Source organism: Canis lupus, chromosome 1, assembly GCF_003254725.2.
Source record: "Canis lupus dingo isolate Sandy chromosome 1, ASM325472v2, whole genome shotgun sequence".
Taxonomy (NCBI): Eukaryota; Metazoa; Chordata; class Mammalia; order Carnivora; family Canidae; genus Canis; species Canis lupus.
In genome coordinates, this window is record NC_064243.1 from 43,409,145 (window position 1) to 43,553,323 (window position 144,179).

At 35.0% G+C, this 144,179-nt stretch overlaps 1 long non-coding RNA gene and 1 pseudogene across 1 annotated transcript; one reads left to right on the top strand and one right to left on the bottom strand.

The window, feature by feature from the left end:
* Positions 1 to 18,901: 18,901 nt before the first annotated feature.
* Positions 18,902 to 20,427, bottom strand: LOC112643459 (40S ribosomal protein S17-like; annotated as a pseudogene).
* A 167-nt stretch (positions 20,428 to 20,594) lies between these two features.
* On the top strand, positions 20,595 to 97,437 carry LOC125755691 (uncharacterized). The gene is made up of 4 exons (XR_007412743.1): positions 20,595 to 20,681; positions 60,938 to 61,004; positions 88,755 to 88,859; positions 97,298 to 97,437. It is a non-coding gene; the product is annotated as an uncharacterized LOC125755691 (long non-coding RNA).
* The last annotated feature ends 46,742 nt before the right edge of the window (positions 97,438 to 144,179 follow it).

Sequence of the window (144,179 nt, forward strand, 5' to 3'; positions counted from 1 at the left end):
TTGAACCTTTCTCAATTATTGGAACTTTGTGTTATCTCCTAGCTCTGGTATTATAAAAAACAGCTGATGAGCATCCAAATACAACAATCTAAAACCGTTTCTTAGAGGAATTTTCTTGAAGTGGAATTTCTGAGTCAAGGGATTAAATATATTTAAGTCTCTGGAAATATGATGTCCAATAGTCCTCCAAAAATACGTTAACACCTACAAGCCCTTTTGCAGTGTGTGAGAAGGCCTATATCACATGCATGCCAACTCTCAATATTAACATTTAAAAAATATTTATCAATTTGGAAAGCAAAATGGATATTTTCTTGATTTGTTTGTTGGAAATGCTTGTCATTTCTTAATATGCTTGTTTATCATTTATATTGATTGTATGTATTTTATCCAATTTTCTAAAAATTGCGTCTAATGTGAGCACCAGAGACATTCACACATTATTTTATGTACATCAGTAGCACAATATTTTTGAAATATATTGAGAAGTGTTCTGCAGGGAGAAGAGTACATTTGTGTTTAAAACATTTCATTTTTTAAAAAATTACTTAAATTTGAATAACCAGTGGGACAAATTTAGAAATAATTACTCAAAATATTTGGAATACAGATGTTGTTTATTACTGAACTGCATATATATGGCATGTTGATTATATGATATGTAAATATTAAATAATTTTATGAGTATATTTTTTGATATAGACTATCCGTATTCTTAAAAGATAGATTTGAAATACAAAGCATATGTTAGCAAATTTAAAAATTTAAAAATACAACTTACTGGGGAAGTTAGGAAGGCAGAGTGGTAGGGGGACCCTGGGCTTCCCTCATCCCTTGAACACAGGTAGATCAGCATCAAATAATTTTGAACAATAAGGAAGTTGATCTGAGGATTAAGAGAACAATATGCACAACTGGAGGGAGAGAACATGGTGGATGCAAGGTTCAAAGACATGAATTGCAGAAGAGAAATGCCACGGTGCATGAAGAGGAGGGAATTCTTTTTGTGGAGAGAAGTCAGGGAAAGAGGGAGAGAGCAGAAGACAGCACTGGGTAGGGTTCATGCAAGATACTGTGGTGTGGGGATCCCCTGGGTCTCACTAGGAGAGAACATTCCCCCTCCTGAAGTACATTTAGAAGAGGATATATTGCCTCTCCAAGGACAAAAGGCCCACTAGGTGCCATTAAGCAGCTGTTCAATAGCAGAGGACAGGGTAGCATGCAGAAGGCAGAAACCTGATCACAGGTTTTCACTGTGCATCACCATAGACTCAGGGCATCCATACAGGTGTGTGACTGTTTTTCTGAGACAGAATGGTGCCAAGTGCTGTGAGGCTCTCCTTCAGTGGAGGGGAGCAGATCCACCCCTTGCTGAGTCCTTGAAGACTTGAAGTTGTGAATCCCAGCTGCTGGGCAGAGATAAAATGTAGGGGAACTATAGCACCAGGCATGTGATGGCTGGGGCACAGATACATTAAGGACAGGGAACTGGTGAAAGACTGGGACACAGGTGTGGGAGATTGCTTGCTTTTCTGTGATGGCCTTCTGAACAGCAGCCCCTGTGAATCCATCTCTTTAGGGACAAGAGAGCATGGTGACACCGTCTTCCACATACCCTGCCCACCAGCACCGTCAGACTTCAGAGAAACACAGCTCTCCCAATGGAGGTTAGAGTCACTTACACCAAACCCCACACTCCTGAGCCCAGCAGGGGCATCTTTGCTAGGAAAGGTCTGACTGATTCAGTGCAGTGAGCCTCTCTCTTAGGAGACCAACACCAGGCTCCTGTGTGTAACAACTACACTGATCATAGTGTGCTTCAAAATGTCAGTTTCAGTTCTGGTGGAAATAGAATCAAGCTGGCTTGCTCCTTTGCTTGTTTGCTTGCTTACTTGCTTTTATTTTTTATTTATTTTATTTTATTTTATTTTATTTTATTATTTTATTTTTATTTTCTTTTTGGAATTAGGCTTATTGTTTTTGTTCATTTGTTGGTCTTTTTGTTTCCTTTTCTTGTTCCTTAGATTGGGCTTTCTTTCTTTTTCTTTTTTTTTTTTTGAATTGGGTTTATAGTTTTTTGTCTGTTTTTTTTGTTCCTCTTCCTTTTCTCTCTTCTTGGATCAGGCTTTGTTTTTTTTTTTTTTTTTTTTTTTTTTTCAGGCTTATCTTAAAAAACAAAATCAAAGAACACTAGTTAAAGGTCCAAACACTCCCCAATGCAAGTAAGGAGGAACTCTGCAAAGGATGGACCTCTGGAAAAGAACAGTCAAAACACCACAGCGGAGTACACACAGCACACACCAGAAACACTTCCTGAAGTGCCTGAAGTGCCCTGGACAATGTATGACCCCTTCTTAATATAGTATTACTCTCAGGAATAGGAAACAAAACAAGTTTTTATAACATACAAAGGACAGAAACCTAGACATAATGACAAGGTGGAATTCTTCCCAAAAGAAATATCAAGAATAAATCACAGCCAGCCAGGCATTTGCTCAAAACAGATATAAGCAATATATCTGAACAAGAATTTAGAACAGTCATAAGAATACTAGCTGGGCTTGGAAGAGGCATAGTAGACACCAGAGAAACCTTGGCTGCAGAGATGAAAGACCTAGAAAAGAGGCTGAAATAAAACATGCTATAAATGAGATGAAAAATTAACTGGATGTAATCACAAAGATGGAAGAAGCAGAAGAACAAATAGGTGATATAGATGATAAAATTATGGAAAATAATGAAGCTGAGAAGAAGAGGGAAAGAAATCTATTGTTGTTATTATAGACTTAGGGAACCCAGCAATTCCACAAAGTGCAATAATATCTCTATCATAGGAGTTCCAGAAGAAGAAGAGCAGGGAAAAGGGGTAGAAAGTTTATCTGAACAAATTACAACTGAGAACTTCCCAAATCTGGGGAAAGAAACAGGCATTTAAGTCCAAGAGGCATAGAAAATTCCCTTCAAAATCAAGAAAAACAGCTCAACATCAAGACATATCATAGTGAAACTTGCAAGATACAAAGATAAAGAAAATGCTGAAAGCAGTTAGGGACAAAAGATCCTTAACCTATTAGGGTAGACACATAAGGTAAAAAGCAGATCTGTCCACAGAAACTTGACAGGTGAGAAGAGAGTGACATGATACATTTAATGTGTGAAATGGGAAAAATATGCAGCCAAGAATACTATCTCCACAAGGATGTCATTCAGAATAGAAGGAGAGATAGAGTTTCCAATACAAGCAAAAACTAAAGGAGTTTGTGAAAACTAAACCAACTCTGTGAAAAATATTAAAGGGAACTCTTTGAGCCATAAAGAGAAACAAAAAGCAATAAAAGACTAATTTTTAGACCCAAAGACACTTCCAGATTGAAAATGAGGTGGGTGAAGAACTATCTATCATGCTAATGGACATCAAACAAAAGCTAGAGTAGACATTCTATATCAGAGAAACAAGATTTTAAACCAAAGACTGTAATAAGAGATGAAGAAGGGCACTACATCATAATAAAGAGATCTATCCAAGAAGAAGATCAAACAATTATAAATATTTATGCCCCCAACTTGGGAGCAGCCAAATATATGAATCAATTAATAACAAATTTAAGGAAATTCGTTGGTAATAATTCATCGACTGATGAATGGATGAAGAAGATGTGATATATATATCTTCATAATATATATTATATATATAGATATATATATATATTTCGATGACTTATCACGTAGTCATCGAAATCTCTGAGTTTATTATGATACTGCAGCCTGTGTTGTTTCATCTAATCCATTGCTTAATTACTGTGTTGTTTTCCTATGAATGATTACATTGTAGTTAATATGTTAGCATGGCAATATTTTCAGATAGGTTTTTGTTTGTTGGCAGTTTGGGGGGGTTTGGGGGTGGTTGGTAATTTTTTGGAGTGTTTGCATGGAATCTCTTACTTTATAATGATGGAGCTGCTTTTTTTTGTCTTGTGATTTTTTTTTTTTTGAAGTGAGATTTAACTTTGTGTGTGAATAGTATATTATATCCATCTTGGGTGTCTTACTTGTACTGTATCACATCCTATACCTTCATTTAATTCTTAATAAAGTGTTTATTTGTTAAAAAAATATATTATGTAATATTACCCAGCCATTGAAGAGAATGAAATCTTGCCATTTACAATGACACAGATGGAATGAGAGATAAATATGCTAAGTGAAATAAATTAGTCAGAGAAAGACAAATACCTTTTGATTTCACTCATGTGGAATTTAAGAAACAAAACAGATGGACATAGTGGAAGGGAAAGAAAATTAAAATAAGATCAAAACAGGGAGGAAAACCAGAAGAAACTCTTAATTATAGGGAACAAACTGAAGGTTACTGGAGGGGAGATGGGTGGAGGTTGGGCTAAATGAGAGATGATTATTAAGGAGGGCATATGTTTTGATGAGCACTGGGTGTTGTATGTAAGTGTTGAATAAATTCTACTCCTGAAACCAATACTACACTATACGTTAACTAACTTGATTTTATTTATTTATTTTATTTTTATTTTTATTTTTTTAATTTTTTTTTTTATTTATTCATTCATGAGAGACACAGAGAGAGAGAGAGGCAGAGACACAGGCAGAGGGAGAAGCAGGCTCCATGCACCGGAAGCCCGATGTGGGATTCGATCCCGCGTCTCCAGGATCGCGCCCTGGACCAAAGGCAGGCGCCAAACCGCTGTGCCACCCAGGGATCCCACTAACTTGATTTTAAATAAAATTTTGGAAGAAAAAAATAAAAATGCAACTTCAATACTTTGTTTCTAAATTGCCAAATTGTATTAGCAAAAGATTTTTTAAAAGTAAGAGAAATAAGGTAAATGTGTCATAAATTCCTTTCCTAATGTAGGTGGAATCAAGAAATACAATTCTGTTCTTAACAGTGATAACAAATTATTTATAAAAACTTGAATGTTGATATTAATAGAGGTACTACAAGACTGTCTTCCAAAAAAAGCATATAAAATAAATTTAAAGCATATAAAAATAGCATATAAAATATAAAAAATATAAATATAAATATAAAATAGCATAAAGCATATAAAAAAAAGCATATAAAATAAATTCACCTAAGTGAAACGTACAACATAGTATCTTAAAAACAAATAACAGGAAACAAAATAGAAAAATGTGAGTTAAAATAAATATGCATGCTATAAATTCCATAATTGCTAGAGCCAATGCTCATAAATTGAATTTAATATTATTTATTATGCTTCTCTATGGTATAGAGCTGTTGATTCACTATAGTCATTCGTTAGGAAAAAAAAAAAAAAGGATGCCTGGGATGCTCAGTGGTTGAGCATCTGCCTTTGGCTCAGGTCATGATCTCGGGGTCCTAGGATAGAGTCCTGCATCAGGCTCCCCACAGGGAGCCTGCTTCTCCCTCTGCCTATGTCTCAGCCTCTCTCTCTGTATCTCTCATGAGTAAATAAATAAAATCCTTAAAAATGATGATTAGTACACCTGAAACTAATGTAACATTGTGTGTCAACTATACTTCAGTTTAAAAAAATGTTATGTTTCTCAAACATGTTAGGTGCATTTCCAAAAAACACCAATCACAGCAGAGCTTATGTGGAAAATAGGGTTGGTACTAGACCTCAGAGAAATTTATATGCAGCTTTTTAACCTCTAAAAAACATTAACAATCCTAAACAATATCCTAGAACAGATTAAACGACATTTTAAGATCACATAAAGAAAAATATCTAGTGATTTTTGTTCTAATTTGTTAGAGTAAATGTAGAAGTATATCATTAAAAAGAAAGAAGAAAAACAATGAGACATTGTGCATCTTCTAGTGAAATGATGCTGTTCAAGTCCATTCAATTCTACATTTATCTCCTAGTGTATAGGAATTGCAGGAGACCAAAATCATGTTAACTTCTTGAGGCTCTATCAATGAAGTCTAGAATTTGGAAACTAGTATAGAACAATGGACCTGATTTCTTCAACAAAAAATTCACAAGAATAAAAGAAAAAAGAATGGAAGACATGAGACAATATCAAAGAATTTCAACCAAATACATTGAATAAACCTTGTACTTCAATTATGTCAATTATTAAAAATAATTATGAAACAATTGGAGAAATTCACTTATTGGGTATTTGATGATATTAATGAATTATCATTTTCTCTTTAATTATGAAATTGAATTATGTTTAGAATCTGACTATATTTTTAGAAATTCAGATTGAAATGTCTACGCATGTAATTATACAATGTTTGGGACAAGTTTCAAGATGACTTGGTGAGAGGGAAATTGGTAAAGATACAGATAAAGCAAAATTGGCCACATTTTGACAACTATTGAAGCTTGGTGATGAATGCATGAGGTGTCATTAAATTTTACTATACACTTTTGTATGTGTTTGAAATTTACCATTAAGAAACTAAAGAAAAGCAAAAGAAGGAAGAATATTGGAAATGGCATGAATGAGAGTGCAAACTATTGAATTGTGGAGACAAGAGGAATTTTACCAACTACACACAATGCATTTTGCTTCCAAAGAGAGCAATATTTAAATTGAGCCAAGAGAAGGAAACTGGGGTAAATAGACATTATGTATAGTATTCATATGCAGCTTGCTTCATTTAGCTATGTTGAAATACTTTTCACTCAGCTGCTGTTACTTGGTTGCCTCGATTTGCTCATTATGAATGAAATAATTCATGGTGCAGAAACACACTTTAGGAGAATAGACTGCATGTAAGAAAAAAGCAGAGATGATGACAATTAAATTTGTATATAATTAAAATGAATTGAATTGGGCAGAGAGAATCATCCATTTCACCTTGACAAAATATACAGCCCTTATTCAGTATAAAAATCACAAACACGCATATCTTGTGTCTTATCATACTAATATATAAATGCAGATTATGTCCCAACCAATTTATTTTTCAGATATATTCCTATATGTTTTTTGATATTAATATTCCTTCCAGTAGCTTTTTAAATCAAACATTTCAATTTTTGAGTTATAACTTAATTTCCATGATCTAGAGGCTGTCTTTATTTTTCCATATAAAGCTCATGTATTACATAATGCTTGAGACTTCACATGTAAGAAAATTCTTTGTCATTTTTATACACAAATTATAATTTGAACCTACCTAAATTCCTGACAATTACACTTTTCTCTCAAAATTTTACAATATTGTCTTATTGTCTTCTGAAACTTAAGGTCGAAAAACTTCATTTTTGTACCTGTGAAGGTATCTTTCCTAATAGTTTTAGAATTTAAAAAGTTCAGCAGGCTATACTGTACATATTGCTTTTATTCACCTTACTTGTTATAGGAAGAGACAGTTTGATCACTGAATTTTGTGATTAATGATTTCAACCAATTTTCTTTTCTAGGAATTAGTTGCAATTAGTTGCAAGTTGAATTTTCATGATTTGTAAAAATTTATGCCTTTCCTTTTGCGATTATTTATCACTTTGTTCTTTATAATATTTATTCAATTTTTTATTTTTAAAGATTTTTTTATTCTAAATTTTTTGAAAGGTCAAATGTGTTATTTATTTTCTGAAAGAAACATCTACAAATACTTGGACATTAATTTTACCATTTAGTTTCAATTCATAATACAAGTTAAACAGCATGATATTAACACAGAGATTACACAAATGCAAACAATACAAAAAGTTATGTTTTGTATTTATCATGCGATAGAAAGCATAACTTGTATGGTCTAATAATGGGTCACGATGCTAGTGGTGGAAATGCTTCTTTAATTGTTATATTGAGCATAGATATACAAAGGTATGGAATAAATGAATTTGGGCCCAGTATAGTATTGAATTATGTCACATGAGTATAGTTTAAAAAATCACTTTATCAGTGAGTCAGTACTGTAGGTTTGCTAGTGTGAATTTATTAATTGACATATTCATTAATACCGATTTCTCAATACCTCTAGCAACCTGTTTGCCAATCACTAAATTTTGACTGGGAACCTTAATGCCCAGGATCCTTCTATCTATTGTTATTGTTAGAGATTTCCCATGTATAGTAATAATTACAGTATTTCCTTTTTATTGAAAAGAATATCCAAGTGAGTTTATTTTTTAACAAAATACATTTCTTAAAAATATAACCTTAGTACAAAAATGAATTAATTATGGTTCAATAGGAATTTACATTCTCTTTTTCCCAGAACTTCATACTCTATGAATTCTCTAATACAACTATGAGTATTTTATATTATTTCAATTGACAATTCACTTAAAGAAAATTCTTAGAATGTATTCTTATCTGCTTTGGGAAATGAAGGCAGTGTGGGTCTTCTGAAATGGATGTCAAATAGGGGTAACAATGTCCCCTTTTCTACCTCAGACTTGGATACTAGAGATTTTTGTGTGTTTGTACCATTTGTGCTTTCATCCAGTTAGAATCTTTAAATTTGGCTCCAGTAATATTGACTATGATTTAAGAGACAATAATGAATTTCTGAATCTACATTTCTTCTTTTTAGAAATGTTCGTAGTCATCATATATCACAACGCATAATGGAAAGACTAGCAAATAAGCACTTAATGAACACTTATTTATTATTTCTGTTGTCATGGTTATTTATCAATAAGTTTATTCCTAATATAGGAATAAAATTTTTGAAACTGCGTAACTCTTTCCATTCTCTGCTCCAAACTAATCCATGTTACTATAACTTGAGAATTCTATTTCACTGCCCTACTTTATAACATTTCTCTGTCTTTTCATTCCATCTGTTTCCAATATGTTTCTCACATTTCTTTTGCTCAATATGTTTGATAACTGTTGATAAATAATTTTAAATGATGCTGGAGCAACTACACACTAAATGTCAACAGAGACAAAATACAGCAATTGTTAAGGACAGGTTGCGTTCATACTCTTTCATCACTGGATCTGGAGTTGCAAGAACACTACTATAAAATAGTGTCTATTATAATTTTATTTAACAAGGACAATGAACAAAGTCATAGCAACATATCCTGTTTCAAACTTTTTAGCATTTAAATCAGGAAAAAATATTTCTTAATCAGGCCACGTTACCCAATTGGGAAGTAACCTAATGGGCAATTGCCTGGATATTTGATACAAAAACAGATTGCAAAGACTGAGAGTTGAACTGGGAAATGCAACAAGGTAATTTATTTGATTCGTGATTTTCTCCTTAACTATTAAAGAGCAAATTATTCTGATGTTAAGCACTTGGTGAAGCTAAGTGATGCTTCGCTGTACATTGTTTGAAAAGGTAAATCTACCTAAGTGGGCAAATGAGTCTTTGCTGAGCCCACAGGGTGACTTGAACATTCTCACTGCTTTCCTAGCAAGAGGGAGGGGCTTCACTCTGCTGTACCTAGAAATTCAGACATACCTCCTACCATGTGCCCAGTGCGCTCTGTGGATGTAGTCTCAAACTTGCTTAGAAGCTTAAAAGGTGAAAGATTACATTCATTTGTAACATCCAGAGGGTTATGCTTTATGATGTAATCAATAGATTTACCATGAATCAAACACTTGATAAGAGGTATAGCAGAGCTATTAAGACAACAGGCTTGGGGCTCAGATAACTATGGTTCAGTGTTGAGACCCAACCCTTACTAGTTGTTTAACCCTGGGCAAAATGCTCAACCCCTCAAGCTCTCATTTTCCTTACTTGTTAGGGACATCGACTCCTACTTCATTAGTTGATGGTGAAAGTCAAGTGAAAAGTAACAATGAAATTCTCATAGGTCTTGGCACAGAACAAGTGCCTCTAAATAACAAGCTCTGTTTTTTCTAGATGTTTTAAATGTTTAAATAACAAACAACACAATGTATTTATTATCCTCACAAAACAGTTTCATGTATTTTCACTTACTTGCAGGAGTTGAGAACTCCTACATCTCCAAATCACATTCCAAACAATGGGAATAAGAAATGTTACTCAAAAAATAAATAAATAAATAAAAAATAAAAAAAGGAAAGAAATGTTTATTAGTGCTAATGATGTTTAGTATTTTTTGATTTTTTTAAAAAGGTAAAGCATCTTGCTGAAGACATGACATGACTGTAATTAAGACTCAGTCTTTTAGGCATTTATTTTTGTTCTCGTTCTAGAACAGGAGTAATAGAGACAGGCAAAATAATATTCCTAATTAAGTTAATTACGTTTAGTCAGTTCATCATAAGGTGCATACATTTATCTCTGCACTGCATGAACCTCAAGGTTACTTACTGGAAATTACATGATTCTGATTCACAATTAAGAAATTGGGAGCAAAATACATTTAAAGTTTGCCTAGACACATTTTGCTTTGATTTGATTTTAATAGATGTCTGGCAAGAATAAAGCCATGGTCCTCTATTCACGCAACAATTTCTAACAGTCAATAGGACCATTTTGATATATTTCATTATCCTTATAAATTGGAAGGAGATGTTTGGACCTGCATGGAAATGCTGATGGCAGAGAGCTCAACACATCTGCATTGACTCATTCAGCTTCATTCACCATTCAGACTGTAGGAACCACCTTTTACTGGCAGTCTTGCCACTTTAGTTTCCATTTAAATTGGCATATTTATTCTAGAGAGGCATAGCATGCTTGCTCTGAAACTTGATATTTATCCTGTTTGTATTCTAACGTTTTTCCATGGTACAGGTAGGAGTACCTTCAGTATCACAGAATAGTGTATCAATTGTAGAGATGTTTTCAAGGGAGAAAGAAATAAAGTGAAATCATATAAATAAAAATCTCATAATGGTTGGCATATAGGAAGACCCCCCAAATGACAGCTACTATTATTTGAAGATATTTTTATTATTTAAATGGCAAACAATACATCTATATTATTCTTGCCAAACAAGTAATCTAATATTTCATTGCACTCACAAATAATTCGTATATAATAAATTGCAAAGATGCCCAAAGGGAAACATTACAGAGGATAAATTGACCATTGCCTTTTTCTTAGTCCTATTTGATAAAGAAATATGGGCCTTTAGGTTTGTTTTACTCTTTTTCTTTGTTTTGTTGGCTATAACCATACTAAAGGATTCCATTTTTTGAGCCTGACTTACTGAAGTGTAGTTCTTTACAAGATAAGACCAATTAACAAAGGAAAAGCTCATGAACAGATGCAACAATTCCTGACTGAATTTATAAACCATTTTTTTCTATATCATAAGGTTTGTTAATGAATCATTATTTATTGAGTGCCTTCAGAATGTTTATCTGTATCTTTGGCAATATATTTAATTCCAATTTGGCTATATGCTGCTGGAGTATGTTATGCAAAAGGAAATATTACTTTGGGTTAGGAGACATATTTTGGTCTTTCTCAGAGTTCTTTAGTTTCTTCCATCGTGAACCAGACGGAGCATATTTTCTATAAGACAAATGTGTTCTTTCATTTGTGGCCCAAGTCTAACGTATCATTAACTTCCTTTGAGCTATTATGTTGGTCTTTTCCAAAAGGAATAATTTATTACAAATAGGAGTAATTCATTCTTAATTAAGGTCATTAAATTACTAACATTTTAAATAGAAGTTAATAGATGCTTGAGTTGGCATTTTAAAAAGTGCACTATTAGTTGATTTTAAGTTAATGAACTCTATTAAAGAAGTGTAGCAGCAGCCAATTCAATTTAAATCTTTATTAGGGATTAATTCTTAGAGGGACTTGCCTAAATCTTCAGTTGCATGACCTGGAACATGTTGTTTAACCTTATGAACCTCATATTTCTTGTAAACAAATTGGTAAAAATAATAGTTTTCCTAAAATGGTAATTTTGAGTATTATACCAAATCAAATAATGTAAAGCGCTTTGCACAGGTGCCAAAATATACAGTCAATATATTATTTGCTGATGGCTAAAAAGTATCTTTAGTTTAGTCCTTTAAAAAATTTTCAGGTAATTCTCTGAGATAAATCTTACAATACTGCAAAAATAAGAAAGAGAAACAAAAAAACAAATAAATGTTATGGGAGCATGGGGTGGGGAAGGGATCTCTTCAAGCAGCTTCATGCTCTTTGATTACTTCAAGGCTCAGGGTAAGAGCAGGGGGTGGAAATAGAGTTCTATCTTGAGCTACATCATGTTTGAAGTGAGTTCCCATTGAACATTCTTACATACTGGAAACAAAAGCAACACAATAATGATAAAAATAGATCATAATGCAGATTCTAGTTATTACTGTGAAAAAAATATTTTTCAGTGATATCACTGGCTCAGACATGAAAGCTTCCATCGGTGAATCATCCTACATTTTGCTTTGTTAAGGATTAATCTTGCAGTTTTAACATACCATTGCCTATTTTTTTTTTCTTCCAAAACTTCTTAGTGCAATTAAACTTTCAAGTTCCAGTGAAGGTGGCTGCAATTTCATTATTTTTATGTCTCATCAAATTATTTACCTTGCCGGCATTTACCACCCACTTTTCTTCTGGAATTTCAATTCAAATTCATTTTAAAGAACAAGTGAGTTGCCCTCACTGATGAGGAAAGAATGTTAGCAGGGAAACAGAAGAGAAAAACATGAAAAACTCATTAGAAGAAGAGCATTTGTTTCTGTAATGCCATTTTGGATGTGATAAATTTGATGGGAAAGCACTGATGAAATATACAGGCATATAAATCCAATTTGTAGAAGAAGTAATGGCCATTTCCCCAAGGATTCTGAACTCCCATCTGCTGAATTATGGTACCACATTTGTCTTGCCTCTGCCAGGAAATTCACTTGCAAATGTTTGAAATACATTGATTTCAAGGTAGTCTCCTTTATTTGAGGAGGAGTGTCTTCTATTTTATTACATTTATTTTTGATCTCTCACTCTGAAGTGGATTAAGGATGGTCTCCCTGGATATGATGCACAACCATAAATTAAGCAAGATGTCCAAATTCTCACGTTTCTTATTCCGCTTTCTTTCCTCTCTTTGCTACCCATTTCTGACTATTACCACCGCATGCCCAAAGGACACCTCAAGAAACAGTTTAAAATTACTAATCTAGGTGTTGTTATGGTAGAGACATTTGGGTGGTTTTAAAATCAGTGTGACTTCACATAATACTTTACCGCTTTACAATATTTAATGTTTAAGTTGCATAATTCTTGTAATAATTTACAAGGTTGTTACTTATGCTAAAAAGAATGCAGCAAATTTGTGATAAAAATTACAGTGATTGTATTTTCATGCAAATTCAGTAAATTATAACATATCCAGATGACTTCTCCTAACCAAGAGCAGTTTGAGGTTGTCAAGGAAGATGTGTGGGGTATGTCAAAAAGATGATCTCTGGATTCAAAAAGACCCAACACAAATGTACATTTCTTCATTTGACAGCCCTGTAAAACAATTCTATGTTCAAGTGGCAACTCTATAAAATGTCAGTAATGACTTTATCACAGGATTAAATGGGGCAGAGTATAAATTACTTCTCCTTTGAGAAAATGGCAAAATCCATAGAATTACCTTCTTGGTTTTATCTGTGGTTTCTAGAACGGTGACAATTGAATCATTCCTGGTGATATGACCATATAAGCATTAACTCCAAGTCAACAGAACCCCTAGCGAGTTTCTTCACATTATAATCCAGGTTCTAGTTATCACTGGAAAAAGGGACACAAGTAACAGTGGGACTTAAATACATGTACAAATCCTTGCTTTATTAAAATATCCCACTAAAATAATAACATGGTGGGGGAAGGGAAAGAATGAGCCACAAGTCTAAGAGTACGGGACAAGGGACTATAGCAAATGAGAAATATCAGTGAACATTCAGAGGTTGGGAAGCAGCTGTGTTAGCAAGAGGCTTTGCAGAGTCAAGAAAGCAGAAACAAGATAACTTGTTTCAGGGCAGAATCTTTGGAGGCTGATGAGTTAGATGCTCTAGCAACCTCAGGATGTGGCAAGGAGTAAGGAAAAACTAGGATGTTTGTTGTGCATCTCCTTAAGGATCCCAAAGTTTTTCTTCACCTGTGCTTATAAGCCTTCTCTCCCATGACAGCAGCACATGTATTCTCTGCATAATTAGAACTAGAAAGAGTAAGGACACAGTGAAGTCAAGACTAATGTATCTTATTAGAAACAGAAATTAGATTAAAGCTTATATACTTTAGATCACTTTCACTGTTTCACTTCCTAAGGATATTGAAATATTCTTCCATGGGAGAACTGAATATATCTACAGAGATGGCTTTTTGGCAGAAGTCCAGTGAAACTTCTGGGTCCTTGCTCAGTCTCCTTCAGTTAAGCCTAGCAGTTAACAAGGTCTTTCTCTAGTACAGAGATTATAACTGACTTTTTAGTGCCCGAAGAAGAGAGAAAAGAACTCTAAGGAAACAGACAAAACTAATAGAAAGGAAAGCATCAAAGAAATGATAATATTCTCTGAAAGAAAAAAAAAGAAAGAAAATCTTGCATCCATTAAACAACTGCTAGTTGCTCTTTTTTGGTTGTTATTGTTTTTTGAAAAGAAAAAAAGAATTCTTAAACATCACCCTCATTATGCATACAAAAGTAGAAACAAATAAAGGTAAAAAAAAAAAAAGAAAGGTCCTTTTAGAAAGAACAAGCAGAACAGGTAAAAAAAAAAAAAAAAAAAAAAAAAAACCATGGAGAAAAAAACCCCCAAGAAAATTGAAGGATCATCCCATGAAGGCCCAACATCCAAATAATAGGAATTCTAGAAAGAGAATTTTTCTGTAATGGATATGTCTCATCTAGACCTTCTATATCCATCATTATTGCGGATGGACTACTACCCATGCAGAGTTACAAATGGCTGACTTCTTGAGAAGCCTTAACTCCATTTTCAGGCTTCAAGGCAGCATTGGTGTTTTGGGTTATTTCTCTATTAACAGGTGTCCAAGTGAACCCCAGCATAAAAGACAGAGCTTCTATTCCCATCATTATGGGTCAACAGGGTTTCATACAATGGAACTAAACCCAGTTTCCCTAGAGCTCATTGCCACGATCAACAGAAGTCAACAAGACTCCCAGAACCTAGCTTTTCCTTTCTCCCCAAATCCAAAGCTTCCTTGCTATGATCTGTTTTTAATCCATAAGGATTTATAAATACTACTATATCATTTTTTTCTTTTTTTATATTCACCACCTCTATGTCATCTCTTAGCTCTTACACTAATCCCAATAAAGTTCTCCTATCCCCTGTTCTGTTCCTTTTCCCCATCACTTCACAAAATCTGGAGCCTTTTCCACTCTGCCCTCTGACTATCATGGTCCATGATTGGCAAAATCTCATGTATGCTCTTTCTTAAATATGACATGCTAAATGCTCTCCCTGTATGATTCTTGTAAAATAAGATTTTATTTATTTATTTGAGAGAGAGAGAGATCATGAGGAGGGAGGAGGGGCAGAGGGAGAAGCAGGCTCCCTGTGGGGAGCCTGATGCGGGACTGGATCCTAGGATCCTGGGATCATGACCTGAGCCAAAGGCAGACACTCAACCAATGAGCCACCCAGGTGTCCCCATGGTTGATTTCAAACCATTATTCTTACCTCTTACCTAAAATTTTCTATCTTTGAACTTTATTTATTTATTTATTTATTTATTTATTTATTTATTATTATTTTTTAAAAAGATTTTTATTTATTCACGACAGACAGAGAGAGAGGCAGAGACACAGGCAGAGAGAGAAGCAGGCTCCATGCAGGGAGCCTGATGTGGGAATCGATCCGGGTCTCCAGGATCACACCCCATGCCGAAGGCGGTGCTAAACCGCTGAGCCACCAGGGCTGCCCTGAACATTGTCTCTTTAGATTGTACCATCAACATGGTTAATATCATCTAAGAGGCCCTTGTTTTATTCATTATTACTATTTTTGTTCACTGTCATTCTTACATTACTCCTGACTTTCTTCCTATTGATTTAAAGATACATCTAGATAATACTTCTAACAGCTTTGTCTCTTACTTCTTACGACTTCTCTCCTTTGAAAATATTCCTATTCATCCTATTCTAACTCTAGTGGTCAAATCCTAGAACTTGTCATTGTAACTTCAATCCCTTCATAATTACATAGACCTCTTGCTCACTACCACCACGTATCATTTCATCTGATTTCATCCAGTGCTCCAAAAATGCTTGAACCCAACTAGGATTTCTAATTCATTGATACTCCCTCATTTTCATTCCTTGACATTCTCTCTCTCTTCTTTACTCACCTAAATTCCACGATTCATCATTATAATCATTCCTATAACCTTACTTGTTCCTATTCTCCTCCCTGGATCTTTCTTGAGAAATCACAATGACAGCTGTATCAAACTTTCTTCCTGCATCATGCCTAGGGATGAATTAGCATGAAGATAAATTAGCAGAAGATAAATTCACTTTATTGTTCTCTTTTTCATCAGAACCAAAGAGGTACCTGAGTGGCTCAGTTAGCCAGACTTCCAACTCTTGGTTTTGGCTCGGGGTCATGATGTCTGGGTCATGGGATGGAGCCCCACTTCTGGCTCCCCACTCAGCAGGGAGTCTACTCAAGATTCTCCCTCTCCCTTCCCCACCCCCCACTCATGCACACTTTCTTTAAAAAAATAAATAAAATCTCTAAAAAAATCAAAACCAAAGATTCAGGTTATTCTTAAAAATTCTCAGGAATCATACCATGTTACTCCAGTATGGTTCATTTATTCTTACATTGTCCTAGAAAACATTTCACAACTTTCTTGCCCTCTGAACTTCTAATACCTCCACCTTTATCTTCATTATCAGATAATCACTTTGCTGCCTACTTTCCTTGGATAATGGAAGCAATCAATAGAGAATTTCTGCAGATTACTCTCTCTCCATCCTTCCACATCCTGTGTTCACTGATCCTATATTTTATTTCCAATTCATTCAACAGATTTATTAGGTACCTCTTAGTAAATGAGGGCATAGAGATACAAACATGAACAGGCATGGTTCTAGCCTTCAGAAGAGTTCACAGCCTCATTGGTGGAACCAGCAGTCTTCCTGAAAAGGTGGATCCTCATTCTATCAGAGAAGAGATAACTTGATTACCTCTGTCTCTATTATTTGCTCAAGGTTTAGAACTAGCAAACTCCCTTTTTCAACTTTTATCCACCTGATGAAAGGAGAATTAGGTGGAGCATAATTATTCAAATTAGAAAGTATTAAGATCATCTTATAATCATAAAGGAAAAAAAAACATGGCACTGTTAATTACTGCAAATGATTAAGACTGCTGATTGAGAGATGAGTGCCTGCACTTAAGGGCTGGCCGTCCCATGATGATGGCATAGTGCCATCTGCTGGATGCCAATTCTGGATCATGATGTGATCTACCCAAAAAGTTTCAAGAGTTGTGTAATTATATTAACAGTTCTGCTTACGAATAATTTCTGATTTCTAAGCTACCCAAAGATTTAATCTTGTACAAGTGAGCAGAGATTCAATAGGAGAGAAGACATCCAGAGTCTCAAAATGAATGATTTTGAGAGCTGGAAGGGACTGTGGAGACCATCTGAGCCAAACAATATAGCCATATTACAGTTGATAAAACTGGGGTCCAGACACCTTGTATGACTGTTAAGACTCTCATGCTCCACTGAATGAGCTAGCTGACTAGACACTTTATATGACTTTTAAAGGTAATACTATGAGGGCTGGATGGAGCTGGATCTAGGAATCTTAATCAGTTATCTTTCTTCTACATCTATATTTTTTCCTTGTTTTCCAGTTAGCTGACGGATTATATAGTAGGCATTATTATTACATAGTATTATGTTATATAAATTGCATTTGTATTATATAAATTTTTATGGATGACGATGAGAGGTGTTCTAATCTAATTTTCTTCTTCATTTTACTGACAATAATTAGTTTAGAACACCTCCACTTTCCCTGACTCAGAGTCCAGTCATCTTCCTTTACTTAAATGTTGTTTTAAAAGATTATGTCAAGTGTAAAAATGGCTGGTTAATAAGAACACTAAACAAACAAACAAAAACTATGAGCTGATAGTTAAATTGCTACTTTAAATTTCTGACAGTTTATATTAGCATTATATTTAGTTTTTTAAATAACAAATTATTATATTTTCAAAAAGCTGTGTTTTCTAACAAAAGCTAGAAAAAGCTTTGTTTTCCATTAATTTTTGGAAAAATTGCTTCTTGTTATTGCCAAATCCATGTTACAGTAACATTAAAAAACAGACAGATGCCTCTATATTTTTGTTGTTTAAGGACCAAGTTAATGAGATGGCTATCCTTAGAAATTTGGAAATATGCAGACACCTATCTTTCTTACTAGATCTTACTTGCAAATAGCCTGATGGAAATAGATTCAGATTCTATTTCAAATAATGCATCTTATGAGGCAATAAACATTATGAAAGGAAAATAAATGGAGTAATAACCATATATTTTATTTTATTTTTAACCATATATTTTAAACTAATATGTTTATATTAGTCAATAACTTGTAAAACATATATTCTTATTATTTTATACCATACTAATTATTTAATTTCAAACCAGTAACATCAATTTATTTATTCCACAATTGTTTTTGAATACCTTTCACATGTTGGGGACCTGCTGACAATGCTAGGTGCTACCATTACATAAATAAAAGTGCCCAACAAACTCACTGGGTAGGGATATAGCAGTATGTTGACCATAGGAAATCTCTTGATGTTTTCAGATTTTAGAAAACTTCCGAGTTGAAATGGGCCAGCTGTAGACCTCTAGAGCATGTCTGAGGTACAAAATGAATATGAGGGGAGTTTCCATCCCTCACTTTTTTCTCCTTTCTGCTTATCTCTAGCTATTGTTTTACCATATTAGTGACCAATAAAGGTTGTTTTCTCTAGATAAATCTGGATATAGTAATCCTATTGATAGCTTTCCTTCTATAAGATGGCAATTTTTGTTGTTGTCCAAGGTTTATTGAAGGTAGTATAGCACTGTAGCAGAAAGATGCAAATGGCTCCAACTGGTATCTTGAAATTCACCTCCACTGTGGGCTGAGAGACCTGCAAGCTGGACAGATGCCAAAGTTCAACACCTTCAACATCTCCTTGGTGTCACGATCTATTTCGAAGATCTCTTGATCTAGGACTGAGACCTCAGGAACACAATTACTTCTTTCTTCCCTCAACTCCATCTGCAGTTTGCTGGGGGTCTCTCTCACCCGGCCTCTGTGAATCAACCTGCTGCCTCATTGTGCAGCTTCTCACTGGCAGTAATGATGACCCCCATGCATACCGGCTTGTGGGTGTGGAAGTGGCTGCTCTGGCCCCTGTAGGACTTCTCAGTGATGACCTGTGACACCCTCTTCACGGTTTTGGTGCGCACATTGGCAGGTCCCTGGTAAAAGAGCAATATAGATATTTTTATCTTCTGTAATGTTCTTTCAAGAGTCAGTGTGCTGCAGTATGTTACTCATTTTATTTTTAATTTTTTAAGAAAGATGTTATTTATCTGAGAGAGAGAGAGAGACTGGGAGTGGGAGAGAGTATGTGTGGGGGAAAGGGGCAAAGGGAGAAGCAGACTCCCTGATCCACAGGGGGCTGGATCCTAGACACTGAGATCATGATCTGAGCCAAAGGCAGGCCTTAACCCATTGAGCTACCCAGGAGACTCATTTTATTCATTAACTAGGAGCTCCATGAATACTTTTCTTGTGCCTGTTCTGCAAATTTATCCAAGATCAGATGTGTCCTTAACCAACCTTTTGCTTAAAATCTCCATTAAAATTTAAATGTTTCCTTCAAGTTGGTCCTCATAAGGTCACCTGTTAACTACTTACTGAGTTGGACACATAACAGTTATAAAATTGTAAAGTAAGAGCTGGTTAAAAAGGGAAAGTAAAATCAAAATCAAAGGGTAAGGTAAACAACCATACTTAAATACACACAAGACTACTTTTTTTAAACTGTAAAATATTGAAATGATAATTTGCTAGGCAGACTTCTATATTTTGTTTTTATTGCTAAGTCAGTTCAAGATTCTAATAGAACGCCTCTTGACTGTAATAGAGATTAATGTGCAAACCTAATACTTAACTCCCCAGTGATAAGAAGGCAATTGAAAATAATGGTGGCTGAAAAAAATCACAGGCAGCTAATATCACTGACAACAATCAGAAGTTTTGTAAAATTGTATTTTTGTGAAGCAGACTGCTTGAAATATCCTCTAACAATATATATATTATTGAACTGATCAACTAAAAGAAAGATTCTTTAGATTAAATACAGATAATTCTTCAGTATAAGAGGGCGTGGAGTACAGTAGCTAAAAGCACAGACTTTTGAGCAAAATTATGAGATTTTGGTTCTGAGCTTTTACAGTTTCTGTGTGACCTAAATTGTTCTGTACCTCAGTTTCTCCATTAGTAAAAATTATAGAGTATTAATGCATATACTCCATGCTTCATAGCATTCTTGTGAAAACTAAGAATTGATTTACAGGAATCACTTACACTGATGATGCTTAGCAACTAGAAATCAATATAGGACAACAAGTTAAGTTATTAATGTGAATTGGAGCAAACAAAATATCCAATAGATTTATTTAATTTTATTCACCCTCAAATTTTTGCAGCAATATGGACTTTAGCAGCAATAAATGTTTCTATAATTGAGATGATTTTAACAACACAAGCAACAAAAAACAAACAAAACCATACAGGTAAGCCTTAATGATTTTAAATTCAAAAAGCTTGAAATTTTATTCCTGCCAGTGTGTGGCTTTCAGTAAGTCATTTGACATCTTAGTAAAATGTACCAAAAAATGCTGATCTTTGTAAGAGGCATGTTCTAAAGAGGACATTAAATGATAAAAAATATTAGAAAGTGATTTCATCACTATAGAAAAATGCAAATATCATTATTAAGACTATACAAATATTACTTTGGTTAAATATATAGAAATTCCTCACTCAAATAAGAGATGGCTCCATTTCAGAGATTATCTTCAATGCTATTTAAAAATAATGTCTTCCATTTGAAGATAGTGAATTGAATCTACCCTTACTCTTGTCTCCAACAAATTAAATGGAAATGGCAATGAAATATTTATAAAGAGATGGGGACATAGCAATCTGAGAATGAGACAAAGGTCATTAACACTCAGAGATTTTGATAAATTTCTGAAAGATGGAATCAAATGACAATCTAAAGGTGAGACAGCAACATGGAGCAAACACAGAGAATGGCACATGAAAGCTCTTTTTGTCTCTGGATAAGAAAATCCAGAGTTTGCACTCAGGGTTGGAGGGGAAAAAGGTGATATAATAATGATAATTAATCAAAGGGCTAACAACATAAATACTTCCAAAGTCTCTTACCCTTCCTATCTCAAGCATGCAGCTGAATCATTTTGCCCACTTTAACCGGTACAGAATAATCACAGAAGCAACTTTCTCAAATTATACTCTGTTAACTCCTCATATCAGAGTTATTAAAATTCAATATCAATATCAGACATATCAGTCTTAGTAAAAATTTAGATAGCTTATTCCATTCTGTACCTACTCAATTGAATTTCTGGGGCAGGACATTGGAATATGTATTTTGAACAAGTTTTTTAAGTGGCTTTTCTGCTTCCCACTATATTTTGAGAATCATCACACTAAAGACAATGAACCACCTGACTTGTAGTGGCAAGATTTTCTTTAAAATGTGTGACGAAAGCCTATAGTTGTTTTTTTATTTTGACCGAGATGGAGTCACAGGAACCAGAATTACCCTCGCATTTGGAAACCAAACAGAAAAAAACACCAAAATTTTTGACAAGTTTTTCAGAAATTGGGCATGGCAGTATAAGATCATTGAGAGAGGAAATGCAAAGGAAGTGACCCCTGTGATTGTCTTGGTTTCCTGCCCACTTTACCCACTACAGAGCAGGGAGGCAAACCAACATGGAGCCCAGTAAGAGAGCAAGAATCTTTATAGATCTGTCCAGGGCCGATTCTTGGTCTCATGTAGGGCCAGAATGAGTTTGTTTTCCTACCTGATAGGGAAAACATATTCATGGGGTTCTGGGTGGAATACTCAGTAGGTTTTCTTGCCTCAGTAGTGGGGAAAAATTAGCCCTCGACTTAAGGCTTCTCTGGTCTCATCTAACAATGTTATAAAAAAGACTTGAAAGGATCAGGCAAATTCCAAGTCACTTAACTGCATTTTAGAACAAAGAGGAAAAATATTCATAGTAATACAAAAATGTCAATCACTCAGGAGTTAAAATTCAAAATGTGTGGCATCCAATAAAAATATTACCGTGCATGCAAGACACAGGGAAAGTGCCAGGGTAATTCAGTGGGGAGAAAAGAAATTTTTTTTCAGCAAATGGTGCTGAAACTATTTATAGCCATATGTTAAAATGTCAATCTCAATCCTTTACCTCAAACTTTGTACAAAAATTAACCCCAAATGGATCATTGTCTAAAAACTATAAAATTTGTAGACAAAACCAGAAGGATATAGTGATTTGGTTTTGGCAAAGATTTCTTAAATGTGATGCAGATTGATTTAAAAGATAATACAATGGGCTTCATCACAATGAAATATTTTTATTCTTCGAAGGATCCTGTTTTGAAAACGAAAAGGCAAAGCTATCAACTGGGAGAAAATATTTGCAAAATATTTAGCCAACAAAGGAATTTTATCTAGAATATATACAAAACTATGATGATTCAATAAAACAGTCCAATTAAAATGAGCAAAAGATTTGGAGGGTTTCACGTGTGTGTGTGTGTGTGCACGCTCATATGCACATTTACAAATGATGTTGAGCATTTTTTCAGGTATAACTATATTCTTAACAGCAAACTCCTAAAAAACGTACAACATCATTAATCATTCAGGAAATGCAAATTAAAACCACAATAATATACTTCTGTACTCTCAGTAGAATGGCTTCAATCAAGAAGTTTACTAACACCAAATCTTGGTGAAGATGTGGAACAAGTGGTTCTCATTCACTACTGGTGATAATGTGAAACGATACAACCACATTGCAAAATAGTTTGGAAGTTTCATAAAAAGTTAAAATTTCACCCAGCATATGCCCCAGGCATTCCACTTCTATGTATTTACTTAAGGGAGAAAAGAGCTTGCATCCATACAAAAATGTGTATTTGAAGTTCATAGTAGTTTTACTTTTAAAAGCCAAGACCTGGAAACAACCCAATGTCCAACAAGTGACAGAATGAATAAAAAACTGTGATATATCCATGTAATGAAATACTACTCAGCAGAAAAGGAATGGATCATGGATAAGTGCTACAAAATAGATGCAACCCACAACACTTATGCTGAGTAAAAGAAGCAAGACAAAAAGTAAAAACTGTTTGTTTGTTTGTTTGTTTAGAGGAGAGAGAGAGAGAGATAGCACTCATGTATGTGGGATGGGGAGGGGCAGAGGGAGAGGTAGAGAGAATATTAAACAGACTCCATGCTCAACGCAGAGCTCCATGCTGGGCTCAATCTCATGACCCTGAGATCATGACCTGAGCTAAAATCAAGGATCAGAAGCTTAACTGACTGAGCCACTCAGGAGCCCCAATATATGATTCTGTTTACATAAAATTATAGAACATAAAAACTAATCCATGGTATCAGAAATCCTATCAATGATTGACTGGGGCTGGGGTAGGGGTAGGCGATGCAATTGCAAAGGAATATGTGAAAACTATTGAGGTTGATTGATAGTCTTAATTATCTTGATTGTAGTGATCATTTCTATGAGATATTCATATGTCAAAACTCATCAAATTTCCCCTGTGGATATGTAAGTTATTGCATTTCCCCCTAGGTTCCTTTCTAAGGCCAATGTACTCGTCCCTAAGCAACTAAGAATATTGGTTGCTGAAAGGTTACTGCTGTATTCTTCCCAGGGAACTTCTCTCTGGAGCAGAAAAATGCATGGCTCAAAGTTTTAACACCTGGGAGAGGATGGCAGATAGCCAGTAACTGGTTTATACAGAAGTGGGATGTCTCAGCCATCTTACTTCAGCTAGGATCAAATACAACCACACATAAGGGTCAGCTCTTTTGTAGATCCAATCCTTCATTTTTCACTTTTTTATAGTTTCTCTCTTGAGACCACTTCCCAATTCTCCATGTAACTCCAAACTTCAGAGTCTATCACCATGGAACCCAAGCCAAGATATTTGTCTCAGGATTGGTGTAAGAAACAGATATTAAATAGAATTTTAGTTCTGCATCTTTTATAGGATGTCTGGCAATTATTGGTGGAAAATAGGGTATGAGTAGCTCTAGCGCATTGTCATAATATTTACCACTGGTAAAACGCAATGTGTAAATGGTGGAGGGGAATCACTGGCTGACACTCAGTATCTCTGGTGCTTGAGAGGTGTGATGGAAAGGGTTAACTATAAAGGCTATGAATTGGGAGGCAGTTACTGAGTATATTTGATTCATGGACTTCTTGAACAATGATGATGATTCACTGCTGGTCCAAGGCAAACTAAAAAATCCATAGTCTTTTTGCTATCGCTTAAGGAAAATCTCCTGTACCAGGATTGTGTCTGCCTCAATTTGGTACAACTCTGAAGGGTCATCCTAGCTCTGTAGCTCCTAGTAGGATGGGCTGAAGTCTCAGCTACCGCTGCATTGTCAGCTCCTGTTTCTGCTTGGTGTGGCCATGTTCACTTTCTTCCAACTGTATCTCCAAAGAGTATTCCCAAATGAGCCATCTGCATGTGACTTTCTGTAGTCTTTTTTTCCAAGGAACCCGATTCTAGGCCTGCCCATGCTCTTTAGAGCTAAACTGTCCCTTTTCCATCTACACCGAGTTCACCTTCTGTGTCCTTCAGTGTAGCCTTCCAATTCAGGAAGGTGGGCTCCTAGGGAAACAAAAAACAGGATTATATAACAGAAACAAAACTGGCCCAAGCCACCTCTATACAGCAACCAGGCTTCATTCTTAAACATGATTGATACTCAAAGATCTCTAGGCTCTTAAGGGCAGCAACAGTACAAAAACAAGGGAAGAGGAGGCTAAACATTCTAATTGGTATTTTTGGTCTAACAGCGATCTGTGTTTTAATCAGTTTTTCCCTTGATCACCTCTGAGATTGAGCAACTTTTTATATTCTTAAAGTCCACTTGTGTGTTCTCTTCTGTTACTCCCTTGTATATATTATTTGATAATGTGTTGACTGCACTACACATACCTAATTAACCCCAGAGAAAGAAGATTTTGCTTGTTTGTATTGTTCTTGTTTTTTGTTGTTGTTGTTGTTTCGTCTTTTTACTTATTTACCTTTAGAGCTCACTTGGTTTGTTTTTCTCTCTTTTGCTTTATTTTGAACCAATGTTCTTTCTTTAAGGTTGTGTTCTTCATGTTATCATAGCATAGGATGAAATTTTTGATGAGAAGTTCTGATGAGAGCAGTGCCTTTTTTTTTGGAGTTTCAACTAAAAGCAGATTTCCAATGAGTAAAACAATTCAACCTCTCTATGTAATTCTACTAAATGTCTTCCCTTGGCTGTTCTATTTGAGGTCCTTAGTACATAACCAAATCATAATTAATATCAGCGCATATGCTACATATGCCATAAAATGTTCTTCATTAGATACATCTGAGTCCATCAGTGGTATTTAAAAAAGAGAGAAGGAGAGAGAAACAGAAACAGAAACAGAAACAGAAAGAGGCATTTGGGTAGAGTTTATAGGTGTAGGATTGTAAAACAATTTAGAAGTAGTCATTTGGGTACAAAGGATGTGCAAAATAATGATGACTATTAAATATGTCAGATCTAGTCCCCAACTAAGTATTAAGGGAAAAATTCAGTATCTCTAGAAAGGATGGATGGTCCCCTATAATTTATCTAATCTTTATTCCTCATTCAATATCATTGGGGAAGCCATTCATGCAATGAGGGGTCAGTCTTTGTATCACCTTGGCCTGTGATACAAGGTCACAGGCAGATCACTTTTTTAGGCAGATCACTTAACTTCTCAGAATCTCAACTTCTTTGTCTTGGAAATGAGGTTAGCTGTAATACCTGCTTTCTGGAGTAGTTGCTTAGATTAAATTTGTGAGAACAATGCCTACAACATAATAATGCTCTGTGTGGTAAGATATTGTTATCATTTTTAAAATTGCTATGAGGTACATATACTAATGTTTAGATATCAATTTTTAAAGCCGTTTAGAATGTTTAATTTTGGTGTACATGAAAGGGGGTGTTAAAATTAGTGACAAGTTTCATAGAAATCTTGTTTGGTTTTATTTATTCCACAGCTTAGTAAAATTAATATAAATCTAACACACCTGCTGAAAATTAGCTTTAACTCTATACTTGTAAACAGCATCATCCCAATTATCTTAGATAGATTACCACATTTAAGTAATGTGTTTTCTAATAAGATTTGTTCATGTAGACATTGTATTAAACTGGTTAAGAGATTAATTGTCTAGAGTTTACTAGAGAATAGCACAACAGAGACTACTGTGGTCTATGTTCATTATTTAAGCAAGTTCCAAATATGACTCAAAGCTTCTGTTAGGTTAGATTTAAAACTAGATCTAGATTTCAAGACATATTTTTAAAGATATTATTTTACCTAGTGAATTTTATTTGCCAAATTGTTTATTTCACTTGTTAAAATTGTTTGAAGTACTACTTTGAATATACTATATGTTATATATTATATATCTATTGTTGTATTTGGTTTGTAAATCTCCTATGGTGTCATTTATATAAAAGAATGTAGTTCAAACAAATGGTTTTTCTTTTAATTTTATACGGAAACATCTATTTTTGTGGACAGATCTTTGATTTGGGGTTGACATCCTTTTTGCAGCACATAATGTCAACTGAAGCTCCAATTTTCTTTTGTTTGTGGTTTGTATGGAATTTTTGTTTAGGGTTTCTGGTTTTCTTATACTGTGTTGGTTTCTCTGTTGACCTTCAGCTTTCTAAAATATGCTTTTTATTTTATTTTTTAAATTTCACTTTATTTTCTTTAGTAACTCATATAATTTCAGCACACTCTAAAATGACTACTTGAGACATCCATCTCCACACCCTTTTTATGAGATTTAGTTGAAGCAAAATTCAGTGGTGGTAAATAGATGTTTCAGACAGCTGCATTTGCAAAAAGTTTGAAAATAATTAGAGAAAAAAAAAGCAGCCTTTGGAAAAAATCTGCCCTTATTCTTCTCTTGTTTCTAAATCTCTCTATTTTTCAAGAAGTCTTTCACATCTGGAGTTACCCTTGGAAACAAAACTTCCTGAACTTTTACTCAATAATTTATTTCCTATATGCCCCTACTTCAAAGACCACCTTGACCACACTTTCCATACTTCTCTCTTGAATCTTAGATCCAACTCACCATTAGCTGGTTAATAAAGGAGAAAAAAATGTTTGTTGACCTTCAATGGAAGGAAGAGGCAAGGGATGAAAGAAGTCTCTGAATACAAACCATGAACTCCTTGGTTATAGGTATATACACTGGAGAGAAAATTTTGAGCAAAAAGGTGATATTATTAATACATTGATAAAGCTTTGAATAACAGTATAAACTGAAGTATCTTTGCTCTGGTAACAGACTGAGCCTGAGGACTAATAGAATGGAAGAAGTGTTGCAAAGGAGGACAAATGGCTTTCCTGGACAATTTTATACTATGCAATTTTTCTATGAGGGTATTTGCCATTACTGTCACCTACTTCATAATTTTTTCTTCTGTCATCTCACTCACAGGAAACTCTAGTCTTTGACACAGAACTTCACAATATTGCCCATGTGACATACACTAGAGTTTAGTGCATTGAGAGATCAGTGCAAAAGGATCAGTAGTATAATTCTTTATCAGATCTAGATAGCATGTCAGCTAAAATGGCCTGGCTTTTTGGTAGATTGGCCAATAAATTCTTTCTCTTTTCTCTTCCTGTGACTTTTTTATTATGTGTGGCCAACCAGAGGCTGTTAATAATGTCCCAAGAATTATATGTAGATTTTAGTGAGAAGCATAGACCCCACTTATGCTTATGGTTCAAAATGCACACCAAAATTGTAATTCCAGACATTATCTCAGCTAATTGTGTATTTGTGCTTTGTTTTCTATTTATGTTACTTGAATATAAATATCTCAGAAAAACTATCAGGATGATTGTTAATAAGAAAGCTCCAAATTGGAAGTTTCTATGTTTATGGCTTTCTTAAGTTATACTAAAAAAAATCAATTTTTTATTTCCAAGACTTTATGCAAGTTGTTAAATGTGAAAACATTCCATTTATTGTGTAAAAAGATTTGGTTTGTATATGCCAAATGTTGTTGTTTTTCCTTTTAAGCTTTTGTAATGTTTAAATATATACTTGGTTGGAGATTGTGTTATTCTTTGAGTCCAGAAATGTTCATTAGCATCTTTGCAGGGAGTATAAGTAACCCTGCCATATGCATGTATTTAGTTTCAAGTGGAGAGGGCAAGAACATTTTCAGTGGATTAAAATTATTCTCTATGTCTCAGAAAATCTATGGCAGTAATTATGAGAAGATAGCATAATTATGCAAACCACTTAATGGATTTTCAAAATGGCAGGACACTTATCATTTATTTATTTTAAATATTATGATGCATTAATAAAATGAAAAAGGAATGTTTATTAACAACAGCAAGGCAGTAGGGTACAGAGGCAAAAGGTAGTGGTGAAAAAAATGTAGGTGATGTTTTGGTCCTCAGTCTGCTCAGTCTTATTTAAATTTTTTTTGGACTCCAGGGTATAAGATATGACATTTATTGGTCTTTCCTAACATGGTTCCAAAATGGTTCTTTCCAGAACTTTCACTGTAAAAGGAAGAAAAGGGAAAAATAGAGTGATAGAGACCTAGTAAAGGATGTGTTGATTGTTGGCTTAAGGCTAAATATCTAAAATTAGCCCATTGGAGATTCAGAAAGAGAGTTAATTGGGTTATATTAAGGCCCAAATGAGATTGGACACCAGGTATCTTTTCTAAAAGATTGTAAAATACTCTACCTTCCATTTGTTGGGGAGAAAACATTTTTCTTTACCCTTCAAGATTGTTTTGGCTAGTCTAATAATTAAATTGACATGAAAGAGATTAACAGGAGAAAAACAAATTTAATTATGTACATATGGAGGTACCACAAGATTCTGAGGCTCCCAAGCAATCAGGCAGTTGAGGCTCATACTGTCATCCAAAGCTAAAGAGAAAGGATTAAGGGTTTGGGACTTCAAAGAGTAGGAAGACAATTCACAGGAAGATGAAGAAGAGTAAATATTTGGTAAACAATGTTTGCAGGGCCACTCAGAAGCAATGGGACATAGAAATTTTAGCAAATAGACTTTGCTGGGTTCCTCCCTGTTTACCACACCTAGCTCATATTATAACAGTAGTTATCTATATGATAGTTCTTTTCCTGGAGCAGGTTCTCTATCTAAATTCTTTTATTTTTTTATTCTTTTATTATTTTTTAAGATTTTATTTATTTATTCATGAGAGACACAGAGAGCGAGAGAGAGTGAGGCAGAGACACAAGCAGAGGGAGAAGCAGGTTCCATGCAGGGAGTCCGATGTGGGACTTGATCCCGGGACCCCAGGGTCACACCCTGGGCTGAAGGCGGTGCTAAACCGCTGAGCCACCCAGGGATCCCCTCTATCTAAATTCTTTTAGGCAGCTTGAATGAAGGTCAAGGGTTCTTCCTAAGCCTTTTCTTTTCTTTTCTTTTTTTCTTTTCTTTTCTTTTCTCTTTTCTTTTAATAATTGGCTTAAAATAATCCAATACCAAAGAGACATTTTGGGGTGGCAAATTTTGCTCCCCTATACTTTGATTTCATGCATTGGATTTATTGAGATAATCTGGGCTATGAAAGAATGATATCATCTCATCATCATTTAATCATCATGATTTTCCTTTATTGTTGATTATGTGCCATTCATAGCTCTTAGCACTTTGCAAGTATTAAAACATTTAATCTGGGGTGTCTGGGTGACTCAGTCAGTTAAGCGTCTGCCTTTGGCTCAGGTCATGATCCTGGGCTGGGATCAAGCCCTGCATCTGGCTCCCTGCTAAGCAGAGAATCTGCTTTTCCCTTTCTCTTCCCCTCTTCCTTTTCCCTTGCTCATGCTCTCTCTCTCTCTCTTTTTCTCTCTCAAATAAATAAAATATTTTAAAAAATTTGATCTTTACAAAAATGAGATAGTTGTGACACAGTGTCAATATTATTATTAATTTCTTTTTTGTATAGTTAATTTATTTTCGATTAATTTTTATATAAGTCCTTCACAATGTATTTTAATATTTGAATTGACTTTACAATATCTTAAAATATACTTAGTAGACAATTTTTTAAAAAGATTTTATTTATTTATTCATGAGAGACATACAGACAGAGAGAGAGAGAGGGAGGGAGGGAGGCAGAGACACAGGCAGAGGGACAAGCAGGCTCCATGCAGGGAGCCCGATGTGGGACTCGATTCCGGGTCTCCAGGATCAGGCCCTGGGCTGAAGGCAGGCGCTAAACTGCTGAGCCACCCAGGGATCCCCTACTTAGTAGACTTTTGATCACTTTTACTGATTTCACAGACCACTTTTAAAAATTTCACATTTTTGTTGTTTAGATCATGATTTTTATTAATTTCTGTTTTTTTGTGGGATATTTAATTGACAGGATTTTATTTATGAGGAAGCATGGAAAACTTCTGCATCATTGGTTATGTCTAAGAATGTCCTTGCACATGGATAGTAGCTCAATTTATTTTTTATTTTTATTTTTTAAAGATGCCATCTATTCGTGAGAGACACAGAGAGGAGGCAGAGACAGGCAGAGGGAGAAGCAGCTCCCACCTGCCCCAGTAGCTCATTTTAAAACTGAATTTTTATAATAAGTATTGCCTACTTGGAATGTGTTCTAACATTTGTCACAGTAGATGAGTCATCAGATAGCCAATGGAGTTTTTAATTTTTTTTGTCTCTAAGTTATTTGTAACTACCTGCATGTTTGTAAACATTTTTCTTAATTTTATAAATTCAGAACCAAACATGTTGACATGGATATGTTATCATTAGTGTTGCTTGGTGCTCAGTGAGTTCTATCTTGAAGTTGCAAGCATTCTTTCAGGCTTTCATGTTGATATGTTCCTTACATTATGAAGCCTTGCATAAAAATTAATGTTTTATTCTTTTATTGTTCTTCTATTTTTAGTTCCTAGCAGTGTACCTGATGTATTTGTTAAAGTCATTGAATTCTTGAATGAATTGTTCTAGCAGCTTGAGAGAATAATATTTAGTACTTTCAAATGGTAATGTGGGGTCTAAAGAACTATCAAGAAACTGAAATAAAAAATCAATTTAAGATGTTTATCTCTCCTGGCCACCTGGGTGGCTCAGTGATTGAGCATCTGCCTTAGGCTCAGGGTGTGATCCCGGGGTCCTGGGATCCAGTCCCATGTCAGGCCCCACAGGAAGTCTGCTTTTCCCTCTGCCTATGTCTCTGCCTCTCTCTGTGTCTCTCCTGAATAAACAATTAAAAAAAAAGAGAAGTTTATTTCTCCTGTGAGAAGTATGTAGACCAGGTTAGAGTTATATTGTCAGAATGGTTGTCCATACATTATATATCATTAATAGTCAAAACTTCAACAATCATCAATCAATAGATTTTAACATCATCAGGAAGCCCTTGTAGCATTCATTTAGATGCTGCCAGGATTCTGACAATCATGTTTCTATTTCAAGTATTCTGGGCAGCTTTGTTAGAACTTAATTTGGACAAAAGGTGTTCAGCCTGCAAAAGCCTAAGCTAGCCTCTATAAGTTTTCATAAATGACAGAGAGATACTGGAAAGAGATTATTATTTTACTGGACTTTGACCTAGAGCAGGAAGTTAGTTTCACAAAGGGAATTTCTAATGCTGTCAGATGATAAAATTGACAACTGGGTGCTTTGGTAGGACCTTTCAGTTGTTGTGGCTCGTCTGTTTATTTGATAATGATGCTCTATCTAGTTAATTTCTCCTGTTGCTATTGTTACAATTTATCAACATTAAATAAATATATATCTTTTGCTTGTGACTGTTGACATTTTTTATTTTGTTAAACAATCATCTTTACTCTTGTGCCATCTGCTCATATTGGAGGAGGAAAGTGAACAGTGGGTGTAAGTGGGAAAGAAAGGCAGAGAGAAAAATAATATAAAGTGAAAACTACTGGGGGAGTTTTGAGGGGTGGGGGCACAAAAAATTGAGAACATAAATGACTGAGTAAATAGCCAAAGAGAAGATAAAGGTGTTTGTTTTGTATGGTAGACACTTAAAAAGTGCAAATGCACTTTTTAAAAAAGATTATCTATTTATTAGAGATACAGAGAGAGAGAGAGAGAGAGAGAGAGACAGGCAGAGGGAGAAGCAGGCTCCATGCTGGGAGCCTGACGTGGGACTTGATACCAGGTCTCCAGGATCAGGATCACACCCTGGGCTGAAGGTGGCACTAAACCACTAAGCCACCGGGGCTGCCCTGCAAATGCACTTTGAAGAAAGAAAAATCTTCAGATAATTACTAAATAAAATTGGTTCAATGAAACACTACTCTTATTATCAAAATAAAAACCATTCCTGCTGACCCATGTACATTTTAGGTCTAAGAAATATATCCTCAGTAAAGAACTATTAATTTATCTTATTTTCCCCATGCTAATCATATTATATGGGGAAAGTAATCACATGGTGGATCTTTTCTGGGGAGGCTGAGTTAATCATCAAGTGTTCTCTAACCTCTGCCTTACAGGTAAAATGATGGTGTAGCAAGAGAAGTAACACATGCCAGAGATATAGCATGTAGGGATTGAGTCTGGTAACATTGCTTAATTTCATTTCCTTTTAAACAAGTCTAATTTGTATATGAATACAGTGTGCAATTACTCCCGTGGTTGACATGGGGAAGGGAGGTATTCACACTCAGAACACTATTACTGTTATTAAAATTTGTATAAAAGAGAATTAAAATATCAGTTTGTCTTTTATAATCAGAAGGATTTATAACCTTTTTTAAAAAAAGATTTTATTTATTTATTCATAAGAGACACACACAGAGAAAGGCAGAGACACAGGCAGAGGGAGAAGCAGGTCCATGCAGGGAGCCCGACGTGGGACTCGATTCCCAGTCTCCAGGATCACGCCCTGGGCTGAAGTTGGCACTAAACCACTGAGCCACCCGGGCTTCCTGATTTATAACCTTTTAAAAATAGTATTCTTCTTACTGAATTTGGTCTTAAATACTTTAAAAATAATCACATACTTACATGTGTTAGGTCATTGATAATGGCATATTACTTTTATCCAAAAGAAGGGAAAATGAAATGCACTTTGATTTTTAGGAAATAGCACATGAGAGTATCATGGCAATATATGCTCCAAGATAGACCTGGAATTCCTAGAATCTGGGAGAGAGTTACTTTGTAAGTCCCCCAAATCTTGAGATATAAATCTATTGGAAGATAAGGGGAGGTGTAACAATGTAATCAGAGCACATAAAAAGAGAGCAGATGTTGCTGGGATTAAAGACCATGCACTGAGAGAAATAAAGAGACTCAAGATAACTGTACCTTCTGATGGAAGCTGGCCCAATTAAGAGGTGATGTGAATGCATATGGAGGAATAACAATACAGTCGACTGAACCCAGGTATCCTAAGTAGAACCCTACCATTCCTGAAACTAGTCAAGTATGGAGAGTTACCAAAATGGGGAACACCGAAGCAAGTTGGGAGTAGGGAGATGAAGAGTCAATTTTAGGTATGCTAAATTCTTGAGATGTGTATTATACAAGTAAGTGATGATTTCAAGAGGATAATTAATTGAATATAAAGAACTGGAATTCAGGGAGAGAGGATAAAAATATGTGAGTTTCTAGCATATAGATAAAATTTAATAAGTCTGGGACAAGGGTGAGTTGAATATGGTACTCATCCCCAGTGCAGAATTTAAGGGAATGGCACCAGTACCTCAGTAATCAAGATAAAGAGTCTTTTAACTTGTTATTTTAAAAATAAAAATAATATAAAAATCCATGATGAAAATAGCAAAAATAGCAAAATGTTAACGTGTCTCAATGGGACTGGTTGTGATTTACTTAAAGAATGAGTTTAGATAGAGAAGACAATTAATCCAAGGACTAAACTCTGAAGCATTTGAATTTTTTTTTTTTTTAAATCACTGAAGACCTGAGAAGGAACCAAGAAGTCAGGACAGAAAGAACTGGATGTGTTTCTAACTGTGAGGTGAAGGCCCAGGAGGGAGGTAGCATTTACCTGTGTCAGGAGATGAGAGAGGTTGAGAAATGTTCTCTAGGTTACAAATAAAATAAGAAATCATTCATGACCTTGATGAGAACTGATTCAGTGGAGTACTGGGGTCAAAAGCTTAACTGGAATGAAAGAAAGAGAGCATTGGGAGAGGTCAGGATAACACTTAGAGTGTTGTTTTTATTTTGTAGGTTGCACAATGTGACTTTTTTTTTTTAAAGGTGTAAAACAATGATTTTGGGGACACCTGGGTGGCTCAGTGGTTAAGCATCTGCCTTCAGCTCAGGGCATGATCCTGCATTAGGCTCCCTGCAGGGAGCCTGCTTCTTGCTATGTCTATGTCTCTGCCTCTCTCTGTGTCTCTCATGAATAAACAAAATCTTAAAAAAAATTAAAAATGATGATTTTGTATATGTATACACTTTGAAATGATGATCATGATCAAGCTGATGTAACATATCGATTTCCTCACTAATTATCACTTTTTTGTGTATGCGTGGTGAGAACATTCAAGGTCCACTGCCTCAGCAAATTTCAAGTGTGCAATACAAGATTATTAATAGCAACCTCCATACTGTATACTACTAGGTCTCCAGAACTTATGCATCTTATAACTAAATGTTTGTACCCTTTAACTAACGTCGCCCCCATTCTCTCCTCAACCTCTAGAAGTCCCTGGAGACTGTTCAATTCTCTGGTCCTGTAGTTTGACTTTTGCAGATTCCACATATAAGCTTTGCTGTAAGGGATAACAGGGGAGGAATGACAACAAAAAGGGGATTTGAGATTAAAGAAGAGACTTCCTTCAATGATGGAGTTAACATTGTGTCAGTGAAATCACGAGACTTCTAAGGCAACACGGACAGTTGGTAATGTGGGGATATGGAATACAACTATGGGAGTAATAACCTTGAGTGGGTATTAGGGAATAGGGAGCTATTGTGCAGCAGAAGACCTGGCTTTATAAAAGAGCATGGGCCGTTCACTCATTGTAATAATAGGGAAGACAAAGTAATCCCTCAATCCTCACCAGAAATCCTTCTATATATCTTATTTACCAAGTTGAATATTTTAAGTCAACTTCTTTTTTCAAATGATCCATCCATCTGTCCTCCATACTCCATTTGACACAGTACAGAAGTCTATTTTTTATTAAAAATTAAGAAAAATAGAATCTATCAAATGTGAGCTCTCCTTGACTTTTAATCTCTGATCAAACATAATGGAGATAGTACTAATCCTTCTGTCCCCCTAAGAGAATCTACAGTGAAAGTTGTTTTTCCTTCTGAGGTCCATTTCTACCTATGCTATGGATTCCATCCCCTTTGGTCAGCACACACCTTGTTCCATCATGATTCCACTTCTTACCTGTATCTTTATGTTCCCAACTTTTCAAATCCCTCCCTTGCTCAGGTCAGTCCCACACAAAAGAAAATAAATACCTTCCTTAATCCTATATTACTTATAAAAAAATCCCTACATATTGCCTTTTTCCTTTGTAGCTGCTTCTTAAAGAATCTGCACTCATTATTTTCGTTTTTCATTTATTTTTTTAAAATTGAGGTATAACTGACTTCTAATATTATATGAGTTTCAAGTGTACAACACGCTGGTTCAATATTTGTATATATTGCAAAATTATCATCACAAAAAGTCTAGTTAACATTCATCACTGTATATAGTTACAAAAATTATTCTTTTTGTGATGAGGACTCTTAAAAATCTATTCTATTCTATTCTATTCTATTCTATTCTATTCTATTCTATTCTATTCATCTGTTCTAGTAATTTATAAAATACACAATACCGTATTATTGATTGTAGTCTCCATGCTATACAATATATCCCTGCAACTTCTATGTTTTATAACTGGTAGTTTGTACCTTTTTGTATTGCACCACCACACCATTCATACTTTGATCATTATCAGAGAAATTGTCATAATTATCATTTAATAATATTATTTGTTATTATTATTAATTAGTTAATAACAACACTATTAGTAGAATTGTGAACTACTTCAAGTATGCTGGAAAGTATAAATCAATAAAAGTAAGTTAACCCACAAAATAATACCCAAACTTAAGAATTCAATAACAAATGATAATCACCATTGTACCCCTCTTCACCTGTATTTCAGGCAAAAAACAGGCAACTCTTTTGAATTCATTATTTATCCATTTCATACACATTTTTTTTATCTTTTAAGGCAAATCTGTGTATGCCCAGAAAATATTTTACTTTGCATGTCTCAACATTTTATATCAACTTTATCATACCCTGTGCATCCAACTGCAGCTTTTTCTTTTCTCTCAAGTTTGTGAGATTTGTCCTTGCAGATACATGTATCTTCTAGGTGTTCATTTTTACTGTCAAATAGCATTTTTTATAGGAATTCATGGATTGGGATCCCTGGGTGGCGCAGTGGTTTAGCGCCTGCCTTTGGCCCAGGGCGCGATCCTGGAGACCCGGGATCGAATCCCACGTCAGGCTCCCGGTGCATGGAGCCTGCTTCTCCCTCAGCCTGTGTCTCTGCCTCTCTCTCTCTCTCTCTCTCTCTGTGACTATCATAAATAAATAAAAAAAAAATTTAAAAAAAAAATCAAAAGCGTGTCCTATTAAAAAAAAAAAAAAAAAAAAAAAGGAATTCATGGATTGCATTCCAAATAAATGGATATTTGTGTCACTCCCATTTTTCTTTCAATCAAATATCTTGCAATGAATATGTTCAAATGTCTCCTCATAAACAAGTTGGGTGCTTCTCTAGTGCAATAGTTCTCAAAGTGTGAGATTTGGGGCCTGTGAGATCAAAGTTATTTTTATGAAATAATAAGGTATTATTATTTCTGCAGGGTAGAGTTTTCCATAGGCAACATGACATGTGCTATGAAAACAAATTGAATGTGGAGGCGAATATGAATACTATGGTTTTCTTCTAATAACACAGAAAGTAGAAAGATTTACAAAGATGTAGAACAATGCCTCCTTTTTACTGTTTTTGTTTTTTAAAAATGTAGCTATTTTATGAAAAATGTTATATATATTAATGTATGATTGGTTTACTTTTATTTTTTAAAATTGAATAATAATTGTTTAAAATTTTCTGTTTTTTTTTTTAAAGATTAAATTTGTTTATCTGGAAGAAAGATAAAGAGAACATGAGCAGGGGGAGGGTCAGAGGGAAAGGGAGAAGCAGAATCCCCTCCTGGTATGGGGCTCAATCCCAGGACCCTGAGATCATGAGTTGAGCCAAAGTCAGATGACTAACCAACTGAGCCATTGAAACACCCCTAAATCTTACGTTTTAATTTTTCATAAATTAAGGTTTTCCTTCCTTTGTGCTATTTCTTCAGAGTCACCCTCTACACAGTACAATCTCTAGCAACCATTGATTTGTTCTTCAATCTCTATTTCATCTTTTCAAGAATGTCCTGTAACTGCAATCACACATCATCTAACACATTAAATATTGACAAATATAATCCTTACAAACAAATGTTCTGTATGTCTATTATGCATAATAACCTGTAAGACTACAAAAAGCTTCTAATATAAAAACAGCCTGATAACTTTTGTTATGGTGTATAAATTTAATATTTGAATTGCTTTGCTTGAGGTATATGCATTACCACATCTCCTAGATGTTGCCTATTTCCTCTCAAAATCAGTATCATATGAGAAATAGTGCTGCTCCTAAGCCTTGGCAATATTTGGGATTGCTGCAGATGTTCAACTGCTGTCACTTTGTTGAGGGCAAACACGAGTCTACTTGTGGTTTGGATTAGTAGTTCTCTCATAATGAATATGATAGAATATTTTGTGATATACCTTTTGATCTTTATCTTCCTCTTCTGAGAACCGACTATATGTTAGATATAACAAAGTATTAAATTATGTGCTATAAAATTAATATTTTGATGTACAATTATCAGAACATTTTATATCTTAGAATAATTCTCTCTCACTATATGTGGACAGTCACTCTGTATGCCTTTTGGAACCATTTCCCAGGGTCCTTGCAGGAGTTTTATTTTATTATTTCTATTATTATTATTATTATTATTTAAAATAATTTTTTTATTGGTGTTCAATTTACCAACATACAGAATAACACCCACTGCTCATCCCGTCAAGTGTCCCCCTCAGTGCCCGACACCCATTCACCCCCACCCCCCGCCCTCCTCCCCTTCCACCACCCCTAGTTCGTTTCCCAAAGTTAGGAGTCTTTATGTTCTGTCTCCCTTTCTGATATTTCCCACACATTTCTTCTCCCTTCCCTTCTAGTCCCTTTCACTATTATTTATATTCCCCAAATGAATGAGAACATACACTGTTTGTCCTTCTCTGATTGACTTACTTCACTCAGCATAATACCCTCCAGTTCCATCCACGTTGAAGCAAATGGTGGGTATTTGTCATTTCTAATGGCTGAGTAATATTCCATTGTGTACATAAACCACATCTTCTTTATCCATTCATCTTTCGTTGGACACCGAGGCTCCTTCAACAGTTTGGCTATTGTGGCCATTGCTACTATAAACTTCGGGGTGCGGGTGTCCCGGCGTTCCATTGCATCTGTATCTTTGGGGTAAATCCTCAACGGTGCAATTGCTGGGTCGTAGGGCAGGTCTATTTTTAACTCTTTGAGGAACCTCCACACAGTTTTCCAGAGTGGCTGCACCAGTTCACATTCCCACCAACAGTGTAAGAGGGTTCCCTTTTCTCTGCATCCTCTCCAACATTTGTGGTTTCCTGTCTTGTTAATTTTCCCCATTCTCACTGGTGTGAGGTGGTATCTCATTGTGGTTTTGATTTGTATTTCCCTGATGGCAAGTGATGCAGAGCATTTTCTCATGTGCGTGTTGGCCATGTCTATGTCTTCCTCTGTGAGATTTCTGTTCATGTCTTTTGCCCATTTCATGATTGGATTGTTTGTTTCTTTGGTGTTGAGTTTAATAAGTTCTTTATAGATCTTGGATACTAGCCCTTTATCTGATAAATCATTTGGAAATGTCTTCTCCCATTCTGTAGGTTGTCTTTGAGTTTTGTGGACTGTATCCTTTGCTGTGCAAAAGCTTCTTATCTTGATGAAGTCCCAATAGCTCATTTTTGCTTTTGTTTCTTTTGCCTTCGTGGATGTATCTTGCAAGAAGTTACTGTGGCCGAGTTCAAAAAGGGTGTTGCCTGTGTTCTTCTCTAGGATTTTGATGGAATCTTGTCTCACATTTAGATCTTTCATCCATTTTGAGTTTATCTTTGTGTATGGTGCAAGAGAGTGGTCTAGTTTCATTCTTCTGCATGTGAATGTCCAATTTTCCCAGCACCATTTATTGAAGAGACTGTCTTTCTTCCAATGGATAGTCTTTCCTCCTTAATCGAATATTAGTTGACCATAAAGTTGAGGGTCCACTTCTGGGTTCTCTATTCTGTTCCATTGATCTATGTGTCTGTTTTTGTGCCAGCACCACACTGTCTTGATGACCACAGCTTTGTAGTACAACCTGAAATCTGGCATGGTGATGCCCCCAGATAGGGTTTTCTTTTTTAAAACTTCCCTGGCTATTCGGGGTCTCTTCTGATTCCACACAAATCTTAAAATAATTTGTTCTAACTCTCTGAAGAAAGTCCATGGTATTTTGATAGGGATTGCATTAAACGTGTAAATTGCCCTGGGTAACATTGACATTTTCACAATATTAATTCTGCCAATCCATGAGCATGGAATATTTTTCCATCTCTTTGTGTCTTCCTCAATTTCTTTCAGAAGTGTTCTATAGTTTTTAGGGTATAGATCCTTTACCTCTTTGATTAGGCTTATTCCTAGGTATCTTATGCTTTTGGGTGCAATAATCAATGGGATTGACTCCTTAATTTCTCTTTCTTCAGTCTCATTGTTAGTGTATAGAAATGCCACTGATTTCTGGGCATTGATTTTGTATCCTGCCACGCTACCAAATTGCTGTATGAGTTCTAGCAATCTTGGGGTGGAGACTTTTGGGTTTTCTATGTAGAGTATCATGTCATCGGCGAAGAGGGAGAGTTTGACTTCTTCTTTGCCAATTTGAATGCCTTTAATGTCTTTTTGTTGTCTGATTGCTGAGGCTAGGACTTCCAGTACTATGTTGAATAGCAGTGGTGAGAGTGGACATCCCTGTCTTATTCCTGATCTTAGAGGAAAGGCTCCCAGTGCTTCCCCATTGAGAATGATATTTGCTGTGGGCTTTTCGTAGATGGCTTTTAAGATGTGGAGGAATGTTCCCTCTCTCCCTACACTCTGAAAAGTTTTGATCAGGAATGGATGCTGTATTTTGTCAAATGCTTTCTCTGCATCTAATGAGAGGATCATATGGTTCTTGGTTTTTCTCTTGCTGATATGATGAATCACATTGATTGTTTTACAAGTGTTGAACCAGCCTTGTGTCCCGGGGATAAATCCTACTTGGTCATGGTGAATAATTTTCTTAAAGTACTGTTGGATCCTATTGGCTAGCATCTTTTTGAGAATTTTTGCATCTATGTTCATCAGGGATATTGGTCTGTAATTCTCCATTTTGGTGGGGTCTTTGTCTGGTTTCTGAATTAAGGTGATGCTGGCCTCATAGAACGAATTTGGAAGTACTCCATCTTCTTCTATCTTTCCAAACAGCTTCAGGAGAATAGGTATGGTTTCTTCTTTAAACGTTTGATAAAATTCTCCTGGGAAGCCATCTGGCCCTGGACTCTTGTGTCTTGAGAGGTTTTTGATGACTGCTTCAATTTCCTCCCTGGTTATTGGCCTGTTAAGGTTTTCTCTTTCTTCCTGTTCCAGTTTTGTTAGTTTGTGGCTTTCCAGGAATGCATTTCTTCTAGATTGCCTAATTTATTGGCATATAGCTGTTCATAATATGTTCTTAAAATCGTTTGTATTTCCTTGGTGTTGGTAGTGATCTCTCCTTTCTCATTCATGATTTTATTAATTTGAGTCTTCTCTCTCTTCTTTTTAATAAGGCTGGCTAATGGTTTATCTATCTTATTAATTCTTTCAAAGAACCAACTCCTGGTTCTGTTGATCTGTTCCACAGTTCTTCTGGTCTCAATTTCATTGAGTTCTGCTCGAATCTTTATTAACTCCCTTCTTCTCTTGGGTGTAGGATCTATTTGCTGTTTTTTCTCTAGCTCCTTTATGTGTAAGGTTAGCTTTTGTATTTGAGTTCTTTCCAGTTTTTGAATGGATGCTTGTATTGCGATGTATTTCCCCCTTAGGACTGCTTTTGCTGCATCCCAAAGATTTTGAATGGTTGTATCTTCATTCTCATTAGTTTTCATGAATCTTTTTAATTCTTCCTTAATATCCTGGTTGACCTTTTCATCTTTTAGCAGGATGGTCCTTAACCTCCACGTGTTTGAGGTCCTTCCAAACTTCTTGTTGTGATTCAGTTCTAATTTCAAGGCATTATGGTCTGAGAATATGCAGGGGACGATCCCAATCTTTTGGTATCGGTTCAGACCCGATTTGTGACCCAGTATGTGGTCTATTCTGGAGAAACTTCCATGTGCACTTGAGAAGAATGTGTATTCAGTTGAGTTTGGATGTAAAGTTCTGTAGATATCTGTGAAATCCATCTGGTCCAGTGTATCATTTAAAGCTCTCATTTCTTTGGAGATGGTGTGTTTAAAAGACCTATCGAGTGTAGAAAGTGCTAGATTGAAGTCACCAAGTATAAGTGTATTATTATCTAAGTATTTCTTCACTTTGGTTATTAATTGATTGATATATCTGGCAGCTCCAACATTCGGGCATATATATTGAGGATTGTTAAGTCCTCTTGTTGGATAGATCCTTTAAGTATGATATAGTGTCCCTCTTCATCTCTCACTACAGTCTTCGGGGTAAATTTTAGTTTATCTGATGTAAGGATGGCTACCCCTGCTTTCTTATGAGGACCATTCGAATGGTAAATGGTTCTCCAACCTTTTATTTTCAGGCTGTAGGTGTCCTTCTGTCTAAAATGAGTCTCTTGTAGACAGCAAATAGATGGGTCCTGCTTTTTTATCCAATCTGTAACCCTGCGCCTTTTGATGGGGTCATTAAGCCCGTTCACGTTCAGAGTTACTATTGAGAGATATGAGTTTAGTGTCACCATGATATCTATTCAGTTCTTGTTTTTGTGGATTGTTCCACTGAACTTCTTCTTAAAGGGGAATTTTAAGAGTCCCCCTTAAAATTTCTTGCAGGGCTAGTTTGGAGGTCACATATTCTTTCAGTTTCTGCCTGTCTTGGAAGCTCTTTCTCTCTCCTTCCATTTTGAATAGAGCCTTGCTGGATAAAGTATTCTTGGTTGCATGTTTTTCTCATTTAGGACCCTGAATATATCCTGCCAGCCCTTTCTGGCCTGCCAGGTCTCTGCGGAGAGGTCTGCTGTTACCCTAATACTCCTCCCCATAAAAGTCAGGGATTTCTTGTCTCTTGCCGCTTTATGGATCTTCTCTTTATCTTTGGAATTCGCAAGCTTGACTATTAAATGTTGAGGTGTTGAATGGTTTTTATTGATTTTAGGGGGGTATCTCTCTATTTCCTGGATCTGAATGCCTGTTTCCCTTCCCAGATTAGGAACGTTTTCAGCTAGGATTTGTTCAAATACATATTCTGGCCCCTGTCCCTTTCAGTGCCCTCAGGAACCCCAATTAAACGTAAGTTTTTCTTGCTCAGGCTATTGTTTATTTCCCTTAATCTATCTTCATGGTCTTTTAAATGTTTGTCTCTTTTTTTCCTCAGTTTCCCTCTTTGCCAACAACTTGTCTTCTATGTCACTCACTCGTTCTTCTACCTCGTTAACCCTCGTCGTTAGGACTTCTAGTTTGGATTGCATCTCATTCAATTGATTTTTAATTTCTGCCTGATTAGCTCTAAATTCTGCAGTCATGAAGTCTCTTGAGTCCTTTATGCTTTTTTTCTAGAGCCACCAGTAGCTTTATAATCGTGCTTCTGAATTGGCTTTCTGACATTGAATTGTAATCCAGATTTTGTAACTCTGTGGGAGAGAGGACTGTTTCTGATTCTTTCTTTTGAGGTGAGGTTTTCCTTCTAGTCATTTTGCTCAGTGCAGAGTGGCCAAAAGCAAGTTGTATTGGGAAAAGGAGAAAAAGAGAGGAGAGAAAGAAAGAAAAGAGAAAAAGAAAAAAGAAAAAAAGGAAGAAAAAAAGAAAAAAAAAGAGAAGAAAAAGAGAAAGAAAAAGACAAGAAAGGAAAAAAAGGGTGGGGGAAGGAAACAAATCAAAAAGCAAAAACAACAACAACAACAACAACCACAACAACAACAACAACAAAAACCACGGGGGAGTATCTTCTGATTCTGTATACTTTAAGTCCCTTGACTTCCCCTGGAACTTGTCCCTCTAGTTGGTCTTCTGGAGGAGGGGCCTGTTGTGCTGATTTTCAGGTGTTAGCACTCGGGGGAGCTTCTCTGCCCCCTGCCTGGTGCAGGGCTCAGTGGGGGTTGTTTACCCTGTGAGGCCCCCGGAGGAACAACCCCAGTGGCTATGGCACCTCTGGAAACCTGGGTTCAGTCCACGCAGTAACTCTGGAGCTCTCCGTCTGCAGGGCCTGGATGCTCCGGGGCAGGGCCGCTGATCTGCTCAGCTCGGGGCAGGAGCGTCCTTGCTGTCCTGGGCCTTGCAGGAGTTTTAAATTATGGAAGAATGCTCCCATATTGATAAATTTTCATTTATTTAAATCTATGATTTGTGCATATTGGTCTGCTATACTCAGAATCCAGTCCCAGGCATATTCTCTGGGCTCCTGAATGTATGAGTTGGCTAATTCCTGAAGTTCCTTCCAAGTACAGTCCAATTTCTCCCTTAGGAAGAGCAGGAAACCTGACAGGTTATGGTGAAATACGACACTGTTATTGACAGTGATCAAGAAGAGAGGTAGGAGGCAGAACCTTGGGGTCAGAGGGCTCATGCTTTCCTGAAGTCATGAGGATCTCCATCACATTCAAGCAAGGGAAAGTGCTAGGCTTCTACAGCAAGTGTTACTCATTTCTGTTGGCACAGAGCATTAAAGGGAGCCCTGGAATTCAAGAGTTTTAAGTGCAACAAGCCGATTGCTCCTATTCCAAGTGTCAGGGTCCCTTTTTTTTCCAGGCAGGATCCTGACCTTGGCATACGGATTCATGATGTTTCAGATTGTTGGAGCTCTAATGCTGGAACTCTAATGTTAAGTGCTATATCTACCCTTCAGGTTTCTCTGCCTGCCAGGTAGAGTAGGGGAGAATGTCTTTACAAGCTAAAAGGAGACATTCTGATTCTTACCCTTTGTTTTGCCTACTATTTATATTCAGTCATTAGTTGAATTTTTTCTCAAAAATTATCATTTGCACTTATGAATAAATACCCAATGACTAGTCACAATTTACCCCATAGTTGTCATTTGCCAGATATATGGTAGCTGCTAATGCAGTATCTTGAGCTGGAATAGTATTCAGGTTCACTGCCCCCCCAAATTTTAACACTTGCAATGCTACTGGATGACAAGTGATCCAAACCTAAGTTCTATATTTACCATCTACTTTCTCAGGTCACCTTTTTTTTTAAAGAGAGACAGACAGTGAGAGAGAGCACACACATTCGAGCAGTGGGGAGGGGCAGAGGAAGAGGGAGAGAGAGAATCTTAATCAGGCTCCATGCTCAGCACCAAGTCCCACATGAGGCTCGATCTCACAACCCTGAGATCATGACCTGAACCAAGATCAAGAGTAGGACCATTGAGTCACCCAGGCACTCCTCAAGTCATTTCTATAACCAACTAACACAAATTATTTGTGTTTTTAATTATTTTTTAAAGATTTATTTATTTATTTATGATAAAAATACACACACACACACACACACACACACACACACACACACACACACACAGAGGCAGAGACACAGGAGGAGGGAGAAGCAGGCTCCATGCCGGCAGCCCGACTTGGGACTTGATCCCAGGACTCCAGGATTGCGCCCTGGGCCAAAGGGAGGCGCTAAACCGCTGAGCCACCCAGGGATTCCCCAACTAACACAAATTAATTTCCCTGGGAAGCATGTGAGTAATTTATTAGGGAATACTTTTAAGATGATGTCTTGGGGAAAGGAAGGAGGTAGGAGTGAGGAGTGAAAGAAATTCAGTTCCAAAGCAGTCCAAGTGAAAATTTCCTGTCTCCAGCTTAAGCTAGAACTGTCCTTCAGAATTGAGTGAGGAGGCCAGGCTTTTATATCAGTGTCAGCTAGTCACTGGCTGCAAGGTATCCTGGGAGAGTGGCATGTTCTTGGACTTGACAGCTTTTTTCAGCTGAGGCTATTCCCAAAGCCATGTGAGAGCAGAGAGCTGTCTATTCTTGGTTCACCCACAGTTGGATCAACATGGCTTTGGTTCCAAAAGGAGGATCTAAATGGTGCATCACAATGTCCACCACACAAAGCTTTCAGATTTTTCTGTTCTGTTAAGTTAGTATACCACTTTTCTTACCACTTTGCTTAGTGTCTAAAATTTTACCTATTCTTCTCTCCTCTACAATTATCTTTTTATGAGTTTATTCCTTAAAAAAATACCACTTAAATGCAATTTCAGTAGGGTGTCAGTAGTATACAGAAGTAAACACATGTATGTAATATATTCTAAAACCCCCAAATCTGAAGTAGCATTCTGAGTGGGGCAGCATGAAAGACACTGCTCCTATTTCTAACACATGTTGTCTCAGCTTTTATTTCTTTTGTTCAGATCTATGTACTTATCCAGAGGCCTTTCTAGGATATAGCATCACCTTGGGTACATAAACAGGATAGGAGCTGCGCTTGGCAGAGTCCAAGTATTTATCACATTTTCTAGCTTCTAAGGTTGTCAAAGGAAATTGTTACAGTGACAGAGAAAGGTATGCCCCTCTGAAACACAGGGGATGGGGCGGTCCATGATGTAGTATCCCGGAAAACCTTTCCTCCTTAACCATGTGGCCTCCTGTCATTAACACATTCACACACACTCAATCTCTCTCTCTGTCTCTCTCTCTCTCTTCAGGTACAAGAATGGATTTGGATCAACAGGTGCAGAGAAACACTGTTCTGCTATTTAACTGAACTTTCTACTACCTGTTCTGGCATTCTGGGGAAATATTTATTATATCCATATTCAATTTAAAAATGAGGAAGCTCTAAGGCATCACCACACTTATATTTTAGAAAGTAGGTCCTTATCATTTCTAATTTTCCCCCAAAGTAATACAGTTAGTATGAGCTATAAAATTTAGAGCTGGGTCTGCAGCCTATTGTGAGAAAAGTCCACTTGGCTTTAGGCTGCAGTGTATCATTTTGTCAAAAATGCAGCTCTTATACGTATGATCTTCTGTGCTGTGTACCTTCATTTCAGATGAGGGCTCTTACTCAGTTCCCAATTCAATTGTATCTGCTTCGCTATGCTGCTGACAAGCTGGGTGGAGATGGTTTTCCCCAGGATTCTTTTCCAGTCAAAGTACTATCTAGAAATGAAGGAACACTCTCTGAACTCCACATAGCTGGAGTTGATTGCAGAATGAAGCTGCTTGATTTCCTCCCTGGAGGGAAAGAACAAATAATGATGAAACTGTCACTCAAAAATAAAGTGTTAAAATATTTCAGTTTCCTTTATTCTACAAAAGAGATCATTAACCTTAGTGGTAAATTGGCTATTTCACTGGTAAGGATTTTCAGATGGGTAAACTGAAACCAATGGAGGTTAAATCATATGTCCAAATTCACACAATTATTCAGTGACAGAGCTGGGAGAAAAGCCCCAATATTGTGGTCTCTAGAATTGGTGTCTTTCTAATATTAATTGAGCAATTACTGTCTGATTGTTTGCTTGTTATGGTAGATTGAATGATTGGTCATATTCTAATCACTCCCACTTTTTCTTAGTAATTTTTTCTTGTCTGTTATACTGACTTGCCCATTGTAAGTTTCTGCAAGTGTTGAAATAAGGAGACTTGCTCCCTCCCATTGCTGCTACGACAGCCTATCTACCCTATCATGATCTTTTAGGATGTCTATGAACAGTTTTTTTGCTCATTAGTTCCTGTTCTTTACCTGTATGCCATCTATTACTAATGAAACATGACTCCTATCTTTCAAGACCTTATCCCGCCAGTTCAGGTCCTACTATTACACGTGTTCATGGCTCTGTGTGATGTATATGACTTTTAGAAACATTTTATATTACTCAGCAGCATTAATCTCAAATAATAATTATGTTTTATATTGATTATTAATCATTTGATTGACTGGTATTGATTATTTGATTGATTTTTTTCTTCATGTCTTCTTTCTTTAAACCTCCCTGAAAAAACGTTTTATTTATTTATTAAAAAAAGATTTATTTATTTATGATAGACACAGAGACAGAGAGAGAGAGAGAGAGAGGCAGAGACACAGGAGGAGGGAGAAGCAGGCTCCATGCCGGGAGCCCAACATGGGACTCGATCCCAGGACTCCAGGATCGCACCCTGGGCCAAAGGCAGGCGCTAAACTGCTGAGCCACCCAGGGATCACCTGAAAAAAAGTTTTAGATCTGTTTTTAAAACAGGTATTAAGAGGCACCTGGGTGGCTCAGTTGGTTAAGCATCTGCCTTTGGCTCAGGTCATGATCCCAGGTTCCTGGAACTGAGCCTCGTATTGGGCTCCCTGTTCAGTGGGGAGTCTGCTTCTCCCTATCCCTCTGCACCCCCCCCACTTATGCTATCTCTTTCTCAAATAAATAAATAAAATTCTAAAAAAATTAAACAAAAAATAAAACAAGTATTAGAAGAATGGAGATGGCAACATAAGAGGCTCCTGAAGCTTCCTCCCTTAAATGCACTGGATATACAGTTATTCATGGTGCAATTTCCTCTGAGAGAAAACCAGACACTAGTTGAGTGACTCCTATGCATCAGGTGAATGAGAAACAACCCACACTGAAAAGAGTAGGAAAGGCTGAGACATTTTCACCATAAACCCCATCCCTGGCACAGTACCACACAAGTAGGAGAGGACCCTCGACTCCCAGCTTCTCTCTGAAGAGCAAAGCACTTGGGCCTCATACCTTGTGCCTCATCTTCAAAGGCTCCTACCTGAGGGACAGGCTTCCTAAACACCTAGCTCTGAAAGCCAACAGGGCTTGTGTCCATGTGGCCCACACGACTATAGTAAACAAAAAAGTAGTTTTTAAATGGGGATAGGAGTATACCCTCACTGCTATACACCTGGGCTCAACACAGATGGAACAGGCAAAAACATCCATTTTCTAGTTTCTCCCAAGAAAGGACTTAATCTCATATATTCTCAGCTATAACTTCTAATTCACTTGCATGAAGGCATTGACTGCAATCCTCCCCTTTGGAACACTGATGGGTCTTGGCACACCCTCAGCTACTGGGAGCCACTAAGAATAAGAATGGTGGCTCAGACAATCAATACGAGTCAAGAGACAAGCAGGAGCTTGGGCTAGGCTGATGAGGTTAATCTCCATCACAAAACCACCCTGTCAAAACTATAATGAGATTTCATCTCACATGGATTAGGATGCCTGTTATCAAAAAACAAAAGATGAATTCTGATGATGATGTAGAGAGAGGGCAACAGTTGTACACTGTTGGAGGAAATGTGAGCTGGTATAACCACTATGGAAAACAATATGGAAGTTCCTCTAGAAATTAAAGGAAGAACCACATGTGATCTAGCAATCTCACTTCTGGGTAGATATCTAAATCAAATGAAGTCATTAACTCTAAGAGATACCTGCACTCCCACATTCATTGAAGCAATATTCACAAAATACAATATTTAATATTCACAATAGCCATGATATGGAAACATGTACATGTCCATTGACTGATAATGCATGGATAAAGAAAATGAGAAAGAGAGAGGCTGGTTAAAAGAGACTAAATTTGGCAGTTCTTCATTGTATCATTGAAATTGCTAAGACAGTAGAACTTAAGTGATCTCACCAAAAAGAAAAAAAGATAAATACATGGCGGGATGGATGTGCTACTAAATCAATGGTGGGAATCCCTTCACGATATATACATATATCAAATCATCACGTTGCATACTTTAAATATATTACAACTTTGTCAACTATACCTCAATGAAACTGAAAAAGTAAACATGGGCAAAAAAAAAAAAGTGAAAACGTCGGCATTGTCAGTGCCTAGCACAGTTCATGGTATGCAGAAGGTGAGCAATAAACTTTTGTTATGTAAGCGAATGATCCTGTTGTCTTTGTTTTATTTCACATATGTTATGTTAATAACTTATATTTTTAGAATTCAGGCCCAAATATTTTTTAAAAGATTTTATTTATTTGTTTTAGAGAGGGAGAGAGAGCACGAGTGGAGGGACGAACAGAGGGAGAGGGAGAGAGAGAGAGCAAGAGAATCCCAAGCAGACTCCTTGATAAGCACAAAGTGGGACATGGGGCTCTCTCTTAGGACCATGAAATCATGATCTGAGCTGAAATTAAGAGTCAGAGGCTTCACTGACTGAGCCATGCAGGCATCCCCAGGCCCCAAGATTTTTGTATTTTTCATTCTTTATTATTTGTGTCTATAATTACTTCTTTTAAAAAACACTTTATCTAACATTCTGTTTCCCCAAATTCTTTGGGAATATTGTTCAATAATCAGGAGAGAATACACTCTAAGAAACACAATATGGATTAAATTAATGTCACAGCAATGTTTTGCTAACAGCTCAGATTCTATGCTCTTGGGTTGGAGTAGGCAGGAGGGAGGAACAAAGTGTGTGTCATTGAGGAAGCTGTATATCCTTATAGTGACATTGAAATAGTCACAATCATTACTTTAACAGTATTTTAGTATGCTTTCTGTGCCAGGAATTTTATTGTTAGCATATCTTATTTAATGCAGGCTAACAATAACCATCAAGTTTGATATTTTCACCCACAATTTGCAAATGACATGAGTTGCCTAAGTCCATGCCACTAAGAACCATATAGGTACTCATATCCTGGTCTATCTTGTGCCAAAGTTTCAGTGATTCAACATCTCATACACATTTTGAAACAACTTCTTAAAGTAGTATTTAACCAAAAATTATAAAAATATGAGTTAATTAGTAAATTCAGTAATAGAAGTAATCAGAAGAATTGTATTCCACAGTCTATATAAACCAAATATTTTTCTTCTCTGTTTTATTTTCTTTCACTCATATTTCTTTCAGGTCCCTGAAGACTGTGGAATATAAGGCTCAGTGTAGAAAAATGAGGGTTAGTGTATGAGTCTACTTGCAAGTTTCTTCATGTCTTGCCTTTATAAATCACTCTCTCTAAAAGCTTTTTTCTCAAGGGAGACTGAGAATTTATAGACTTATTTTCCAGTATTTCTACTGAAAATGTCTTCTACAAGACTCTTGCTTTGTGAATGGCTTTATTGCCACTCAAAAGAAATACTTTTTGATAGAAAACATCACATTTGTATGGATCACAGTTACTTAAAGTCTTTGATTAGAATTTAAGAGCCTGTTCAGTAAAGAAATGAAAAATGAATACGAGAAATAAAATTACAATATTTTACTCTTCTTTGAAATTCTGGACTTTGTTTTTTTATGTATTTATATGTAATTGAAAATTTTCAGTCCTTCTTTCGGTCATTCATTCAGCAGGTATGCATTTGTTCACTTTCGTGTAGACACTGTCCTAGGTATTGGTTATATGATGGCACATGAGACACAGACACACAATCCCTGCCCTCAAGAAACTTCTGTTCAATGATGAGAGTTAAAGAATAAAAACATGTCTATATAAACATATATAGTGTGATTTTAACCATTAAAAAATAAAGCGTTTGATGACAAAGAATTACAGAGAAGGACCACTTGATTTAGAGTAGAAAGGGAATGAAGCTTCAGTGAAGACACTATTTAAACCTGGAGATTAGAAATTAAGAAGCAGTCGGGGCAAGGTCTGGAGAACGCGGCATCTGAGATTTTACAAGTACAAATGACTTACAGTGGAGAGTGTCACATTCTAGGAAGAGGGAGCATGACTCATGCCTGGTGATAAAGAGGAATAAGGACATAGGTGAGGCTGTAGATGTTGACATGGTTCTAATAATGTAAGCTTAGGAGTTTAAGATAAAGGTTAGATTTTATGCAAGTGCATGGTGAAAATATCTAAGTGCTTGAGGCAAGTAATGGTATGACCTCACTTATTTTTCATAAAAATTAGTCTTATGGAGAAAATAAAATGAAAGCAAAAGGATAGGAAAGCAAATGGGTAAGGGGTAGAATTTTCCGGACGATGGTGATGGATGGTGGCCTTGGAGGAGGAAGGAAATGGATATGTTTGAGTTAGGGGGAGAACAATTCTACTAAACAACAGAGTAGAATTAGACTACAGAATTTTAGGCATGGTAGTACCTGATTAAGTGGCATTTAGGTACAAAGATGTTTCTAGTGCCTTTTAGAAAACATGAAATAAGCTATTACCCATGTCCTTAATATGTAATATGTGGTTGTTCTAGTGCTAATTATTTTGTTAATGGTATATATAGTCTCTTTCTCTCTGTCTCTGTCTTTCATTCTGTCCACACTTTTGGTCTGTGACCTGTGGCAGGGGACTGGGACTAAAAGGAATCAATAATTTCAATCACTCATTTTTGTTGCTGTGCTTTCTATATAGGGTGAAGAATTAAAGACAATGCTATGTAGACAAATAAAACCTAAATAGATTTCAATTACTCATCCTATTTCTGATTTCCATATTTAAAAGAAAGAAAGAGACAAAATGAAGAAAAAGCAAGGACTAGCAGTTTGTCTTTTAGTTGTAGTGGAGTGTAGTGAAATAGCCAAGCTGTAGTGGTGCCATGAAAAAGGAATTTAAATGCATTTAAGCCTTTCTTCTTCATTTATTATACTTTAGCACTAAAGAAAATTTGTTGTATTCAGTTGAATTTAATTTGTCTTTTATTTTCATTGTGACATAAGTAGAAATGTTTTTTTTATGAATTTATTTTTTATTGGTGTTCAATTTGCCAACATACAGAATAACACCCAGTACTCATCCCGTCAAGTGAGTAGAAATGTTTTTAAATAAAATGCAAGTAATCAACATATAAGTTTTTCTTCTAAAAACTGTAGTTGTTTTCATGAATTTTATTTCTACTAAAGATGCTCAGTTGGTATTTCTGGAGGCTCTTCTCATGTAAGACAGGTTTAGTCTTCAATTTCTGTGATTTCATTGGCATTGACAATGTGTGAAATCCAAGTAGAGTGTGAATATAAACACATTTGGCTTTTGTGTCAAAAGGGTAACATTTTCCCTTTAAAAATGTTTTGTGCTTTTTACCTGGACCTAACTTAATGGCTGTGTGTTAAATATTGTGAGACTGTTTCTGGCACATTAAAGAAAAACCCCAATAGGATATGATGCTTTTTTCAATTATTTGCTTAATATGTATTTAAAAACCTGAAATATGAGAACACTTATTCACAACTGATTCAACTGTGTGAGGAAATATCATATCAGATCCTAGACTGGGTTACTAATATAACAACAAAAGTTCATTAAGCCTGAATGGTTATTTCTGATCTGTCATCATTATAAGGTCATTATTTTGTATCTACTATTTTCTATCATTTTTGCAAAATGACAAAAATTCTCAATTTGTCTTATGTAACTTTTGGGTCATATTAAATTCAAAGACAGTGTTCTGTAAACCCTTCTCAATGATTATCTTACTATAGATGACTAAACTGGTAGGATATGAAACATGATACAAATCTTTTTGACTCCCAGTTAAAATTCAAATATATATATAATGGAATTTTATCAAATGTGGGTTTTTTGGTACAATAAAATGATCATATGCACATAATACTTATTTTATTAATGTGGTGAATAAATAACTTTTCAAATGATAGATCAACTGCATTCTTGGAATAAATTGAACTTGGCAGTGATTCATTAATTTGAATGCATTGTTAGATCTTATTTTCTAATATCACACATTGCTTAATAATTTTGCATAGCTGTTTTTGAATGAAAATGGATATAATTATAATTTCTAGCACTCTGGCTTTGGTTTATTTTTTGTTTATTTTTTTAACGATTTTATTTATTTATTCATGAGACACACAGAGAGAGAGACACACACACGGGCGGAGGCAGAAGCAGGCTCCATTCAGGAACCCCAATGTGGGACTCGATCCAGGTCTCCAGGATCATGCCCTGGGCTGAAGGCAGTGCTAAACCGCTAGGCCACCGGGGCTGCCCGGCTTTGGTTTAAATACTACATTAGTTTTGTTTTTCTGCTCCCTAACTGATTTATATAAGATTAATTTTTTCCTAAGTGTTTAGTATAACTTACATAAAACTGTGGTAAGTTTGCTTGTTTCTTTTTGAGAGAGAGAGTGTGTGTATGTGAGCGGGGGTGGGATGGGGTGGGAAGGGCAGAAGAAGAGGGAGAGAGAAGCTTAAGCAGACTCCATGCGCAGCATGGAGCCCAGCTTGGAGCTCCATCTGATGACCCTGAGATCATGACCTGAGCCGAAATCAAAAGTTGGAAGCTTAAACAACTTAGCTACCCAGGTGCCCTCAAGCTCTCATATGTTTGAACTCCCCAGCATCTCCAGGACTTTTAGCATCACTTGGTTTATTTTTTCTTTCTTTCTTTTTTTTTTTTTTTTTAAGATTTTATTTATTTATTTGACAGAGAGAGAGAGAGAAAGAGTGAGAGAGAGAGGGAGAGAGCATGCAGAGGGAAGAGGGAGAAACAGGCTTCCTGTTGAGCAGGGAGCCTGACGCGGGGCTCTATCCCAGGACCACGGGATCATGGCCTGAGCCGAAGGTGGACGTTTAACTGACTGAGCCACCCAGGCATCCCAACATCACTTGGTTTCCTCTTGTTTCATCTGTGTCATCTGCCTGCCACACACTCAGCCTCCATGGACATCCGTCATGATAAAGTTTATGGAGGCAGCTAAAATCAAGAGAATGCAAGCAAAGGGCTTGTTCCTCCCAAAGAATGTAGATGACGAAGACGATAAAGTGCCAGAAGATGAAAAAGACATGGAAGGAAAAGTGAATGCCATCCATCAGAAGAAAGGCAGACGGTGCCACAATTCCAGGAAGAAGTGATATTTTCTCAGGAATAAAAGGCTACAGCTGCCATCCCTTTAGAGAACGCACCTGTCACCCCAGGCCAAAGGCAGAATCCACTTTGGCAATGAGGCCAGTCATTCTAGCCGAAGTCACAGTTTTCTCTACTCCCGTTTAGTCTTTTTTAGTTTGTTGCCTTTTCTTCATTTCTAGCTTTTTATTTTTTGTCCCTTATTATGTCTTCCTGTGGTGACTATACCCACCAGTATTCCTTGTAACATAGCCTTCACTTATGAAACTTTTTTGTCTTTTTCTTCAGTTCTTTCTGGAATTGTGTGAGTCCCCTTTGCATCATCTCATTGTTCACTTATAACTCCAAGTACTTTGACTATACTTACTATTTGTTTTCTGTGATGTTTCTTCACTGATGCAATTGTTGTGTTTGAGTTTCCTTTTAAATTCAGGTTGAAATATTTCATTACAACTTTCTGTTTGTGATGACAGTTTTCTGGTGAGTTTTCTTTGACTTCCAAGAGGCTTTGCTTAATGTATTTATTTTTTCTTGAAATGTCTTTATATGAATGCTACTGTTTAATTTTTATGTCATCAATATTTGAATGGATTGGATTTTCTAGACTGGCTTTTAGCAGAAGGATCTATGAAAGATAGGAAGGAGTTGCTTGGCCCTGGTTGCTTGGCCCAAAGGATGCCTACTTTGCTGATAAAATGATGAATAATTTCTTTAATGTATATTGTTTTTTTCTGTGGCCAGATTTTTTTCTGATCCTGTGATGCTGTGTTATTTCTGGAGGGCTTCTACCAATAGGTATTTCTTTCCTTCTCTTTACCTTTGACTCTTAAAGATGTTGCCCCTATAGTCTAAGACAATCCTCTCTCTCTTGGAACTGGTGTTGACTTTGCTCTACCATCTTTGTCCTCTGCATACCTTTCATGCTTTGTTTCCTTCAATATTGCAAGGCTTTTTCTCTATCCTGATTGTTTTAGATCCGGAAAGTAGTGGAGTACTTTTGACTGGAGGGGATTTCTTGCTGATATTTCTTCGCTTTGCTCTCAATAGGGTATCTCAACAATTCCAGTTATTTTGATTGAGCTTGCTCACCAGCTTCCCCACTGTGGCTTCCCATGTCAATTTTGCTGGTTTTAATTGTTTGCCTCTAATCTGAATATAATTTAAAGTTGTGGACTATTTCTTTGTCATTTTCATTGAATTTAAATGTACTTGAGGTTTTATTAGTCTTCCATGTTTTTCTGTATAGACTTGCTCTCTTTTCTGTTTTCCAGTTTTGACTTTGAAGCAGTTAGTGGCCTAACTGTTGTCCTATTGTCTTTCTTTCTGGTCATTCTTAAATTATGTTTTGGTGGTCTATATTTTCATCAAATATCTCTAGTTTTTATCTATTTATCTATCACCTATCACTTTAGGGAAGGATTTTTTTTATAATAAATTTATTTTTTATTGGTTTTCAATTTGCCAACATACAGAGTAACACCCAGTGCTCATCCCGTCAAGTGCCCCCCCAGTGCCCATCACCCATTCACCCCCATCCCCTGCCCTCCTCCCCTTCCACTACCCCTAGTTCCTTTCCCAAAGTTAGGAGTCTTTATGTTCTGTCTCCCTTTCTGATATTTCCCACACATTTCTTCTCCCTTCTTTAGGGAAGGATTGATTGAGCTTCTTTGTGTCTAAGAATTCACGTCTTTTATCCATTCTCAAAAATTTTCAACCGTTATTTCCTCAGACATTAGAGTATATTAGAAGAAAAAGCCTAGGATTGTCACAAAGTGGAACTTACACCTCTTTTCTCTTTTACTTAATCTTTGATTAAACGTTACATTTTCTTTCTCTTGTGTTTCTTAAATTGTTTTTTTTTTCATGTTATTTGCCTCTATATAATAAATTTTGGGATATTCCTTCAGATTGATTGTCTAGTTCACTAACTCTTTCCTAGGTGCCTTCAAATTTGCTACAAAGCACCTTTGTTGAGTATAAAATGTCATTTTTTTTTATAACTTAACAAAATTCTATATGGTTTTTTCAAATGTTCTTGGTCAAATTGTATAGGTTTTTATTCCTTTCTTGTTTGTTAATTTTCTGCCTTAATACTTCAACATGTTAAATTTTATTATTTCATATTATTTATCTGATAATGTCAAAATATGCTGTATTTCTGAGTTACAATATGCTGTTTGTTATTTCTTCTGATTCTCTCAAGGTATATTCTGTATCTGTTTTGTGTTTTTTCCATTATGAGCTCATGTATATTTAAATATAATCTTTAAAGATTTTTGTTGCTTTTCCCTAATGCTTGGATGCACATTTTCCAAGGGTTTCTGTTGTTGTTTGTCTTTTGTTTTTTAACCACAAAGCTGGTAAGAATTCCTGCTCTTAATTTAAATAGTATTTGGCTTGTGTTAGAGATTTTTTTGGGGGGGAAATAATTTTTAACTATCATCCAGAGCCAATGCTGATGATAGTCAGTATGCTCATAGTCTTCTACTAGAGAGTATATTCTAATTTATTCACTAAGTTTGTCACCATTACTTGTCCTTTCTTTATACAGGGGTTCACAGACCAAAAGTTCTACTTCACGCTACCTTTGGCTATTTTTTCCGACTTCTTTAAATGGACCACTAAAACCAAACTCTAAGCATATATGACTGTTTAGATGTCCCAGTCAAGAATCCAGAAGGGCAAACAGCATTTTCTTTGAGTATTTCCTTCCCCCTTCCTTCCTTCCTTCCTTCCTTCCTTCCTTCCTTCCTTCCTTCCTTCCTTCCTCCTTCCTTCCTATTTCCCAAGTTGCACAGTATTTCTCATACTATTAAACTAAACTAGTGTTACATTTTAGAAGATTTTTGAATTATTTTATTCAGTAGTTTAGAGTCTTCCATACTGGAAAGATTTCTTTGGATAGAAATTTTACCTTAGTGTTGGAAACTCAACTCTATATTTACATGCTACCATTTTACTTTGATTCTTTAATAAGCTCATTTTTTGGTGAAATGAAGGAAGCATAAAATATATAAAACATGATTTCCTATGACATGCTTCTTCACTTATAATTTATATATTATCTTTTAGGAAAATTTTTAACACAGAGAGATAAACAGTAGGGCAGTTACGATATCTGCATTATACATAAGAATCCCAAACACTATGAAATAAGGCAACAAGATTGCAGACCAATAGAAAGTCAGTCGTTGGCAACTATGTAACGAATTCCCTCTCTTCCCACACTTGAGTTTGATGTCCTTTTATTATCCCTCTATGGTCAGTTTTAAGGCCTATTTATTCTGTTTGGATTTTGTATCTAACATTTTTTTTTCTATGTCCAACATTGTAGCAAAACTTATCTCTTATTCAAAACTGCTGACAGAAGCTAGTTTATACTTCTAGGCTTCTGTTATTTTAGAGGTTTAGCACTGAGAATAGAGTCTTACACAGTCTGGGGTGAAAGTAAGACGTCTCAATAATTGCTACTCTCAGCTTTTCACTTCTCATCTTGGAAATTGTAGGGTACTTAATTATGCTTTAATTGACACTGAAATATAAAAAAGCAAATAAAAAATTCATGATGACCTTTGAGAATAGGGCAGATAGAATGTGGTAAGTACATAGCATTGATTTCTAATCCAAATTGAAGGGTCATAGAGCACTGAAAATGGCTAATGTCATATATGGCTACAAATTATGACTTTTAAAAGAAAGCACACATCAAAGTAAGCTCTAGTGCTTTTTAAAAAATCTTGGTCTATGAACAATTATTAATATTAAATGGCAAATCAATGTAGGTAACAGCAAAGGACAGAACTATAGAGCCTCAAACATAGATTACATGTTTTTATAGTATGTGACAGAATTACTTTATGAGTTAGTGTTTCAAGGAGATTTTATGCCTACACAGATTCAAGGAGCTTATATAAAGAACATATATGAGTCTGACATTCTAAGTGAACACACATCAAAGACACAGGATTCCTGAAGCTACTTCTTGTCATAGGGCACATAGTGAACATGCTTTATCTGTATCCATACAAAAAAGATAAGCTAATTTTCAGATGTAGCTTAAAGGCAGGTTGTAAGGCTAGTACATCAGAACTTTCTCAGATTTTGCCTTCTCGACTTGTTCTCCTTCTCCTTGGAAAATGTAAAAATAACTTCAAATTAATTTCTTGTTTCACTTTGTTCTTGATACTTTTCTTTACATTTTAGAGATCTTGTGTCTATATTAATCTTAGCAAGATTTCCAACATAATTTTTATGCAGAAACTGGTTTGGTGACTGTTTCAAACCCTGGAAATTGTTTTATTTTGTTAATCTTTAATACTTAATGAAGAAATAAATGGGACTGTTTTTTTGAAGATTTTATTTATATATCCATGGAGACACAGAAAGGCAGAGACATAGGCAGAGGGAGAAGCAGGCTCCCTGTGGGGAGCCCGATGTAGAACTCAATCCTAGGACCCCAGGATCATTCCCTGAGCTGAAGGCAGACAGAACCACTGAGCCACCCAGGTATCCCTGGGACTGTTATTGTACAACATTTTCCACACTTTTCTTTCGCCCACCAGTCTCATCCCACTTGAAACCAATTTCCAGTGGGGTACATTCCTAATTCAGTTTCACACATTCATCACTGTGGATTTCATTTTATCATCCATTTCTTGTTAAAAGCAAACAGAAATAGGGGTGCCCAGGTGGCACAGTTGGTTAAGTGACCAACTCAGTTTCTGCTCAGATCATGATTTTGGGCTCCTTGCTCAGCGCCAAGCTTGAGATTCTCTCTCCCTCTCTGTCTGCCCTTCTCACTTGTGCTCTCTCTCAATTTCTAAAATAAAAAATAAATCTTTGAAAAAACAAACAAAACAGAAGTACCTCTATTGCCATCACCATACAATAAAATGATCATTCATTTCTTTAGTGATCAAATCCTTGCATGAACTGATTTCAACATAATTATTTATGGTGGCATCTCTTTTCCCTTCTGATACCCTTCTCTCCTTTATGATAGTGACCTTGGGCTTCTTAATATCTCTGAAGTATAGACAGATACTTGAAGCTGTGCTATTCCATTGATCTGATGTACCTTTAGTTAACTCCCTCTTTGCTTGGAATACTCCTAATCATGCATTCATATGGTTTCATTGTGAGAACTCTTGATTATCCAATATGATATTTATGTGGCACCCTGACTTTCCCTACAACACTTTTTTCAAGACATCATAATTCAGCATACCCTGCTTTTGTGTTACATATGATCTGTTATTTTGTCTCTCTTACTGTCTTATTGCACATTAGTGACATACTCTAGCACTTTCCAGCACAAAATAGAAACATAGTACAAGTCTGATGATGGGATTGTCCTCATTGATGACTTTATACTATGAAATGAAGAGGTTATGGTTGATTTAACAATTACCGGGGTACCTGGGTGGCTTAGTGGTTGAGTTTCTGCACAATTTCGGTCCTCAATATCAGATTTCATGTAATATGAAAATGCCAGGTTGTCCAAAGACAGCCCAAACTTTGATCACTCTGTAAGCAAAAGACAGAGGAGATATCTTTGTATTTCTAATATCAGCCCTGAAGCAAGAGACTCTCTTCGTTGTTCATGGATTGAAGTGGAATGTAGAAATGATGGGGGAAAGATCCAGGGAAATAAAAGATAATATCTTTATATTATTTGTGCTATAGTTTATCTCAAAGAGAATTCTAGATAAGTGGTTTGATGTTTGTCTACAAATGTTAGTGAGTATTTGAAGAACTCAATCAGGAATTATAGTAGAGGTAGCATAAATTTGCTTAATTTTGATAAGCACCATCAAACATGTTAGTATTCATTCAAGGAATAGAATAAAAGAATCTAACAAGCAATCTATTGGACATCGGACATTTTATCCAATAGATTACCCTTGGTCTCAGTGTTCAGAGTCCCTGCATCCCTCCATTTGATGGAAGTCCTCCCGTCAGATTTGATCATAAATCTGGCAATTCTGCTATTGGAATATGATTGCTCCTGCCTTCATATGTTTTCTTCTTAGGGTGTTAGATGAAATGCCTGGGCAAGAAAGAGAGAGACTTCCCTGTATCAGTGTGTGGCTTTGTCTGTGCCAACTTGTATTAAAACATAGCTTATTCTTGGCAGAATTTGGTTTAGGGATTACTCTCATTATAATTTATCACTTGGTAAAAAGTTTGTGGGGAAGGACAGTGCAATTCTCAACTGTCTCTACCGCTTGAAGAATATCAATATTTAAACAAAGAATCTGACATTTACCAAATGACTAAATTGACTAAGGTAAATATAGATGAGAGTTAAAACAGTAAAATTTCTTTTGGTTCTGCTGAGATAAAAGCCTTTCTAATTAATTGTTGAAAATGACCATTATTTAATAACAGAATCTTACAGTAAGTAGATCTATGATCTTGGTTATTCTGTATTGTACAGCTGATATATGCATACATATATGTATATATCTTCATGCATCCTTACACATGGTAATTGACTTTTTTTTAAAAGATTTTAATTTATCTTTTACAGATATCTTTGTCAAATCAATAGACCAACTGCTCTAGCTGTCCTGAACATTCTGTCTTCTGTTGCTGCAGTAAGTGGTGAAAGTTCTGTCCCCTTGCCAATTTGATACCCATCTATAGAGAGCGCTTTCAGTCTGCTTAGAAATCATCTTCTACCATTACAAAGGAGCACTTTATACTTTGTAAAATAGACTATTACATAAATTGTTAAAACAAACTACTATGCAGACAATATAAGGATATTCTTTGCACATTAGCAATTTTCCAGTTTGGAATTAGTGCCTGGAAACTTGAATATGTCCACTCTCTCTCTTCCTGGTTGCTATTACTATTATTGTCATTTAATGGCCATTTATATAAATATTGTGAAAACAGAATATACTTATTTGTAAAGCTAAGTATTTGCTATTCATTCATTCAGCAAATATTTACAGACATGTGATATGTAAAAGACAAACCTAAAGGTATAATAGTCTTTTACGGAGATAATTTTTACACTAATGAAAACAGCAACAAAAAATTTATCCGAGGTTTTTCTGGAGAAAATGAAGAATTGAGTCTTAAACACATCTGTTTTTGACTAAGCAAATCCTTCTTGAAAAAGGAAAACATGAAATCATAAATACTAGTCAGTTTTTAAGCTAGAAAAAAAACAGATTTCATTAAAAGGAAAATTTGAAACAATTCTCACAAACCTAAAATATTATTTGTTTTTTTTTTACGACACTATATTGTGAATTACTTTTATTAAACTAATAAGTAACCATAGATTAACTACTCCTATGGCTGAATGGAGCATGTCTGTTAACCAAAAAGGTTGACATGGTCTGTTAAGTGTTAAATTTAACTCTGATAGATTAAATAATAGGTTGTTTATATTGGGAATTCAATGTTTAAAAAGTCCCTAGGCATTCTCTTGCTGTCAGATTGCTTTATTTCTGATATACAAGGTTAACCTTTAGAATTGTAATATTTTTCTAAAGGTGTGCTTTGTTTGGGAAAAAATTATATTGAGCCATAACATTATTTTCATAAAGTTTAGACAAAATCTTGAAGAAAGTAAAGCTGGAAGTTTATAACATTGAATTTTATTTATGCTTTGACAGGTGCCTGCAGGATACCAAGTCTAATTATCTAACATGGAGTTGGTTCAGTGTCTCTGATACTTCAAAAGCAAGCTGTTGTTAGACATCACTGTTTTTGAAGTTTTGAGTTATCTGAATAAAATTAATAGCTGAGTAAGCAACTGAATTATAAAAAGTATAAACAGAGGAAGGTCTACAGGCGAATAGATGATTTCCATTGTTACTTCTCCCATTTTAGATATTATAGAGTCACATTATCTTGCATATTTAAACACATTCAATTAACCAAGCAAAAGTAGTTATTCTGTTTCTTCAAATGAGGTTTGTGGCTAATGCAAACAAAGTACCTATGATAATGTGTAACGATTATATAGTTAGACAAAGGTACTATGAAGACTTCAAACTTAAAGGCAGTTCTAAGTTAGACAATGATGTGGACTAAATATATTCACTTGGATTTTTGTTTTTGCTTTGTGAAATTAAATTAAAATCACTTACATGTCCTTTTTTATTTATTTAGAAAAACACAATTGAGGTAAAGCTTCAGATGAATTTTAAAGGAGGAATTTTATTTTATACGTATGTCTTAAATAACTTGATGATCCTTATGACCCTCCAAAAAACCATAAGGCTAGAAACATTCAGAGGAGAATTTCAAGTTGTGAAAGTATATGCATGATTTGTATGTTTAAGTTAAAGGGAAAGGGCTGACTTTGATTATAAAGATTTTAGAAAACCACACAATTTACCCAAACTTAGTTTTTTGATACATTAAGTATATTAGTTACTGGTTGCTATATAACAAACCATCTAAACTTCAGTGGCTTAAACAGTATGCATGTATTATTGTTTATGGGTCTTTTGGTAAGTGATTGGGCTCTCCTTTATACTCTGCAGTTGCAGTTGACAGGCAGCTGGTCTTGGGTGTCCTAAATTGGGACAGCTTGGACCATGAGATCTCTCCATGTGATCATTCATTCTCCAGTGTTGGAGACAATTGTTGTCACAATTTGTTGTCATGGTGGTAGTAACAGGGTTCCAGGAGAGTGAGCAAAAGTGCCCAAGTCCTTTTAAGACCTAGGCTTGAAACTGGTACACTGCCACTTTCATGGCATTTGATATACCAAACCAAGTTAAATTCAAATCATGAGGAAATAAGTTCTACCTATTGATGGAACTGCAAAGTCATATTTCAAAGAGCATGAATACAAAGAAGGATGACAAATCTGGCCATTTTTTTCAGTCAATCTACATGAAGATATTATTGAAAAATAACAAAATGAGAAAGATGAAAAACACATTGATCAATGTTTCTCAGACTTTAATGTGAAAAAGAACTGTCTTAGATATTCATTAAAATGCAAATCCCTGGGCCATCTCCTCTAATATGGTTCTAAGTCTGGATGTAGTCTAGAGATAGTCAGATAGTCAGTCTAGAGATAGGAGAATACCTCACTCCCCAATGATGCTCATGGAGATGGTCTAATGATGAGAAATAAGAAATTAAATAATGGAGGAAGAACTTTGATCCCATAATAATGAGGAGAAAATAATGAAGCAGGTAAAAACTCCTCAAAGATTATTCTTTTCATTTGATACTGTGTTAGTTTTTAGCGCTTAAAGGGCTTCTATGTACATTATCTAAGACCCAATAAGCCTGTGAATCAGGTAGGAATGGGATACATTTTCTTATAGCCATCCAATGGCATTTATGAGACTTAAACATCAGTTTTCTATCATAATAATACAGTGATTTTAGGCTTGTGATTCAGGTGAGCAAACAGAGATGGTGAAGCTAAGAAAGAATCTATTGTATTTATTCTAATTTTGACCCAGTGTGTGAGCATTTGAAACAGGAAAGATTGTGCTTATTGAAAATTAATTTAGAGGAATCGATTAATTTGAATTTTTCTAATTCAAAAATGTAGGGAAAAATTTACATGGCTAGCAATGTCAAATTGTACCTTTAAGAAAAATGGGTAGTGATATTGGCAAGCTATAATATTTTAAAAGTATAATTATTATTATTGAAAAGTTCATTATCACATTTTTGCCCAGTTTTTATGGCATTAAATAGTATTTTATTTTGCATTTAACACAAAAGATTTGAGTTGAGTATTTCATCATGTGGAGCTAAACTCAAGAACTACATTATGAGATATGCAGGCAAATTTCATGTAATTGGTGTATGAAGAGGTCACTAGAGCTATTCAAGGAGTCTCTTAAGAAAGTAAACATAAGCAAAAGTACATAGCAAAAAAATACCACACATAATTTGAAGTTGAAATATTGGTGAGGGCAGCCCCGGTGGCGCAGCGGTTTAGCGCCGCCTGCAGCCCAGGGCCTGATCCTGGAGACCTGGAATCGAGTCCCACAACAGGCTCCCTGCGTGGTGCCTGCTTCTTCCTCTGCCTGTGTCTCTGCCTCTCTTTCTAGCTGTGTCTCTATGAATAAATAAATAAAATCTTAAAAAAAAAAAGAAATATTGTTGAGTTACTGAAGAATTCAACACTTTTTAATATTTAATTGTCAAAAGATATGTTCACTTGGTAAAAGTCTAAGGGTACACAAATTTAAGCTAATTTTTGTTGCCAAAAGCAAATGAAAAACTGCCAGTGCTAAAGAGCACTATCTTTTTCAAAGTTAGTAAGCTAACTAGTTTAAATGAATCAGGATTAAAAACTAACAGATTTTAAAGAAGATGTGACATAAAAGTCAGAGTATTTGAATGGCTAAATGAAAAAAAATTACAATGAAATTGATCTTCCTATTACTGAGGAGACAAATTGGAGATTTAAAAAGTGATTCATACTCCTGATAATGAGCTAAGGAAGAATAACTAAAAATTAAGATGAATAATGGGGAGAATATGCAAAGAGGGAAATCTTGTTGGCTCAAGACAATGTCAGAGACAGATGGTTTTTTTTCCTTAAGGGAACAGTAGAGGACTTATAGACTATTTTCAGGTAAAATACTATGCTTATTTAGGTATTTTTTGCTCATGTAACTGTAAATTTTGACAAGGTCTCTGAACCCTCTGCATCTCAGCATTTTACTTTCAGTTTGAAAATCCTGAGATCCCATTTTGATCAGAATTGTGTAAACTGCATTCTTCAGAGAAAATCTAATGATAAACTTATTGATGGGGCTTGACACATATTTCTCTGAGATTGGTTCAGTGGCCATTTTTTAACACCCTTGTTGAATTTTCCAGTCTCTCTATTATTTTAAAAGGCAGACCTCATCCTGTCTTGAGATGTTGTATTAGCTTGCTAGAGCTGCCATAATAAAGTACTACTGACAGGGTGGCTTAAACAGAAATTTGTTTTTCTGTTTCTATTTATTATTATTATTTTTTTCACAGTTCTGCAGGCTAGAAGTTCAGGATCAAGGTATCTGAGGGTTTGGTTTCTCCTGAGGTCTCTCTCCTGGGCTTGCAGATGGCTGCTTTCTTGCTGTGTCCTCACGTGATACTTCCTCTGTGTGTACACATCCTTGGTGTCTTTCTGTGTGTCCTGAGTTCTTTTTTTATTTATTTATTTATTTATTTATTTATGATAGTCACAGAATGAGAGAGAGGCGCAGAGACATAGGCAGAGGGAGAAGCAGGCTCCATGCACCGGGAGCCCGATGTGGGATTCGATCCCGGGTCTCCAGGATCGCGCCCTGGGCCAAAGGCAGGCGCCAAACCGCTGCGCCACCCAGGGATCCCCTCCTGAGTTCTTTTTATAAGGACACCAGTCCAATTTGATCAGGCCCCACCCTACTGACCTCATTTCATCTTAATCACCTCTTTAAAGCCCTATCTTCAAAAACTATTTCATCTGAGGTACTGGGGATGTTAGGGCTTCAACATATAAATTCTGGGGGCACAATTTGGCTCCACCTTAACCAGCTTGGGATGCTATAACTATAGATTAGGTGGCACAAGCACTTACTTGTCACAGTAACAGAGACTGGAAAGTTCATGTTTAAGTTTCTGGCAGATTTCTCGGTGTCTAGAGAAAGCCTGCTTCCTGGTTTACAGACAGCAGCTGTCCTCTCTTGATTAAACACCTAGGAGGCAGGTTGTTAGGTCATATGGTAAGTGTACACTTAAGTTTATAAGTAACCACTACATTGCTTCCCAAAGTGGTTGCCCCATTTCCCATTTCCATCCTCCATGGGTTCCAGTTACTCCACATCTTCATCAACATTTAGTATGATAAGCCTTTTTAATTTTAGACATTCCAATATATATGTGGTGATATATCCTTATAGTTTTAATTTGGACATTTTAAAATTTCTGTTTTGCCAAATATAAATATTTTTGGTTAGTGTCCATTCAAATCTTTTGTCCATTTAATCAGGTATTTTTTATTATTTTGTTTTCTTGTTATTGAGTTTTGGGAATTTTTCATATATATTGTGTAAGGCTTTTTTTCCCCTGAGATATATGTTTTGCAAATATTTTTCCCATTCTGGATCTCTCAACAGTATCTTTCAAAGAGCAGGTTTTTAATTTCATTAAAGTCCTAACATCAAATGTTTCATTTTATACCAACTGATTTTAATGTCTTATCTAAGAAATATTTGTTTAACTCAGGACCACAAAAATCAAATTTGAACCTATTTGCATGACCATATATGCTTCTCTAATGTAGACTTTGATTTGGTAAAATATATTGATTGATTTTCAGATATTGAGCAAGCCTTGTTCCCTGGGATAGAAGCACATAAATGATATTCCTTTGCTAACAAAAAGTTGTTTGAGTAAAATATAATGACATCTGTCCATGGAACTGAGGGCAGAATCAATTGTACCATGGTAAAAATGCAGTTGAACCATTATTTATTTATTAAATTACCTAAATTGGCAAAATTGGTCTGAATGTTTAAAGGAAACGATCCAATTAAATCACATTGCAGATGGACTGATTTCCTGGACAGGATCTCAGCAGAGAAACTTAATCTCAGCTAGCGTAGTATGCCTATTATCATGAAGTGTTTTCTTACAGATATTGATTATTTTTTTCTACTATCTGTGAGTTAGAAATTAGGACTCTGTACCTTTGTACTCCTGTACCTAAATATATTTTCACTCCCTTATGTTCCCCAGAAAATGCAACAGTATGCCTCCAATAAATAGATAAATTTTCATTATCTTTTAGTTATTTAATTTCTCCTTTTGAAAGACCTAATTAATTAATTAATAGTTAATTATATTTGATTTATGAATCTAAGAAAATAGAAATAGTTAATTGGAAGTGTTGGCATATTGCACAAAAAAAGGTTTGACATAACTTATTTAGCTAATACAAAATGACTTAGTTTTAAGCATGCAAATGAACTGTGTGATGATGAAATATGAATTTGGAAAAAATTGGGTTTCAGAAAACTATATGCAATATTTAATAAAATATCATTTTCTTTGGAAAATATTTCCATAGACCTTATTAAGCAGCAGATATAGGAAAAATGATTACTGAACTGTAATTCATAAAATTAGGTGAGTGCACTTAACATAAACCAGTGTTTGATGGGGTTGGTAATTTGAAGAATTTCCAGAGTCATAACCCTACCTTAGAAGAAGAGGTTACCAAGAAACAGAAAAAGAGGATATACCCATCACCTTACTGATTGAACAGTTGAGACAGGCAACAACTTTCTCCAATGCAGTGCTGGAGACTGGATAGCCCTGACATCGTGAACAGACTCATGAACAAATATGCAAATTAGCTACATTGGTCAATGGCACCCAGCACTGCCAGAAATCTTGCAATGTCAGGTCTCTTTCACTTCCTCAAACTTCTCTCCAGCTTCCACACACAATGATACCTAAAGATCTTGCTTCATGCTTCCCTGAACAAAATAGGTAAATAAACAGTAAATTCCATGTTTCCTCATCTCTCAAATTTCTACATCCTAATCTATTTCTGTTATTTATTATTTTTCTTTCTGGTTTTCCTCTTATTTACACAGATAGGTATGGCCCCTTTTCTGGAAGGCACCAATCCCTTCCTTCCTTTATTGTTTATCATTCTCTTTCACATTAGAAAAAACTTCATAACTTTAATTATGCCCACTTGCTCCTGTGACTTCAACTTCTCTCTCTTTTTGAGAAGACATTTCCATAAGTATTCAATATTCAAGAATTCTTGACTCAGTTCCCACTTGCTAACTCCCATTGCTTCTCAAACTACAGATAAGCTTCTGAATTGATTTGTTTAATATGCCATATTAATTTTCTCTCTCCATTCAGTCCAGTTTTTCCAATGAAATACATTTCAGATATAAAATACAGAGAAATATATAATACATATGTTAGCATACACATTGATAATTAGTGCCTCATGGCTGACTGCTTTTCAACTACATTGCCACATATGCACTACCCTCTTTTGTTATTTTAAATTTATTCCCAGAATTCGAATAATTTCATTTGCATATTTCTGTGCCTATCTAGAAATTAGGACTATCTTAAAGACATAACCATAATATTGCTTTCAGATTCAGATCCCGTAAATGAAACTGTGGCATCTAACAGGAAACCGAGATTCTCCAACAATTGGAATGGTGCTGTAAGAAGGATTAAAATGATTTACAGAACCCTAAATCTCAAAGCCCCCTGTTATGCTGCATTGAGTTTCTTTACCCTAAGCTGAGATTCCTTTGTATCTCATTCACTCGGGTAGTTAAACACTAGACAGAGCTCTGTTATAGAAGACTAATAATCCCAATTTGTAAAGTCACTAGGCCAGATCTTAGCTCTCCCTGAGAATTAAACAGAATTAGAATGGAGAAGAAAAAGTTAATACACTCAGAGACTTGATAATTAATGTTAGACTATCTCTCAGGTTATTGATAGGAATGGGTTTTGGGTGGCTCACTTAAAGGAATTTGAACATATTTTAGTTGAGGGTAAATTTGTTGATAATGAGTTCTCCAACCAGAGAGGTTACATTCAATTTATTCAAATGGACATTGATTCTAAGTTTCTGAGTTATTATACAAAATTGAATCTATCGTGGCTCATGTGAAAAGAGACTGCCAACCAGAAATTACTGGTATACAGGCAGGAATTAAAAATCTTCAGGGGATGGGAATATTGAAGCATGACATGCATCTCCTAATTATGTCCACTGAGAAGGCCCAAAAGAAATTCTTCTTGCCAAAAATTTAAGAAATACTTTGCTATTTGGTAAAGGAAACTTATTCTTTTTCTAATGGAAATACAGATGGGAGATAATGCTATTTTTTTATTATTTAAACTTTGTTAGTTAACATACAAACAAAGTTTCTGGAGTAGAATTCAGTGATTCGTCACTTCCATACAACACCCTGTGTTCATCACAACACACATCTAATCCACGTCACCCGTCACCCATCTAGCCCATTCCCCCCCCTTCATCAACCCTCAGCTTACTCTCTATCATCAAGAGTCACTTATGGCTTGTTTCTCCTCTCTCCTTTTTTTCTTTTCCCTTTTTCCATATGTTCACCTGATTTCTTTCTTAACTTCCACATATAAATGAGAAATACCATATGATCACACTTATATGTGGATAATGCCCCAAAGAGAAAGGGGCCCTTCCGAGTAGTCTACTGTCCTATGAATTGTGAAGTTTTCCTTCTGGCTGGTGGGAACAAGAATTAATCTATTGCCTCAAATCCTTTTGGTTGTCTCTTTCCATAGGCTCAGGTAGCTTCCACATACACCTATGCTCAATAGGATTCCACTGATCTCAAGAGGGACCTTTTGCAGGTTCACAGAGCTCTTTTTCTGTGGGTATTATTTCTCCTTCCCTGCCATCTGCCCTGTGAACTGTGGCCTCGGTCTCCCCAGACTCTCTGCAAAGTCTCTATCTTCTCCACTCAGAGTCTGAGGGGCTCTTTTCCCTATTCCCCCCATTCTTTGGCTTGGAAAGTCTCTCCAAGCAACAACCAGGGCATGGAAGAGCCTGTCTCATCTGTTTACCATTTCTGAGAGATCACTGCCTGATGTTAGTGTCTTAAGACTTGTTTTGTATATTTTGTGAAGTTTTGTTGTTGTTTCGAGGAGGAGGGGAAATTTGTTCTTGTTACTCCAGGTCAGAGGCAGAAGTTTCTATGGTTTATTTAAAAGTATGTTGATTTCCAAATATATGGAATTTCCCAGAGGTCTGTTATTAGCTTCTCCTTTAATTATGTTTTCATCTTTGAATACTTCCTATTACTTCATTTATTTTAAATTCTTAAGCTCTATTTTATCGCCAAATTGTGAAATATGATGTCTTGGTAAATGTTCCATGTGCACTGAAAATAATGTATATTCTGCTCTTGTTGGCTGGCGTGTTCTATGAATGTCAATGTGTTAATGTTCTCTAGAAAAACATAGCCAACAGATGACAAATATAAATAAGATACATATATATCTATACAGAGATAGATAGATAGATGATAGGTAGATAGATACTAGAGAAATAAATATATATCAGCAGGAAGAGTCTGCATGGAGTTTACTTTGAAAACAGAGATTTAGATGATGTCACACATAGCTATTCAGAGTTTACAGTTTGCATCAGGAAACCATGAATCCTTGGAGGTGAGTAAGTGGTAGGGACCTCTCCAACTCTGCAATAGTTGGTCACCTTGCACCAAATGGTAGAGGGAGCCCAAACACCAGATTGCAATCAACTCTTCATCTCTTGTTCTCTTCCTCTACTAAACTCAGGTGGGGGTGAGGAGGCAGGCAGAAATTATCAAGAGAAAAGTAACAGAGTATCTATGGAGAGAAATAGAAATGACATTACCCATTTCTTCTACTCAAGGTTTATTTGTGATAAGCTTTGGGCTGAATAAGAGATTTGATGTAGATCAGACTATACTTTCTAATATCTGAAAAGGGAATTGTTACCAATATCTGAAAGTGACCTAGAAGCGATGAAATCTACTTGTGTTATCATCTAGGTTCAGGGAAAGTAAACCCAACAGGCTGGATTTGAAGATAAACTGAGACAAAAAATTGCTTGTATCATACTCAATCCAATAGAGTCAATAAACCTGGAAATTGTTTATTTTTCCATTATATATTTAATAAATTTGCTATACCTTTATAATTTGATAGTGTTATTATTCTCTTACTATTATTAGGTTTTCAAAATCTTTTTCTGCTTATTGCTGGGAAGAAATAGAGAATAAGTAACAATCTCTGCTACAGTTACTATATTCCCATTAAAATACCAACCAAAGCTTAAGAAAATACACACAGTAATAAATATAATAATAATAATAATAATATAAAAATGAGGCTCAACAACAGTGTCTAAATGAAAATTGGCCACCAAATTTTTGCCAAAATCTGGGAGAACATAGCCATGGAGATAGATGAAGAAATACAATGAGTGAATGTACCATAAGCATTTTTCCCTCTGCCCCAGAGCAGTCCTCACAGTTTGAGAAAGGTCAGGAGATGGACTGGGGATTTCTCCCACTGTTGCCTAATGCCTTCAAGAATCAGAGAACTTGGATCTTCCCCTGCTTTGCTGCTTTATGTTGCTTTATGAAGTGACCAGAATTGGGTCCTGTACTTCTCAATCAGATGTCCAATCAGTATGTCATTTTTGGCATATAATAAGTGATTTTAAGTCCAGTGGGAAGTCAAGGAATTAGTTCACTCTATCTTGAAAATTCATCCCTGTAGTAAAGTTATTTGGATGAAGATGAATGAAACGTGTGGAAGCATTTCCTAAGACCTGTCTGTGACTTTGGCAGAAGGCATCCCTAGAGCTGCTAGTCAGACACCAGTCTAAACCAGATCATGCTTTTCTCCCTTTCTTTTTTTCTTTTTTCTTTCCTTTTATTTATTTTTTATTTTTTTTGCTTTTCTTTCTCCCTTTCTGCACCATCTTCTGTTTATTATTTACTATCAAGTATTATTATTTGGTATGCCATTATAAAAGCTATTTTAGGAAGAAGCAATCTTTTTTTGTCACCACACCTAGAAACTAACAATTTTAGAGGGCCTGAGATTAAAAATATTTGATAAAAACAGTGTATGTAGATTTTGAACTATGGTACAACTTCTAAATTGTATCATATAATATTTTTATTTGTATTTTTAAAAATATTTTTAAAGTATTAAAATTAAGGAAGTGTATTCATACTAATATAGCTGTTTCCTTTCCCTTTATTGGTCTTTATATTAAAATCTCACATATTAACTACAAGTAATACATGAATTTGCATGCTATTAAGAAGCCTTTCAGTTTTCATAACCAAGGGAGGTTAGACCATATCTCAGTTTTATTTTTTTTTTATTTTTTATTTTTTATTTTTTTTTAAATTTTTATTTATTTATTTATGATAGTCACACAGTGAGTGAGAGAGAGGCAGAGACATAGGCAGAGGGAGAAGCAGGCTCCATGCACTGGGAGCCCGACGTGGGATTCGATCCTGGGTCTCCAGGATCGCGCCCTGGGCCAAAGGCAGGCGCTAAACCGCTGCGCCACCCAGGGATCCCATATCTCAGTTTTACATATTTATTTTACTTTGTTGTAAGATCTAAATATTTTCCTTATTAATTTTGCTACTCAAATTCAAATGTTGAACTAAATATTAAAGTAGACATAGAATATATTTATTTGATCTAGAATAAATAAGGTACTTTTCAATATATTACCTTAACTCACTGTCTACACATTTCAAGTTTTTACTTTCCAATATTAATGATGATCCCTGACTGAAATGAAGAATTCTCTGTTGGTTAATGTCTGTTTGCATTTGATGAGATAAGTTAGGTTAAGACATGAAAGTAAAAAGAGAAGGTTTACATAAAATTGTTATTGATTGGAGTGCCTAGGTGGCTCAGTCAATTAAGCCGCTGACTCTAAATTTCAGCTTGGGTCATGAGTCCTGAGACAGCCTGTGGAGGCTCTCTGCTGAGTGTGGAGCTGCTTAAGATTCTCTCTCCCTCTCCTTCCCCCACCCCACATTGCACGCTCTCTCTCCAAAAATGAAATAAAAAATAAAATAGTTACTAATATATTAATGATGATTTCGGTAATTAAGCAGACATAAAATGACCACCACTGGCTTATTAAAATCTATTTGTGAAAACTCTAATGTTATGATAAATTCACAGTGAGAGAGAGAGGGGCTATTACTCCATGAAGTCTATGCCCTGTTTTGAGAGTAAGATTTTTTATACATACCCAACCCTGCGACAGAAAGAAAGAAAGAAAAAGAAGAAAGAAAGAAAGAAGAAAAGAAAGAAAGAAAGAAAGAAAGAAAGAAAGAAAGAAAGAAAGAAAGAAAGAAAGACAAGCAAGCTAAATTACAGGATAAAATTGAGTCTTTGCAAAGAATTATGTGGAAGCATCAACTGAAGGAAGAGACTGGAAATGAGGGGAACAGCGTCCACACCAGTGCAAACAGGAAGGTAGATTTGCCTGATAATTGCATTTAGGAGTCAAAGACTACTCCAAAATGGTGAATCTAGATGATTTGTGGAAAGATAATGTTATTGGTTGTTTTGAAAGATGAAGGCCTTGGGGCATTACTGACTGGTGTACCTTGGTGGCTCAGTCAGTTAAGGATCTGCTTTCAGCTGAGGTCATGATCCCAGAGTCCTGGGATCCAGCTCCACATTGGGATCTCTGCAACTTGGGGAGTCTGCTTCTTCCTCTCCCTCTGACTGCCACTCCCTCTGCTTATGAGCTCACTCACTCTATTTCTCTCCCTCTGTCAAATAAATAAATGAAGTCTAAAAAAAAAAAAAAAAAAACAAGGAAATATGAAGGCCATATAAAAACAATCACCTGGTTTTAATTTGTTCTCTTCACCACATTTTAATGTGTATCATATTCACCTGGGAGGCTTGTCAAGCATTGGATTTCCTGGTTCAACACCCAGAGAGCTTATGCTATTAGGTCTTACCTCAACCATGGCAATCTGCATCTTTAATCAGCAACCCAAGACATCTAATGACAGTGGTACACAGACCTCACTTAGAGAAGTAGTATACATTCTGACAGAGTTCAAGGAAAGTCCAATGATCTGCTCTTTAAGTTACAAAGTTCATTTTGAGACTGGGTATTGGGAGGGTAGCTAAACAAATAATTTCATGGTTCTCTCCTATTCTTTTTTTTTTTAAGATTTTATTTATTCATTCATGAGAGACACACACACACACACAGAGAGAGAGAGAGAGAGGCAGAGACCACAGGCAGAGGGAGAAGCAGGCCCCATGCAGGGAACCTGATGTGGGACTCGACTCCGAGACTCCAGAATCATGCCCTGGGCCAAAGGCAGGCGCCAAACCTCTGAGCCACCCAGGGATTCCCGGTTCTCTCCTATTCTTATGTGTGTTTCCACAAGTCAATGTTGATCATTATTTAATAAATAATTTTAACTCATTCACATATTCAACTGCATTAACATAGATATGCAAATATTCCCTCATGTATCTACCCATATGTTTATAACCAGTTTTCCTCCATTAGTCCTAAATTTGTGACTTTCACTTTTCCTCTTTTTACCTAACTCTAGCCAATGGTTTCATAATTTTAATGGCCTTTTAAAAAAACTAGCTCCTAAATATATTTATCTTTTCTTCAAGTACTTCAGTACTTCAGATATATTTCCTTCAGATATTGCAGGAATCCAGGTAAAGATCATGTTATAGTCTTTTTTTTTTAACCTGGTATTTGAATTAAATTTATTCAACAACCCAATTCATCTCTAACATAGGGGGTTTATACCAATGAAGTCTATTAACATATTAACAAGATATTTCAATGTTGGAGCCTAAACAAATAGCTGAAAAAAATTCAAAAAGAACTATTTCTCTGCTACGAGGCTCAAGTCAAACATTGCTAGGTTTAATTTTTCCTCCATGGCAGTAAAAGCATAATCTCTAAGGTCCTAGGTTCCATTATGTTTCCTTATCTATTTCAGATTATCATCCAATATCTCATTTCATAGTTATGGGAGTGAATTTATCTTTAACAAACCACATTTTCCATTTTTTTCTCCAATTTGCCAGTTAATAAAAAACAAATAAAAAAATTTTAATTTGCCATAACTTTATCTATTGTTAGAATTTGGACTTAGTAAATTTAGTCTCTGCCGCTTTAGGTATTTGACAAAGAAAACTTCTGACAGAATCTTAAAGTTGAAAAATACAAATGGGAGGATGAGCTGGAATTCAAGTGGTTATCAACTAGCAAGAAAAAACAAAATCCTACACTAAATAATCAGGAACAGGTGAATAGCTTCCTACATTCAGAGAGCTCCCAAGTCTATTATAGGTAAAGAAGAAAGGTAAGTAAAGAGTCAGGGAAAGAGCAGTGTTTCTAGTTTTCTCTAATTCTGTGAATTGCAGCTGAGATAAGGCACTTGGATTGCATTATTAAGGAATCTTCATAAAGTAGTTCTTGCTTCACTTAATTACTCTGAGGACTTTCCAAAAGATGAATAACACAACTTTATATGTGTTACACCACCTTCATTCAAATACTATTTACTGTACTGCAAGTACATGTATGTATATCTTCTAGATGTTGGGGTATAAATGCTCTTGTGCAGCCTGCATTCTAATGGAACTTAAAATTTGTTGTGGACACTGAGATGCATGGAATTCTTCCTGTGTCATATGTTGTGTTCCCCATTTTCTATGGTTCTTTGTGTCTTTTCACCTTCTTTCATTCCTTCTGTTGGATCATCAGGTTTTCTCTCTTCCTTCATTTTCTCTTTACTGATTTTGAATATTTTTCTTGTTCTTTCAGTGATTATCCATATCCTAGTGTGACCTTCTGTGTGCTGCATTGCTTTACTTTTCCTTACTACAGGGATTTTGTCTTTCTCACCTTAATTTGCTGTATGCTCCTTCCTCAACTGTATAAAACTTCCTCTCATCCCCAGTTATTTATGTAAAGATGCTGAGTATAGTTAGAATGTCTAGTGCAGGTCCCATAGTACCTGGAGGAGTTGAACAGAGAAGCAGTGAAATGATTAGCAAGAAATTTACAGTATTTGTTAAGGAAATCACAAATTCTTTGGAAGACCATTAGTACAGGAGTCATTTGATCATATTCCTGTTTTGTTTTATTTTTTTTTTTTTTTTTTTACCTGTTTTGTTTTAAATAGCTTTGGTTGCTATGCCAATAATTTATATGAGTCATGCAATGTTAGAGAATCACAAACTAAGTTGCAATAATCTCTTTTTCACTGATGCTAAGCATGCTGAGGGCAGGGATTTGGTCTGGTTTGATCCCTTTTGTGTCCTCAGCCCCTAGAATGATGCCTGAACCACAGAAAATGCTAAGATTTTTGAATGAATGTTAAGTATTATAAATCATAGATAATATTGGCTTTTACTGTGAGTGTGGCAGTGAGGATGGACAGAAGAGGATGAGATTGATAGAAAACTAAGAATAAACATGATAATACCTTACAACTGATTGGATGTAGATGTTTCTCGAGAGAAAAGAGTTTAAAGGTAATTTCTTAATTCTTGTTTTGGACAATTTGCTAAATATGCTATTAAGTGACAGAGAAAATGCTAGAGGATGGGAAACAAGAAGAAATCGGTTTACTACAGTTTGTTGTAGCTGTTGTCAAGATGCCTGAAAGACATTCAATGGAGAGAACCAGCAAGCACAGATGCTCTATAAAAATAACCAGAGACTAGGATAAATCCAGGAGTGATGGAAACCAAGGGATAACTGTCGCTTGAGAAAGAAGGAATAATCAATTGTTTCAAGTGCTGTTCTGGGAGCAAATGATAAATAAAAAATGTTAAAAGTCCCTTTTAGATTTTCTAATTCACATGCAATTGCTTGGTGAAAACATTTTAGTCCTGAGAACATTTTACAGAATTGGAACTGTCTTTATGGCAGGTTGAGGAGTTAGCGGAAGGTGAAGAGTGGAGATAGTGAGTGTTGTGTGTCTGCCACACTCACACATACACACACACGTTTGCATGTGAAAGGAGAAGATAAGGTGGGAGAGGTCTGAAGTGTATTAGTTAGTGTTATGTCAGAAAGCAGCCAGAGGAAAGGGTCTAAAAGTGTTACCACAGAATTTGGACAACAATGGAAAAGTGACCTGCATTCAAAAACAGAAGATAAGATGAGTTTTAAATATGAGGAAGGTCACCAAATTATTTAGAACAGGAAACAGAAATGGAGGAATATAAACAGAAGTGGGGCTACTCCTTTCTAATGCCTTCCCTGTTTCCAATGAAGCAGAGTAAGACTTAGGTAATATTAGTTAAATTGCTTATACTCTGGGGGCACCTAGGGCTCAGTGAGTTAAGTGTCTGTCTTCAGCTGGCTCCAGTCATGATCTCAGGGTCCCGGATGGAGCCCTGTGTAGTGGCTCCCTGTTGAGTGGGGAGGCTGCCCCTCCTTCTGCCCTTCCCTGCGCTCATGCTCTCTATAGCACGCTCTCTCAAATAAATAAATAAATAAATAAATAAATAAATAAATAAATAAATAAATAAAATATTTAAAAGAAATTGCTTATACTCTGTTATGCTTCACCCTCCAGGACAAAGATTCATGAGTGTGGGGTTTTATTTGTGTTTTTCTCCATGGATGTATATACCTGGCATACAGTATAAGCAAATAAATATTTTTCTGAATGAATATTTGTGAATCTATTGGAAAGTTTGGGATGGAAATTTAAGGGCATAGAAGTTTCGGGATAGCAGAGGAATAAAGACACCTAAGAATATATGGAACTTTTCAAACTGTAATTGAAAGTGGGAAAAACAAGGGATCAAATTATAGAGTTCTGTGATTCTCTCACACAGTTAAAATTGCCTTATGTACAAATAATACCTTAACAGAAAAACTGATTTCTCTTCAAGGATTTCTGCTCCATTACATTTTCCAAAATTAAAGGATACAACTGCAATGAAAAATTTGGACTTAATACTCTAATAAAATGATGCTTCACTAGGTTTTTAAATGTAAGTAGGTAAAGTTCAACTCTGCCCCACTGTCTTTTTGTTTGTTTAAAAAATATTGTAGTTATTTATTCATGAGAGACACAGAGAGAGGCAGAGACATAGGCAGAGGGAGAAGAAGGCTCCTTGCAGGGAGCCTGATGTAGGACTCAATCCCAGGACCCTGGGATCATGTCCTGAGCCAAAGGCAGAGACTTAACAACTGAGCCACCCAGGCGTACCTCCCTACCTTCTTTAAAGAAAATTTTATATAATGAAATTCCATGAGACTCTTCTTAAACAACATGAATAATGGAGATTCAAAGTAATCCTTATAGTTATTATTCATGAAGCAATCATGAATTTTCCAGTCCTGTCTATAATTCTCAAGGATTAGGATGTTTTGGCTCATGTGCATTTTAATGATATTCTTTTCTATCACACATATCCCATTTTAGCCAATAAAGGTAGATTCTGTGTTACATAAATAGAAAGATAAAAATTAAGCCTGAAATGCAGAGCTTTCTTCTTTTTTCTTCTAGTAGCTCCCTCAGTTTTATTATTAATGCAACAGGAATCCTTTCCAGTGAATGAGAGCAAATGGTATAACAGCTTGGTATTTTTTTAACACCCCAAATTTCCATTTAAATATTTAAAGTATCCTTCTTTGCAGCTTGAGTTAATATAATGCCTGTGGCACCAAAAGCTGTTCTACCTTAGGAATAGTAGGCATACTCTGACTCTTGATTCTCATTTGCAAAATAAAATTAATTGCACAACTGTCTGTCTCATGAGGTTCATATGGGGATGACAGAAGTGATACATTTTCCTTAACAAACACATATTGGATGTATATATAAGAGCTACATTAAAAAAAATCTGATTTGATTCTCAAAAATCCTCTGGTACCAAAATTATCATCCTATTTTATAGATGAGAAAGGTAAAAAAATAAAAATAAAGCAATTTTCACAAAGCTACACTGATCATAATTTGACTTAACCCAAATGTGAATCTACCTCCAGATTCTGTGCTTTACCTTACTATTGTTTTCCATGAGCTCTGACTTTGGGTCCTGTAATGTGGATACACTCTTCAAAATCAAGAAGGGTATTTTTTGGCTGCTTAAACTGTCTTTTGAGTAGGGAAAATAAGGGAAAGTTATGTCAGATTTTGAGAAAGATAAGGTGATAATAAAATCATATCAACAGATTAGAAGAAGTAAATAATGATATGTCATGTTTATTTTTCTTATTAGTTTTATTCATAAGTAGAACTCTTTTCATAATAGAACATATTGACTTTGGTGGCAGCAAGATAGCAGACCAGAGGCATAGTTAGAAATCACCCAAATTATCCTCTACTTAAATCAAGGCAATTAAAATAGCAAGCAAACAAAAAATTACAAGCTTAACATTTATAACACTGCAGAGTGATAATGTACCTGAAAAAAGTCAAAATACCAGTAACAAGAAAGAAGAAAATAACAAGGCTACAACTTCATCTGTAATCATTTTAAACTTAAATGTTCCAAACACACCAAGTAAAAGAGATGATCAGATCAGATATAAAAACAAGATCCAACTGCATGCCGTTTACAAAACCCACTTGAAAAATAAAGATTTAGATACATTTGAAGTAAAAGGATGGAGAAATATACACTATACAAACACTAATCAAAAGAAAAATGGAGTAGAAATTTTGGAATAAAGTAGACCTCTAAATATCCCTATCTGAGATAAATAAGTTTCTGACCTATATCATAATCATTCTGCCTAAAGGACTTGACTTTACGTAACAGAATATTTATGAATCTCCAGCTATCAACATGTTTAATGGTAAGAGAATTAATACTTTTCCTAAGATCCATCCTAAGATGTGGAACAAGAGAAAGGTGTTTTCTAACATCTCTCCTATTCAAACTAGCATTGGAATCTTAGCCAGTGCAATAAGGCAAAAATAAAAAGCATCAGATTGAAAAGAAAGAAATACTGTATGTAAACTATACTTTGCTAAAAAAAGAAATAAAACTCTCTTTATTCACAGACAACATACTGTATATGTAGAAAATTCAAAAGAATCTACACACACACAGACCCATGATTTTAGAATTAGCAAGTGAGTTTCGTAAGTTCCTAAGATACAAAGTTAATATTAAAAAGTCAATAACTTGTTTCTCAATATTAGCAATGAGCAACTGAATCTAAAATTTAAAAATCAATATTTTTTAAAGTAACAGAAAAAATGAAATAGTTAACTACAAATTTAGTGGATTATGTGCTGGAGAGATATATAGAGTAGAATCCTATATATTATCAAGATGCCATTTACCCCTGATTTGATCTATAAATTCAAAGCAATCTTTGTGGTAGATACTGACAGGGTGATTCTTTTCTTTTTCTTTTTTTTTAAATTTTTATTTATTTATGATAGTCACAGAGAGAGAGAGAGAGAGGCAGAGACACAGGCAGAGGGAGAAGCAGGCTCCATGCACCGGGAGCCTGACGTGGGATTCGATCCCGGGTCTCCAGGATCGCGCCCTGGGCCAAAGGCAGGCGCCAAACAGCTGCGCCACCCAGGGATCCCCTGACAGGGTGATTCTAAAAGTACATTGGACAGACAATAGAAATAGAATAGCCATAATAATTCTGAGCTCACATGAACTGATCTCAGCATTCAAGCAGAATTCACATCACCTGATTTAAAATTTATTATAAAGCTGCCCTAATTGAGACAGTGTGGCATTGGAGAACACGGAGTTGATATATATATATCAGTATGTCAGAATAGAGAGATGGAAAACAGATACACAAGTATAGTCAACTGACTTTTGACAAAAGTGCAAAGACAGTGGAGACAGAAGTCAAGTGGTGCTATGACAATCAGACATCCATATGCAAAACAAAACAAAACAAAACTTTGACATATATCTCATATCATGTACCAAGATTAACCAAAAATGAATTATAAACCTAAAAGTAAAATGTAAAGCTACAAATGTCTAAAAGAAATTAAGGAGACAACCTACATGACCTTGGTTTTGGCACTTAGTTTTTACACACAACACCAAATGCATGATTCATTTTGAATGAGAAACAAGCCACCTCTTATAAGAATTGGGAAGAATAATGGATAAGCCTGTTTTTTAAACCAAGATTAAGAAATCTTTTGGCAGAGGAAGTAAAACTGTCAGTGTCAAAGTCTGGCAATTTATAGTGTGATACTGAAGAAACAGGGAGGCAACTTCAACAGTCAGCAGAAACATAGGATTTTGTTTTGCATACTCTTCAAAAGGGCATAGCTAAATTCAGTAAAACTTTCAAGAAAACATGGTTATGACAAAGGAGTAAGCAAGCAAGAAAAGCCTTTAGCTTGCCAAAAATTATTGCTGGTCGTTAATTTTCAAATATAGGGACAATTCGTAATATATGTGAATTTCTCATTCCCAGATTTTATACCGATTTTTAAAAAGATTTTATATATTTATTTGAGAGAGAGAGAGAGAGAGAGAGAGAGAGAAAACAGGGGGAGAAGCAGAGGGAGAGGGTAAAGGAGGGGGAAAGAATCTCAAGCAGTCTCCACACTGAGCCGGGAGCCCTACTTAAGGGTAGATCCCTGAACCCTGAAATCATGACCTGAGCTGAAATCGAGAGTCAGATCGTTAACCGGCTAAGCCACCCAGGCGCCCCTTATAGAGATTTGTGATACAACAGTATAAATTACAATACTTTGTAATTTACTAAGTAGCTTTTTATTACAATACAATAAAAAGCTACTTAGAGTTGGCTTAGTATTTAATCTGATGGATCTAATATCTCCTACAGGAGTTTAACTTAGTAGATAGCAGACACTATCTGATGAATTTCATCTTACTGATCAGAGAATTCATTGCCATTATCACAGCAAATTGAATGCTTCCTCAAAGATAACATCTGTTGGTGCTTTTGTTTTTGAAGATTTTTATTTATTTATGAGAGACACACAGAGAGAGGCAGAGACACAGGTAGAGGGAGAAGCAGGCTCCCTGCGGGGATCCCGATGCGGGACTCGATCCCAGGACTCCAGAATCCTGACCTGAGCCAAAGGCAGATGTTCAACCACTGAGCCACCCAGGCATCCCTGTTGGTGCTTTTTTAAACCATATTTTTATCTCCATCTAATTCCTGATTCTAATATATCAAATTCTTAGAATTTTGAGTGTAAACTGGATATATAATTTGCATAAATATCAATAAGAGTAAAAAAAAAATGTTCATTCCTGTGACCTTAAATTAAAAAGAGAGAAGGATGGGAAGCCTGGGTGGCTCAACGTTTGAGTTTCTGTCTTCCGCCTAGGGTGTGATCCTGGAGTACCAGGATGGATCCCACATCAGGCTCTCGGCATGGAGCCTGCTTCTCTCACTGCCTATGTATCTGCCTCTCTCTCTCTCTTTCTCTGTGTGTGTTTCTCATGAATAAGTAAATAATTTTTTTTTAAAGTGAAGGAAATATTTTACTTATTCCGAGTTGTTTCCATTGATTTACTTTCATTATTGTTTTTATTTTATTGTCACCGTAGCAGACTGTTTAATTTGGTTGCTTTTGAATTCAATTTAATTAAGTCTGAAGCTCTGGCTGGGAATTGACTTTGATTCAGAAGGTCAAAGTATTTCTGCTTTGATAGTAACTAACATCCAGTGTATGCAAAAGAAAATTCTTTGCATAATTCGGTATTAAACTCAGAAACAATAAGAAAGATCAATGATTAGGGCTGAAAAAACAGCTTAAAAATATATGCAAAACAGATCAGAAAAACATAATCTCTGCCTAAGTGAATCTCAGTGAAGAAAACCATACCAGAACTTGGAAATGAGACTTTTAGTAAACTTTACAAATTAGGTAGAACAATCAGTTGTTTATTTAAACTTTATGCTCTACAGGAGAAATGTATCAAAATCTAAAATTTATATAACTCAGTGATGCTTGAAATGGTAAAGTTGAGACTCTAAATCAAATATGCTGTGTTTGAATGGCAACACAGTCTCTAGATACGTGACTTGGGCAAGTTTCTAAGCTTACTGAGGTAAGTTTTATTATCTGTAAAATAGGGATGATTATTCTGATTCACAATCCTTGGTGAAGTTTAAAGGAGGTAAAATATGTGAAATCTTTACTGGTAGAATAATCATGTAAATTATTGCCCAAATCAAAATGACTGTGAAAGGGAATGCTATTAATTAGTATGGTAGGAAGCTGGATGTAAACCAAGAGCCCTAATTATTTTTTTTAAGATTTTATTTATTTATTTGAAATTGAGTGAGAGAGAGAGAGAGAACAAGCAGGGCAGAAGGGTAAAGGGAGAAGCAGACTCCCCACTGAGTGGGAGCCCCACAGGGGGCTTGATCCCAGGACCCCAAGATCATGACCTGAGCTGAAGGCAGACACTTAACCGACTGAGCCACCCAGGCACCCCAAGGGCCCTAACTATTTTAAATTACCTGTCTTGTAATTCCAACATCTGTGTCCTTTCTGGGCCTTTCTTTACACTAGGGTTTTCTCTTGCCAATAGGTTCTGTGTAGTTTTCTCTTTTCTTCAGGACTGTAAAGATGTTGTGCTCTCTTTTCATTTTCATAGTTTCTGATAAAACATCTGTGATCCTTTGGATTGCTGTTCCCTTTATATAATACATCATTTTTTTCCTCTCTAAATTTTTTTTAAAGATTTTCTCTTGATCATTATAAGCAATATGCTGTTAGGTTTACCCTTAGCTGCTTGAATTTAGAATTTTGAATCCCACAGATTTGGGAATAATTCAGCTATTACTTCTTCAAATAATTTTTCTGCCTCATTTTCTCTATTATCTCCATACGAGGCTACAATGATGCAAGGTGAAAAGTTCTCACAGGTTCTGTCCTTTTGTTTGAGAGCTTTTAGTAGTTTCTTCCTCATGTTGAATTTCTATTAATATATTTTAAATTTATTTACCTTTCCTCTATTTTCTCCATTCTGCTAATATATCCATTACTTAAAATTTTTAAAATTTCAGGAAATATTTTTTCAATTCTAAAATTTTCATTTGGTACTTTTTAATGTATTCTATTATTCTGGTGAGGTTTATTTTATTAATCATTATAGAATATTTTTCCTTATCTTTGAACATAGCTAGACTTGCTGCTTTTTAAGTCCATTACTGGTAAATTCAAGGTCTGTATCATCTTATGCTTGACATCTACTAATTGTCTTTTCCTTAAGAATGAGTAACATATTCTTTTTTCTTGTTATGTTAAGTAATTTTGGATTATAATCCTGGATATTATGGATGCTTTGTTTTTGAGATTGTAGGCTCTACTATATTGCTACAAAAAATGCTGATGACTTTTATTAGGCAATTAACTTTATCTGAAACTGAAAACATTTTGTCTTTGGTACATGGTGGGTCTACTTTCAATTTAGACTTCTTGCTATCTGCCTCACTCATCATGATTTAGGATTCAGTCAGAGAACTAGTCAGACTTATATACGGGATGCCAGAAAGAGTAAGAAAGAGAAAGGCCAGTTTTTGGAATTCATCTTTCAGATTTAGTTAGAATTCTCATCACTGTACACAGATCTCACACAGAAGTAGATAAAACCATACCTGAACCTGGAAGCCCAGAACAGATGTCTACCGTATCGTTTTGACTTATTTTTGGGAAAAGCACACAATGTATTTGTATAGGTTTTTATTTAATTTTTTTCTGTAAGAATAGCACAACAAAGACCCATTTAGCGTTTATCTATATTCAATGATTGTTAATTGTTTTTTTAATTTTATCTTTTTTCTAAATAATGTATATTTTTAATATTATTTGGGGGCACATGACTGGCTCAATTGGTTAGGTGCTCAACTCCTGATTTTAGCTCAGGTCATGATCTCAGGATCGTGAGATTGAGCCATTCATTGGGCTCCGAGCTCAGTGTGGAGTCTGCTTAAGATTTTCTCCCTCTGCCTCAGGCTTTCCCCCTGCTTGTGCTCTCTCTCTGTCTGCCTCTCAAAATAAATAAATAAAAAAAATATATATATTAATACTATTTTTCCTGAAATGTTGGAGAATAAGATGCTGTTATTATGATCTTTGACCTTTAAATATTTCAACACATATACCCTATGAAAAATTAATTATTTTGCACAGCTATCATCTACATAACTATTTGGGAAACTTTATATAGATATGATGCCATTTACAATACATAATAATTATATGATTACATAATACATAATCTATATTCATATTTCACCACCTGCCTGATTATGTCCTTTATGCTTATCTCTTCTGTCTTTGTTCCTGGATTATTCTAATACAACTATTAATAATAATACTTTGCTAAAAAATAAAAAAAATTCTGGACAAATACACAGTAAACTGAATACCTGGACTATGGTCTAATTAAGCCAAAAGATCTTTGGTTTAATTACTTCGCTTGGCTACGTCACACCTTAAATTATTTCCCCAACATTCACTGCATCCATTTTCCTGCAGCTAATATGCTTTACCTAATTCTCAGAACTTGATCTAACTGTAGTGTTTCTTCCTAGATCACCAAGATTAGACTCTCAAATCAGTACTTAATTCTACTTCTTAGATCTCCAAGTCTACGAAGTTCGGACCTTGTGAGCTCCATCTTCTCATGAAACTCAAACATCTATTTCTTAATAAGAATTATTTGATCATTATAAATGCTCTTGGAGCCCCTAATAGGGACCCTTATATCAATGTTTAAGTGGATGTGAATCATAAGCAGGAGTATTGAACAATAAATTTATAATGCAATATGCATTAAGATCTCTTGGTTCCCAAATTTATAGTCTGAAAATGGATACTTAATTGTAGCAAATATAACTTTGTTAAAATATTTTTTTTCCTGCTTAAGTACAAAGACTAAATCCTACATTATCATGGCTACCAGAATGTTATGGATTCAATCTACCTATCCTCTATAATTACTCAGGAAATTTGATTTAAACCAAGTCTTCATTCAGTCAAATCAAATACACTTTCAAGAGGCAAAATCAGTTCTGAAACCTCACTACATATGGGGGCCTTCAGATAATTAATGGCTACGTTTACTTAAAAAGAATTTTCAAGACAACCCTTATATGCACCTTGTATTATTCATCATAATACTGTGTTTACCTCTTATGTTTCTATGGATTACATTATTTTTTTGTTTACATGGTATGCCTTAGCATTTCAAACATTAGACATCATGTAGTACATTACACAAAAATTATTCTTAATGCAGATTAAATAATATGCTTGGGGTACAAAACTATTTGCTGGCAGTACAAAGATTAGAACTCAGATTTCCTGACTCCTAGCATGGGTCTGCTCTACCACACCAGATCATTGGGTCCCTGTTAAATGATTTACCAAAAAGAGCAAGTTGGGTCTGGGGAAGATTTCTTCTGCCATTAAGTCTTTTGGAAAACTAAATATTTTTTCAAACTTTTGAAACCCTGAAAACAAATTGGCCTCAATTATTAAAAAGGACACAGATCATGAGTCTGCAGATAGTTTCAAATTTAAAGTATCTTTTAATTTATCAGTTTATATATTATAAAGATATCTTTGTCTGATATGGCAATGTGTTTCTGTTCATGATTTCAATTGTCAGATTTTTTTCATGACTTTCTTCAACACTGTTTCTAGTAGAATTTTCCTTTTCCCATCAATCTGCCTTGCATTAATATAATTATCAGAAACAAAGTATGTTTTTAAAAAATTATTCTGACCTGAGAGTAAGAGTACAGTACTTCTCTTCCAGAATATGCCAACTGCTTTATACACATTCTTGTATTTAAGAAAAAGATCTGTCCTGTGATTTCTTTGTAAGATGAGTGATAGGTAGAATAAGCTATGATTAAGTTTAGTCTAATAACCTAATTAAGATCTACATCTCTACAAACTAGAATAGCAGAGTTATGATGTTACAGAATATGTATACTGCAGATCTTCCAAATAAAAAATAAAAAAGTTAACCAAGCTTTATTAGCCTCATCCATATATCTTTTAGGTAAGGAATCTTCCTAGCATTTGCTCCAATTTTAGCACAATGTGCATTCCTTCTTTCCATCTTTCCTTCCTTCCTTCTTCCCTTTCTTCCTTGCTTATTTCCTTCCTTCCCTCACTTAGCAAGTTCATCAGTGGCATTTACTTTACAAACACTAACAAATCTATTATTGTATATATTACTGTATGTTAGAACCCATGACAGACACTAGAGATATGAAAAAAAGTCAAACAGAATCCCATCCCTAGAGAAGAGATAGACAAGGAACTGACGATTACAACAGCAGAGGTTTTAAGAATTGTTCAGGGTGCCATGGGAACATATACAGGCATAATTAACCCTAGGGAAGGAAGCACAATTGGAAATAAGAGGTGATGCTTGAACAGTCTTGAAAGACAAGTAAGAAATTAGTCTGGTAAAGAAAGCAAGAGGATCGCTCATGGGGAAAACTTGTTTTATAAAAGCATGGACACAGAGAGAGCATGATGTACCTTGGGAATACAGTGAGGGGGTTTTGCAAAGAGATAAAATGAATAAAATAAACAGGTATTTTCAACATGAAGATATTCAAAGAATTTTGACTTTCTCTTAAGCAATGGAAAGTTAAAATAATCTGTCATAAAATAGGCTCATTTATTATCAAAATTAAGGGAGAAAAGAGCCAATGTTTACTTACAGATTTCTGATGCAGGCAACCAGAATGGTTTGGGATGAAAGATACTGTATTTAAGTTGTGTATATCAATTGTAAGTAAAACATAGCCTGTTCTGAGGAATTCTCTAGATGGAAAGTAAAGTACTTTACTTTCTGAGTACTTTTTTTTTTTAAGTAGTACTGGCCTCATTGTTATCCTTTCATGCCTTAACTGTGGCTCATTTGTCTTTTGGGTTTTACTGTATCATTCTTGCATAGAATAAAAATCGTTTCAAGAGTCTGAGTCTAAACATGAGCTATTTGAATTTTCAGTTGTCAGAGTTACAAGCAAGTGAAAGATGATCAAGATGGGAAGCACAGTTTGCTAATAATACTTATGACCGATTCATTATCGTAAATATGTATTTATGTATCATAAATATGTGCATGTGTGTGTGTGTGTGTGTGTGTGTGTGTGTGTGTGTGATTTGGGTGCTGGGGACACTGGTGAGAAATGATTTTTGGTTTCATGGTTCTGAAGTATACTGGGTGAGATACATATTAATCACATACATTAATATTGTCAATATTTATTTACAGATTCCATATTTGTGAATTTTCCTACTTGATAAATTTCTTGGTAGCCCTCAAATCCATACTCATTGCAATTTTGTATTTATTCATAGACGTGTGTGTGTGTGTGTGTGTGTGTGTGTAGAGCAGTGAGAAATGTTAGTGTTCTGATGTGCACATTCTAGGTTGAGGTAGAATAAAGCAACACTCTGCATTCTTGTTTCAGCTTTCCAACTGTAAATGAGTGCCCTTTTTTGTGGTCTACTTATTGCTATGTTTTTTGCATTTTTGTTCTTTTTATTGGTAATTTTGTTGTTTTTACAGTCCCCTAAGCCTAGTTATGAAGTACTAGTGTTCCTAAGCCCAAGAAAGTTGCAATATGTCTTACAGAGAAAATATATGTGAGAGATCGGCTTTATTTAGACATGACTTATAATGACGTTTGTCATGAGTTCAATGTTAATGAATCAATAATATATATTAAATGAGTTGCTATTAACCAGAAACACATAATAAAACAGTTATGTATTGATCAGGTGGGTAGTTGCACTAGAGGCTCACAAAAGAACCTAACCTTGTATTTTCCTTAGGAGCAATGGTTTTACTATTTGCTAATTCAGTGCCCACAGTAACTTCACAAAACATAGCTATCGTGGAGAATGAGAATCAACTTTGCATTAAAAATTACAAATAAGGTAAGTGCTTTTATTTTGTTTTCCTAACCTTTGGAGCTAAAAGGTTTAGCTGCTGATTAATTGCTGATTAAATTCTCTACTTTAGGATATTGTAGCCATATTATTTTTTGCTTTTAGATATTTGTTTCTCTGTTCCCTACACATTATTTTTCTTTCTGAAATTCTCATTTATATACTGTGGATTTTTATTTATGTGATTCATAATAGGTAAGTTTTGGCTCAGGGATAATTATTAGCGATGACTTTTTAAAACCATGTATTTGGGTGCATGGAAGTTCCTTTCAAGATCACCAAGGCAAAGCTGTAATTCTTGAGAAGAACACACTGAAACCCCCAGAGATGACGTAACTTTGAAGGTCAGTTTGTGGTTTTCCTAGGGCCAAACCTCATGCCTCTACATTGCACAAATCAATGGGTAGCACATCTTTCTGAGGTGCCAAACATCAGCCCTGACCAAGCCCAAGATCCTTGCTTCTGAAACCAGTGCTCTTCTTCTACGATAGGTGGTATGTGGAGCCACTCTACTGGGTTAATGCACATCACCCAGCTGTCATCCTCACACGAATCTGTAACATGCTATTCGACTTTCTTTGTGGAATCAGTACACAGATACATACATGCTGATGATTGTCAGTATGTAGAAAAAAATAGGGTTCTAAATTTCTGAACCACAAAATGAGCAGTCACAAATGAAAGAGCAAGTATGAGCATACCCTAAAAACCTGAAGCATTTCAAAAGTTCAACATGAATTTTAAATTTCTGCTTTCAGAAATTTTTGACTTTTAAATTTCATGCTTCAGCCATAGCAGTGATCAGAAAAATAAGCTATGCTTTTTGTCATGGTATGATGGGTGGTGATTTCCTGGAGTGCAAAAGATGATATTTTTCACAGATGAAACAATTATTTAAGCACTGAGTCCTATTTTTGTTTCAAATATTGTGCAATTAACTGTTAATCAGTTATGTATAATTCATGCCCTCTGAAAGAAGATAAAACATGGACACTAGAAGAATGTCGCAACAATTCACAGGTTTGATGTGCAGCAGGGAATTTAAATATCAATCCTGAAATGGAAAGCAAGCATTTGGACTTTTTCAAGTGCAAAAAGTAAGTGATTCATAAGGAAAAGAAAAAGTTATTTTAGGGAAAAAAATGAAAGCAGAAGAAAGGGGAGGAGTATGCTACATTCTTCAAGGTTAGAGAATACTGTTGAATATATATTTTTAAAAGGCCTAAAATTCAGTCTCAGAGAAAACATTCAACTAAGTCAATAATAATTACTGTAAGCTGGCAATTCCAAAAGCATTTCAGATTTAATGTGAAGCTGATAGTTTTCCTTTATCAGCTGGATTTTGCAAATGACATGCCGTCTTTGCAATGGTTCTTAAACTGCCAAATTGCAGGTGCCTCGAGCTCATCCTTATTGTTGTCTTTGAAGCCCAGTTCACATATGTGGCTGGAGTATTTGGCCGCTTGTATATCATTATTGAAGAATTGGAAAATACATAAAATCCTAACATCCAAAAAAAAAAATCCTAACATTCCTCAATTTGTTTGTATACTATTGTTTTATTTTTAGAGAGTATATTTAAATTAAAAGAATTTTTTGACCTGTCCCATAGAAACACTCCTAAGGAGAATGGATAAAGAGGATGTGAGATTATATATATATACACACACACACACATATACATATATGTATATATATTATTCAACCATAAAAAAGGATGACATCTTGTCATTTGCAAAAATATGGATGAAAATAGAGTATATTATACTAAGTGAAATAAATCAGATAGGGAAAGACAAATATCATATGATTTCACTTATATGTTGAAGCCAAGAAACAAGACAAATGAACAAACAAAACCCAGACCCATAAAGAACAGAGAACCAACTGTTGGTTACCAGAAGGGAGAGGAATGGGAGAATGGGCAAAATGAGGAAAAGAGAGTGGGATGTACAAACTTCCAGTTTTGGAATGAACAAGTCACAAAGATGAAAGATACAGCATAGAGAATATCATTGATGATATTGTTATAGTGTAATATGGTGACAGATGGTAGTTACACTGAACATAGCATAATGTTTAGGGTTGTCTAATCACTATTTTGTACATGTGAAACTAAGGTAACATTGTGTATTAACTGTACTTCAGTAAAATAAAAAAGAAATATATCAAGCACAAACATTCAATAATACCTAAATAAGCTCCAATTTATCAACTACTCTTTAAGAGGACATTCAGAGACAAAAGAAACTAAATTATCTAGAACTTATTTTCCCCTTAGAAATCACTTCTTTACCTTATTAATATAATTTGCCTGTATTTTGTTCTTCCTTTGTTCTTCCTAGATTATAATTGTTTTTTTCAAATTAATGTATTGTTGTGTGTTTTCATGTAGCTAGTGTTCTACTATAACAAGAAATTGAATAAAAATACAAAACTTCACATTGTTATTTATGGACAATAACCTAAGTTCTCTCTTTGGCATTGAATGCAATTAGATGCAATTACTTTTTTCAAGCAGGTATCATAGAACTAAAAACAAAAAACAAAAAGAACAAAACTTTATATTTTACACAAACCATTTATAATTCTTATAATAAGCTTTTCTACTGATACTCTATGGTCTCTTTGGCCTCTATATAATTGAAAAAGGACTTTTTAGTTTTTGAGAGAAAGAGAGAGAGCAAGCTGAGATGGGGACAGAGGGAGAGAGAGAGAATCTTAAGCAGGCTCCATTCCCAGCACGGAGCCTGACATGGGGCTCAATCTCATTACCCTGAGATCATGGCCTGAGGCAAAATCAAGATTCAGACTCTTAATGGACTGAGCCACCCAGCGACCCAGGAAAAGGGCTTTTGATGCTCATCTTTAGGCTATAAATTTTCCATGGGCAAGAACTGTCCAGATTACTGAATTTATACTTTTTCACTTTAATACTCAAAACTTAATAAATGTACAAGATTAAAAATTAAAGATCAAATTGGAGAGAAGGATAGATCTCTTAAAAATGTTTAAAACTATAGCACAAAACCCAATTACAAGTGGTTTAATCCATGAGGATGTTGATTTTTTGTCTCTTCATGATGATTAAAGCCAGGTGACTATAAGGGTTGGACTAACATCTCCACTGTCATTAATGTCTAGAGTCATTTTCTGATGTGCCATGTTCATTGGGTTGCTTTTGTATTAAAAAACCTTTTTGGGAGTGCCTGGGTGGCTTGGTCAGTTAAACCTCTGACTCTGGATTTTTACTCAGTTCATGGTCTCAGCATCATGACATTGTGAGATTGACCCCACGCCCACTGGGAATCTGTTTGGGATTCTCTCTCTCCCTCTGCATGTCCCCTCTCCCACCACCACTCTCTCTAAAGTAAATAAATAACATAAATAAAAAATAAATCTTTGAAAGTAATCTTTTTGGCCTATAGCTAAAAATTCTAGGTAATTTAGGATCAGATATTCTTCTAGATTATGTAATGTGAAATTTCAAGTTTCTTTATCCCACAAAGAAAGGCAACAAAATAATATTGACATACAAGAATTTGGGAAATAGAGAAATTTCCTAAATTCCCCTCCAGATGGATAATCCCTGCCTCCCAGCATAAAAAAAAAATTAGCCAGCCACAACTTGATTTATCAGTATAATTTTGATTCTACCTTATTCTCAAACAACAAGAGTGATGTTTTTAAGAACATGCCTTAAGCAGAGTGAGTTCTAAATTCCTTGGAATGCTCTAGCACATGCTGGTCTGGCCCCACCTCACATCTGACTGCATGCACGTCTGCTTTCTCTCAGCTCCATTTTGCTCCAGCTACTCCGGCTTCCCCACTTGGACATGTTGTATACACTCCTACCCTAGGATCCCCAGATGTTTGCTTGGTCTATGGTGTTCTTCCCCACTGATATCCTGCCCTCTCTCCTTGCCCTTCCTTCAGGTCCTTATCCAAATGATGCTTTCCAGAGAAACTCTGCCTCATTATCTTGTCTACAGTTGCAGCCTACCCAAACTCTATACTTCTATTTAAATTTTTTTTTTGTCACCTAAAGCAACACATATATTTTCTGAAGGCTGGGATTTTGGTTTCTTTGTTCAGTGTGATAACTCTGGCACTAAGAATAGTTCCTAATTTGGGAAATTCCCAGGGTTTAGGAAAATTGAGCTTTGTTTCAGGGTCGCAGGCAGAGTGCAAGGTGAAGGTGGCATAGCAACTGAAATTTGTTGCTAAGAGACTAAATATTTTGTACTATGTGTGGTTTTGCTTTCTCTCTCTTTCCAGATGGGACTACGTATTGATGTTTTACATTTTCCTCTCGGCTGTTGAATGTTGTGTGTGTTCAGTGAATGCTTATGTTTATCTTCAGATGGGAAAAATATCCAGACTTATCAGCAATTTCACTCACCCTCTTGGAGGCTGATTGATCTGGCTAGAGGGAAGGGAAAGCTAACCTTTGCCACCCAACCCAATTTCTGTCCCAGTCTACTCAAAAGAGGATCTAATCTGAGCATAGTTTCCTCAATTTATTTTAAATAAAATCAATGCAGGCTTTAGAAGAGGAGTTGCAGGTATTCTTATTATCTTTCAACTTGGTATAAACAGCAATACTGATATCCATAAGAATAGATTCCAACATAATGTTTACTGATGGTCAGACACCTGTCCACTTAACATACATCAATTTACTGAATGCTCACCACAATCTAATAAGATGTGTACTATGTTTACTCTCATTTTGTATATGAAAGCTTGCAACACAGAGAGTTATGGAATTTGCCTAAGGTCACAAAGAAATGCCAGAGCCAGGAATTACCCCGAAGCAGTCTGGCTCCAGATTGCTCTTAACCACTCTGAGACTATCATGCCTTTATTATTTCAGGTTGTAGCTCTTTTATGTGTGTGTGGGTGGGTGTGAAATTGTAAACTTTGTTTGGTTTTGGTAATAACTTCATGTTCTCATTTTATTATAGCTTTTGGTTCATCAAGAATGTATCTTAAATTTAGTAAATAACAGCATCTGTTTTTATGCTCATTTAAAAATTTATTAGCAAGATGCATATCCTACTATTGTACTTCTGGTGAAAAAATATCATATGATCTTTTTGTGTTAAACTTTTAACAAACACTAGATTCTGTTTGCTATTATGTTATTCAGAATTTTGCACGTGTATTCTGTTGGTATGTGATTTTTCTGTCTATATAACACTTTTTTAAAGGTCTGGATCAATATTGTGCTCAAATTTTCTTCTATACTCTGCTCTATAATCTAAAGAAGTTAAATTCCATGAGAAATATTTTTCCTTGACGTTTTGAAAGGTTTGCTTATGAAAATCATCTTATAATGACTGCTTGCCCAACCATCAGCCCTAAAATCTGGGAATATGATTACTTGATAATTCCTGGGGAAAATTCAGCATTTTCTCAAACTTACATTTCTATTTATATGCAAGTCTCTCAGTTGAATCCAGTTTATTCCCCTCTTTGTTTACTTAATTCAGTCTTGGGAAATCACCAGGTTTCTTGGCATTTGTTGTTAGTTCTGTGAGGGCAAGTTAAAAAACTTTCTCAGTGACTGATAGCATATTTTATCCAAAGTGTGTTTGGTAAGTGCATTAGGGGAAGAAAGAGGAATTGAAAGAGGCAGAGTAAAATGTCAACCACTTGAGCTCTTAGATAATTCTATGAGAAATTAAAATTTGTATAATATTTTCTGAATCATTGTTATTTATCAATCACCGAATCAGTCATTTCTTAGTTCATAAATTTCCACGTTGTGTTTTGTTTTATAATGAGTATATATATTTTCTCATAGTCAAATCCTCATTTTTATATAATTGTGTGACGTTATGCATATCTAGCAGAAGTATGAACAAAATATGACAACTCTAATAGCTAAATATTGGAATTTAAATGATGTTTTCTTTTTTAAAAAATATCTTATTGACTTATTCATGAAAGACACAGAGAGAGAAGCAGAGACATGGGCAGGGGGGAGAAGCAAACTCTCTATGGGGAGCCTGATATGAGACTTGATCCCAGAACCCCAGAATCACACTCTGAGCCCAAGGCAGACACTCAAACACTGAGCCACCCATGCATCCCAGCGATGTTTTCTATTATAAAAATGTAACATATTTACAATAATGTGTTAGAAAATTATTCAAAAGAGCAAGACTAAAAATTCAGTGATCCTATGAACTTATGATAAAACTGGTACCATTCATTAATAAGACTCTATAGATACGTATTTTTTTTCTTGGGTAAATATCTAATATATAGAATTGTTGGATAGAGTAGGTGTACTCTTCATTTTCTTAGAAACCATCAAACAATATTCTGAAGTGGTTGTACTGTTTTTCACTCACACTAACAATATTGCCCCTCACCCCTTCCCCTTCTTGGTATTATAGGTCTATTTAATTTTAGCTGTTCTAGTGAGATAAAGAAATATTTTGTTTTTATTTTATTTGCATTTCCCTGATAATTAAAGATACTGAACACCATTTCATGTGTTTAGTGGACATTTATCTATTCTACTTAATAAACAAAGTTTTTGACCATTTTTATTCAGTTTTGTCTTTCATACTTGTAGGGATTCTTTATATATGCTTACTATGAGTCCTTAGTTAGATTTAAGTATAGCTATTATATTCCCCCTATATGTGGATTGACTTTTCATTTTATTAACTATGATTTTCAGTGATCAAAAAATTTAATTTTGATGAAATTCATTTTGTGAATTTGTTTCTTTTTTGATGTGTCAGTTTTGCTAGGTAACAATTGTTAGTTTTTAAATTCAAACACTAATCTAATTATCGCTGTGAAAGTATTTTGCAGATATAAGAGAGATTATTCTAGAAAATCTAGAATGGGCCTGACTGAATTAGGAGGTCTTAGAAGCAGGGCTAATGTAAGAAAGAATGTAAGAAGAAAGGGAGAAAGAGTTATTTTTCTATGTTTTCTTTTAGAAATCGTATTGTTTTAGTTTAAACATTTTCATTTATGATCTATCTTGCAATAGTTTTTGTGTGTGTTATGAGATAATGGGTTAAGCTTATTTTTTCCTCATTTAGATATTCACTTTTTTCCAGTAACATTTATTGAATGTGTTTTCATTCTTGTTGAATTATCTTATCATCTTTATCAAAAATTAATTTATCAGGGGCTCCTGGATGGCTCAGTCAGTTAAGTGTCTGACTCTTGATTATTGCTCAGATCAGGCTTGATCTTATGACTCTGGCTCTGCAACTGCCTCTGCACTCAGAGTGGAGTCTGCTTAGGATTTGTTCCCTCTTTCTCTGTCCCTCCTCTCCACCCCTTTGCTGGCTCAACCTTTCCCCCTGTCAAAAAAAAATTAATTTATCAAATACATATGGGCCCATGTCTGGAGACACTACTTTTAAAATATTTCTATTATTTCAAGTCTTATTACAATTTCTATCATAATAATTACTATAGCCTTATAGTAAATCTTGAAGCCATTCTGTTTAAGATTTCTAAGTTTGGTTTTTCTTTTTTAAGGTCTTAGCCATTCTGGGTGCTTTGCATTTTTACATAAACTTTAGAGTCAACATGTCAAATTCTGCAAATGCATGATAACATCGGTTTATTTCTATACAAATTTAAGGAAGCAGTGTAATAATAATATTAATGATTTTATACATTTATCCTAAAATCTTTGATATCATTATTAATCTCTAATTAATACAAGTTGTGTCAATTCAATAACCTCATGTATACAGCTTTCATGACTTTTTTTTTTATGACTTTTCTTATAAAAAGCTCAAGTAGATTAATCAAGAAGAAATTGGTTTTGGTTTTGTTTTTGTTTTTTAATATTGGCAATCACCTTAGGACCAGCTTTCTTCATGTCCATTTGATCTTTTAAAACTAATTTTCCAACTACTTCTCATAATTTAAATCAAATTCACAGTATGAATTTTACCTCTTTAGTCATCTCTTTGGTATTAAAATTATGTTTGCCAGTTGGATGTCTTCAGGGATTTGCCTGAAAGGAATACATTAGTGAGAATGTCCAATATAACATCTACATTTTTTGCTTAAACTGGTTTTATTCTACTAGTGAGACAAAAGGATAAGTCTTTGTGGGATAAATGAAGAAATTCCACCCCAATTGATTTTTAATATTTAATGTTTTAGTACTTTCATGTAGAGTTGTTTCACCAAAAAAGAAATTACTTGAATTTTTATGGGGTAGTTTCATGCTTAATAGAATGTAGAAACTGTATCATTGGCATTATATCCATTTACTGGCCTCCTGAGATCATAGATAAATCACCCTTCTCAGCATCTCTTACAATTAGGTGTAGTTTTATGGCTTATGTCTGAACAAGGAGTTATAGGTAGAACTAATAAATGCCACCTCCATGTCTAACCATATAGTCTTCTGATCTCTGTCTTCTTTGCAGGCTGGATTGATATACATGTCCAGTGTGACCTGGAAACCATATGTTGAAGATGGCAAAGATTACATTATTGGCCTAGGGCCCTGCAAAGATAGTCCCTCTTTCTCTATCACTGCTACTTAGGCTTATGTGAGTAAAAAATAAATACCTATTGCGATACACCACTGAGACTTGGCAGTGTTATTTATAAAAGCAGTTAGAATTGTCTTGATTAGGGGATCCCGGGGTGGCTCAGCGGTTTAGTGCCTGCCTTCGGCCCAGGGCGTGATCTTGGAGTCCCGGGATCAAGTCCCCCATCAGGCTCCCTGCATGGAGCCTGCTTCTCCTTCTGCCTATGTCTCTGCTTCTCTCTCTCTCTCTCTCTCTCTCTGTCTCTCATGAATAAATAAATACTTTCAAAAAATCCTTATTAAAAAAATAATTGTCTTGATTAATATAAAAGTGTTATCTTAACGCAGAGTGCTGCCATGACAAAAATCTAAATGTATGCCATTGGCTTGGTAATTTGGTGGTGAGAAATACTGAAAGTGATGGTAAAAGTTAGATGGCATTGTTGGTGAGAAAGCAAAATGGAAGCACCAACCACCAACCAATCTCTACTTTCATCTTTACATAGAATTCTCTCTCTGTGTCCATATTTCCCCTTTTTATAAGAACACTAGCTATATTGGATCAGAGCACCCTGTTTCAGTAAACCTTTCACTTAACTAATTGCATCTACAATGACCCTATTTCCAACTAAGTCCACAGTCTGAGATCCTGGGGGTTAAACCTCCAACATATGAATTTTGTGGGAACACAATTCAACTCATAATATCTATCAAATCTGGAATTATAAGGGAATAGATTCAAATAGAATATTATAAGGAATTTTGGTTGATACTAGCTGAGCATAACAAGGAATATGAAGAAAAAGGTTGGCTAAAATAACAATTGGTTGGTGTAGGCAGACAGAATGTGGATAGAGTGATTACAGAAAAGTGGATTTCAGAGAGTTGGAAAACAACAAACAGTAGGAAATGAGATTAAAATAGCTTCCTACCTGAGCTTGAAGTTTCAAGATTCCTGCTATAAAGTGAAGGAAATGGAATAGGGAAAGGTGGCAAAAACCAATTTGGGCTTGATAATTATTTTTAGGAAAAAAACCAAAACACTTTTAATGTAGTTATTGGCACATGAAATAGATAAAAAATATACACATAAGAAGCCTATTAAGCCAGTGAAAAAATGAGACCAATTTTTAAAAGGATCTAGCCATTCAAGTTCTAAAACAACCCTTAGACACCAAACACAACAGTGGGAGCTAAGACATGGAGTTGCCATAGGTGTTCTGATGGTTAATCTTATGGGGTCAACTTGACTGAGTTAAGGGTGCCCAAATAGCTGATAAAAACGTTATATCTGGATGTCTGAAAGGCTGTTTCTGGGACATTAGCATTTGACATGGTAGATTGAAAAAGAAGACTGTCCTTTCCAGTGCGAGGGAGCATCATTTATTCTGTTGGGGGCCTGAACAGAACAAAAAAGTGGAGGGACGGTGAATTTTACATCCCTCTTCTTTAGTTTTTTCAGCCATCTTCTCCTGCTCTCAGACATCAGAAATCCTGGTCCTCTGGCCTTTGGATCCCATGACTTAAACCATCAGCCTTCTGGTTCTGAGGCCGTCAGAGTTGGACTGAACTTTACCACTAGTTTTCCTGCTTCTCCAGCTTACAGGTAATAAATTGATGCATATCTCACCCTCCATATTGTGTGAGCCAATTTCTATAATAAATCTCCTCATATACCTTCATGTATCCTATTGGTTCTGTTACTCTGGGGAGCCCTGACTAATACAGATTTTATCTCCAAACTGACACTGTTGCTCTGCTTTCAGAAGACTAGTCCAATATGCATGCGGTCAAACAGGTTCTGTTTGATATCCATCCCATTGTAAATGGAATCCCATTGCCATCTGTTCATTGTTGCAACTTCCTTTACCAAAGTGGATCCCTCAGGATGAGGTAATATTTTGTGGGATTTCACACTTGTAAATCAGATACTCTGTGAGCCCTTGGGTAGTGAGTTGTTCTGCTCCCAAAACGTGCCACTATATTCCATATATTAAATATGCATCAATATCAGCAAGGAAAAAATTGTTGCTCTATGTATTAACAATATTTATACCATCAAGAAAATAAATGCTTACAGTAATAGTAAGATTATGTATTATAAATGTTTCCTTCTTTCCCCATGATCACTTCTTTAATTAAAATCAGTTGACAGAACATTAACGCGAACACCAAAATGCATGCTCAGATTAATGAAAATAATAAAACATCTCACTGGTTGTTAATCAATGCATGAAATTAGAACAATATCAACATGATAATTTTAGCTTCTTAACATGCAGGAAATAGAAAAGATGTGATTTTTTTTTATTAACCACTTGAAAGACCATATCATAGAAAGAAACATGCTATGCCATCATTGACTACAAAATATATGTCTACTGGAGGGTTTCTTAAGAAGAATGTCACTTTGTCTAAATATCAATGTGTTTCTATAGCAGATTATCTTGTAAGTCACTCTCTAACTTTCAAAGATATTATGCATTGTTTCATAAATTATCACATAAAAGATTTTATGTTCATTTGTTGAAAACATTTAAAAAATTATTTCACAGACATATGTATTTTCTTGAAATATATTATAGAGAATTATTGTTTTATGAAATATAGCTTGGAAAATATTAGTCCATTAGTCCAATATAAAGCCTATTATCTAGTAATAAAAATGAGATTATTCGCTCTTTTTTTGTAGATATTTTTCACATTTAAGAAAGTTATTTAATTTAGTTTCCTTAAAAGGACATGGCTATTATAATAGCAACAAATCTATTTGACCTATCTTTTAAAGTGCTAAAATAAGATCTGAGAAAGTAAATTAAATAAAATGTAAATATCCCTAGTAAATTATTTTGATTTTATTGATACTGTTGTATTTTATTCTTAAAAACTATCAAATGTTTTTAAAACTTCATTGTTACACAGAAAAAAACATATTAAATTTTTATGCATAGAGTACAAAATTGCTTAGAGCTTCTGATCTTATTTTTTGATTTCAGAAATGTTATAGAAAAAACAATGGCATTTCTGACCATCTTCATTAAGTTGTAATTTACAGAAAATAAAATATACTGATTTAAAATACAGTTTGATAAGTGTGACCATGCATAAACAAGTCAGTCAAGATATACTGATACCCTTTTATATTCCTTACCAATTTGCCTCAGAACATACCATCCTCATCAAGAAACCACTGTTCTGATTTTTATCAGAACACTACATTTTAATATCTGGCTTCTTACACTCAATAAAATACCCATGAGATTCATCCATATTGTCATTATACATACATATATATATAATATATTTATATATGTATACACACAAATATGCACATATGCATATAAGCAATACATTCATTCTTGGTGAGTAGTGTTCCATTTTAGGAACACAACAAAATGATGTAAGCAGAGGGAGAAGCAGGCTCCCTGCAGGGACCTGATGCAGAACTCGATCCCAGGACCCCAGAATCATGACCTGAGCCACAGGCAGATGCTCAACCACTGAGCCACACAGGTGCCCCTACAACAAAATTGTTTACCCACTTAATTGTTGATGGACATTTGGGTTCTAATTTTTAGTTATTTTATCCACTTTTTAATTATCATTAGTAAAGCTATTATAAACATTTATTGCTCAAGACTTTGTGTGGACATTAAATTCATTTTATAATAAACAAAAAAATCTGTTGTCCAAGCTAGATATACTGTTTTACACTCTCAGTGTCAACACATGTCTCAATTATTCTATGTCCTTGCAAATATTTGGTTTTGTCAGTCTTCTTGATTTTAACCCTTCACAAGAGTGTAGCTGGTATCTAACTATGAAAAATTTGGTCCTAGATAGAATGTTACAAAAAATGTAGGGTTTATTTTCATGAAAAAATAAAATTTTAGGATAAGAAACCATAGGACAAATTGGAATTAGATACTGTAAAGTAGATATGTGGGAAAAAGTCAACCACCAGGAGGAATATTTAAATAAAGATGAGATATCTATTAATTCAAAATAAGATATTTGTAATGAAATAACAGTTGTATTTATAATTATATATATATACTGACTTCTTAATTTGTTATCTTATAAGGTCACTCTGGAGAGCGAAAAGGATGTTAAAGAATAAATAAAATAATACAAATTAAACACATATTTGTTGACTAAAAATTTGGTTTAATTATATTGATGAATCTAAAATAATTTTGTGCAAACAAAATTTTAAAATTCGTTTTTGAAAAATAAATAACTTCCATATACATTAAACAAGTTTATAAAAATTATTTCATTGATTATCTAATAATAATGATGTACATGTTTTAATATTTAAATTCTGTACTTGTGATTTAGGATATCTTGACATGTGGAAAGAGCAATTTAGATTCCTACATTTGATAAAATCAATTTATATTCTATACCAGGATCAGATGCATATAAGAATCCTTCCATTTTGTAACACCTAGATTTGACAAAACAATCAAAATAACCACAAATATAAATCATTATCTGATAAATTATTTAAAATATTTGCTAAAGAAAGCGTCTCTGAAAGAAGGCCAAAAGCAATTTCTGTGGAATTAAAATTGCATGTGACAAATTTATAGCTGAGAATATCTTCTAACAGAAAGTGTTCTTCACTGTGCAAGACTATTAACATCTATAGTGATAAGATTTTTATGAAGCATATTACAGCCCAGTGAGATAAGCTGATTGATATCAACAATTCCAAATATAATTATCATAAATCTGACTTTAAATAAATGTACATATACCTTCAAACAACTAAGAAATAATAAGAGCATGGGAAACAAAAAAGTCTTTAGAAATAACCAGAGATATGGCTTTAAAGGCAGATATGAAAAACAATAATCAAAATGTGCATATATGGGACACTTGGGTGGCTCAGTGGTTGAGCATCTGCCTTTGGCTCAGGGTGTGATCCTGCATCCTGCAATTGAGTCCCACATCAGATTCCCTCTGAGGAGCCTGCTTCTCTCACTGCCTATGTCTCTGCTTCTCTATCTCTCTCATGAATAAATAAATAAATCTTTTTAAAAACGTGCATACATATCCCAAACATAATTTGTTTATGTTATATTTCATGCTCAAATTATCAATATAAAATGATTATAAAATGTTTTTAAGAAAATTATATATACTACTTTCATGTTTTAGAAAGGATTTTATGAGTTTTTTTTGGATTTTATGTTTTAAAATAGTTTTTGAACAGTATTCTCAAAGAACCATTTAAAATTGTCAAGCAAAAAAATAAAATAAAATAAAATTGTCAAGCAATAATAAAGATGTTGGCAACTCTCCAACTTGTCCTTATTTGGAGAGTGGATGTTATAGTTATTTGGTGATATAAATTCTGAGATAAATCTATAATTCACTACAACCCTGCTCAGGATTCTCATAGAAATTTTTGCGGAACTCAAACTGATTTTTAAATTTATATAGAAAGCTAAAAACATTGTTTTGTCATATACTATTGTAAATCCATGTGCATAAAGCTATGTGACTTTATAAAGTATAAACTGATAGAGCAATTCTGGATAGGAAAATAGATCAAGTCTAGAAATAGAAATATGAATACCTAGATATATGATGCCTGACAAAGCTGCCATTACATACCAGTGAGAAAGAACAGAATGGACAATAGATACATCTGACACATGAGAAAATAGATGTTTGTGTTACTTTACACCATCCTGAAAAATCAATTTCATGTTACTCAGAGACTTTAATGTGCTAAGCAAACCTTAAAAGTTTTGAAGCAAATTTGGGGGGTGGTGTCACTATAATTTCAGGGTAGGGAGAAAATTCTTAAGCCATATATTATTATACACAAGCCGTAAAGGAAAATATCAATGCATCTTTTCTAACAGGAAATATTCATAAAAGTTTCTGTTCATCAAAAAAGATGACATAAAAATTAAAAAGAGCAAAAGAGTGGGAGAAAGTACTTTCAGTTCAGTGTAGTTTCTGAATATTAAAAAAAGGAATCATCCTACTCTTCAATTAGAAAAAGACTCAATGTTATGAATAGATAATTTCCTGAAAGGGGAAAACGCAGTACAGATGAAGAGCACATGACTAAAGGCTGACAAATTTAAAAAATGCCTCAGAAGGGAGCAAGGGACAGGTGCGCTGTGCTCTAGTTGAAGTGTAAACTGGTAAAGCAATTCTGGAGAGAAGTCTGGCAATACTTAATGAAATTAATGGTGTATATACCATATGAAGCAGGTGTCCTATTCTAAGATCTGTAACTCAGAAGAACTGTCACACATCACAAGAGGGTTAGAGAAGAGTACATTTCTCAGAGCATTACTGATCACAGTGGCATCAGTAGACAAGCTAAATGGCCACCTGTATTAGGGTGTGGGGGGTGCTGAAACAAAGTTACACAGACTGGGTGGCTTAAATCACAGAAATATATTGTCTAATAGCTCTGGAGGCCAGAAGTCTGAACTCAAGGTGTCAGCTGGGCTGGCTCCTCAGGAGGACGCTGAGGGAAATCTGTTCTATCCCTTCCTCTAGCATCTAGTGTAAGCGGGTAGTCTGCAGCATACCTTGGCTTGTAGGAGCATCACCTCACCTCTTACTTTATCTTCACTTGGTGTTCTCCCATGTGTATAGCTGTCACTGCATCCAAATCTCCCCTTCTTACAAGGGTATCAAACATACTGGGTTCTAATGCTAGTCTATGCTAACGATCTCACCTTAACTTGGTTAAATCTGCAACAACCCTATTTCTCAATGAAGTCACATACTGTGGTCGTGGGGGGCTAGGACTTCAGCATTTCTTTTTTTGGGGGGTGACATAATTTAACCCATAACATTCCCAGTAAGGATATCAGTGGCTAAAACATAGAGGATGCTTTAAAGGAGTGCATAAGGAGTGGAAAGGAATGCATGTCCAGAATAAGAGTGAAGAGGATAATAAAATAAAATGAAACATTTGAACTGGGTTAAAAGTGAAATATAATGAAATATGAAAAGGAAGCAAATAAAACAGATCTTGGGTTTAGAGAATTGATTACAACTATGTGTCATATGCTGAGTAATAGTATTAATTTAATTCTGTGCTCCAGAATTCTGAAGATAAAACCAAATACATTTAGATATCAGGAGATTCATGCAAACAGTTTTGTCTCTATCTTTTCTGGAAAAACTCAAACGTCTTTCTTCCTCTGTGGCAATAAAAATGCTGTGCAGAGTAGCAGGAACCTTTGAGAAGGGGCTTGTGTTCTTGCTGGAAGTAGCCTTCAATGGGACTTCACTCAGCTCAGCCATTAGCTTGAAGTAAGAATTTGAGCTTCTGACTCTATTTCAGGGTGTCCAGCAGGATAGGTGAGGCAATGCAAGTCAAGGAAAATGTTGATCTTAACCAGAATATACCATGTTGAAGGTGTATTCTTAAACTTGCATCCATGTGTGGTAATTTTTTAAACTCATTAATCCAAGCCCTTTACCTACAATTTTAACCATATTAGTACTACTTTCAATTCAGAGGTCATCCAGGAATCTCTCTCTTTTGGTCTCAAATTTTGTTTATTTCATTTGCAGACTTTTTTTTTCACTACTGTGTGTTGTATATATAAGGAGTGGTTACAGTTACTAGAGTTATTGGAAATAACATCTTTGTTTTAGAATATAATATTTTGCTCATTTGTTATAATGCATTTTATTTCTCATTGTTAAACCTGACCCTCTCTCATCTGCATGTCTTTAAACTTCATAATGCCATTTTCGAGCAAAAACAATTTATACTTCAGTTCACTAAGTGCTGTAGATTTTCTGTCTAGAATGGCTACAGTAGTTGTGACTTCCAGAACAGTACACAAAAGTGTCTCTTTTCTTACACCTCCTCTTATGACACCTGCTTCCTATTTGTTATTACTTTTTAAAATACGTGAAAATTTCTACCTGTCCCCAGTAATTATTGTAAGATATTGCAACACACACACATACACACACACACACACAGTCACTTTTGGAGTCCTTAATATGTTTTCTTCCAAGTAGACTTTTCATTTTGCCCAAGGATTGTTACATAAATGGTATTTTATTAGCAGGTCAGCTCTCTTTAGATTTTGTGAAAGCCAGAAAAGAGTCTTTAAGCTTATTACTTTGGGAGTGATTTAACCAAAATTACCTATCTTCTTCTAGAGATGAGTGATGAATCACAGAGGTGATATAATTCTAAATCTCATCAAAGCAAAACCACATACTTTTATATTTAGAAATAAATGAATCACTAGGAAAAGGAGGAGTAATATGTTATTAGAATAAAAAAGACAACAGAATCAAAGTTTCTTTTCCTCTCGTAGTGACAAAATTCAAACTATAACCTTTGCAAAGAATTTACAGAATACATTTAATTTAGATGTGGATTACATCAGAAATCCATAAAAATTAAGTCAGTAGAGTTATTAAATGAATACATGAATACATGAAAGCTTGTCTTTCATTACAGCAAAGAAGAGCACACATATTCTTTTCTAGTTGCAACTGACTTTTTTCCCCCTAATTCATAGCTCCTCTAAGAAATGGCAATTGTTTTAGACTGCACTAAATAGACTCAATTTGCTTACAGAATTTACTTGAAGTAGTTCAACCACACAATTTGTTTCATAGGTAGAAGATGAAGAGGTGTGATGCAAGCAAAGCTTTGATGTGTGCTTGTGTGTTTGTACTTCCCTTCGCTTGTCTTTGCTATAGCCATGAGAAGGGTGATCTGGGGAGGTACTTAGCCATTTAGCCTGACTCCCAAACAAGATGTGCAGCAGACTGTGATGGCCACACTGTCAAGCACCCCCTGGATCAGCCCCCACCCCCTCCCAGCTAACTCACACATCGGATCCACAGACACATAAGAAAAGTGTTCTTGCTATTTGCCCTGGGAATTTGGGGCTGTGTATCTGAAACAATAACTGTCAGCTCTAGGCCGCATTAGAAATTTTGGATATTTTTGATTGCCAGATGTAGATTGAGTTCTTTATGGAATTCCTGGTTTTTCTTCATCTCAGAAAAACATTCATTATTTCTCTGATTATTATTTCTATGTCATTACTTGTGTTCTCTTCTTAGGGAAACTCAAGCAGATTTGTGTTGAATTTTTATTCTCTGTCTTGAGATTTGTGTCTTTTCATTGGCCACATTTTCATCTGAATTCCGAATGGAATCCTTATATATTTCCTCAACCTCATTGAATCAGTTTTCTGTAAGCCAGTTTGAATAAAGTTTTAAACCCTTTGTTGTACATTTTCTTTTTCAGTTATACACTCCGGCTTTGCTTTTATTAATATTTTATTCCTCACTTTTGTTTTTCCTTAGTTCGGACTGAGAACACAAGTTATCTTACACATTTTTCTATTTTCCACAATAAATTCCTATTAATGCACCCTAGTGGTCTCAATGATTTCTATTGAATTCCTCTTTAGATCATAAGCTGAACATGAATTGTTAGTCAGCTCCCCATAGTCAAATGCAGATGTTCATTTTTTTGTGTGTATCTGCTACCCTGAGGAGGAAACTCCTAATTTCTGCTCTGCTCTTAATTCTGGCCCATAATGCCCTTTTATGTCTCCAAATACATGAGCATGCAGGGAGGAAAACCTAGCATTCTGAACAGCAGTTTTCAATACTAGCCTATTAATAAAGCACTTGATAAATTTTTCTCCTAAAATTCGCACTTGTCTGTTAGTTACAGATGCTCTAGCTTCCTGAAACACATTAGTTATCTAACAAATGTTGTTTTTATATAAATGAATAAATACATATGCCAGTGGGTTTCCAATTTAACTTATGAAAGGAAACGTCATTTTATTTTTAAAGTTTCTTTGATTCTTTAATGGTCATTTCTTTTGGGAAAACTGTGATATATATTTCCCCTGCACCCATTCCTACAAATTTGTTAAGAACAGGCTATCAATATCTCTATTTCTTACTTAGTTTACTTCCCTAGTTCTTATCCCATATAAGCTGGAAAAAATGTGCATTTAATAAAGCAGAGCATATCATGCATGAAGCTCTTTTAAGAGAGCTCTATTTAAGAGCTCTTCGAGTGTCAAATTAGAATTTTGCTTTAGTTGTGTTAGATATTCCTATTTAAAAAGAAGTACAATTTTTAAAGAAAGCTAAACTGAAAATCTTGGCTAACAGAAAAATGTAGATATCATCAGATTCTCCTCTATATCTGTTCTTAAGTCTATTCTACCCTGGTCCATACCCCCCAAAACTGACTTGAAATAAAAAATGAAAGATAGGGAACATATGTGTTTATGGGAGGAGAAGGCCTTTAAGAGTGACCTAGCTTTGAAGATATTTTTCTTTTCCCAAATTAAACATTTAATTTTTAATGAGGAAATTAAGGGAAAAGTTTAATTAACTTCCTCAAAGCCACAAAATGGAATACATTATCAATTCATACATGTGGAAAAAATACCTTCACTTTTAACTTAATATTGAAATGTCTGCAAAACCTTTCAGGGTGAAACAAATTGCAGACACTTGGGAAAACATATTTAAACTGCATAAAGGATAGGTATGGCTAGAGGTATAGGTCTAAGAGTCAAAAGGAAGAGAACTTTGAACTCCTCCCATGAGATTGGCCAGGAGGAAATGAGACAGTTCTGTTAGCAACAGTCAAAAATGTCTACAGCAAGACATTGAAAAAGACCAAATAGGAAGGACCTAGGAATTCACATGTCAGAGTGAAAGTCACAAGCAAGAGCCACACCATGAACATTTAGGGGAAAAAGAGGTCACAGGACATAGGAGCCAGAGGCTATGGAAATGTGAGAAAGCCCGTGTAATCCTGGAAAAGTTCTGCTATTACAGGGATCTTTTCAGTGAGAGATAAATGAAACTTTCCATCCATGCTACTCATCCATGCTGGACCTTAGTGTTAATACTTGTCAAATGCCATAGGAAATATAGAAAAGAGGAAGATTAAGAAGATATCACTGGATTCTAATAATTGTAATATATCTGCAATCATTATATGACCACGTTCTGCAGTGGAGTCTAATGAAAGATATCAAGGAGTTGAAGGGTGAGTGATAACAATTAATCTCTAATCTCTAAGGCAATGTACTAGTACTTTGTATTACATATTAGACAAGATAGGTAACATATCTAATGCAACCCTATAGTCCTACAGTGTAGTCATTCAAGGAAAGTTGGTTTTCTGAATGTTGAATAAGAGTGGAAGTAAAGAGGATAAGTTCGGGGTGCCTGGGTGGCTCAGTCAGAGTCTGACTCCTGGTTTCAGCTTAGGTCATGGTCTCAGAGTTGCAGGATCAAGCTTCACGTTGGGCTCTGTACTCAGTGCAAAGTCTGCTTGTCCCTCTCTCTCTCCCTCTGTACCTTCCTGCACTCTCTCCTGTCTCCTGAATAAAATCTTAAAAAAAAAAAAAAAAGGAGTATAAACTCTACTTTCTATGTGTCTCTGTGAAAGAAAGGAGTGGAGTCAAAGCCAACCATGAGGAAGGGACAGGATCATTGCATTTAATTCTTAAAAATCAATATTTGTTTAAAAAATTTTAAAAGGTATTTTCTATTGAGTGCATTAGTTTGTCTACCCATCAGAAATGGAGAACTTCCAAGTAAAGTTTTTAAAATATGATAATAATTACTGAAATAAAATAAATTTTTATTGCCTTTGAAATGTACACGTTAGAATACAAATGATTCTGTTATATAAGCTGTTACCCCCCTAGAACCAATAAATTCCATAAATTCTTATTGTGGAAAATCAAAAGGCAAAATAATAATGCAACTATAAATTTTATGTCACGAACAGTGTGTGATAATTTTATTTAATATACCTGCTAACAACTTACTATTTTGAATACAGGGGGGTTAACTATTTATTTTGTTGTTTAATACATTATTTAATGCAATAGTTTCCTTTCCATGGAGTTTGCTCTTTGGAGCACTTAATAATAGGAAGTATTTAATCATCTCAAAGCAATATTGGGTGGTAGCCAAGACTGTGAATTATATGAATTTATAAGATTTATAAGTCACATTTCCTTCAAAACCCTCACATTAACATTTTTAAATTAATAACAAGGATGGAATAGAAAATAATGCATTGAAGGATTAAGTTCTGGAAAATTTAGAAGGAATTGTAAGTGCAGTTACCAACAAAAGAAATAAAACATCCCTTAGACATCAGCAAGCAGCCGCCCATGTCTCTCACAGATGAAATTGCACAGCAATAGAGCTTTTTATCTATATTTTTCACTGTGCACATTTTTTCCTTTGGGAAAATTGTTCCTGTTTTTTCTTCTTGACTCAAGTCTCTCACCTCTCCCATAACATACTAGTCATTAGACACCGAATGTCTGAAAACAGTACACATGGAGTTGTTTCCTCCAGTCCTCAGAGGTATGCCTAGAATATTTTATATAACAGGTAGTTGGCAGAGTGCAGGGCAGACATTATTTCTGGCAAAAAGAGATAGAGTGTCATGACTGAAATTCGCCATCCAGAATTGCCTGACATTAGCTTCATCTGTTCACCACGCGTTGGCTCTGACTATCCCTCTACTCAATGGATACTCATTTAATCAACCTTCATCCTTCAACCTTGATCCTTTAATATCAATTGATAGACTAAATTATCAGAAAATAAACAAACAAAAAGGCAGGAAACAGGACAATGAATAAAGGAGTGGTAGCATATGCCTTTGTATTCTAGAAAATGTAGTCCTGAGATACAAAATATCTGCTCAAGTGAGGTAGCAAAGAAGAACCTTGTTAACAATGCACATGGAAATTAATGTTTTTCATGAATTCTGATGGTTCAGATAGAGATTCATGCATTAAAGGATTTATTTTATTCCAGTACAATCCTAATAGAAAGACCTACTTAGATCCTAGAAAGTGTCACATCTCTGTGAAGTTCAAAGAGTACAGAATAAAACAATACAGACACTCTGGCTCCTGAAACATTCTCTTTAGCTAGAACTCTCTTCATCTAAGCAACGGTAAACTAAAACAAAACAAAACAAACAAAAAAAAAACTGCATTTATGCCAAATAACTATAAAATGAAGAAACAGAGTTATCAACCCAAAGAAAGAGAGGAAGGGCATACGACAGGCATGGTTTAGTTGCAAGCAACAAAAGTACAACTCATACAATATTAAACAGAAAGAAGGAAGGTATTGGTTCATGTATCCAAAATGCAGATAATTCTTATTTTTCATTCAACAGATATTTGTGTGTACCTTTTTATTTTCTATTCCAGACTTGATCAGAGAATAAAAGAGATTTCCTTACTTTGTGGACATTGGAATTTAGGAAGGAAGGTAAATAAGTCTTTATAGAGAAACTCCTAGATGTATATGCATATAGTTACATGCTGTAATCTGCACTTACGGCCACTGGACTGTGCTTATCAGAGCTATCTCCTCTCTGTGTACTGGCATCCTTCTCTAGTGGAGTTTTGCCATGTGTGGAAAAAAACAATTGCCATCTGTGGGATTACAACCCTGTAGCACTGGAATCAAAGGGGAAAAATAGATTCCTCTGTAGTGCATTGTGGAAAAATCTCAGGAAGGAATTTCGATGGACATGACTGAGTCCATATGCAAACAAAACTGGTTAAAAGCTTTAAAAAATGAAACATAAAGCAGAAAAATAAAAACTTAAAATACTAGCAAAATGTAAATGCATAGTAAACAGGTTAGTAGCTGGGATGAACTATCTAAGCCTAGCAGCAATGGGGAAAATCATAAAGAAAAATATGTATACAATGGAATATTACTCAGCTATTAGAAATGACAAATACGGGCAGCCCTGGTGGAGCAGCGGTTTAGGGCCAATTGCAGCCCGGGGTGTGATCCTGGAGACCCTGGATCAAGTCCCACATCAGGCTCTCTGTATGATGCCTGCTTCTCCCTCTGCCTGTGTCTCTGCCTCTCTTGCGCTCTCTCTGAATAAATAAATCTTTAAAAAAAAAAAAAAAAAAAGAAATGACAAATACCCACCATTTGCTTCAACGTGGATGGAACTGGAGGGTATTATGCTGAGTGAAGTAAGTCAGTCGGAGAAGGACAAACGTTATATGTTCTCATTCATTTGGGGAATATAAATAATAGTGAAAGGGAATATAAGGGAAGGGAGAAGAAATGTGTGGGAAATATCAGAAATGGAGACAGAACGTAAAGACTGCTAACTCTGGGAAACGAACTAGGGGTGGTAGAAGGGGAGGAGGGCGGGGGGTGGGAGTGAATGGGTGATGGGCACTGGGGGTTATTCTGTATGTTAGTAAATTGAACACCAATAAAAAATAAATTAAAAAAAATAAAGACAAAAAAAAAGAAAAATATGGATAATGTTTTTAATCCTTCAAAATTAAAAATAGAAGACTAGACTCAAATGTAAGTATAAACTTGGGAAATATAGAAAAAATAATACAGAATGTTTATTAAGAAAAAAACATTAAAAACCCAAAATAAAAGGAATAACAATTTAAAAATTTTTAGAAAAAAAAGATGTTAGAAAGAAAATGCAAACCACCAATAAGCTTATGGAAAAATGTGGACACCACAAAAAAAAAATGTGAACAAATAATCAGGAGCATAAAATAAAAATAATCAGGAGCATAAAATAAAATAAAATAAAAATAATAAAATAAAATAAAATAATAATAATAAAATAAAATAAAATAAAAAAAAAATAATAAAAATAATCAAGACAATCTGGTATTGGCATAAAAACAGACATTGAAAAATGAAAGAAAGTAAAATCCAGAAACAGACCTACACATATATGGTCAAATAATTCTTGTTTTTTTGTTTTTTTTTTTAAGATTTTATTTGTTCATGAGAGACACCAAGAGAGACAGAGACACAGTGAAGAGAAGCAGGCTCCTTGCAGAGAGCCCGATGAGAGACTCAATCCCAGGACCCCGGGATCATGCCCTGAGCCAAAGGCAGACGCTCCTCCACTGATCCACCCAAGCATCCCTGGCCACGTAATTCTGACGCACATGCCAAGTTAACTCAATGGGAAAAGGGCAATCTTTTCAACAAATGGTGCTACAACAATTGTGCATCTATAGGCAAAAAAGAAAGAACACATGATCCCTAATCTTCCAGCACACACAACAATTAAGGTGAATCAAAGACTCAAATATAACAGCTAAAACCATAAAACTTCTAGAAAGAATCAAAGAAAAATCTTTGTAATATTGGATTAGGCCCAAACTCTTTAGGCAGGACATGAAAAGCACGGCCCATAAAAGAACTGTTGACTTTGCATTCATTTTAATATTCTATTGTTATTTCCTTCCTTATTTTGTGTCTATTTCTTCTGTTTTCTCCCACAGGAATCCTAACCAAATATACCTTGACAGTTTGTAGATATCTTTCCTTATCTCTTACTTTCTTTGCTGTATTTTCCTTTTATTTGTCTTGTGTGCTATATTTGCATGTGATTTTCTCATATCCCGCATCATGGATATTTCCGAGAACATTAATTACATGTATCTTAATGTCAATTTCTATTTTAATAATATTTTCCTGTAATTTAAAAAAAAAATTCTGCTGCTATGCTCTTGAAATAGTTGTTGATTTTTCATTTGTTTACTTTTTGGGGCCCAACACTCTGCAGCCTTAGATTAGCAGAATGCCTACAGGATTTTTTGGTGGCTTCCTTCTGTGGTATAAGTATAAGCAGATTCCTGCCTCTATTTTAAATTATCATTTGTCAGGAGCTCAGCTGAGCTAGAAGACAGCTGAGCTGCTGGGTGTTGTAGCAGCTGATCAGTGCAACAATGAGTCAAAAATGGAGAGTCAGTGTTTGTGGTTTTAAGGATCATCACCAAATTATATGGCCCACCAAGCTAATTTCCTGTTTGCTTATTAATTTTTATAATGGCAATATGTTCATTAACTTGTTTTAAATATTTTTAGCATTTTTATTGACATGATCATTTGGATGAGTGTGAACATGTATTTGAGAGATGTGTCCCTGTATCTCATTGCTCACTGTAGTTATCTCTGCAGAGTGGAAGGAAAGAGGTAATGCCTTTCAATTGATAGTTCAGACACTTCTACATTATTTGACTGCCCTTCAGTTTTGGTGTAATAATTTTGCAATTAAAAAAAAGTAAGAAAAATCATCAGCAAGGTCAAACGTTACTGGAAGGTTAAATAAGATTAAGTGCTGATTTATTTTTTTACTTAGCAAAAAGTAGGTCATTGGTAACCTTGACAACAATGATTTTAGTGACTAAGTTTAATAAAGTCAAATGAGAACTTTTTAAATTGTTAGGCAGTTAAGTCTAATTTATTAACTCAAAGTATTTTAATATTGATTAAAACGATTCACAAGAAAGATTCCTAAATAAGCAAAATTTTAAGATGATGAATATAAAGACAGCAGGGTGATCATATAGATCTTATGTTTTTCTAGATAGTACACACTAATATATGAAGGAACTTTCTGATAAATTATATTTTAAATATCTGCATTTAATATTTAATCATTACATTTAATATTAATGGCTATCAGATATGAACATTTTTATGACTCTTTAATTTTAAGTGCATAATACATTCTTTTTGAAATGAATTTTGAATATTTAACGGAACTTAATATTTGAAAATTAAACTTACATTATCATACTGCTGATCCTGAATCATCAGTTTCTATGAGCTTACATACTAACTGTGTGAAATAGGTATTTTCAGCTTAAAACAGATCATATAATTAATTATTTGGAATGATCTTAGTATAAGAGTGAGAGACTACACTATATTTTCTTTAGTATTGTTTAATTGTTAATATTTGAGCAACACTTAGCAAGTCATGCAATTAATTTGTTGACGTGTAAGAGTAATTATATCAGCACTTCTCATCCAGATATTTTTTTTTTCTTTCTATGGGGTAACTATTGTTTGTAAGATTCCTGTCAAAGAAAGAAAAACAGTTGGATTTAATGAACCAGTGGAATAGAAAGATATGTTTATTAACTGGAAGGATTCAGAGATTTGAAGTCAATACAAGTCAATTTATTTTAAATGATATAAACAGACTAATGGGAAAGAAGTAAGCCAAATGAATATCTCAACATTTTCCATCTAGGGAAATAAATTTTGGCAGAATATGAATATCCAGAGAAAATACAGATGTAAAGAAGAGTAGGCTTCACTAACCTACAGTCATATTTCACCTGCTGTCCAATTGTCCTTGATGAAGATTAGATTGGTTTCAAACTATCTCCTCAGGACCTCTGGGGTGGCGGGTTTTGAGGATTGACAAACTGGCTTTAACCAAAACAACTAAACTTTATTATTCCTGGTAGGTTTCCAATGAATAAAGTTTTCACTGCCAAATTGTTTTAAATACCAAAAATAATAAAATTGAGAATATTTTTCCTATTGCCACTCTTTTTTTCGTTTTCTTCTTACACAATTACCCTACTTTGTAGCATTTTTAATATTTCTCATACATAAAATGGTATTTTGTTATTTTATTAGAAGTTATGCTGATTTAAAATTCTTTTTCATGTCTTGTATTTATATATCATTTACTATACTCTATCAAACCATCTATTTATTTTGTATATTTTTTTAATTGGAGTTCGATTTGCCAACATACAGTATAACACCCAGTGCTCATCCCGTCAAGTGCCCCCCTCAGTGCCCATCACCCAGGCACCCCATCCCCCCACCCACCTCCCTTTCCACTACCCCTTACTTGTTTCCCAGAGTTAGGTGTCTCCCATGTTCTGTCACCCTCACTGATATTTCCCACTCATTTTCTCTCCTTTCCCCTTTATTGCCTTTCACTATTTTTTATATTCCCCACATAAATGAGACCATATAATGTTTGTCCTCTGACTGACTTACTTCACTCAGCATAATACCCTCCAGTTCTAACCATGTTGAAGCAAATGGTGGGTATTTGTCATTTCTAATGACTAGTATTCCATTGTATATATAGACCACAGCTTCTTTATCCTTTCGTCTTCCAATGGGCACTGAGGCTCCCTCGACAGTCTGGCTACTGTGGACATTGCTGCTATAAACATTGGGGTGCATCTGTATCTTTGGGGTAAATCCCCAGCAGTGCAATTGCTGGGTCATAGGGTAGCCCTATTTTTAACTGTTTGAGGAACCTCCTCATGGTTTTCCAGAGTGGCTGCACCAGTTCACAACCCACCAACAGTGCAAGAGGGTTCCCCTTTATCCACATCATCTCCAACATTTGTTGTTTCCTATCTTGTTAATTTTGACCATTCTTACTAATGTGAGGTGGTATCTCATTGTGGTTTTGGTTTGTGTTTCCCTGATGGCAAGTGATGCAGAGCATTTTCTCATGTGCTTGTTGGCCACGTCTATGTTTTCCTCTGTGAGATTACTGTTCATGTATTTTGCCCATTTCATGATTGGATTATTTGTTTCTTTGCTGTTGAGTTTCATAAATTCTTTATAGATCTTGATACTAGCCCTTTATCTGGTGTGTAATTTGCAAATATCTTTTCATATTCTGTAGGTTGTCTTTTACTTTTGTTGACTGTTTCTTTGCTGTGAAGAAGCTTTTTATCTTGATGAAGTCCCAATAATTCATTGTTGCTTTTGTTTCCCTTGCCTTTTTTTTTTTGCCCTTGCCTTCATAGATGTATCTTACAAGAAGTTGCTGTGGTCAAGTTCAAAAAGTGTGTTGCCTGTGTTCTCCTCTAGGATTTTGATGGATCCTTGTCTCACATTTAGATCTTTCATCCATTTTGAGTTTATCTTTGTGTATGGTATAAGAGAATGGTCTAGTTTCATTCTTGTGCATGTGGATGTCCAATTTTCCCAGCACCATTTATTGAAGAGATTGGATTTTTTCCAGTGGATAGTCTTTCCTGCTTTGTTGAATATTAGTTGATCATAGAGTTGAGGGCCCCTCTCTGGATTCTCTATTCTGTTCCATTGATCTATATGTCTGTTTTTGTGCCAGTACCACACTGTCTTGATGACCACAGCTTTGTAGTACAACCTGAAATCTGGCATTGTGCTGCCCCCGGCTCTGGTTTTCTTTTTCAATATTCCCTTGGCTATTCGGGGTCTTTTCTGATTCCACACAAATCTGAAGATGATTTGTTCCAACTGTCTGAAGAAAGCCCATGGTATTTTGATAGGGATTGCATTGAACGTGTAAATTGCCCTGGATAACATTGACATTTCACACTATTAATCCTTCCAATCCCTGAGCATGGAATATTTTCCCATCTCTTTGTGTCTTCCTCAATTTCTTTCAGAAGTGTTCTGTAGTTTTTAGGGTATAGATCCTTTACCTCTTTGGTTAGATTTATTCCTAGGTATCTTATGCTTTTGGGTGCAATTGTAAATGGGATTGATCCTTTAATTTCTCTTTCTTCAGTCTCATTGTTAGTGTATAGAAATGCCACTGATTTATGGGCATTGATTTTGTATCCTGCCACATTGCCGAATGGCTATATGAGTTCTAGCAATCTTGGGGTGGAGTCTTTTGGGTTTTCTATGTACAGTATCATGTCATCCGTGAAGAGGGAGAGTTTGACTTCTTCTTTGCTAATTTGAATGCCTTTTATTTCTTTTTGTTGCCTGAAGGCGGAGGCTAGGACTTGTAGTACTATGTTGAATGGCAGTGGTGAGAGTGGACATCTCTGCCGTGTTCCTGATCTTAGGGGAAAGGATCCCAGTGTTTCCCCACTGAGAATGATATTTGCTGTGGGCTTTTTGGAGATGGCTTTTAAGATGCTGAGGAATGTTCCATCTCTACACTCTGAAGAGTTTTGATCAGGAATGGATGCTGAATTTGTCAAATGCTTTCTCTGCATCTATTGAGAGGATCATATGGTTCTCGTTTGTTCTCTTGTTGATATGATCTATCATGTTGATTGCTTTACAAGTGTTGAACCAGCCTTGCATCCCAGGGACAAATCCCACTTGGTCATGGTGAATAATCTTCTTAATGTACTGTTGGATTTTATTGGCTAGTATCTTGTTGAGAATTTTTGCATCTGTGTTCATCAGGGATATAGGTTTATAATTCTCCTTTTTGGTGGGGTCTTTGGTTTTGGAATTAAGGTGATGGTGGCCTCATAGAATGAGCTTGGAAGTATTCCATCCCTTTCTATCTTTTGGAACAGGTTTAGTGGAATAGGTATTCTTTCTTCTTTAAACATTTGATAGAATTCCCCTGGGAAGCATCTGGCCCTGGACTTTTGTGTCTTGGGAGGTTTTTGATGACTGCTTCAATTTCCTCCCTGGTTATCGGCCTGTTCGAGTTTTCTATTTTTCCCGTTCCAGGTTTGGTAGTTTGTGGTTTTCCAGAAATGCGTCCATTTCTTCTAGATTGCCTAATTTATTGGCATATAGTGCTCATAATATGTGTTTAAAATCTTTTGTATTTCCTTGGTGTTGGTTGTGATCTCTCCTTTTTCATTTGTGATTTTATTAATTTGAGTCTTTTTGTTTTTAATAAGGCTGGCTAATGGTTTATCTATCTTATTAATTCTTTCAAAGAACCAACTCCTGGTTTTGTTGATCTGTTCTACAGTTCTTCTGCTCTCTATTTCATTGAGTTCTGCTCCAATGTTTATTAACTCTCTTATTCTTCTGGGTGTAGGTTTTATTTGCTGTTCTTTCTCCAGTTCCTTTAGGTGTAAGGTTAGCTTGTGTATGTGAGTTTTTTCCATTTTTTTGAAGGATGCTTGTATTGCAATGTATTTCCCTCTCAGGACTGCTTTTGCTGTATCCCAAAGGTTTTTAATGGTTGTATCTTCATTCTCATTAGTTTCCATGAATCTTTTTAATTCTTCTCTAGTTTCCTGGTTGACCCTTTCATCTTTTAGCAGGATGCCCTTTAACCTCCACGTTTGAGACTCTTCCAAACTTCTTCTTATGATTGAGTTCAAGTTTCAAAGCATTATGGTCTCAAAATATGCAGGGGACAATCCCAATCTTTTGGTATCCGTTGAAACCTGATTTGTGACCCAGTATGTGGTCTATTCTGGAGAAAGTTCCATGTGCACTTGAGAAGAATGTGTATTCAGTGCATTTGGATGTAAAGTTCTGTAAATATCTGTGAAATCCATCTGGTCCAGTGTATCATTTAAAGCTCTTGTTTCTTTGGAGATGTTGTGCTTAGAATATCTGTCATTTGTAGAAAGTGCTTTGTTGAAGTCTCCCAGTATTACTGTATTATTATCTAAGAATGTCTTAACTTTGGTTATTAATTGATTGATATACTTGGCAGCTCCCACATTAGGGGCATAAATAGTCATGATTGTTAGGTCCCCTTGTCGGATAGATCCTTTAAATATGATATAATGTCCCTCTTCATCTCTTACTACAGTCTTTGGGATAAACTTTAATTTATCTGATATGAGGATTGCTACCCCTGCTTTCTGTTGAGGACCATTTGAATGGTAAATGGTTCTCCAACCTTTCATTTTCAGGCTGTAGGTGTCCTTATGTCTCAAATTATTCTCTTGTAGACAGCAAATAGATGGGTCTTTCTTTTTTATCCAGTCTGAAACCATGTGCCTTTTGATGAGATCATTAAGCCCATTCACGTTCAGAGTTACTATTGAAAGATATGAATTTAGTGTCATCATAATACCTATTCAGTCCCTGTTTTTGTGGATTATTTCTTTGGGCTTCCTCTTTCTTTTACAGCATCCCCCTTAATATTTCTTGCAGAGCTGGTTTGGTGGTCACATATTCTTTCAGTTTCTGCCTATCTTGGAAGCTCTTTATCTCTCCTTCCATTCTGATCAAAAGCCTTGTTGGATAGATAGCCTCCTGGCTGCATCTTCTTCTCATTTAGGACCCTGAAATTATTCTGCCAGCCCTTTCTGGCCTGCTAGGTCTCTGTGGAGAGGTCTGCTGTTAATCTAATATTTCTCCCCATATAAGTTAGGGATCTCTTGTCTCCTGCTGCTAAGGATTTTCTCTTTATCTTTGGAATTTGCAAGTTTCACTATTAAATGTTGAGGTGTTGAATGGTTTTTATTTTTTATTTTTTAGGGTGGATCTCTCTATCTCCTGGATCTGAATGCCTGTTTCCCTCCCCAAGTTAGGGAAGTTCTCAGCTATGATATGTTCAAATATGCTTTCTGGTCCTCTGTCCCTCTTGGAGCCCTCTGGAACCCCAATTAAACATAGATTTTTTCCTTCTGAGGCTGTCATTTGTTCCCGTTAACCTTTCCTCATGGTCTTTTAATTGTTTTTCTCTTTTTTCCTCAGCTTCCTTCCTTGCCATCAACTTGTCTTCTATGTCACTCACTCTTTCTTCTACCTCATTAACCTTCATCATTAGGACTTCCAGTTTGGATTGCATCTCATTCAATTGATTTTTAATTTCAGCCTGATTAGATCTAAATATTGCAGTCATGAAGTCTCTTGAATCCTTTATGGTTTTTTCTAGAGCCACCAGTAGCTTTATAATTGTGCTTCTGAATTGGCTGTCTGACATATAATTATAATCCAAATTCTGTAACTCTTGGCAGAGAATATTGTTTCTGATTCTTTCTTTTGTGGTGAGTTCTCCTTTCGACTCATTTTGCTCAGTGTAGAGTGGCTAAAAAAGAGTTGTACTTATTAGAAGTGCAAACTCTTCTCTCTGTAGCATTCCAGCTGTTCTCTCTTTAAATCTCAGGTTGACTTCATAGGTTTTCAGGATGATCTGAAAGTTATCTAGGTAAGTTGTTGACGGGTGACCTGGGGACCCCATTCCTCTGCCATCTTGCCCCCTCCTCAATCCATCTATTAATTTCTGTACTGGCAACCCATCATTTTGATCATTATAACTTTAAAGTATGCTTTTATATCTGCCAAAGCAAGTAACAATTAGTCAGGGTTCAACTGGAGAGGCAGAACCCATAAGGAGACATGTATTAAGAGATTTATTACAAAGAATTGGCTAATGTGATTGTGGAGGCTGGGTAGGCAAGTCTGAAACATGTCAACATGCCGCCAGAGGGTCAGACTGCGTTTGGGGTGCACATGGAAGCTGCTGCCCATACGTAGAGTTTCACCTTTATCAGTGGAGAATCAGCCCTACTTTTTTTTTTTTTATTTAAAGACCCTATCCATTTATTCATCAGATACACACACACAGAAAGAGAGAGAGAGAGAGAGAGGCAGAGACAGAGACAGAGGCAGAGGCAGAGGGAGAAGCAGGCTCCATGCAGGGAGCCCAACGTGGGACTCGGTCCCGGGTCTCCAGGATCAGGCTCTGGGCCGAAGGCGGCACTAAACTGCTGAGCCACCCTGGCTGCCCCAGCCCTACTCTTAAAGTCATTTAACCAGGTGAGTCAGGCCCACCCAAATTTTCTAGAATTGCTTATCTAAAAATACTCTTCCTTACTTAAAGTCAATTGATTATGGACTTTAAATTACAGAATACCTTCATAGCAATACCTAGGTTAGTGCTTGCTTAGGCAAACTGACACATCAAAATAGCATCTCACCTTCCCTTGTCCAGTACTATTGACTCATTCCTTCCTTACTCCAAATAGATTGCACAGTGGCTGAAATATTACAGTAGAAGATGTTATAAAATTAATTAAAGTGTTCATTATTGTTAAAAATTATTATGGCTTTTGTAACTAAGAAATAAAAAATAGTCACTGGAAACAAATACAAATTTAATAACAGTTTTTTTTTTAAGATTTTATTTATTTATTCATGAGAGGCACAGAAAGAGAGGCAGAGACATAGTCAGAAGGATAAGCAGACTTCCTGCAGGGGAGCCCAATGTGGGACTTGATCCCAAGACCCTGGTATCATGCCTTGAGCCAAAGGCAGACAGACACTCAACCACTGAACCACCCAGGTGCCCCAATAACAATTATTATAGTAAAAATAAGCTAAAATTATTTTGTTACTAAATCAAGTGTCAAAGTATTTGGAGGTATTTATGTCAAATTGTGGGACTAAGAATTTGTTTTTTTTAAGATTTATTTATCATTGAGAGAGAGGGGATGGGGGGAAAGGCAGAGGGTGAGGGAGAGAGAATCCAAGTAAAGTATAGAATGTAGAGTCCTTCCAGGGGCCTGATCTCATGACCCTGAGACCAGAAATTGAGTTGAAACCAAGAGTCCAACACTTAACCTATTGTGCCACCTAGGTGCCTCAGACTAATAATTTCAACAATATTGACTATTCATTGATGTTTTCCTGGAAAGTTTCTTTTTTTTTTTTTTTTTTAGATGTTATTTATTTATTCATGAGAGACACAGAGAAGGGAGGGCAAAGACACAGGTAGAGGGAGGAGAGGGAGAAGCAGGTTCCATGCAGGGATCCTGATGTGGGACTTGATCTCGGGACTCCAGGACCATGCCCTGGGTTGAAGGCAGACGCTAAACCACCGAGCCACCCCAGGATCCCTTTCTGGAAAGTTTTTAATGTAGAAACTCTCTCCAGTAGAAAACAGTATGAAAAAATAAAACACTTTACACCTAAAGTATGCCAATTAATTAGATATTTGGAATTTCTATTAAATACTGATTTTTTTTAAAGTTTAGGAAGAAATAGATTCTTGTCATTCTTTTGAAGAAAAGAAACACTGTTGCATATCCATGCATAAATCAGTGCAATTACAAAGATTATTTTAAAAAAATATATATGTGTATGTATTTATATATATATTTGTAAAGATTGTAAAGATTGTTTAAAATATACATGAGTCTCTTCAATAAATGGTGCTGGGAAAATTGGACATCCACATGCAGAAGAATGAAACTGGACCACTCTCTTTCACCATACACAAAGATAAACTCAAAATGGATGAAAAATCTAAATGTGAAACAAGATTCCATCAAAATCCTAGAGAAGGACACAGGCAACACCCTTTTTGAACTCGGCTACAGTAACTTCTTGCAAGATACATCCACGAAGGCAAAAGAAACAAAAGCAAAAATGAACTATTGGAACTTCATCAAGATAAGAAGCTTTTGCAGAGCAAAGGATACAGTCAACAAAACTAAAAGACAACCTACAGAATGGGAGAAGATATTTGCAAATGATGTATCAGATAAAGGGCTAGTTTCCAAGATCTATAAAGAACTTATTAAACTCAACACCAAAGAAACAAACAATCCAATCATGAAATGTGCAAAGACATGAAGAGAAATCTCACAGAGGAAGACATAGACATGGCCAACATGCATATGAGAAAATGCTCTACATCACTTGCCATCAGGGAAATACAAATCAAAACCACAATGAGATACCACCTCACACCGGTGAGAATGGGGCAAATTAACAAGGCAGGAAACAACAAATGTTGGAGAGGATGCGGAGAAAAGGGAACCCTCTTACACTGTTGGTGGGAATGTGAACTGGTGCAGCCACTCTGGAAAACGGTGTGGAGGTTCCTCAAAGAGTTAAAAATATACCTGCCCTACGACCCAGCAATTGCACTGTTGGGGATTTACCCCAAAGATACAGATGCAGTGAAACGCCGGGACACCTGCACCCCGATGTTTATAGCAGCAATGGCCACGATAGCCAAACTGTGGAAGGAGCCTTGGTGTCCAACGAAAGATGAATGGATAAAGAAGATGTGGTTTATGTATACAATGGAATATTACTCAGGTATTAGAAATGACAAATACCCACCATTTGCTTCAACGTGGATGGAACTGGAGGGTATTATGCTGAGTGAAGTAAGTCAATCGGAGAAGGACAAACATTATATGTTCTCATTCATTTGGGGAATATAAATAATAGTGAAAGGGAATATAAGGGAAGGGAGAAGAAATGTGTGGGAAATATCAGAAAGGGAGACAGAACGTAAAGACTGCTAACTCTGGGAAACGAACTAGGGGTGGTGGAAGGGGAGGAGGGCAGGGGGTGGGAATGAATGGGTGACGGGCACTGGGGGTTATTCTGTATGTTAGTAAATTGAACACCAATAAAAAATAAATTAAAAAAATATACATGTATATATTCATATATATTTCTTTTTTTATTTCTGTATATGTATAGACAAAAACACATACACTTCATTGGTATTTGTCTTAAATCTTAAAAATGAGATTTCAAATCATAAAATCAGTGGATATGTCATATTTAATTAATAGAATTAAAACTGAAATCTTAGTGTCAAAGTTACATTTGTTAGAGGGCTGTATTTGCTAAATAAATTATTATATCCTAAATTAATGATTGTATCTATACCAAGAGTAGCGTTGTCTACTGGCAATAATGACTCTTAAAGGGACGCCTGGATGGCTTAGTGGTTAAGCTCTGCTTTCGGCTCAAGGCATGATCCTGGAGTTCAGGGATCGAGTCCCTGTGGGCAGCCTGCTTCTCCCTTTGCCTATGTCTCCGCCTCTCTCTCTCTCTGTCTCTTATGAATAAATAAATAAAATATTTTTAAAAAATGACTCTTAGATATGTTTTGTTTTGCCATATTGTTAGGCCCAGTCTATTTGAAATACCAGCAAATTATGAAGGTCACATAGGAATACTACCACTTTAATATGTATCGTCACATATCCACTATAGTTCTCATGTTTATAGTCATTATATTTCCTCTGAAAATACTGAGTACTGAGTACTTCTCCAAAGACAAAGGGTAGTGTTTATTAATATTAACAATAATAATAATAATTAATTGATAAAGCAACCACTAAATATGTCATTATATGCTAAACAATGTTCTAAGTGATTTCCTCTGTTAATTAACTTAACCCTCAAGAAACAAACCTCTATGAGGCAAGGTGAGTATACTGAGCCACAGCAAAGTTAAATAACTTGATGAAGGACATGTATCTTGTAAGTGGAGAAGGTTGATGTCAATACTGGCTGTCTGTCTCCAGAGTTGATGTAATTAAACACCATACTGAACTTTTCTCAGAGGCTAAACAGTAGCAAGTGGAGATCCATTTGTGGGTTAAAGAATCATTTCTAATCTTTTAAATAAAATACAGTAAACTAGAATAAAATGGAGTAAATCAGAACAAACTTCATACAGAAAGGCTATGTTGTATTCTTTCAGTCGTGTGCATGTTTAAGTGGATTATTACACAAACGCATTTCTTCTTTCCTTACGTCTTATTCCTCCACAGCAGCCAGAATAATCCTGGTAAAAGGTAATTCATTACAATCATTAGAATGGCTATAATTAAACAAACAAACAAAAAATAAAATAAGACACCAAAATGAGAAAACGAGTTGGTGATGATGTGGAGAAACTGAAGCCCTTGTGTGCTGTTGGTTGGAATGTAAAATGGTGCAGACCTTAAGGAAAATAGTTCCTCAAGAAAGTTAAAAGTAGAAATTACAGTGTGATCCAAATTCCACTTCTGGGTATGTATCCAAAATAATTGAAAGCTGGGTCTCAAAGAAATACTCTCAAAGAGCACAGCCATATTTAAAGAATCACTATTCACATTCACCAAAAGGTGGAAGCACTATGAACGTCTGTGGATGGATGAAAGAGTAAACAAAATGGGAAGTAAGCAAAAGGTGAAAGAAGCCAATCAAAGAGACAAACACTATGTGATTCCACTTATGTAAGGAATCTAGAAGGGTCTTACTCAAAGAAAGTAGATGAGGGTTGCCAGGGGCTGTAAGGCATGGGAGAATAAGAAGTTACTGTTTAATGGATACAGAGTTTCTGTTTTGCAAGGTACAAAAGTTCTGAAGATTGGTTGCACAACAGTGTGAATATGCTTACCACTACTGAACTGTACGCTTAAAAGTGATTAAGATGGTAATTTTTATGTGTATTCCAACCACAATTTAAAAAGTTTTTAAATAGTTTGATACCTAGAAATGGCAGTTCTCAAATAAATCCTTACTAAGCAAACAAACAAACAAACAAACAAACAAATAATTTGGGACAGTTGATTCTCCGCTCAGAGCCCTTCAATGATTTTCCATCTCCATTAGGGTGTGTCTTTAGTGTGTCTTTACAATGGCCCTAAAGGGTTTATTGGTGTTCTAATCTCATGCTGTATCTCCCCTCCACCAGATTATTCTGCTCCAATTATGTTCATTTCTTTCTTGACTATTTCTTGAACATTTCAGGCACTTTTCTACTTGAAGATCTGAATACATGTTATTCTTCCCCTCCCTCAACACCTCGAAATGTATTCAAGGGGGTGTTAGCAAACTAGGGGAAAAGACAACAATAGTAAACTGAGAATCATTAATTATAAATTCCAGCAGAAAGCCAATAGATTAGTCTTCTGTAAAATGGAGGACTTTTGGATATCATATATACTCACACTATACTGCTTGTACTAGCATCCAACAAAAAGTCAGAAGAATAAATTAATAGAGATTAGGTGGTAACTAACATTCAATGCCAATGACATATTATATTAAAGAAGATGGCTTCCCTTTTGCTCTAGTGTGTCACTCCAACAAAAATTCTATCTTATGTGCTCAATTATAATCCACTACATCCAAAGTGATGTATCCCAGTACAAAAACTCATAAGTGACTGATTGATTGCTATCTAATATATCTTGCTACGAGAATATTCATACTCTAGTATCTACTATTCAGGGAAAGATTTCCATATTTTATTCAGTAAGTTTGTACATTACCCATAAACATAGATGTATATCTATAAACCTTCCAAAATGCCTCTGATATCTAAATAGGATATACATTTAGTTTTAGAAACTATATTTCCTTATACAATCATTGCAAAATATTCTTTAATATTTGCTTTAGTATTTCTAAGCTGAGTTATTGCAAAATTTTCAGCTCCCATAGTCACTTCCCACTTCAAAGCTATAAACAAAGTGAGTAATATTTGAATGATTTCTAAGTCCAAAGATTTTTTTTAATGCCCTATGACCGTCCGGATTATTAGCAGGCCAGCAACAGAATTTATTTTTTATCCTAAGCAGCTTAGAAAGCATTATATTTTTGGTTGTATACTTGTCTTAGCATTGATAGTTACATTGTGTTCATTCAATTGATAGCCCATAGTTAAAACTCTAAAGATAGGAAACAATGGATTTACTTCAAGTATATCCCCAAAGAAATAAGGCTTTTCAAAACATGTTTAGTGAAAAGCTGTCATTTTTCTCACAGAGGAAGAAAATAGATCTATTTTGAATCTATGAAAGGTGTGGGGGGCAATAAAAGAAGAAAAAAGTGAATATTTATTTCAATCTTTACAGATACATTTAATTTTGTGGTCTTACATTTTCTTTTCTGTTCTTTTGCCTACAGAACATGAATTTGAAGACTTCTCTATTGTAATGAGCTTGTTATGTTTCTAGCTAATGTATGGCAATTATCTCTTGGTTTTAATGTCCCATGGTACAATTTTACAGTGGAGAGTGAACACCTGCTTCTAAATCCATAAATCATATCCATTAAATAGAGTTCAGAATGTGATCCTTATATAAAATGACATTAAAACATTGTATTATGTTCAATATATCCTTCAAGTTAATATATCTTCTATGAAATTAGAATTTTGTCATATTTTAAGCTATAAGTGTTAACTGTTATAGTCTAAAATCTCTAAAATGTATATTTAGCTTCATATGAAAACATTCTTAAGGAGTATAATCCAAAGAAAACCTCTTCAGAAACACATGAAGAAGGCAAACACATCACCTTCTTTCTTATTCAATAAAAATCATGAAATAAATTAGAACAATCATTAGGTAAACAGAATTAAAATAATATTTTATAAAATAATATTAAATATTACTTATAAAAATTGAGTATTATGATCCCTAATCTTGCCCATTTGTACTTAGCTTCATATAGAAGTACTTCCCATGACATTTAATCCAGAGAACAACCCACCTATGCAGACAAAAACAAAGATGCACAGTTCACCCTTTGCTGCCCTGTCCTCCTCATTACTAGACCTTTAAGAAACAAAGGGATAATGAGATCATTAGATAATTAGATTATTGGTATTATGGCATTTAGTAAATATTAGATACTACTTTATGATATAGAATATGATAATTCTACACACAGAGAATATTTTGTATATGCATACACAAAGACTTACCAGTTACAAAAACAAAAGCAAAACCCTAAATGTCTATCAATAAGAAAATAATCAACAACCTAAAGTATAGTCACATTCATACAGTGCAATACTATAAATTTCAAATAAAATGAACTACTGTTAAGTAGATAAATCTCATGAATGTTTTGTTAAGCTAAAAAAAAAGCATATTGTAGAAGCAAAAGCCATCAATATAAAGCTTAAAAGTAAGCAAACAAATAATACAGTTTTGGCTTTCTATTGCTGTGTAACAAACCACCATAAAACTTATTGGCTAAAAAACAGCTATTTAGTCTACGCAACTCATCATATTTTACATAAAAGGTTACAGTTATACGTGTGCAATTTACTTTCCTATAACCAATAAATTGCGGATCTGGAATAAACATGGAATTTTAACTATAACTGTAAACCTCTTTTTCTTCTTAAGATTTTATTTATTTATTTGGCAGAGAGAGAGATAGAGCACAAGCAAGGGGAGCTGCGGAGGAAGAGAGAGAAGTAGGGAGCCTGGGGTTTAATCCCAGGGCCTTGGGATCATGACCTGATCACCACTTAAGCGACTGATCCATTCAGGTGCCCCTGTAACTGCAAGCTTCTGTTTTATTTTTTTAAGTCTAAAACAATATTAGAAACTAAGTGCTATTGGGATCCCTGGGTGGCTCAGCGGTTTGGCCAGCCTCCTTTGGCCCAGGGTGCGATCCTGGAGTCCCGTGATCGAGTCCCGCGTCGGGCTCCCGGCATGGAGCCTGCTTCTCCCTCTGCCTGTCTCTGCCTCTCTCTCTCTCTCTCTCTTTGTGTCTCTCTCTCTCTCTCTTTGTGTCTCTCTCTCTCTCTCTTTGTGTCTATCATAAATAAATAAATCTTAAAAAGAAACTAAGTGCTATTATATTATTTTTTATATTTTATATGTACTCAAATTAATTCAAAGTAAAAATCTGGCTAAAATTGATTAATTAAGGACCTACTAATAGAACATATAATTCACAGATTTACATTTCAGTAAGGTCACTTGGAGACCAAAAATAGACATAGCTAATATAATAAATCATCATAATAAGAATGACAGGATATGAAGTAGGTTTCTTTTCTTTTTTAAAATTTTTTAGTCACCATGCTGCACATTAGCTCTCTAGAATGTATTCATCTATTAACTGGAAGTTTGTACCATTTGACCAACATCTCCCACTTCCTCTACTCCTATCCCTGGTAAGCAACAGTCTATTATCTGTTTCTATGAGTTGGATTTCTTAGGTTCCACTTACATGAAATTATATAGTTTTTTGGTCTTTCTCTGTCTGACTTATTTCACTTAGTATAATGCCCTTAAGGGCCATCCATGTTGTGGCAAATGGTAGGATTAACTTTTTTAATGGTTAAATAATATTCATATAGAATATATTATATATTTTAACATATTTATATATTATATATCACTTTTTAAAATTCATTCATCTATCAATGGATACATAGTTGTTTCCATGTCTTGGCTATGTGAATAATGCTGTAGGAAGCATGAGATTGCAGATATCTCTTTGATACAGTAATTTAATTTCCTTCTGGTAGGTAAGTGGAAGTTGGGTAGCTGGTTTATGTGGTAGTTCTATTTTTAACTTTTTGAGGAAGCTTCATACTATTTTCCATATTTACTGTATGTTCCCACCAACAGTTCCCTTTTCTCTAAATTTCATCAAAATATCATTGTACCACTTCTCTTTTTGATAATAGCTATCTCAACAAGTGTGAGATGATACTCATTGTGGTTTTGATTTACATTTCCCTAATAATTAGTGATGTTGAGCCATCACCCCTTGGTCACTTGTATGCCTTCTTTGGAAATATATCTATTCAAGTCCTATACCCATTTTAAAATCAGATTTCTTGTTTTTCTACTGTTGAGTTGAAGGAGCTCTTTATATATTTTGGATATTAACCCTGTATCAGACATATGATTTGCAAATATTTTCTCCCATTCTATAGGTTGCCTTTGCATTTTGTTGAATGTTTCTTTTGCTATACAGAAATGTTTAGTTTGATGTAGTCCCACTTATTTATTTTTGCCTTTGTTGCTTGTGCTTTGATTTCATATCCAAAAATTGTTGCCAAGACCAATATCAGGGAGATTTTCCCCTATGTTTTCTACCAGGGGTTTTATGGTTTCAGGTCTTATATATAAGTCTTTAGTCCAGTTCCTATTAATTTTTAAGAATGTTATAAGAGAGGGGTCCAATTTCATTCTTTTGCATGTAGTTATTCACTTTTCCCAACACTTTTTACCAAAGAGACTATCCCTTTCTCATTGAGTACTCTTGGCTCTCATATCAAATATTAGTTGATCATATAGTAGATCTTGGTTCTTTTCCATTGGTCTATGTACCTGCTTTTATGCCAGTACCATAACTATTCTGATTACTATAGCTTAGTAATATAGTATGTGATGAGGAAGAGTGGTGCCCTTATTATTTTCAAGATTACTTTGGCTATTCAGAGTCCTTTGGGGTTCTTTACAAATTTTAAGACTGTTTTCTATTTCTGCAGAAAATGCCATTGGACTATTTTCTATTTCTTCAAAAAATGCTATTGGACTTTTGATAAGGAATGCATTGAATCTATAGATATATAGCCTTTTTAATAATATTAATTTTTCTGATACATGAACTCAGACATCTTCCCTTTTTTGTGTGTCTTCGATTTTTTTTTTTCATTTAAGTCTTACAGATTACAGTTTATAGATCTACATTTGCTTGGTTAAATTTATTCCTAAGTATAATTTTTTGGGGGGATGCTGTTTCAAATGAAATTTCTTTTTTTAATCAGGTATTTCATTGTTAGTGTATACTTACACACCAAATATTTATATGTTGGTTTGTATCCTGCAACTCTACTCAGTTCATTTATAAATTTAAAAATAAAATCAAATATAAACATAATAGTATAATGACAGAGTATAAAGTAGATTTTTTATTTTTTTTACAATTGAAAACCAATGAAATTGAATTAGTAACCTTTTGTTTAAATTTGCATTGCTTTGGTTACTAACTAGATTGAGTATTTTTATTAGATTATTGTTAATCACCTATTTATAAGTTTTTTTATGCCATTGTTTTTCTTATTGCATTTTTGGGGATCACTATGCTTTTGTCTCTATCCTTCCATCCTCTTGCTATTTTTGTTGCAGATTTCACTTCTACATATGTACATTCAAACAATACATTGCTATTCAATTTTAAGCAGGCATTTTCAAAAGAAATTGAAAAATAAAAAAAGTATTTCATGTTTCCCCATGATTTCAGCATTGCATTCAGCAGTGCTTATGTTTATCTGATATTATTTTCCTTTTTAAAAACTTATTTTAGAGGCGCCTTGGTGATTCAGTTGGTTAAGCATCCACTTGCCTTCGGCTCAGGTCATGATCTCAGGATCCTGGGATTCAGCCCCCACCCAAATCATCAGGACTAGCTCCGTGCTCAGCAGTGAGACTGCTTCTCCCTCTGCCTCTGCCTGCAGCTCACCCTGCTTGTATTCTCTCTCTCTCTTTCTGTCAAATAAATAGATAAAATCTTTAAAAAATAAACAAACCCAACCCATACTTTATTTAACATTTTTGTGAAGCTTACTGGTGACAAATTCTCACTGATTTTTGTGTCTGAGAAAGTTGAAATTGCCTTAATTCCTGAATGACAGTCTTGCTGATGAAAGAACTAAGGGTGACACCTTTGTTTAGAACTTCACAAATTTTATTCCATTTTTTTTCCTACCTGCAGAGTTTCTGATGGAATGATTACTATCATTTTTCATTTTAATTCTTTCCTATGGAAGTTTCTTTTTTTGTTACTTAGGGTTTTCACTTTTTCACAGGTTTTTGGCAATTACATTATATTGTGTTTTGTTTTGGTTTTCTGTCTTTTCCTTTGTTTCCCCAGTGCTGTTTGTGAGCCTCCATCAATGGATTCACTGGTTCATATTCAATTTGGAGAAATTCTGGCTATTATTTCTTCAAATATTTTCTATTCTCCCCTTTCTCCTTTATTTCTAGAACTCCAAACAAAAGTGTGTTATGCTGTTCGATGTTGAATTACAGGAGAGTAAGACTGTTTCTTTTCCATTACCATCTTTCTGACATAGTTTTATTTTTATTTCTGTATCTTCAAGTTCACTAAATTATCTTTGACTATTTCTAATCTATCTTTCTGACCCATTGAATTTCTCAGTACATTTCATTTTTTTCTTCTGTTTATCATTTTAGCTTTTATTTCCTTCTTTATCATGAATGTTTTCTTTTAAATACTTGAAAATATTTATAATAACTGCTTTAACATTTTTGTTCATAAATTCCATCCCCTCTATCATTTCTCGATTATTCTAAATGTGTTTGTTTCCTGAACATTATTACATTTGCTTGTTTCTTTGTCAGTCTAGTGAATTTTGAATGGATGCTACATGTTGCAATTTCTAAATCTACAGTATTTTAATTAGGATTTTATTGTCTTCCTGTAAAAGGTGTTAGTTTTTGTTCTATTAGCCAGTTAAATTGCTTTTATTTTTTCTTTTTGGAGATTGCTTTAAAAATATTTATTAGTGTGGATCTAGAATAGCCTTTATTCTAGAGATAGCTCTAGCCACTACTGAGATGTAGCACTTATGTGTCCCTACTGCATGCCACAAGTGAATATTGAAGACTCTCTTTTTAGTTGCTAGGAATTAAAAATAATTCCCAGTCCTGCTTAAGATTTGGGAACCATTCAAGTTACATTTCCCGAAGTAGCCTCACCTTCTGAAGTTTCACCCAATTCATGCACATTTTAATAGACATCAAACATGCAAGAGGCCTTGATGTAAATTTTTTTCTGTATTACTCTTCCTCTCTGGAACTCTGTCCTGCAACTTTCAGCAGCCTGCACTTCATGAATGTCACTGTATTTCTCCTGAACTCCACTGTGAGTCCATTATATTCTAGCCTCCATTCCCTTCACTGCTCTCTAGTCCTAAATGAGAATTTAGACCCAAAATGGACAATGTTAAGGTTCATCTCATTTGTTTCTCCTCTCTTTGAAATCATAGTCTTTTGCTGCCTGTTGTCCAGTGTTTGAAAATACTTATTTCATACATTTGGCAATTTTTCTAGGTGTCCAAGTTATTAAGTAAGTCTATCTCTGTTGGTCCATCAGAATCAACAAAAATTCTGAAATTGTGTTTCTTTTTAGAAAACATGTTTCAAAAAATATTATATATTCTGAAATCCATTTGGGGTTATGTCTTCAAACTTGAGGTGCAAATTTATTTACATCTGCATATTGAGTATCTAGATAACAATATTTGAAAGGCAAAATTTTAAAGGATTTAGTTTTATAATTTCTGTTCTAATTGCTTTGGTGTTCAATTTGATTTTAAGATTTGGTTAAGTTTTCTCTTTTGTAAATAGAGTTTTGTATGTATTTTTATTTTGGACATAGAGTTAATAGTTGATAAGAGAAATTGCCGCTTTGAAATGCTGCTATATGAAAGCAGTATAACTAGTAGTTAACTGAGTTTTAATTATTATTGAAGTGAGTGGAATCTGATTCTTTCACTTACTAATTTTAGAAAACTATACAAGTTGCTTAAATTCATTATCCCTCATATTGCTTATCTCTAAAATGAGGATAATACAAGTACTTACTTCATAGTGTTAAATTATTCAATCAAATAATATACATGCTGCACATAGCAGAGTGTTCTATAGTCAGCAGGGATGCCATGTTGCATAATCTGAGATATCATTCACTTTGAATGTTTTTTTAATCATTCAATTAATGTTGGTCTTTATTAAATTTATTTTTTTTCTTTTTAGCAACATTTGAGGGCATATACCTCTATAAAAAATAAATACATACTTTAAATTTGACCATTTCTAATATCTACTTACCTTTGCTAGTTGTGGGTTTCATTCTCTCAATTTACTTTTAACATTAAAATTTTTTTTTGTCCTAAAAACTCTCTCTACTTCATCATCTAAGTTTTATTATTTTCAAAAATGGCAATATTATCACAGGGCTTTTCTTCATCTTGTACATTATATATATGTTCCTGTAAAGTTACATTATAACTCAAATGTTTGAAACTATTGAAAAGCTTACAAGTAAATAAAATCATAAAGTGATTATTTAGACAAGTAAATTTTTTCCATAACTTAAATTGATGCCCACTTAGCATTTTTCTATATTTCTCCCTGGTTAATATAAATAACTGCCTCAGAGAAGAAGACTGATTACTTACAAGGGAAAGGCAATTAGATATATAACTAATTTATCAACCATAACACTGGAAGCAGAGCACAATATAATACATGAGAAAAAAAGTTAAAACTGTAAAGCCAATGAGAAGGAATGCCACAAAAAGAGTGCACCCAGTTGTCTCAGATATTGGTTTTAAGTTAAAATTGATCATTACATATGGTAACATAGAGTCATAGATGACCTTGATAAGCAATTTTGATGGAGTGATTAGAAAAAAATATTATTTGCTTCTATTAAAGTATAATTAAAAAAGAGATATAGTACATAAATGTATGAAACTTATTTTATAGTGTTTTATACTAAGAGATGAAGAAATATGAACTTTAGCTAGAATGAAATGTGTAGTAAAGAAAGTATGTGTGTGTGTGTGTGTGTGTTTTCCAGATGAGGAAAATAACAGCATATCTATATCTTAATAGTTTGATCTTGTGAAGAGAGAAAAATTGATACAGGGTAGTCAGGAAAAATAAAGTGGAAAAACATCCTTGATGTTGTTTGTGTAAAACTGTTGATACTAGACTGTGGAAATGTTCTAATTATTTCACATTTCTCAGTGACATAGGATGAAAGGTCTCTGATTGTGGATGAGGATGGGGAAAGAAATACTGGGAAAGTATGGAAAAGTTATCTATTGGAGTATAAATGAATGGCCTGAGAAAATATAGTAGGATCATAGAGGGCAGCATAAAGTCTCACTGAAGACTAGTAATAATGAATTCAAAGTGAAATCAGACAACATAGCTGAGTGTTTTCTCCCACCATGTTCCAACTATGTGAAATGGGCTACAGACAATTCAGCTGTGGGGGTATATAAAGAGAAGGCTTTCATGAAAGATGCACTTTTAGCAATCAAGTGCAAACATGGGTAAAGCATGCATGAAAGGAGTGATTGGCTAGTGATTTTTTTAAGCTAAGAAATAACACAAGAGCAAATATTAGAGGTGTGAGAGGTAGTGAAAATGTCATAGGGTCAATGTATTAAAGATAATGGTGAGTTTGTTGCAGTCCTATAGATAGGATGCATACATTTATAATGACAAGGTCAAGGGATGATCACAGGAGTGAATGACTAAGGTGGAATGGAGGTCATGATCACTGGAGATGACACAGGACTGAAGGTTAAGAGTATGGTAAGGAATCAGAAAAATGGATATTGGAGTCATTTTAAGAACTGTTAACAATAGTCATGCTGGAAAGAGTGACAGGGATCCAAAAGTTAAACATCTTCAAGGAGTAAAGTAAGGTGGTAGGTAGTACAGTCTGATGACATGAAGATTACTGTTTTACAGAGACAAAAGGAAGAATGGACAGTAGAGGCAATCAGAAGCTAAAAGAACGTTGACATCACCTCCAGATCCCATCTTCAGGCATGAGGTACAGGGCAAATTTGAGAAAGAAAACCACTACCACTTGAGATTAACATGAAGATTGAATGCTCATTTAAATACACACACACACACACACACACACACACACACACACACATCTCATCATGTTCTTGGCCACAAAAAGTCTCAATAAATTCCAACAAACTCAAAATATACAAGCCATGCTGTCTAACTACAATGCAATAAAATTGGAGAATAATATCACCAAATTTATCTTCAAGTTTCTCATATATTTTGAAACTAGAAATTACATTTTAAATCGAAGGTTAGAAAATAAATTGTTATAATTAATCTAATATCTGGACCCGAACTAAATCAAATCATCATATATAAAAGCAAGTGATATTGGGGATCCCTGGGTAGCTCAGCGGTTTAGCACATGCCTTCAGCCCAGGGTTTGATCCTGGAGTTCCGGAATCCAGTTCCACATCAGGCTCCCTACATGGAGCCTGCTTCTCCCTCTGCCTGTGCCTCTGCCTCTCTCTGTATGTGTGTCTCTCATGAACAAATAAATAAAATCTTAAAAAAAAAGCAAGTGATATGGAGCAAACATTATACTTAGAAGAAAACATACCTATAAATGTACATATTAAAGTAGAAGAATGAATAACTATTTCCTAAAAACATAAGTGCCCTGGTAGGCCCTTACACTTCTTACATAAATCTCACATTATGGATATTCAGCCCATTTTATTAAAAAGCCTAAGACTTGGAGAGACTTAATAATCTCCCACTCATACTGCAAGAGAATATTGGAACCCATGCTGAATTGAATTACTAATACTGTTCCCCACCAAACTACCATTCTTCTTTTTTTTCTGAGAATGATTTTATCTTGAACCGAAAATCCAGCCTCTACCCCAGTATTCAGACATCAATTCTAACAGCTTATGTGTATGTGTATATATGGTGGATCTGATTGTAGTTCTCTCCTTCGTACTCCCTGCCCCAAACTGACCTGTGATGGGAAATGGATGGCTCCAATCTAATTGAAGATCTTTGGTTTGCTTAACATTGAAAAAAACTAGATGATGTCTGAAATTTCTTCATAGAAAGTAAGTCAGAACTTTGTGTCTGATCAGTCTGAGCTGTCATTGCCAGAGAGTTCAAATTTCTTGGTCTCCCATTGACTAGAATATTACAAAACCTGGACTAATTTACCACTTCCTTATCTAAAGTGCATTGTTGTTACTTCCCTAGTTGTCTTGTTCCCTACAGAGCACTGTGGATTTTATGATGCATTTTATTTTCAGAGAAACAGTATTTTCATAGTTTGAAATCATTACATAGTAAGGAAAAACCTGATGCTTGTTCCAGTAAATGATAAATGCATTTGGCTCAGAAAACTCAATTTTCTCTTTTCTTATTTCTCCTTCTCTACAAAACTTTAACTGTAATTAGGAAATGTATTTCTTCCTGATTGTTCTATTTTTTTCTTTTTGTAGTTGAACCCATAAATAAGAAGTAAAAGCAAGACAAAAACAGCAAAATGGTTTAAATAAAAAGGAAAAGGGCAAGTTTAGAATATGCTTATCAAAAATTTAGAAGCTAAAAATAGGGCTGTTGTTCTCCTAGATGTATTTTAATTGGTGTTAGCATTTAGACAAATCAGGTAAAAACAGCTAATAGCAGAAAACCATGACTTTTTTTGTGGAAAACATGCACTTTTCAGAATTACACATGTTTACAATGAAATAACTAAACCAAAATTAATGAAGGCTGACAATTTCTTCATATAATTACTGAATATAAAACTTAGAAAACCCAAGTCATCGTATTTCAAAAATTCCAATTCCCAAATATTTGGAACGTTTCAGACCAAACATTAAGTTTAATAATTTTGCTTTCATTGATTATTTATAAAAACTTCTACAAGTGATTAAGAAACTATATTTTACCATGAAAATGACATCAAGAGATACTGAATGACTTTTGAATTTTATATATTTTTATAGTTGTTTTGCAGTGAATTATTTTCCCTTAATGCTTTTCAGCAAAGATCTCAAACAAAAATATCTTTGTTTACTTACATGATTTCTGTTTTAGTTATTTAGAAGTTTTTGTGCTTATTACCTAAGGTTTTTTCTAATTGTGTAAACAGGCAAAAATAATATGTAACATAGTTTAAAAGTTTTGAAAAAGTAGCAAGTTGACTATAAGTATTTTCCTTTTTTTTATTAAGATTTTATTTATTTATTCATGGGAGACACAGAGAGGGGCAGAGACACAGGCAGAGGGGGAAGCAGGTTCCATGCAGGGAGCCTGATGTGGGACTCGATCCTGGGACTCCAGGACCATGCTCGCCCTGGGCTGAAGGCAGGCATTAAACCGCTGAGCCATCCAGGGATCCTCTAGAAGTCTCTTCCTACTCATGAACATCAGTCTCCTAGTATCCACCCCGGAGGCAACCACTAATGCACTTTCTGAGGGATCACTATAGAAATATGTGAAATAAATTGTTTTGATAGCACACTTATCTGTGTGTTAATTTTTTCACTTAATAAAATAAGCTGAAGATCATTTTATATTCAAAGAGTGACTATTTACTTCCTTATATATGATGTAATGTGAAGTAAGTATATACCATATTCAAAAATGGTCCCTATTTTTTGCATTAATACAATCAGTACATTCTATACATGTATAAATATATAAATACATATAATTAGTATTTATATTCCCAGAAAATATACATTTAATTCTAGAAAATGTGTGTATGCATAGAATAAATCAATACATTATATACATATATAATATGAACATGTATGTATATAATATAATCAAAAATTATAAATGAATATGCCTGTATATGTCTGTGTATGGTATACATAATACATACATATGTGTTTGTATATATGTATCCATATACATGGAAAGAGAATGAAAGACTTAAAATTCTCAGTGTAAATTTTATCATTGATAAAATATTATTTAACACTAAAACATAAATAATTAAATAACAAAGCAGGGGTTTGTATGAAACTTGCCCAAATACATGGTTTGGTAGTCTGATACTACACAAAACTGGCCAACACATTAGCACGGACTTCTACTTCTCATCCCAATTCTTATCCAGTACTATAGGATTATGGAAAGCTTTCTGAAAGTTAGTTTATTCGTAGGTAATTTTTTGGCCCTTCACCAGATTTGATTAAGAAAATCAAATGAAGAGAGTTTTGATGAAAACATTTCTAGAACACTGTTTTCAAACATGTGATCTCAGACCATTTGTATGAGAATCACTTTAAACTACTTACTAAATAATTTTTTAAAGATTTTATTTATTTGAGAGACAGAATGAGAGAGAGAGAGAGAGCACATGAGTGGGGGCAGAAGGAGGGGGAGAAGTAGGCTCCTTTGTAGCCTAACATGGGGCTCAATCCCAGGACCCCAGGATCATAACCTGAGCTGAAGGCAGATGCTTAACTAACTGAGCCATCTAGGTGTCCCATTAAAATTTTTTCAGTTATGATAGAAAAGAAGCAGTCTCACATTTGCCCCAACCCACAGGTGTTTGTTACTCTTGAGATGGCCTTATCAATTGAAACACATTTTTTTGTGAGTGTGTGTTTCAACTTTTTAGTTAAATTTTAGTTAGTTAACATATAGTGTAATATTGGTTTCAGGACTAATATTTAGTGATTCATCACTTACATATAACAACCAGTGCTCATCATAAGTGTCCTCCTTAATCCCCATCACCCATTTACCTCTGCCCACATCCCCTCCAGCAACCCTCAGTTTGTTCTCTGTAGTTAAGAGTCTCTTATGGTTTACCTCCCTCTCTTTTTTCTCTTCCTTCCTCTATGTTCATCATATATTTTACATATTAGTGAAATCATATGGTATTTGTCTTTCTTTGACAGACTTATTTTCCTTGGCATAATACACTCTGGCTCCAACCACACTGTTGGAAATGGCAAGATTTCATTTCTTTTGATGGCCAAGTATTATTCCATTGTGTACCATATCTTCTTTATCCATTCATCAGTTGATGTACTTTTGGGCTCTTTCCATAATTTGGCTAGTGTTGATAACACTGTTGAAAGCGTTGGGGTGCATGTGTCCCTTTGAATCAGTACTTTTGTATCAGTTGGGTAAATATCTATAGCTCTAGGATCACTACATATAACTTTCTTCAGCATGTGATGCAGCATCCACGTGAAAACAGTAGACTTCATTAAGCCCAGGGACATTGTGATTATTTATATAGAAGAGTGATGTAAGGTTCACATTTATCGTCACAAACAAAATACCTCTACTGTCCCTGGAAAGCTTCAATCTGCTCCTCATGAGACATGACTGAAAATCAAAGACTAACTTTGGGGTGAAGACCTTCATCGAGGAGCTAAAATCCTCTGATTATTAGCCAGAAGAAAACCTGACACGTCTTCTGACCAGTGTGCCAACAGTAGGTAAAGGTATGAGTCCTGGAAACAGATTGTCTGAATCTTGCTATCTCAGCTATGAACTCTGCAATCTAAGAAGTGCAATTTGTTTTTTTGAGCTTAGATTTTCTAAACAGCAAATGGGTTTGAGAAGTATAGGAATCAAATAGACCAATTGTGACAATCAAATGAATTAATACATAAAGCACCCAAAAGATTGCCTGACACATAGTTAATGCAAAAAGAAAAGCAGTATTATGATGATTAAATTGATAATGAAATGTGTTAGAATCCTATAGATATGAAAGACCAGGCTTTATGTAGCCAGAAACACAGAATCTATTTGTATGTTGAAACAAAGATAAAATAATATATGAAGGAAAATGAAAATATCTACATAAATATTTTGTCAACAAGAGTTGAAAATTAGAATGAAGAATTGAAATTGGTCAAAATGTAACAAAATACAATCAGAAAAATAGGAAACATTGATCTTAAAAATGAGTTTATTTGATTGCTTGCCAAGACATCCTGTGAATTTGCTTTTCACCTGGCAAATGCTGCAAAATACGGCATAGTAATTAGGTATAAAGATAAGTGTATATATAATTGTATAAAATGCATATATGACCTCCTTATCCACATGAAGATATGTTTTAATATTTTCAGATAAAGAATAATTATGAGTTATTATTTTGTAACATTGAGTATAAGAACTATTTTTAGTATAAATTACAATTTATGCCCAACACTTATTTTTGGGCTTTACATTTTTTTCAAGATTAAAGAAGTCATTATTTATATATTAATAGCACGATTTTAACATAATGATTTCTGAGTGTAAGTTCTCACTCTGAAATTTGCAAAAATAAGAATTTGACATTCTATGATTTATTCTTATTATTCATGACCCTCTTTCAGACCATTATCTATTTGCTTGATCTGCCCTTCAGTGGAGATAAAATTATCAATCTTTTCTCTGGGGTTTTCTGCATTTCATCTGCATTTATCTGTGCCTTGAATGGTTCATTACATGGACCTGAATTGGTTTCCTAAATGTGCCAGTAAGTATAAAAGAGAAAGGTTATATTGTGCTCTTCTGATCTTTTGGAAGCTTTTCTTTTCTTTTTCCCTTTTTAAAATTTTTTGGCCAAGGTTACAAAGTTGTAAAATTGTAAGGAAAACATACGAAATAATTGCATTTTGTTTTTGAGATGAAAAGGACGGCAGTTTTGAAAATTCTTGAATTAATTCTGGAATGCATTTGCCTTGAATTTGCCTGTGATCAGCTGCAGAAACTTCTTTAGATTAGATTTAGAAATTTTCAGAAACAAGAAAACATAACAAAAACTCATCAAAGAGGAAATCTTTTTGTGATCAACGAGCTCAAATTTGTATTTAAAAGAGCAAAATGAATCCCATTTTAATTTTTTCTCTAAATAGCTAAAAGGAATTTCTAGCAACTTAAAATCTACTATTAATTTATCTTTTTTTGAAAGCTGATTTCTGTTTCTTTGTTATTCCACCTTGAAAAACAATCTAAGAAAAATAACATTTTTATTTCTTTTGACATTATAAAACCTCTAGAGATATCTTTAATAAAACATCAAGGGCAGTATTTATCAAAAGACTAATAGGTAAACATGTTTTCAAAACATAAATAATAAATGAAAATGCATAATATTAATTATTTGTATTTGAACTTAAAAATAAGTCTTATAATTGCTATGTTACTACATAATTAGTACTTTGTAAATAATTAATTGCATCATTCATATATCTGTAGTATACTAAAAAGGTATAATTTCTTCCATAATTTCTTCATAATTTTAAAATAATCTCTGTACTAAAATTATGATTGCATAGTCACAATTTCTTAAAACTTGTATTAAAATGCATTTCAGAAAAAAATTATAAGGTGAAAAATATTTTCTAAATGCAATGAGAATTATTTAGAGTAAACAACTCTATTTTTGTTTATTCATGAAGCCAGTAGACTTAAAAGTATATATAGCAAAATCTTCAGGTTATGATAATGTTTTTTGAGATCAGGAGAAAAGAATCTCCAGCCTCTTTAACCAGGCTGTGCTTTTCATGCGCAGGGCCCTGGACAAACATTTTGTTGGGAGGGGCTTCTCTATATAAACAATTTAGCCAAAAAAAAGTATTATAAAGGTCATGGCCTCATGTAAGATGCAAGATATTTATCCATGAAGACTAGGAAAATGGGAAAAGAAGAAGTACTTACTTGAGTGTTAATTTTTCACTGCATGCACATGAAGACTCTCCAGTCTGTAGGTATCATCTCTTCCTGCTCATCTCTAAGAACCGATTCCTCCTTTATTTCAAAACCACCATTCTTATCTAGTCTGATGTCTTTCATCATTAAGTAAAAGATAATAATGCTATTATAATTGGCAATGTCACGGCTCTTTGGAACCTGTTGAAATTAAACAGCATAGATGTTGTTGTCTCTGCAGTTCCCTAATACTATTTTATGCTGGGTACATTATTACTCAAGACACTGAAATATGCACATGAAGCCAATGAATGTTGGTTTCTAATGACTCTCTCTCAAAAGCTGATACCTTACCTTGCTTTGATGTTGATAGTTAAAAATGCAAATCTATGGAGAAAAATGTGAATGAGAATTCATTTTCTGGTCATGGCAAATTTACCATTCAGAATTTTATAGCATAAACATTGAACAAAACATCTTCCAATTCTATCTTATCTTGAACTTTCTGGTATTTTGTTTGTTTGTTGCATTGCTACAATGTAATCTCTTTACATTATTCCCTTACTTCTGCCTTCCACATGCCACCATCAGCTAAGAGGATAGACAAGAGACCCATGGGCAGAGCAAGAAGACCAGTCCCATTCATGCAAGAAATATCTATTCTTCCTTAGGTGTTGCTTCAGGCTGACTGGGAGAACACAGCCTCACCATGCCAGTCAGAGGCAAAAAAGGACTAATTAGAAAGGCTGCTAGTATTGTGGAGCAAAACCAACAAAGCAACTGGCATTCGATTTAAATAAATAAAAGTTAGGGGATCCCTGGGTGGCTCAGCAGTTTGGTGCCTGCCTTTGGCCCAGGGCGCAATCCTGGAGTCGCGGGATCGAGTCCCACTTCGGGCTCCCCGCATGGAGCCTGTTTCTCCCTCCTCCTGTGTCTCTGCCTCTCTCTGTCTCTCTGTCTATAATAAATAAATAAATAAATAAATAAATAAATAAATAAATAAATGTTCCACGGTGTCTTCTGATATAAAATCAATCTATGAAAAATCAAAAAATGTTTTGGCAACAGTAATCAACCATAAACTGAAAAGTCATATACCATTCCAACAATAAAAACTTTAAGTTCTATGAGAATTACTTTAACCAGGAAAATATTAATACTATCTAACAAAAGTTTAACACTTCTAATAAAGTATTTACGAAATAAACTGATGAAATGAACTTCCATTTTTTTAAGTAATCTCTGTGCCCAACATGGGGCTGGAACTCATGACCCTGAAATCAAGAGTCACATGCTTTACCTACTCAGCCAGCCAGGTGCCCCCAAAATTCCATCTTTTGAACAAGATTTGCTGCTAGAAAGGTACCAATTATTCTCAAACTAATCTTTAATCTGCAATTCCATAATCTCTAAACGAAATCCCAGTTGGTTTTTGAAGGACTCCACACACCTATAATAAAATACAATGTGGAAGAATAAAGGTCCACAAATAGCTAGGTAAATTTTAAAAAGTAGAAATAGGGATAACTTACCTTAGTAAATATTGCAACATTCTAGAAAGTCAGAGTAATGTATGTGGAAAGAAACACACAGGGGATCCCTGGGTGGCTCAGCAGTTTAGTGCCTGCCTTTGGCCCAGGGCGCGATTCTGGAGTCCCGGGATCGAGTCCCACGTCGGGCTCCGGGCATGGAGCCTGCTTCTCCCTCTGCCTGTGTCTCTGCCTCCCTCTCTCTCTCTCTACGTCTATCATAAATAAATAAATAAATCTTAAAAAAAAAAAAAGAAAGAAAGAAAGAAAGAAACACACAAAGGAAAACTATACCAAGATGCATATATGTAAGCAAGCACAAACACCCAACCCTACGGTATACAAAATAGTATCACAATTTAATTTGAAAGTTCAAATCGTATAATTGGGAAGCTTTTTCACTTTATGTAAAAAAGTCAAATGACCTCAAGGGAAAGATGGGCTTGGCATAGATGAAAAGAATAAATGTGAAACACATTAAAACACAGAGCATAAGAAAAACCTAAAAGACTGTTTTTATCTCGAATGGACTGCAGGTAATCATCAAGAAATAGCAAGAGTGCCTGCGTGGCTCAGTCACCTAAGCATCTGCTTGTCTGCCTTTGGCTCAGGTCATGATCCCAGCATCTTGGAATCAAATTCTGCTTAGGGTTTCCTGCTCAGGAGAGCCTCCTTCCCCCTCTTCCCTGTCCCTCTCTTGTGATCTCTCTCTCTCTCTCTCTCACTCTCAATCTCTCTGTCAAATAAATAAAATCTTAAAAAAAAAAAAAAAAGAAAAAGCAATATCAGTAGAAAGGAGGGCAATTTAAGGAAAACGTCAAAGGCTATAAATCTATAAAGGTATATTCAGACTCATTCAAAATCCAAGATGCAAACTAAAGCAATACAAAACTATCATTGTACATCTATTTGCAGATGATGAAGCTGTGATAACTTCTCCAATTAAATAGTATTCAGAGGT